Below are 144,179 nucleotides of genomic sequence, written 5' to 3' on the forward strand. Positions count from 1 at the left end.
GGAAATCTGAAGCAGAATTCCCTTAAGGTAACATTTCACAAATAAATCACTGTGCATTAAAGTGCATCCAAGAAAATTTTGTTTAGAATATTCAGGGAAATTTGTTTCCCTGAATATTCAGTGGCTGCACTATTCAATATTCATTAACATTTTTTAAATGTTTAAAAGCTACAGGTGAAAATTCACCTATAGCTACAATACTTATTTTAATGTGCTCTGGAGAGCATGGACAGCATGCCAAGGTAATTATTACCCCCTTAAATCAAATTAAGGTAAACAAATGAATACTGAAGTTTTTTTTCGTCAGTATTTTCTCTTTTTCTTTCATTTTCATTGTGCATTCATTCGAATTTTCATTTAATTAAAACCAAACAAAAACTAGATATTTTGGACGAATGTGCATTCATCTGAAAACTAATGCACATCTCTTACTGCATATATTTTAAAGCATCAAATTAACTAAACAACTGTTTTGTTTCTATTGGAGTTACCTTACATTTTTAAAACCAAGACACAGTTTGCAAGTCATTTTTCTTATTTGAAACATATTTCCAATACTTTTTGCATAGTGTGTATGTGTTTTGGTATTTAAACCTTTCATCCATTTATATTTTAAACTCCCTTAAGAAGCCTTTATTCTTTGTAAGTACCAAGATCATGTTGCATGAAACAAGCATGAATCTGACATGTAAGAACGGAGCTGCCAAAGACCCAATCCAGTATTAGGCTTCTCAAATGTCCTGCAGGCCTCTTGCTGTCAAATTACATTGGAGTTTGAATCGACCCTGTCCCCTGTTGTACCTCTGACGTCAAAAAAAGCAGAGTGCATATAGGAAGGTCAGCATGTGTCATTCTCAGCACTAATTCTACTTAAACAGGTTGAATAGGGACCATTTGTTGTTTTCAAAACTGTTTTATTTCTGCTTTATGATTTTGCAAGGTTTTCTTAAATTAAGAAACCAGAAGCCTAGAAGGATCAGTTATGAGTTTAAACTGAGCTGTAAACAGCTGTGATTTATAGAGGAAAACATAGGACACTTCTTGCAACTTCATCTTCTGAAAACTCAGCAGTGTATTTATTTGCACTGACTAAGCATTCATAATGAGTACAGCCAGTAAGAGTTCAAAATCATCTTTGGTAAACTCACTGGCAAAAAGATATGACCCTAAAGCATTGCAGAACCAAAGACCTACTGCTGCGCAAAAAGCATCTCAAAATAATCTGGTTTGTAAGGACTCTAAAACAGCAGTGAACCGAACCACAATGGACATAAAGTTTGATTCTCTGTGCCAGAAAATTGATAATCTGTTAACTGAACAGAATACTGTCGTTAAAAAATTGGAAGATATTTCACAGAATATTATTGGAATTGAAGAAGACCTGAATCTTATCAAATCAGAAGATACTCCTGCCAAAGAAAACTCAGAAGACAAAGAAAATATTTTGGAAATGAAAGGTCTTTTCTCAGAGATGATTAATCAGCTGTCATCAATTAACAAATATGCAGAACAGCAAGCAAAAAGGCTGGATGGAGTTGAGCAAATTCTGCTTGGAACCCAAAATGTTGTCTGGTCTATAATGAAAGAGATAAGATTCCCAGCAGTTTTGGATTTTCTCCAGAAAACACCAAATCATTTAAATTCACAAAATATTGATAATAAAATGAAAAAGACAGAGAAAGGATGTCAGAAAGCTAAAGATAGCACAAAATATAAAAAGGGTGTTAAGGTCCAGAATGTGAAAAAGAAAAGGAACAATCTTCACCACAAAAAAAAACATGAGGTGAGAATATTGTACTCTGATCTATATATCTATGTGTGTATGTATCCTATCTATCTATCTCTCTCTATATATATATATATATATATATATATATATATATATATATATATATATATATATATATATATATATATACTGTATATATATATACACACACATACGCACACATAGATACATAAATATAGGAATGTAAAAAATACCATAGGGTAAAGTTTCATACTCATCCGACACTACTGGAATTATGGAAATTTCTAGCCTTGTATGTGTGTATATATCCATACTTAAACAATCTGTTATTTGGAAGTACAAGCTGGGAGAGTATGAGTAGCATGTTTTATAGACATAAATAGTTATTTAGAAACATAAAATGATCATTAACACAATTATTTTAACCATATTGGGTCAAATTTGTTAACATTATGTAGTTTTCTTATTACTTCAGCTTTTGCATTTTGGAGCTTAGTCAAACCAAATCCAAACAGAATATAGTTTTACAATACAAGTAATACATATAGGTCTAGATTACAAGAGGAGCGCTATTTTAACGTGCGCCCATAAAGGGGCAAATTTGCCTGTTTACGGGCGCACAGTAAATAACCAGCCATTACAAGTGGCTGGTTAATGCTCCCGCAAGCTTGAGGTAGCACTTTGCGCTAAGCACAGTTAACCAAACCTCTGGTTAATTAAAAAATTCCCCCAATTACCACCATAATAAAGTGTACAGATCCTTTATATTTTGTAAAAAAAAAAAACTGAATGAAGCAATTATAAGGGGGTGAAAGTGAGAGGAAGTGCCTTTACATAGCGGTCTATGGGGACTGTGTTTTAAACTGCAAATATGTGTATATGTTTATATACATATATATTTATGTGTTAATATGTGTATATACATATAAAAACATATAAATATATATGAAAAATTTGCTGCGCAACTTACCCCCTGCTTTAGGTTCTTTTACATGTCTCACGGCGTAGGAACGAGGCTCCCATTAGAGCCTATTGATGCATGCTCTTGTGAGCGCAATGCTTACAGGCAATGCAAACGTGAGGTTGCATTCACATTGCGCTTAAAGGGACAGTCTGCTCCAGAATTGTTTTTGTTTAAAAAATAGATAATCCCTTTATTACCCATTCCCCAGTTTTGCATAACCAACACTATTATATTAATACATTTTTTACCTCTGTGATTACCTTGTATCTAAGCCTCTGCAGACTGCCCCCTTATTTCAGTTCTCTTGACAGACATGCAGTTTAGCCAATCAGTGCTGACTCTTAACTCCACGGGAGTGATCACAAAGTTATCTATATAACATACATTAACTAGCAGTGTCTAACTGTCAAAAATTGTCACAATGCACTGAGATAAGAGGCGGTTCAATGGCTTAAAATTAGCATATGAGCCTACCTAGGTTTAGCTTTCCACACAAAAAAACCAAGAGAACATAGCAAATTTGATGATGAAAGTAAATTGAAAAGTTGTTTAAAATTGCATGCCCTATTGGAATCATGGCAGTTTATCTGGACACTCCCTTTAAATAGCCACTCGTAATATAGGCCATAATGTGTGATGTGTTAATTCTCTCATTGTTTCCATTTAATGTAGAACTGAGAAACCTGAGACTACTAAATTAATCTCCCTTGAAATGGATTTTGTCATTTTAAATAATTATATGGATATGAAACCCAAATATATCTTTTTTGTGATTCAGACAGAGCATACCATTTTAAAAAAGTTTCCAATTTACTTCTATTATCGAATTTGGTTCATTCCCATGATATTCTGAAGAGATACCTAGGTAGGCAACTGGAAAACTAAATAGCAGGAAATAGTGCTGCAATCTAGTGCTCTTGCAAATGGAAAACATTCTTGTAAAACTGCTGCCATATAGTGCCCCAAAACTGAGTTGGCTTCTAAGCTTATGTCCCTGTTTTTCAACAAAATATACCAAGAGGACAAAAACTGGAAAGTTGTTTAAAATTGCATGCTCTATCGGAATCATGAAAGAGAAAATGTGGGGCTTCATATCCCTTTAAAAGAGTAAATTACCCATTATCAACTTGTATACGTTTGTTACAGCTAATATACCTAAACTATAATACATGTTAAAACTTTTTTTAGATGCAAGAATAAAAAAACATATATTTAAAGGGACACTGAACCCAAAAATGTTGTTTTGTAATTCAGAAAGAGCATGCAATTTTAAGCAACTTTCTAATTTACTCCTATTATCAATTTTCCTTTGTTCTCTTGCTATCTTTATTTGAAAAAGAAGGCATCTATGCTTTTTTTGGGTTCAGTACTCTGGACAGCAATTTTTTTATTGGTGGATGAATGTATCCACCAATCAGCAAGGACAACCCAGGGTGTTCACCAAAAATGGGCCGGCATCTAAACTTACATTCTTGCATTTTAAATAAAGATACCAAGAGAATGAAGAAAATTTGATAATAGGAGTAAATTAGAAAGTTGCTTAAAATTTCATGCTCAATCTGAATCATGAAAGAACATTTTTGGGTACAGTGTCCCTTTAATGTCACTTCAAACTCTAGCTAGTGAATCATTTTTTAAACTCAGAACAATAAATGTGCTGCTTTAGTGACACCACCTGTTAGTTATATATACGTTTTCTCATGCTTGGACAAACAAGCTCTTCTGACCTGTCACAATCTGTCATATTCTGTGTTACAATGACCCTCACCTCCCACCATTCAATGGCAGCGCAGTTGGCAGCACATGTAAAATATTTTACTAAATGACAAACATCATTTTAAATAGACACAATAAACACATTTTTCCCTTGCATGTTGAAAGAAACACAAAAACATTAGCCAGAAAACTATTCAAATTAAAAATAATTCTATTTTAATATTGTGAAAAAAGGATTAACCAAACAGGCTACAATGCAAAATGTGTTTAGTACAATTTGTTGTCTTACATTCCAGTTATTTTTTAAATTTGTTCTGGGAAAAATTCAAATCCAATTCAGTAATTTTTTGCTTCCTCCAGACCACATTCAAATCGAACAGGAAAGGCTGTTTGAATTTGGTGGCCTGCCTAGTACATATGTGATACACATGAACAAAAAGTGTTTGCCTCAACTATTCATAGGCAGAAGCAAAAATAAAGCAGCCAATGAGAAAGCAGAAGGTTGGGCAAACATTCCTTCATTAAAGGGACATTGCAGTGCAAAAACCACATGCTCTAATTTGTGTGGCTAACTTTTATCTACACTCCGTGCAACTTGGGGTCCATAACAATTCTTCTAATGGTTTTTCTACAAAGTTCTCCTTTAAAGCTGATAGCACTGCTCACAACCAGCAATTTGTAGAATTGCACGACTGCCACTGTTGATTGGCACCACCACTGTTTCCTGCTGGGCACCAGCCGTTATCTGTAGCTCCTGAGTGGGACTTTTATGTGTTTTAATGGACAGTCAAGTCAAAATTAAATGTTCATGATTTAGATAGGGAATGCAATGTTAAACAACTTTCCAATTTACTTTTATCATCAGAGTTGCTTTGTTCTCTTTGTATTCTATGTTGAAAGCTAAACCTAGGTAGGCTCATAAACTGATTTCTAAGCCGTTCAAGTCCTCCTCTTATCTCACTGCATTTTGACAGTTTTTTCACGGTTAGACAGTGCTAGTTCATGTGTGCCATATAGATAACATTGTGCTCACTCCTGTGGAGTTATTTATGAGTCTGTATTGATTGGCTAAAATGCATGTCCGCAAAAGAACTGAGATAAGGAAGCAGTCTGCAGTGGCTTAGATACAAGGTTATCACAGAGGTAAAAAGTGTATTTGGGTAACAATGTTGGTTACGCAAAACTGGGAAATGCATAAAAAAAGGGATTATCTATAAAGAAGAGAGTCCCTTTTATGCCTTTGCTGGGGTTTAACACATAAGTTTACACAGCAAGTATTGCAAAAATGACAAACTGCAGAATTAGTCATTTTTGTACTATGTGCAATATCTCTTTAATACTGCCTTATGTGTTTATTACTATTATTACTATAATCAGTTTACATTAAAAAAAGTGTATTTGTTTGCAGTATCTTTGAGTTTTCTACTAAAGTTAATTAATGGCATGTGTGTATAATTCCCCAACACTTAATTGCAATTATAAATGAACATTCTTATGATAATACTTTATTTATGAATTAAAGGGACATGGAACACATTTATTTCTTCCATGATTCAGATAGAGTACACAATATAAACAACTTTTCAATTTACTTCTGTTATCAGATGCACTTTGTTTTCTTGCTATCCTTTGTTGAAGAGTAAACTTATGTAGGTTCAGGAGCATCAATGCGCTACTAGGTGCTAGTTGGGGATCGGTTGCTGCCTTTTATCATTGGCTTATTGATGTGTTCAGCTAGCTCCCAGTTGTTACCTAGTTTTACTCTTCTTTAATAAATGCAAATTGGAAAGTTATGTAAAATTACATGCTCTATTTGAATCGTAAAATTTAAATTTGACTTTACTGTCCCTTTAATAAACCAAGAAACAATTGTTTTCTGAAAATTTGAGATGAACATACACAATCATGACCAAACAGAGTGTAAAAATGAACAAAAGGTTCTTCAATAAAAAAAAATATATATATGAAAACTTTTGATGAAAGTAATTTTCTGATTGATTAGATATTGTCAGTGAGGGTTCTCAATGGAATTTGGATATATATGGAAATATTGCTATATGATTAAAAACACAGTTTTTCTTTTGGATTGGAATGGCCTTAATGTACAAGCTTATTTAAAGAGCTGTTTACTAATATCTAAAGAGTTTATTTGTTAATAATTTCTAATACTAATAATTATATTGCAGTTTATCACATATTTTTTATATACAAATTCTCATAGAGTTAAAGAAACATTAAAACCATTTTTCTGGTTTCAACTGAGCTATGGGAGCTAGTCCCTAGTATTGTGTGGTCAACAGATTTGTTTTTTTTTTTTATTTATTTTATATCCTATATTATAAAAGGCCAAGTGTGTTTGTCCGAAGCTGTCATGCGCAGTAGAGACAGCACGAGGACAAACACACCTGGCCTTGGATGCGCAGTAGAGACAGCACGAGGACAAACACACCTGGCTTTGGATTCCCTACCTGATCTACCGACTGCCGCGAGAAGAAGTGGGCATGACCGAGCGTGTGTGGGGGCGTGACCGAGCGTGTGCAGGGGCATGGCTTACCGTGAAGCCCAATGAAGGGGGCGTGGCCTATCATGAAAGCCTGTGAGGGGGGCAGGGCCGTGAAAGGCCGTGGAGAGAGCTCAAACAACTCAAAAGAGGGGAGAGGAGGGGAGAGAGAGAGATCAAGACGGGAGAAAGAGATAGGGGGGAGAGAGTGGGGAGATGGAGAGAAAAAGAGGGGAGATGTGGAGAGAGAGAGGGGAGAGAGAGAGAGACAGAGGGGGGAGATGGGGAGAGAGAAGGGGAGAAAGAGAGGGGAGAGAGAGAGGAGAGGGGAGAGAGAGGGGGAGAAAGAGAGGGGAGAGAGAGAGGAGAGGGGGGAGATAGAGAGGGGGGAGAAAGAGAGGGGAGAGAGAGAGGGGGAGAAAGAGAGAGAGAGGGGAGAGAGAGAGAGAGGGGGGAGATAGAGAGGGGGAGATAGAGGGGAGAGAGAGAGAGGGAAGAGAGAGGAGAGCGAAAGAGAGGGGGGAGATAGAGAGACAGAGGGGGGGATAGAGAGAGGAGGGAGAGAGAGAGAGGGGAGATAGAGAGAGAGAGGGAAGAGAGGCAGAGAAAAAGAGAGAGGGGAGAGAGAGAGCGAGAGACAGAGGGGGGAGATAGAGAGAGGGGAGAGAGAGAGAGGGGAGAGAGAAAGAGAGAGGGGAGATAGAGGGAGAGGGGAGAGAGAGCGCGAAAGAGGGGGGGAGAGAGAGTGCAAAAGAGAGGGGGAAGAGAACGCAAAAGAGAGGGGGAAGAAAGAGCTCAAAAGATAGAGGGAGAGAGAGCGCAAAAGAGAGGGGGAGAGAGAGAAAGCAAAAGAGAGAGGGAGAGAGAGAGAGGGGAGAGAGAGAGAGGGGGGAGATGGGGAGAGAAAGAAAGCAAAAGAGAGTGGGATGGAGAAAACGCAAGGGGTGGGACCACTGTACTGCAAAAAAATGGCCGGTGTGAACGGGCATTAGGACTAGTATATATATATTTCCCCCTGAAATAGACTTTACTCTTTGGCTTGCTAACACATTTGATAATCTATGCACCTGTGTAGTCAATGTGATCTAAGGGAATTAAACCGGTAGACAAGAGCTCCATTACCTTAGTTAATGTGTAATGTTTTAGGAAATCATATTAATTATCCCATTATAATCACTACAATTACAAATTTGATTAGTTTTGGCTAGACCTCTCAAATGATTAATTCCCTGTGAAAAAAATATTTCAGACCAATCTTACTATACCTATGATTAACAGAGCCATCCAAAATCATTTGTGGAGACTAATACATGTGAAAAGTGTGACATATGGCACATCTACTATACAGAATTACAGAAATAACCCATGTATGTTATCATATGCTCAAAAAGTCTTCAAACACATTAATTGTTGCACATCCGGAAGCCATATTGTCTGGAGTTACTAATCAAAAATCATGCAGATGTGTATCAGCCACACAAATCCAAGCCTATTCCAATTACAAAAGTTTTCCAACTGTTTCTCGATAATTTAATAGTAATCAGTTAGGCAGACAAAGCTAACATAGGGAACACATAAAAACACATAAAAATCTACTTTTTAAAAAAAAATAAAAAAATTATCAGAATACCCTGCAACAACAATTACATATAATTCTGTCATGACGGGGAGCTATTTCACATATCTTTTTTTGTCATACATAAAGCAATCAGAGTAAATTACGTTATAAACTTTTATGCAAATATTTTTCATTCAAAAAATTAGTTCATACAACCAAAGTTAAAAAACAGGGTATAACGTGGAACAGTCTGGGAAATGTAAACTTTTGCTGCACTGCCATGCAACTATAATATTGTAATATATTTTAAGAATTGTATTTTTCCACCTTGTGGACAGACAGTTACATAATACATGAAAACTATACCATATTATATTTTCAAACCATGCAAGGCTCCCTGGGTATTGACATTAATGTACAGCCAGCACATTCCCTGTGTAAGCCATAAGAGAATATGATAGGCCACTTTGTAACTTGATGAATTTGCAAAATGACTTTCTCTTTCAGAAAAACACTCTGGTACTCACTATCTCTTAAGTCCAATTCATTAATTATGTAATCAAGTAACTTAATGCGATATTAAGCCAAGAACAAATTAATTTATATACCCAATCATATAAATGACAAAAGCAAGGAGGTATAAATGCAGCAGAAAGTATAGCTGCGTTATAGTATGGACATGTAAAAATAAACTTGAATTTTTAAGGGACAAGAAACCCTTTATTTTTTCTTTCATGATTCAGATAGGTCATACAATTTAGCGCCCAGGAGAGATTTGCTGCTCCTGAGCCTACCTAGGTATTATTTTCAACAAAGGATAGCAATAGAACTAAGCAAATTAGATAATAGAAATAAATTGTAAAGCTGTTTAAAATTGCGTGGTCTATTATGAATCATGAAAGTGCTATTTAGTGCTTTTGCTTGTGCGCAGACACCGCCAGAAGTAAACTTTTAACTTCTATTATAAGTTGAAAGTAAAATGTTTGCGCATGAGCAAAAGCTTACGTGTTCTTACTTAAGGACTTTGAATATCGTGACTGAGTAAACTTTTTCTCCCCATGGACTTTAATGGAGTGCGTAAAATGGAAAAAAAAACTTGCACTTATCCCAACTAACCCAACACTGTGTTTAACCTAGAGTGTTAACCCGGAGGAAGTTATGAATATTTTGCTTTCCGATGTTCTTCACATAGAAGAAAATGTTCTATTTATTTTTAAATAGACATTTCTATATATATAATATATTTTTGTAAAATATACATCTATATAGGTATAGGCAAATACAGATATATATATATATATATAAGAATATCTTTTTAAAAATACATAGAACCTTTTCCCCTTACAGTACATACACATTAAAACGCATTAAATATTGCAATTGACAAAAATCGATTTTTCATGTTTTCTGATATTTGAGTGGAAAAGGCTCCAAAGTATATATACATATGTATATATGTGCATATATGTGTTTAGAAATGTATATACATACACACATATATATACACATATGCACATAAATACACATTTATGCACATATATACATATGTGTGTGTATTTTAAGTAAAAAATACAGCTCAAATCACACTTTTTAATTGATTTATTTTTAAACTTGTGCTCACACTATATATTTTCATAAGACTCTTTGTGAATGCAATGAAACCTTGGACATTTGTTAATGATAAAAGTACAGACATGCCATGAACTGATATTAATAGGTAAAAAGCCAATAAACACCTATACTAAGGGCCAGATTACGATTGGCGTGCTAACAGCTACGCATGAGCGAAAAGAGGTATATTGCAGCTGTTGGATGTAACACTCGTATTACAAGTTGAAATTAAACACGATCGCTTGTTCGAAATATAAGTTAACGCGCACCGGAATAGCGCATCCTCAGAGATCTGGTTAACTGTTTTGTTTTCCAATAGCAGTTTCCTTTCTGATGGGGAAAAATAAATAATAAAAATAAAAGTTGTTTTACTATGCATAATTAGATATGTTATATTACAATCACAATATGTTTAATGTCCCTTATAAAACAGCAACAACAACAAAATAATTGAAACAAATTATGCAGCCACCATCAACAGTGAATTAGCTGCTATGTTTTCCTTTTGGTTTGGTTGCATATATTTTTCTTCCATGGTTTATTAAAATCATTGGAAACCCTTCATGAAAAGTGTGCAGTATGCATATTCATATATTATTGTGTTTGTGTTTAACCCCTTAATGACAACTGACGTACCAGGTACGTCATGCATTAACAAGCAGTTAATGACAATGGACGTACCTGGTACGTCAGTTGTCTAACAGAGTGCTGGAAGCGATCACAAATGCTTCCAGCAGCTCTGAGGGTATTGCAGTGATGCCTCAATATGGAGGCATCCTGCAATACCACTTTACAAGCCCCCGATGCAGAGAGAGCCACACTGTGGCCCTCTCTGCACCGGTAGCGATAGTGCCGGGTGTGAGGGTGCGCGCGCGCGTGCACGTGCACCCATTAGCCACACTGACACCAATGAATGAGGGCAGAAAGGGGAAAAAAAGGGATTTAAAAAAAAAAAAAATATATATAAAAGGATCTGGGAGGGGGTGGGGGTATTGTGGGGGGCTGCTACACTACAGAAATAGTTTTTTAAGTAAAAATAAAATAAAAATACTTTTTGGGGCCAAACTGGGTACTGGCAGACAGCTGCCAGTACCCAAGATGGTGGTAATTTGGTAGGGGAGAGGGTTAGAGAGCTGGAGGGGGGATCAGGAAGGTTGGGGCTAAGGCAGGGGTCCATCACAGCTAAAATACTTTATTATTTTTATTTAAAAAAAAAAAAAACCTCTTTTATTTAGTACTGGCAGACTTTCTGCCAGTACTTAAGATGGCGGGAACTATTGTGGGGTGGGGGAGGGAAGAGAGCTGTTTGGGAGGGATCAGGGGGTGGGATGTGTCAGGTGGGAGGCTGATCTCTAAAATTAACCCTGCAAGCTCCCTACAAGCTACCTAATTTAACCCCTTCACTGCTGGGCATAATTAACGTGTGGTGCGCAGCAGCATTTAGCGGCCTTCTAATTACCAAAAAGCAATGCCAAAGCCATATAAGTCTGCTATTTCTGAACAAAGGGGATCCCAGAGAAGCTTTTACAACAATTTCTGCCATAATTGCACAAGCTGTTTGTAAATAATTTCAGTGAGAAACCTAAAATTGTGAAAAATGTTAAGTTTTTTTTTTATTTGCTCGCATTTGGCGGTGAAATGGTGGCATAAAATATACCAAAATGGGCCTAGATCAATACTTGGGGTTGTCTACTACACTACACTAAAGCTAAAATTAACCCTACAAGCTCCCTACAAGCTCCATAATTAACCCCTTCACTCCTGGGCATAAAACACGTGTGGTGCGCAGCGGCATTTAGCGGCCTTCTAATTACCAAAAAGCAACCCAAAAGCCATATAAGTCTGCTATTTCTGAAAAAAGGGGATCCCAGAGAAGCATTTACAACCATTTGTGCCATAATTGCAGAAGCTGTTTGTAAATAATTTCAGTGGGAAACCTAAAGTTTGTGACAAATTTTGTGAAAAAGTGAACTTTTTTTTTTTTTTTGATCGCATTTGGCGGTGAAATGGTGGCATGAAATATACCAAAATGGGCCTAGATCAATACTTTGGGTTGTCTTCTAAAAAAAAATATATACATGTCAAGGGATATTCAGGTATTCCTGACAGATATCAGGGTTCCAATGTAACTAGCGCTAATTTTGAAAACAAGTGGTTTGGAAATAGCGAAGTGCTACTTGTATTTATTGCCCCATAAATTGCAAAAAAAGCAAAGAACATGTAAACATTGGGTATTTCTAAACTCAGGACAAAATTTAGAAACTATTTAGCATGGGTGTTTTTTGGTGATTGTAGATGTGTAACATATTTTGGGGGTCAAAGTTAGAAAAAGTGTGGTTTTTTTCCATTTTTTCCTCATATTTTATTATTTTTTTTTAGTAAATTATAAGACATGATGAAAATAATGGTATCTTTAGAAAGTCCATTTAATGGCGAGAAAAACGGTATATAATATGTATGGGTACAGTAAATGAGTAAGAGGGAAATTACAGCTAAACACAAACACTGCAGAAATGTAAAAATAGCCATTGTCATTAAGGGTAAGAAAATTGAAAAATGGTCCGGTCATTAAGGGGTTAATTAGTATATGCTTTTTTATGGTTTACTCATTTTATGCATTTTTTCTTGTTTAAATTATGGCTCTTCCAATGGATTAGAATGAACTCGCCTGAACTCCCATCCAGTGTTTACGAACACAAATTCTGATGGATTGAAATTGTTTACCCAAAAACATCTATAAAAACAAGCAACACATGCGTATACAACAAGATCTACCTATAAAACCTTAACATATAGGTGGTGTTAGAGAGAGGAATACTGATTACTTGGTTGATATGGGTGCACTTATAGGACACAATCAAACAAAGCTATATATTACTTTGCTAGTTTCAAAAACAAAATGAAAAGCTTTATCTTAATATTTTTCATGCAAAAATATTTGTAACTTTTCTAGATCTGATTTTTTTAAAACCCCTTTTAAATGGAAGTAGCTGATTTTACATAAGGTTAGTCCTTGATCATATACAAAGAAACTCATTGTAGTATTTAAATATATCATGTTAATTAAAATGTAATATTGTATGGACAGTTTGAAATAAGGAGCTTGTATCGGGACTGGCCACTAAAAACTGCAAATAATGGACCATCAGTAAGGCAGATGAGTAGTATAAAAAAGTCCGGAGCAGCAGTTAAAAATATGATTCTTTATTGATCTTCTTTAAAAACATGAACATAGAAACAAGCAGACATGCCCTTAGTGTACAAAAAAGCTTACGTCTTTCGGCATCTTCCCTAGTACTAATGATCTATTTAAAGGGAATAAAACCATCTCATTCGCTAAGGGACAATTGGTACGTTAACTCATTCATTGCAGACTTATCTACCAGATAGTTAACTGCAATAGCGTTTAGACATATACTTTCACTTAAACTCTAATATTGTTCATGTTAAATTTAATGTTGTTAATTGCAACTTGTTCAACCACCAAATATGATACTATCTGTTACTGACAAGACTGATATTAAAGCCACAATATAAAAACAAAATAAATGCATTTTTTACATAGTATTTTCTCAAAGATGATATTGTTAGTTTATACACTGATATTCCATATATAATACAATACATTATTGTCAGTTACCATTTTGATACAAATCATGTTATTAATTAACATACTTCTAGAGGAGAATGGAACAAATGGACAAACCAATTGGTTCTCACAAGTTGCTACCTTAGCTAAAACACACACAGGCAATTATACACACACACCATATGCCCTTATGTTACACCATCTCTATCCCAACTCTTGAATTGGATGCATGCTTATAAATAGTACTGGCCAAAGTTAGGACTACAGTGTCCTCCTTGTTTTAAAAATTATCAGTGTACGTCCTCTATTTGTATTCATGACCCTATCATATGTGTTTGTGGCTATGGCCTCTAGATAATCTACCCATACTGTTACATAAATGTGATGGTGATGTTAAAATTATTAATATGAAAAGTAATATGAAAAATAAATAAGTCCCAGCGTTTATCCATATAATAACTAGAGGGACATATATCCTATATCAATTATCTATTCTAATTACAAAAGTTGATAAGGTCATAAACAGAATTTAATCCGGTTGGGTGTCTAGTTTGTACTTGGAATATCCAGAACACCTCTCTTTTGGCCAAAGCTCAGTCTCTATCCCCCCCTCTCCTTCCAACATTAACTATTTCAATAATGGTCCATTCAAAACTGGTATTGTAGCATAGGCATATATAACATATTGCAGTGCATAGACAAAGTTATACTCCCAGCACACCTGTGAACATGTTAGATACTCTCTGACTTTCCAACCCCTTTGTGTTTGCTTATATCACCACTATTGCCAGCCTAAAAACATATATCAGCTGAAGAAGCTCATACATGGGCGAGTGATATTTCTGATTCACTTTACTTGGGAGCCAAATGAATATAACACAGAAAGAAAGATGACATGGAGTATAATTTAAAAAAAGAGTATCTCAGCATCATGGGAAATGTAGTTCCAACACATCTGGGGTGCCAAGGTTGCTGACCCCTGCTCTAAGTGAAGGTGACCCTATGGAGCTACCTATTTTACCTGAAGAGATATCTGGCACTGGTCATGGTACTAGATGAGGGGAAGGCACTACAATGGGTACATATATGTGTACAACTTTTGCAAAAATCTTTATGGTTGACATTGAGTTTTGTGTTGTCTCAGATTTTGTCGGTTTATGGATGACATTTTCTTTATCTGTCATGTCAGTGATATATAATTATTTTCTAGGATTGAATTGGTTATTTGTTCAGATTAGACTATTCAATTTATTGGGGCATATTTAACAATGTCCGCTGCACATCGCTGCACATTTATCATTGCACCAGCAGTTCTTGTAAACTGCTGGTGCAATTGCGCCCCCTGCAGATTCGCGGCCAATCTGCCACTAGCAGGGGGTGTCAATCAACCTGATCGAATTCGATTGGGTTGATTTCTGTCCGCCGCGTCAGAGCAGGAGGACAAGTTATGGAGCAGCTGTCTTTAGACCGCTGCTTCATAACTTCTTGATAACTTCTGTTTCAGGCAAGCTTGAAGGCTCACCAGAAACAAGGGGCCTCAAGCTCTATACAGAGCTTGATAAATATGCCTCAGATTATCTAATGACAGAGAAGAAGAATTTTCTCTGTAAAATTATCATTTATTTCTACCACTGATTGAAATGGCTTATTGTCTCTAAGTAGTTGTCATCCTACAAGTAGACATCATCATAATGAGGACAATAATTAATCAGTTAATGATGCTGATTAGAGGAAATATCAACATAAATTTCAATGACTTACCCAATGTTTTTTTAGATGCTGAATCTGATAAGCTGATTATTAGTTGAAATATTTAGTGTTCAATGAAGGATGCCATTTTTTGGGGGGGGGGCAAAAATGTAAAAGTATTGGCTGATTACAAGGAACTAACTGTTTTCTATGTGTGTGCAAAATTCCATAAATTTATGAACTGCAGCAAAAATTCCAGAATCTGGTTTCTAGCACACCTCAGTGAGACCTGTTAAAATATATGGGCTAGTGAACTGAACTTAAAAAGTGACCTTACATTTTATTGTATCTTTTTGCTGCACAGTATAACGAGAAACTATAGTGGGAAATTAATAGTCAGACACGTTTTTTAGTATTAAAATACAAATTGATCACATTGCGATATTCCCTAGAATGAGATGTCAAGTTAAAAAGTGAATAGGCTTACTACTGGTGTAAATACATCACTGTGTGTGCTTGCTGGATTCAACAAAGACTTTGTTTATTGCAGAAAATGCATTCTATGAGCAAATAAATATTCTTAACTTATGTAACCTACTGTTTTCAGTATGACAGCCATCACTGCATTCAGTAAATAGTATTTCCCCAATAATTATTAATACAGTTTTCTTTCATAAGGTGGTGAGACTCCACAATCCATTACTCCTGGGATTCAACGCCTTTCCACCAGAAGGAGAAAAAGATTCCTAAAACTTCAAGAATACCACCTCTCTGGTATGCCACTCTTTGCCTCCCAGTAGGTGGGTGAAAAATTGAGGTGCTCCTGATTTTTTGATGAGAGGGGTCCTCAGACCGATTTGAGGCCCAGAGGGGAGGTTGGTGTACAGGGTAGTGACACAATTACAATTACTCCTGGTGAAGGAGTTAGTCACGAACAGGGGAGGTTGGAGTACAGTGTAGTGACACAATTACTCCTGGTGAAAAAGTTAGTCACAAGCCTGCCACAGGTGTTGCAGGGACTAGTCCCTTAGTCTTAGACATACACAGCACTGGATGGGCTCTGTTTATTTTAGCAGCTGGCTAAACCCAGTAGAGTGGTGCATCTCAAGGTAAAGGAGCAATTACATATACTTACATAGACCACGGGCTATTAGCAGGTACACCGTTTGGGGGGTACATCATAGCCAGGGGACATTACACTAAACAGATTTTACCACTTTTTATTAGGTTTTTTTATTCAGTCTAGTAGCTTATAGAGACATTCAGTTGGGCTTAAATCTCTCTTAGTGTAATTTTTATTTTAATAAATTTCCACTTGGGTGTTTTTGCACTCTTTATATGTTAGCGCTTTACATAGTTAACATACCTATGTTCTTGTAAATATATTTTTTTGTTTGACATTTATTTTTAGTCAGCACTATTGGGCGCACTAACTAAACGTGTTAAAAGTAAATGAAATCCAAAAATTCTCTTTCATGATTCAGCTAGAGAATACAATATTAAACAACTTTCCAATTGACTTCTATTATTTAATTTGCTTCCTTCTCTTGTTATCCTTTGCTGAAAGGTTTATCTTGGCAAGCTCAGGATCAGCAAAGAACCTAAGTTCTAGCTGCTGATTGGTGGTTGCATATATATATATATAATTGCCATTGGCTCACCCATGTGTTTAGTTAGAAACCAGTAGTGCAATGCTGCTCCTTCAACAAAATTATACCAAGAGAATGAAACAAATTAGATAATAGAAGTAAATTATAAAGTTGTTTAAAATTGTATTCTCTATCTGAATCATGAAAGAAAATGTTTGGGTTTCCTGTCCCTTTAAGTAGCTTAACCTTATGATGTTCTTGCTTCTAAGGGTATCTGTTTTTCCACTGTCTGTTTAGTACAAAGGAGTTATTCAGATTTTGCTCCAGGATTTAAACATATTGTAAACTTAACAATTTTTGAGATTTTGGAAGCTATGGTTCCTTTGAGTAAGTACCTAAGAGCTGTATCTGATGTTTAATCTTCAGTCAGGTTATCTAGCAATTGTGAATCTTAAAAAATCAGATTAGCTAAACATCTGTTTATTCTGTCAGATTTGGTTACTTCTGATTTGTCTTCTGAAGATAAACTAATTTCTGATCAGGAGTCGATCATTGATCAAGATTATCATTTTTCCTCTTTTCCTCTTTTATGTTCAAGGTTGAACATATTTGTTAGTTGCTCCAGGAGGGTTTAGGTTCTAAGTGTACCAGATCCTAGGCCTCAGGAGGGAAAATTTGTCAAACAACTGGACTTGATTTTCAAACCTCCAGTGGTTTCACTATCTTAAAGGATTTCTTTCTGTTATAATTTTTAAGCTAAACAACTAGCATATTAAAGTTAACAAACATTAATTAAAACCTACTGACCTATATTTTCTCCAAAACGAAGTTTCATAACGTTCTAAAAGTTATATCTTTTATTCGCCGATGATGTCACGTTATCCTGCCCACTATTTTCAGCACTGCATGTTCAAAATACTTAAACCAATAACTTTGTGTTTAAAGCGCCATTTTGAAACCTAGGTATTGTAAACGGATTGGTACAGAGCAAAGGATACCAACGGAGTGGGTTTGGAAAACAATTAAATTTGCAGACAAGATTTCTGATATACGGTAGAGATATGTTAATGAAATGCTATTGATAAAAAGCGTATTTGGGGTAGTTAGTAACAGGCATAGAAAATATTTACTTACAGTGGCCCTTTAAGCTGTTTCTAAATCAATTTCTAAGGAATGGTCTAAACCTGGAATTCCTTATGTTGCAGCTTCAAAATTTTAAAAAGAGTTATCCTTATCTGGCTTTTAGCATAGAACCTTGGGAAACTGTTTCTAATGTGGATGGGGCTATCTCCACTTTAGCCATTCCACTTTTCCTTTAGAGGATGGTACTTCTTTTAAGGATTTGCAATCTACAGTCTTTTTCAGAAAAGACTGTTCAGAAAGGGGTTTTTCTGTTCAGTCAGTAGCTTGTGGAGCTGTAACTAATTCTATGTGGTATGACAATCTTTCTGATGTCTAATAAGATGTTACTGCAAAGGGATATTTTCAACTTTTGTTAAACATATAAGATCTGCCAATGTCTTTCTGCAGTGTTTATTAATATCTTCTAGATTAATGGTAAAAATATGGTCTTAGCGGTTATGACTAGAAGACTCTCTTATGTAGGAAGTCTTGGTCAGTAGACATCAGGCCTCATTTAGACTTAATATTTTCTTTTGTAGTACTAGTACTAGTAGTAAAGGAGCCTTTTTACTTAAAAGTACATTAAACCCCCCCCCAAAAAAAAAAATATGATTCAGATAGAGGTTACAATTTTAAACAACTTTCCAATTTACTTCTATTATCTAATTTGCATCATTCTTCAGATATGCTTTGTTGAAGAAATAGGAATGAACCTGGGTGAGCCAATCACTTGAGGCATCTATGTGCAGCTACCAATCAGAAGCTACTGAGCCTTTCTAGATATGCTTTTCAGCAAAGGATATCAAGATAATGAAGCATATTAGATAATAGAAGTTAATTAGAATTTTTTTTTTTAAAATAGCATGCTCTTTCTAAATCATGAAAGAAAAAAATATGGGTTTCATGTCCCTTTAAGGACAAAATGTGTAAAGGAAGGTTCCAGGAATCCTCAGACAAAGCTTATAGATGTTTGGTATAGAGACTTGGTATCCTTTATTGAATGACAACAGGCATATATGTGCATATTAGAAAATAGAGGTAACTTGAAAATTGTATGCTCTGTCTGAATCATTTTGAGTTTCATGTCCATTTAAAATCTGTTTTGTTTATGTAACTAAAGTTATAGTGCTAGTGACAATATAAAATAACACTTTCAACAGTAAAATTTGGTTTTATTACCATGTATTTTTTAAAGATGACTAAACCGTCTGGTAAGCACAAGAACATTCATCTATTATGAAAGCAAGTACCAAGCCCTTGACTTGTAGAGATAACTAGCAGACAATTGCATAGAGGATTTTACAAAATATGGGAATGCTGGTAAAACATTTACAGTGCCAACTGCTAACTGGAGAAACCCTTAGGTGCCCAGTGCATTTCATGCCACGCAGTTGATGCAAAATTAATCTTTGCAGGCTAATAAAAATCACTAGATGCAGCACAAATCTGACGTGTCAAAAAATAAATATATATATATATATATATATATATAACACACAAACACCATCAGCACAAATTCATATGAATGTTTGAAAATGGGGCATAAGGTACAATTGATTAAAGTATTCTAAAATCTTACTTTCTTTCATGTAATTAGCAAGAGTCCATGAGCTAGTGACGTATGGGATATACATTCCTACCAGGAGGGGCAAAGTTTCCCAAACCTCAAAATGCCTATAAATACACCCCTCACCACACCCACAAATCAGTTTTACAAACTTTGCCTCCTATGGAGGTGGTGAAGTAAGTTTGTGCTAGATTCTACGTTGATATGCGCTCCGCAGCAGGTTGGAGCCCGGTTTTCCTCTCAGCGTGCAGTGAATGTCAGAGGGATGTGAGGAGAGTATTGCCTATTTGAATTCAATGATCTCCTTCTACGGGGTCTATTTCATAGGTTCTCTGTTATCGGTCGTAGAGATTCATCTCTTACCTCCCTTTTCAGATCGACGATATACTCTTATATATACCATTACTTCTACTGATTCTCGTTTCAGTACTGGTTTGGCTTTCTACTACATGTAGATGAGTGTCCTGGGGTAAGTAAGTCTTATTTTCTGTGACACTCTAAGCTATGGTTGGGCACTTTTATATAAAGTTCTAAATATATGTATTCAAACATTTATTTGCCTTGACTCAGGATGTTCAACGTTCCTTATTTCAGACAGTCAGTTTCATATTTGGGATAATGCATATGAATAAATCAATTTTTTTCTTACCTTAAAATTTGACTTTTTTCCTGTGGGCTGTTAGGCTCGCGGGGGCTGAAAATGCTTCATTTTATTGCGTCATTTTTGACGCAGACTTTTTTGGCGCAAATTTTTTTTTCTGTTTCCGGCATCATACTTGTCGCCGGAAGTTGCGTCATTTTTTGACGTTTTTTTGCGCCAAAAGTGTCGGCGTTCCGGATACGGCGTCATTTTTGGCGCCAAAAGCATTTAGGCGCCAAATAATGTGGGCGTCTTTTTTGGCGCTAAAAAATATGGGCGTCACTATTGTCTCCACATTATTTAAGTCTCATTATTTATTGCTTCTGGTTGCTAGAAGCTTGTTCACTGGCATTTTTTCCCATTCCTGAAACTGTCATTTTAAGGAATTTGATCAATTTTGCTTTATATGTTGTTTTTTCTATTACATATTGCAAGATGTCCCAGATTGACACTGAGTCAGAAGATACTTCTGGAAAAACGCTGCCTGGTGCTGGATCTACCAAAGTTAAGTGTATCTGTTGTAAACTTGTGGTATCTATTCCTCCAGCTGTTGTTTGTAATGAATGTCATGACAAACTTGTTAATGCAGATAATATTTCCTTTAGTAATGTTACATTACCTGTTGCTGTTCCATCAACATCTAATACTCAGAGTGTTCCTGTTAACATAAGAGATTTTGTTTCTAAATCCATTAAGAAGGCTATGTCTGCTATTCCTCCTTCTAGTAAACGTAAAAGGTCTTTTAAAACTTCTCATTTTTCAGATGAATTTTTAAATGAACATCATCATTCTGATTCTGATAATGGTTCCTCTGGTTCAGAGGATTCTGTCTCAGAGGTTGATGCTGATAAATCTTCATATTTATTCAAAATTGAATTTATTTGTTCTTTACTTAAAGAAGTCTTAATTGCATTAGAAATAGAGGATTCTGGTCCTCTTGATACTAAATCTAAACGTTTAAATAAGGTTTTTAAATCTCCTGTAGTTATTCCAGAAGTTTTTCCTGTCCCTGATGCTATTTCTGAAGTAATCTCCAGGGAATGGAATAATTTGGGTAATTCATTTACTCCTTCTAAACGTTTTAAGCAATTATATCCTGTGCCATCTGACAGATTAGAATTTTGGGACAAAATCCCTAAAGTTGATTGGGCTGTCTCTACTCTTGCTAAACGTACTACTATTCCTACGGCAGATAGTACTTCCTTTAAGGATCCTTTAGATAGGAAGATTGAATCCTTTCTAAGAAAAGCTTACTTATGTTCAGGTAATCTTCTTAGACCTGCTATATCTTTAGCGGATGTTGCTGCAGCTTCAACTTTTTGGTTAGAAGCTTTAGCGCAACAAGTAACAGATCATAATTCTCATAGCATTGTTAATCTTCTTCAACATGCTAATAATTTTATTTGTGATGCTATCTTTGATATCATTAGGGTTGATGTCAGGTATATGTCTCTAGCTATTTTAGCTAGAAGAGCTTTATGGCTTAAAACTTGGAATGCTGATATGTCTTCTAAGTCAACTTTGCTTTCCCTTTCTTTCCAGGGTAATAAATTATTTGGTTCTCAGTTGGATTCTATTATCTCAACTGTTACTGGAGGGAAGGGAACTTTTTTACCACAGGATAAAAAATCTAAAGGTAAATTTAGATCTAATAATCGTTTTCGTTCCTTTCGTCACAATAAGGAACAAAAGCCTGATCCTTCACCCACAGGAGCGGTATCAGTTTGGAAACCATCTCCAGTCTGGATTAAATCCAAGCCTTTTAGAAAACCAAAGTCAGCTCCCAAGTCCACATGAAGGTGCGGCCCTCATTCCAGCCCAGCTGGTAGGGGGCAAATTACGATTTTTCAAAGAAATTTGGATCAATTCAATTCACAATCTTTGGATTCAAAACATTGTTTCAGAAGGGTACAGAATTGGATTCAAGATAAGGCCTCCTGCAAAGAGATTTTTTCTTTCCTGTGTCCCAGTAAATCCAGCGAAGGCTCAAGCATTTCTGAAATGTGTTTCAGATCTAGAGTTGGCTGGAGTAATTATGCCAGTTCCAGTTCTGGAACAGGGGCTGGGGTTTTATTCAAATCTCTTCATTGTACCAAAGAAGGAGAATTCCTTCAGACCAGTTCTGGATCTAAAAATATTGAATCGTTATGTAAGGATACCAACATTCAAAATGGTAACTATAAGGACTATCCTGCCTTTTGTTCAGCAAGGGCATTATATTGTCCACAATAGATTTACAGGATGCATATCTGCATATTCCGATTCATCCAGATCACTATCAGTTTCTGAGATTCTCTTTCCTAGACAAGCATTACCAGTTTGTGGCTCTGCCGTTTGGCCTAGCAACAGCTCCAAGAATTTTTACAAAGGTTCTCGGTGCCCTTCTGTCTGTAATCAGAGAACAGGGTATTGTGGTATTTCCTTATTTGGACGATATCTTGGTACTTGCTCAGTCTTCACATTTAGCAGAATCTCATACGAATCGACTTGTGTTGTTTCTTCAAGATCATGGTTGGAGGATCAATTTACCGAAAAGTTCATTGATTCCTCAGACAAGGGTAACCTTTTTAGGTTTCCAGATAGATTCAGCGTCCATGACTCTCTGACAGACAAGAGACGTCTAAAATTGATTACAGCTTGTCGAAACCTTCAATCACAATCATTCCCTTCGGTAGCCTTATGCATGGAAATTCTAGGTCTTATGGCTGCTGCATTGGACGCAATCCCCTTTGCTTGTTTTCACATGCGACCTCTTCAGCTCTGTATGCTGAACCAGTGGTGCAGGGATTACACAAAGATATCTCAAGTAATATCTTTAAAACCGATTGTACGACACTCTCTGACGTGGTGGACAGATCACCATCGTTTAGTTCAGGGGGCTTCTTTTGTTCTTCCGACCTGGACTGTAATTTCAACAGATGCAAGTCTGACAGGTTGGGGAGCTGTTTGGGGGTCTCTGACAGCACAAGGGGTTTGGGAATCTCAGGAGGTGAGATTACCAATCAATATTTTGGAACTCCGTGCAATTTTCAGAGCTCTTCAGTCATGGCCTCTTCTAAAGAGAGAATCGTTCATTTGTTTTCAGACAGACAATGTCACAACTGTGGCATACATCAATCATCAAGGAGGGACTCACAGTCCTCTGGCTATGAAAGAAGTATCTCGGATACTGGTATGGGCGAAATCCAGCTCCTGTCTAGTTTCTGCGGTTCATATCCCAGGTATAGACAATTGGGAAGCGGATTATCTCAGTCGCCAAACGTTACATCCGGGCGAATGGTCTCTTCACCCAGAGGTATTTCTTCAGATTGTTCAAATGTGGGGACTTCCAGAAATAGATCTGATGGCTTCTCATCTAAACAAGAAACTTCCCAGGTATCTGTCCAGATCCAGGGATCCTCAAGCGGAAGCAGTGGATGCATTGTCACTTCCTTGGAAGTATCATCCTGCCTATATCTTTCCGCCTCTAGTTCTTCTTCCAAGAGTAATCTCCAAGATTCTGAAGGAATGCTCGTTTGTTCGGCTGGTGGCTCCAGCATGGCCTCACAGGTTTTGGTATGCGGATCTTGTCCGGATGGCCTCTTGCCAACCGTGGACTCTTCCGTTAAGACCAGACCTTCTGTCGCAAGGTCCTTTTTTCCATCAGGATCTCAAATCCTTAAATTTAAAGGTATGGAGATTGAACGCTTGATTCTTAGTCAAAGAGGTTTCTCTGACTCTGTGATTAATACTATGTTACAGGCTCGTAAATCTGTATCTAGGAAGATATATTATAGAGTCTGGAAGACTTACATTTCTTGGTGTCTTTCTCATCATTTTTCCTGGCATTCTTTTAGAATTCCGAGAATTTTACAGTTCCTTCAGGATGGTTTGGATAAAGGTTTGTCTGCAAGTTCCTTGAAAGGACAAATCTCTGCTCTTTCTGTTCTTTTTCACAGAAAGATTGCTAATCTTCCTGATATTCATTGTTTTGTACAAGCTTTGGTTTGTATAAAACCTGTCATTAAGTCAATTTCTCCTCCTTGGATGTTTGAATTTGGTTCTGGGGGCTCTTCAAGCTCCTCCGTTTGAACCTATGCATTCATTGGACATTAAATTACTTTCTTGGAAATTTTTGTTTCTTTTGGCCATCTCTTCTGCTAGAAGAGTTTCTGAATTATCTGCTCTTTCTTGTGAGTCTCCTTTTCTGATTTTTCATCAGGATAAGGCGGTGTTGCGAACTTCTTTTAAATTTTTACCTAAGGTTGTGAATTCTAACAACATTAGTAGAGAAATTGTGGTTCCTTCATTATGTCCTAATCCTAAGAATTCTAAGGAGAAATCATTGCATTCTTTGGATGTAGTTAGAGCTTTGAAATATTATGTTGAAGCTACTAAGAATTTCCGAAAGACTTCTAGTCTATTTGTTATGTTTTCCGGTTCTAGGAAAGGTCAGAAGGCCTCTGCCATTTCTTTGGCATCTTGGTTAAAATCTTTAATTCATCATGCCTATGTCGAGTCGGGTAAATCTCCGCCTCAAAGGATTACAGCTCATTCTACTAGGTCAGTTTCTACTTCCTGGGCGTTTAGGAATGAAGCTTCGGTCGATCAGATTTGCAAAGCAGCAACTTGGTCTTCTTTGCATACTTTTACTAAATTCTACCATTTTGATGTGTTTTCTTCTTCTGAAGCAGTTTTTGGTAGAAAAGTACTTCAGGCAGCTGTTTCAGTTTGATTCTTCTGCTTATAATTTCAGTTTTTTTCATTATAAGATTTAAACTTTATTTTGGGTGTGGATTATTTTCAGCGGAATTGGCTGTCTTTATTTTATCCCTCCCTCTCTAGTGACTCTTGCGTGGAAGATCCACATCTTGGGTAGTCATTATCCCATACGTCACTAGCTCATGGACTCTTGCTAATTACATGAAAGAAAACATAATTTATGTAAGAACTTACCTGATAAATTCATTTCTTTCATATTAGCAAGAGTCCATGAGGCCCACCCTTTTTGTGGTGGTTATGATTTTTTTGTATAAAGCACAATTATTCCAATTCCTTATTTTTTATGCTTTCGCACTTTTTTCTTATCACCCCACTTCTTGGCTATGCGTTAAACTGATTTGTGGGTGTGGTGAGGGGTGTATTTATAGGCATTTTGAGGTTTGGGAAACTTTGCCCCTCCTGGTAGGAATGTATATCCCATACGTCACTAGCTCATGGACTCTTGCTAATATGAAAGAAATGAATTTATCAGGTAAGTTCTTACATAAATTATGTTTTTTAGCTAACACATCTAGATAGATCCAAAATATGATTTAATGAATGTTACAAATTTGAAGTAACATTAATCCTTTGAGTGCTAACAACAGCTGTCTCAAATTGTCCCAGTCAGGTGCTGACGATGGCTCAGAGCCGTCGCTAGCACTCACCCACCTTGAGGGGGCAATCTGGGGGCTCCCACCTACTCCCACCCGGGTGATCTGGCCTGAAAAGTGAGAGGCTTCGCCGGGGCTTCACGATTCACGTGGTGATGTCATGCGCTATGACGTGATGATGTCACTGTGCAACTTTATTTAAATATAACAATGGACAGTATAGGGAAATGGGGGCATGCTGCTTAGAAGTCTTTATCTCTGGGAATTTAAACAAATATATTTAAAAAATGTAAAAAAAAAAATTAAAAAAAAACTCAAATCCAGCTTAGCACTGGAAATGGCTTAGCAGCCAAAGGGGAGACAGTCTAGTCAAAATTATACTTTCATGATTAAGATACAGCATGTAATTTTAAACAACTTTCCAATTTACTTGTATAATCAATTTTGCTTTGTTCTCTTTGGTATTGTTAGTTGAAAGCTACACCTAGGTAGGCTCATATGTTAATTTCTTAGCCCTTGAATGCTGCCTCTTAGCTGAATGCATTTTGGCTTTTTTTTCACAACTAGAGGGCATTAGTAAATGTATGCTATATAGACAGCATTGTGCTCATGCCCATTGAGCTACCTAGGAGTCAGCACTGACTGGCTAAAATGCAAGTCTGTCAAAAGAACTGAAATAAGGGGGTAGTCTGCAGAGGCTTAGATACAAGTTAATCACAGAGGTAAAATGTGTATTAATATAACAGTGTTGGTTATGCATAACGGGAATGGGTAATAAAGGGATTATCTATTTAAACAATACAAATTCTGGTAAACACTAAGGGCTAGATTACAAGTGGAGTGCTAAATTATCGCGTAATAATTAACCTTCCATTACAAGTGGTTATTTTCTAAAAGTGCCCCAAATGCCCTCAAAATAGAGGGCATTATAGTTTTTAATTTAGCTTTTTTTAAATTAAAAACAATTGCACTAGGCGGTTTTTGGGGTCTAAAGTTGGTGGGAGTGGGGTTTTAAAAAAAAAAAAACGGCACTGAAAAGTGCCTTTACATTGCAGCCTATGGGAACTGTGTGTTCCCAGTAAATATATATGTACGTGTATATGATTATATACATATATATTTATGTGTTAATATGTGTATATACACATATTAACACATAAATATCTATGTATATAGTCATATACATATATATATATATATATAAACATGATGCACTACTTACCCCCGTCTCTGTTGGAATCAGAACGAGGCTCCTATTGGAGCCCATAGAAGCACGCATTGCATTGCTGACAACCTGTAATACCAGCGCACATTAACATGCACTGGTATTACACAGTGGAGCGCAAATATTGCTTTCATGAAAGCGATATTTAGTGCTCCACTTGTAATCTGGCCCTAAATACATTTCATGCACCTCCCTCTAATTACTGGTGCCACCATTTTGAAACCTATGTTATACTGCCGGTAAATGAAGGAGAAGTGCTGCACATGTGCAACCACATCAGCACTGGAATGCAGTGAAAGTTAGATTTAAACATGGTGTCACCTATGACTAGAGGGAGATGGGGAATAATCTCAATATTATGGGGCCCATTTATCAAGCTCAGGATGGAGCTTGAGGGCCCGTGTTTCTGGCGAGCCTGCAGTCTCGCCAGAAACAGCAGTTATGAAGCAGCGGTCTAAAGACCGCTGCTCCATAACCCTGTCTGCCTGCTCTGAGCAGGTGGACAGACATTGCCAAAAATCAACCCGATCGAGTACGATCGGGTTGATTCACACCTCCCTGCTGGCGGCTGATTGGCCTCAAACCCGCTGGGGGTCGGCGTTGCACCAGCAGCTCACAAAAGCTGCTAGTGCAATGCTGAATAACTGATCCTCACTGTCGGATCAGGTCCGCCAGACCTTTGATAAATATCCCCCTATGTCTATACAATGTATTTGGTGTTTAATGCGATGCTTAATATTCCTTATAAGGGCGTTTTTTTTGTTTTTTTTTATAAAGTCAATGTTTATATCGGCAAATGATCACTGCTTTGTAAAGATTCAACTTAAAAACTGTCAGGTTTAGTACAATATTTAGGGTTTTGGAAATCAATTAAAAATTGTGTGGTTTTTTTACATTATCTCCATTGATTATTGCCAACATGGGCTAACACTGCAGTGCTGTAAACAATCACTGTAATGCATATAGGGCCGGGCTAGTTACAGTATTGGACTTCCCACCTTCACAGGACAAGTACACATTTCCAAGATATTTTACTGCAAAAGTATGCAACATAAATAATTGATGCATATTTCAGTGTTTTATTTTTCATCAATTCAATTTTGAGAGATTCAATCATGAGTTTAATATCCTTTTAATAGACTACCAGCTAAGGAAGTGTTGTCAGTGTCTACTGAAATTACAGCCTTGAATGATCTGCAGTGTTTCTAGGTCACTTGCAATTGCAGCGTCCAGCTAGTAGTAACGTTATACTACTACTAATTTTGTTTTGAACACACACTTCCTAGGCCTGTGTTCTGATACTCTGACAATGCTGGCCAGTTTGTTAGGGAGACATGTTTTATAATATTTTATCCTACTATTGGAGAGGTTTACTATTGGAGAAGATGTAATATTGGTTCCTAAACAATGATGTAAAAATAACAGTTACATTTTTTCATTGATAATTGTTATAAATTACAAACAAGCATTTGCTAAGACTTGGTTCTGACACTGAAGTGATTATTGGGGATTGAGGCTATGCAGTTGGCAAGAGGCTGGATCATCAAAATGTGAAAAAAAGAGACTGAAAGGGTGGTTGTGTCTTTAAAAGAAGAAATTGTGAGGCTGTGGTTTATTTGACCTTGTCTGAGAACTCCCTCCTTGTATCCTCTCAGACAGAAAAACAGATGTTTCAACCAGACTTTGGCAGAAGCTATAAAAAGATTCATGGCTTGCAAGTGTCAAAGTATTGGAATAGCTGGCATGTTACAAAGGAAGCCTCTTTAAAATGTTCATTAACTTTCACTGCAGACATACTGGCATACATTTACTAAGGATGGAGATGGCTCTCAAGGAGATTGTAAATTTTGCTAACAAAATTAGTTAGAAATTGTTTTAAACAGACATTTTGATGGCAGATCATATGCAATGTATTGTTTCATTGCTGATCATATACTGATGTTCCTTTAAACGTCACAAGTCTGCTTCAGAAACACAATATCATGACATCGCTGTTACTGCTGACATTACTTATTAGGGGGCAATAAATGCATACTGACACTATTCAGCAGTTTGTCTGCCAGGGGATTACGTTTTATAGCACTGACTTGTAGAATTATTTATGCTACCTTATTAATGATAACTATGTCTTGGTTTCTTTTCAATGCATTGGTCAGACACTAAAATAATCTATTTCATTAGTAGTGCCAGTTCCAAAACAATTAATCAAAGCAAGGTTTCCTTCATTAAGTTTATTAAAACGCATGAGAAACCATACAATAGTATTACATGTTGCTGCCTAAAAACAGATCTGCTAAAATAACATGGTTATGGCCATTAGAGGAAAACTTTCTGTGGAGGAATAAAAGGCCCTGTGGATAATATCAGGAGCAATGTATGCAACAGAAGATTTTACTTTGTTGTACACCTGTGGGGCACATCATTTTAAATTGGTTAATGCTCAGATATAAAATACAGAATTTCAAGGGGGTTATTTGCCATCTTTAGACACCTATGGCACCATAATATACCGTATTGTCCCGAGTATAGGCCGCACTTTTTCCCCCTAATTTAAATCTTTAAATTCGGGATGCGGCCTATAATCGGGGTTTTATTTATTTTAAATTTCATTGTTGCCTCCTGAGTTCCTGCGCTGAATGCAGAATGCGGGAACTAGAGGTGTAGTAGCTTAGATTTTTGAGACGCCTTATTAGGAGCACAGGAGGGCGGAAGAGATTAGCGTGCAACTGTAAGTGCTCTGCTGCAGCCTGTGTGATTAAGTCGGTGCCAAGGGAGGACAAACTAAAGTAAGTGGAGACTAACTAACTGGTATTACCAGTATTTTGTTTAGGGCATACTGTTCAGAGCAACTCGGTTCCATTGTTGTGTTAACCTTTACAGCCAGGCAGAATTAAAAGCACTGAATGTAAAGGCTGTCTGTGCCGTATCAGCTCCCAGAGGAGATTATAGCGATTTACACATAGCTGAGGTACGGCTGTGCTGACACAGTAATGTGTAGGAGAGGGCAGCAAAGAACGTTGCAAAATACCGGTATTAGGTAGGAATAACAACAAAAAAATGTATGTACAACACAGAGTTAATACTCTTGTCTTGTACATACATTTTTGTTGTTGTTATTTCTACCTAATATTTTACAACATTCTTTACTGCCCTCTCCTACACATTACTTAAGGGAAGTATTAAAAAAAAAGCCGGTCAAAGTGCTGAGTTCTTTTGTGCACAGGTGGATTTTTGGATAGCAGATCATTGTAATGCTTGTTGTGACTCATATTTTCTTTAAAAGCTAAAAAGTAAATTTCTTTAAAATGGCACCCAACTTTAAGGGTGCGGCCTATAATCAGGTGCGGCCTTTACTCGGGACAATACGGTATGTATTACACATCAGCAAATCAGTGAAATTCAATTACCAAATTATACTGTATTTTTCAAAGGAGTAAAATGGGTTAGTTAGCACATGGCAACTTATGTTTTCATTTTTATAATTTATATCTGGGTTTAAGGTCACATGGTTATTTGTTCTGTCAGAGGTTTTCTGAATAACCATGCACAATGTGTTACACAAGGCATCAGTTTGTGTCCTGGTCTTGTTTTTGAGTTCAGAACAGATTTAGTTTTACATTTCTTCAACCCCAATCTCCAGCGTCTGTTCTTTATGAGACCATCCTTGGTACATTGTAGTCTGAAATATGATGCAACAGTGCAGGAATGTCTGGAAAGTTTAAGAGTTGCTGTATTTCCCCTAGATGTCACTATTTAATAACTAGATAAAAAAAAAAAAGCCAGAAGAAAATGTTTGGTTGTTTTTGTTGTCTTAAATAGTGAATATAAAGGGCAGAGAGTTTCAAATATTATGTCATATGTTTTAAAACAATTTATGGGAAACTTTTCATGTAGCATTTTAGTAACAGCTGGATTATGAGAAATTGTACCTTACCACAACCACAGAGGCTATTTTTCTGGCCATACAAAAATATTGCTTATATTATGTGTAACTATAATATAACCATGCATAGTAAAGTCAGCTAAAATAGTAATCACTCAGACACATATATGCACTGTATATATCCTAATTAAGAATCGTGTTGCAATAAATCTACATACAATTGAACTGTTTCAATTTGCAAGAATTGAAATAAAAAACATTCCATTGATATACCTAATAAAAAAAAAAAATTTTTGCCATACTTCACGTTCCTGACAATTAGAGACAGATGAATGGATAAATAAGTTTATGCTTTAGATTAACTTATCACTGCGTAGAATATTTCAGATACAGGTTAATTTCAAATTACTTAAAAATACATTTAACTTACAGGGCTTTAAGTTAACATGTGCATATTACAAGTTGAAAGTAAACACGTTTGCTCAAGCCCAAACAAACTTAGCGTGTGTCGGGTTTGTTCAAGTGGAGACCTGGCGTATAGTGTAAGATTTAAAAAAAAAAATGTGCACCAAATGCAACATAAATATATAAAAATATATTATATGAAATTATTCATATAAATAAATATTTATTGAAAACATGCATATAAGGGTTAGAAGCTATATGTATATGACAAATAATTTGAATGGAAAGGGCTATAATGTGTGTACAAACACACATATATATATATATACACACACACCTATAAACACATAAGTGTTTATATGTGTGTGCATACATACAGTATATATATAGAGAGAGAGAGAGACAGAGTGTGTACCCGTTTAATAAGGATATATTGTTAATAGTAATGGAGCACCTGATTAACCAAATACTCTCAGGTGCTCCAGTGCACGGAACCCAAAAATAATATAATATGGATTATGTAAGAGAAATAGCTAGTTGGGCCAATCCAGCACAGACTAATAATAAACTAAAATACTGTTGGCTAGATTACGAGTCTTGCATTGGCCTTAAAAAGCAGCGTTGAGAGGTCCCAACCCAACGCTGCTTTTTAACGCCCGCTGGTATTACGAGTCTGGCAGGTACATGTGTACCGCTCACTTTTCTTCCGTGACTAGAGCTTACCGCAAATCCCCTTACGTAAATTGCGTATCCTATCTTTTTTAATGGGATTTGCCTAACGCCGGTATTACGAGTCTTGGAAGAAGTGAGCGGTAGACCCTCTCCTGTCAAGACTCCTACCACATTTAAAAGTCAGTAGTTAAGAGTTTTATGGGCTAACGCCGTAACATAAAACTAAGTGCTACAAAGTACACTAACACCCATAAACTACCTATTAACCTCTTAACCGAGCTCCCCCCCCCCCACTTGGCAAACACTTAAATAAAGTTTTTAACCCCTAATCTTCCGACCGGACATCACCGCCACTGTAATAAATATATTAACCCCTAAACCGCGGCACTCCTGCCTCACAAACACTAGTTAAATTTTATTAACCCCAATCTGCCATCCCTAACATCGCCGACGCCTATCTACATTTTTTAACCCCTAATCTGCCGCCCCCAACGTCGCCGCTACTATATTAAATTTATTAACCCCTAAACCTAAGTCTAACCCTAAGTCTAACCCCCCTAACTTAAATATAATTTAAATAAAATGAAATAAAATTACTACAATTAAATAAATTATTCCTATTTAAAACTAAATACTTACCTGTAAAATAAACCTTAAGATAGCTACAATATAACTAATAGTTACATTGCATCTATCTTATGGTTTATATTTATTTTACAGGCAACTTTGTATTTATTTTAACTAGGTAGAATAGTTATTAACTTTTTAATAACTACCTAGTTAAAATAAGTACAAATTTACCTGTAAAATAAATCCTAACCTAAATTACAATTACAACTAACACTACAATATCATTAAATTAATTTACTAAATTACCTACAATTAAATACAATCTTCCGACCGGACATCGCCGCCACTGTAATAAATATATTAACCCCTAAACCGCCGCACTCCCGCATCGCAAACACTAGTTAAATTTTATTAACCCCTAATCTGCCATCCCTAACATCGCCGACAACTATCTACATTTATTAACCCCTAATCTGCCGCCCCCCAACGCCACCGCTACTATATTAAATTTATTAGCCCCTAAACCTAACCCTAACTCTAAGTCTAACCCCCCCTAACTTAAATATAATTTAAATAAAATGAAATAAAATTACTACAATTAAATAAATTATTCCTATTTAAAACTAAATACCTGTAAAATAAACCTTAAGATAGCTACAATATAACTAATAGTTACATTGTATCTATCTTAGGGTTTATATTTATTTTACAGGCAACTTTGTATTTATTTTAACTAGGTAGAATAGTTATTAAATAGTTATTAACTATTTAATAGCTACCTAGTAAAATAAATGATAGGCTGATAGGATTCTATCAGCCAATCGGAATTAAAGGGACACTCAATCAAAATTAAACTTTCATTATTCAGATAGAGTATGCAATTTTAAAGAACTTTCCAATTTACTTCCATTAACAAACTGTGCACAGTCTTTTTATATTTAAACTTTTTGAATCACCAGCCCTTACTGAGCATGTGCAAGAATAAGCGTGTATGCATTTGTGAATGGCTGATTGCTGTCACATGGTACGTGTATGCATTTGTGATTGGCTGATGGTTGTCACATGGTAAAGTGGGAGTGGAAAAAGACACAACATGTAAAATTGTCAGAAAAAAAATCGACTACTCATTTGAAGTTCAGACTAAGTGCTATTGCATTGTCTTGTTGTCTTGCATTTGTTGATTATGCAAATCTACTGTGTTGACTGGTCCTTTAAGGTAGGAAAAATCCTATTGGCTGATCCAATCAGCCAATAGTATGAAGGTCATATTCTATTGGATGATTGGAACAGGCAATAGAATGCGAGCTCAATCCTGTTGGGGGGCTTTTTTATTTTATTAGGGGGATTAGATTAGGTGTAATTAGTTTAAAAAAATTGTATTTTTTTTTCTGTAATTTAGTGTTGGTTGTTTTTTGTACTTTATTTAATTTAATTGTAGTTAATTGTAGTTAGTTTATGTAATTAATTTAATGATAGTGTAGTGTTAGGTGTAATTGTAATTTAGGTTAGGATTTATTTTACAGGTACAGGTTTTTGCCATTCATGTGTGAACTTGAGACTGTGGGGGCAATCATTGAGATACTGAAGGAAGAATTTCGCTCTACTCTCTGTAGATGACCAAACAAAAATCAGGTCATCTATAAAGCGCCTGTAGAACATTACTTCTGCTCCAAAGGGGTTCTCTATGTTGAAAATAAAGGTACGCTCGAGCCAGCCCATATACAAATTTGCATAAGAGGGGGCAAATTTAGCCCCCATGGCTGTGCCCTGTATCTGTAAGTAGAAAACCCCCTCGAAGCAGAAGTAATTATGTTCCAGGAGATATTCAGTGACCCACAGGAGATAAGCGATAGTCTCATCAGTCAAATCACCACTGGATGAAAGAAAATATTTGATGGCTTGAATGCCCATGTGGTGTGGTATAGTAGAGTAAAGGGAAACCACGTCGACCGTAAACCAACTATGGTTGTGATCCCAACTGAACTCATTCAGGAGTTGAAGAATATGTGACGTGTCACAAATGTAACTGTGTAAGGCCAGTACATAGAGCTGGAGAACCCCATCAAGCCAATCACATAATGGTTCTAATAAGGAACCAATTCCTGATACGATTGGGCGGCCCCTGATGTTAGTCAAACTTTTGTGAACTTTGGGCAGATGATGGAAGACGGGGATGATAGGATGTTGGACATACAAGGATTCAGCAGTTTGCTGATCAAATTCTCCCAATTCAACCCCGTCATCCAAAATCTGCCCAAGCTCACTTTGATACCTTGTAGTAGGATTGTGTTGAAGAATCAAATAAGTGGACTGGTCACTCAGCTGACGAAGTGCCTCATCAACATAAGTGGTCCTGTCCATCACCACCACACTGCCCCCCTTATCAGATTGACAAATTACAATGGATTCGTTATTACGAAGGGAGGCAAGGGCTTCTTTCTCCAGTCTAGAGAGATTATTTGGTGTGGAGGTGATAGTTTGGTTAAGTTTATGTAAGTCCTCTACCACCCTTTTATGGAATACCTCTAAAGACTTACCCCGATGATGTATGGGGTAGAAATCAGAGGCAAGTTTCCTTCTGGGAAATTTTATATTAGAGGTATTTGCTGTCTGCACAGATTCTCTCTCTAAACTCTCTAGAGATATAATACTACAGATTTCAGAAAATGAAGTAGTTGAAGAATTATATCCTGTGCCAGTGTTAGTCCTTTCCAGTTGTTGTGTGTCAGGGTTACAATTTTCAGACATGTTGAAGTGTTTATTCAATGTTATCTTCCTAACAAAGTGGTTAAGGTCAATAATGGTCTGGAAAAGATTAAATTTCCTATTGGGGCAAAAGCCCAATCCATATTCCAGAACCTTAATTTCTGCTTTGTTAAGACTATAGGAAGACACATTGATAACACTAGTGGTTACGGTTGAGTGGTTACTTTTGAGTCCCTCACGGTATACTTGTGTCTGATCATCTGTTTCCCTCCCCCTCCTGTATGTTTTTTGGCCACCTGAAAAACCTGAGGCTGGGTTTTAATGGAAGAATTAGTTGATTTGGATCTGGCTCCTGGCTCAATGGCATTATCACTAGTGGTTGGTGCACCTGATGTTTGTGGAATAATAATACTCCCAATATTGCTGTCTTCACTTAATACTATTGCGTCAGAGTCACAATTTTTGTCATTGTCGTTACCTGAACTCTCATCACAAGAGGTAGAAACTCCCTGTGAGGAAACATCCTCATCAGTAGTTTCTGGGTCAGAAAAAGTGACCCTCTTTTTGGTTTTGCGCATAATTAAATCTTTTTAAATACTGTTGACTATTATGACTCCTCATTATTACTGTTATCATTACCTTTATTCATTATGTTAGAGAATACCACTCTCTTTCTGCTAAACATGTATATTTATGATTTTGCAGGGACATATTTATTTATTATAATTTTGAATTATGCTGTAAAAAATGGTGTGAGCTAGTGAGCAATCCATTTGATACATTTCACCTGAACCTATTTGAAGGTGGACATAAAAGTTGCTGAATTTGTAACAATAGCATGACGCTTGAGAAAGCCCTACACTAATTACAAGGGGTAAAACGCGTGTAGCGTGGAAGTCACGCCCCTGTGAGTCAGGTGGTGTGTGAAGCAAGTCTTGGAAAGTAACGGACCAAACTTTACCTGGATGCTACATCAATATTTCAATGGTCGTTGGAACTGGTGAGCGTGATAAACAGATTTGCAAGTGTGAAGACGGATGGGCAGCTCTGGAAGTACCGTAGACTTTGCACCTACTATGGTCTGGTGAGCTGTTGGCTGTATAGCACCTTGACAAACCCGGTCTTTGGTATACACACACAAAGAAACTGTGCTCACAAACTTCTTTGATTAACTTACTAACGCTGCAATAACAACTAATACATTCGACAAGAAGTATTTAACACACTTAAGACTGCGTAACTGTGCTTGCATTTCAGCTTAAGTCTATGCAGGACTGTGTGACTGTTAATATCTATGGGATTTGTCTCACTTGACACCGTTTGGATATACTTCACGATTAATATATATACAATTGCATTGTATCTTTGCTGTTCATTATTTTGGTACATGAATGTGGTGTCATATATACCAACATGCTAATTGAAATATGGCCGTTTACTGATCTAAGTATTAGGATTGCTCACATATTAATTACTTTATATTCTGTTCTATTATTTAGTTCATAGACTAATGTTTGTTGCCTGTATTTGAATTAATAGGTGTGACTTTAGGATTTAATTGTATAGGGAATAATAAGTTCTATCTCTTTTTTTCTGAACCTACTTGGAGTATTTTGTGAATTTTTACACTACAATGCAATCAATGTATTTTAGAGTTTATTATTAGTCTGTGCTGGATAGGCCCAACTAGTTATTTATCTTACATAATCCATATATATATATATATATATATATATATATATATATATATATATATCTGTGTGTATATGCATGTGTATTTATGTGTTTATAGGTGTATATATGTATATACATACATACATATATACACATATATATATACATATTTACACAAACACACACATATATAATTAGTTATTTGTAGAGCGCTAACAGATTCGAAATTGCTAAAAACATGGGTCTAATATGCAAGGTAACACTTATGGGAGACATAGAAATAGAGGGCCCTGCCAAAAGTTTCACTGTTGTAAATCAGGTCTCATGAAGGTGATCTACCATGCAGCTGGGCTTGTAGGCTTATATGCTAAGGGGTTTAAGGGGCTAACTAAAGGAAGAGAGGAACTAAGCTAAAAACATTTTAGTGTATATTATATGCATACCTTAACAGTAGAGTCTTTTAAGGAGCACTTGGAAGTTTTAAAATTAGGGGAGAGTCTTGTGGAGCAAGGCAGAGAGTTCCACAGAATAGGGGCCAGCCTATGTCTTGAAGATGGGAATGTGAGGATGTAGCAAGAGAGGAGGAGAGAAGAGGGTCATGAGCAGAGCGAAGGGGAATGGAAGGAGAGTATCTGGAGACGAGGTTGGTGATAAAGGGCTGAACAGTGTAATTAAGAGCTTAAAAATTTAGAGTCTGGATTTTGTATTTTATTCTGGAGCTTAGAGGAAGCCAGTGAAGGGACTGGCAGAGGTGCAGCAGATGAAGAGTGATGTGTAAGGAAGATCAGCCTGGCAGAGGCATTTATTATGGATTGTAAGAGAGATAGACGACAGCTAGGGAGGCCGGATAGGATGGAGCTGCAATAGTCAAGGTGGGAAATGATGAGAGAGTTGATTAAAGTCTTAGTTGTATCTTGTGTGAGGAAGTAGCAAATTTTGGATTTCTTTTTAAGGCGGATTGGCCAATGACTGGATGTGTGGAGTGAAAGAGAGATTTGAGTCATGTGTGACCCCCAAGACATCAGGCATGTAGGGTTGGGGTAATTATGTTATTATCAACAGTTAGAGAAAGTTGGGGGGTAGGGATTTTGGAAGAAGGAGGGAAAATAAGGAGCTCAATTTTGGAGAGATTTAGCTTAATGTAGTGAGAGGACATCCAGGATGAAATATTAAAAAGACTGTTAGTGACTTAAGTTAGTAAGGAAGGGAATAGGTCTGGTGCAGAGATGTAGATTTGATAATCATCAGCATACAAATGTATTGAAACCCATGGGACTGTATTAAGAAACCTATGGATGATTTATAAATTGAGAAGAGGAGGGGAACAAGGACAGAGCCTTGTGGTTCACCAATAGAAAGTGGTAAAAGGTCAGAGGATGTGCCAGAGAAGGTTACACTAAAGGTCCAGTTAGACAGGTAAGAGGAGAGCCACAAGAGGGCTGTGTTGCAGATGCCAAAGGATTGGAGAGTTTGGAGCAAGAGAGTGTGGTCAACATTGTTAAATGCTGCAGACAGATCAAGACGGATTAACAGAGAAAAGTGGCATACAACAGCTATACATTTAAGAATAGCAAATATTGATAAGGATTGAATATCACAAGGCAATTGACAAGGTATTAGCAATAAGACATTGCTCAATTTACATACAAATCAAAAGAGAGTTACACATGAAAGCAGAAATCAGTGCAGCAACAATTTGTCCAAAATCTGTAACCTAGGTTTTCAAAATTCTACAAACTGCCTGCAGTTGTTTACATCTCAGGCTTTATAGTTTACAGAATTTGCCTTTTGGCCTCTTTAGAGAGTGTGGGACAAGAGAGGTGGGAGGTGTCTAAAGTACTTTTAACTTGATGTGGTTTCCAAGTGACTTTACCCCATGGTAACTCTCCATTTACTTGTCATAGGGGAATTTGACATTGCTTTTCAATTTTTTATTTTTATTTCCATTAAAATGATGCTTTTATGCACATGCTATTCTATATGAAAAGATCCAATGCAATTTTCATAGTGCATTTGCTTTTGGTTCCTAGGTTGATGTATTTAATATGTCACTAAGTAATAGGGTTGCCAGATGTCCAGTATTCAACTGGACAATCCAGTATTTTTGCAGGCTGTCCAGTGAATATTCACAAAAATACTGGACACTTAAATGTCTTATTTCTTAAAGTTAGAAGTGAGTGGAAGTCAACAGGGTCCAATCACTTCTGTTTTCCTATGTTAATGTCAGCCACATAGGTGAAATTATTTATTTGTATGTCACTGGCAGCCAAGGGGTAAAATGACTGCTCACTTACCCTACCTACCATTTTGCCCAGTGACTGACAGAGTGTGTAGTATTTCTTTTGCATGATGTACCGAGTCCACGGATTCATCCTTACTTGTGGGATATTATCCTCCCCAACAGGAAGTGGCAAAGAGAGCACCACAGCAGAGCTGTCTATATAGCTCTCCCCTTAACTCCACCCCCCAGTCATTCTCTTTGCCGGCTCTAAGCAGGAAGTGTAAAGTGAAAGAGGTGTTAAGCTGTTAGTTTAATTTTAACTACAATCAAGAGTTTGTTATTTTTAAATGGTACCGGTGTTGTACTATTTACTCTCAGGCAGGACATAGATGAAGATTTCTGCCTAGAGGATGATGATCTTAGCATTTGTAACTAAGGTTCACTGCTGTTCCCACAGAAACTGAGGAGTACAGGAAAACTTCAGTGTGAGGAACGGTTTCTTGCTATGCAGCAATGAGGTATGTTCAGTCATATTTTCTGCAGAGACTGTGTTAACTCAGAAAGGCTGACAGTATCCCCATTAGGGGAAGAGTAAGCAGTAATCCTAGTATGAAAGAGGCTTTACTAGCTTGCATGAAGGGCTAAGTTTTTTGGGCACTCAGTTTGTTTATGAGAAAGTGGGACAAACATTTGTGTGTTCTGGGAGTAACGTTTTTTATGTTTATGGGAACGTTTGCTTGAGGGGTCATTTGGCTTATTTAGGGTTGTTATAACCCACATGGATTTCAAACATAGTTTGCTAGATTTGTGTAGGCCCCAGCAACATCGAATGAGGTGGGCGGGGCCTATTTTTGCGCCTGAGTTGCGCATTTAGTAATTCAGACAAGCAGCAAGCAACTTCTCCTGAGGTCCTGATAATCTTCTGAGGGCATATTCGAAGCTTTAACCCCAGATTATCGTTCCTAAGAGCAGGTAGGGCCACAGCAGAGCTGTGGCAAGGTGCTAATAGGGGTTTTAACTGGTTTTAGACCAATTTCAATCCGGTTTTGTCATTTGTGGGTTTATTGCTTATTTACTTGTGGTGCAATCCTTCTAAGGCTTAGTGGGTACACTGTTAAAATTTTGGAAAATTTGAAGCAATTTTAACCTGTTTTGCAATTTGTGTATGCCTTTTTTTCTCTTAAAGGCACAGTACCAGTTTTGCAAATTGGGTTTTTTTCATTAAATAAACGCCTAGATTTAGAGTTTGGCATTAGCCGTCAAAACCAGCGTTAGGGGCTCCTAACGCTGGTTTTGGGCTACCGCTGGTATTTAGAGTCTTGTAGGTAAGGGTCTAACACTCACTTTGCAGCCGCGACTTTTCCATACCGTAGATCCCCCCTACGCCATTTGCGTATCCTATCTTTTCAATGGGATCTTTCTAATGCTGGTATTTAGAGTCTTGGCTGAAGTGAGCGTTAGAAATCTAACGACAAGACTACAGCCGCAGAGAAAAGCCAGGAGTTAAGAGCTTTATGGGCTAACGCCGGTTCATAAAGCTCTTAACTACTGTGCTTTAAAGTACACTAACACCCATAAACTACCTATGTACCCCTAAGCCGAGGTCCCCCCACATCGCCGCCACTCTAATAAATATTTTTAACCCCTAATCTGCCGACCGCACACCGCCGCCACCTACGTTATCCCTATGTACCCCTAATCTGCTGCCCCTAACACCGCCGACCCCTATATTATATTTATTAACCCCTAATCTGCCGCCCCCAACGTTGCCGCCACCTACCTACACTTATTAACCCCTAATCCGCCTCACTCCCTCCTCAATAACCCTATAATAAATATTATTAACCCCTAATCTGCCCTCCCTAACATCACCAACACCTATCTTCAAGTATTAACCCCTAATCTGCCGACCGGACCTCACTGCTACCCTATTAAATTTATTAACCCCTAAAGCTAAGTCTAACCCTAACACCCCCCTAAGTTAAATATAATTTTTATCTAACGAAATAAACATAGGAAACAGCTCAAACGGTCCCATTGTTTCCTATGGGGGAATCGTGCACGAGCACGTTTTTGAAGCTGGCCGCGTCCGTAAGCACCGCTGGTATTTAGAGTTGCAGTGGCGGTAAATTATGCTCTACGCTCCCTTTTTGGAGCCTAACGCAGCCCTTCTGTGAACTCTAAATACCAGCGGTATTTAAAAGGTGCGGGAGAAAAAAAGCATGCGTAGCTAAACACCCCTTTGGCCGCAGAACTCTAAATCTAGCGGAGTGTGTTTTCCAAGCTTGCTTGCTTTATTAATAGTCTGTTAAACATGTCTGACACTGAGGAAACTCATTGCCCAATTTGTTTAGAAGCCATTGTGGAACCCCCTCTTAGAATGTGTCCCACTTGTACTGATATGTCTATAAATTGCAAACAGCATATTTTGACTTATAAAATTTTTGGCATTAAATGATTCTCAGACAGAAGGAAGTCAGGTTTTGCCATCTAGTTCTCCCCAAGTGTCACAACCGGTAACGCCCGCACAAGCGACGCCAAGTACTTCTAGTGTATCTAATTCTTTCACCTTGCAAGATATGGCTTCAGTTATGAATACTACCCTAACAGAGGTTTTATCTAAACTGCCTGGGTTGCAAGGGAAGCGCAGTAGCTCTGGGTTAAGAACAAATGCTGAGCCTTCTGACGCTTTAGTAGCCGTATCCGATATTCCCTCACAATGTTCTGAGGTAGGGATGAGGGATTTGCTGTCTGAGGGAGAGATTTCTGATTCAGGAAAGAAGTTCCCTCAGACAGATTCAGATATGACGGCATTTAAATTTAAGCTAGAGCACCTCCGCTTATTGCTCAGGGAGGTTTTAGCTACTCTGAATGATTGTGACCCTATTGTAGTTCCAGAGAAATTGTGTAAAATGGACAAATATTTAGAGGTTCCTGTTTACACTGATGTTTTTCCGGTCCCTAAGAGGATTTCGGACATTGTTACTAAGGAGTGGGATAGACCAGGTATTCCGTTCGCTCCCCCTCCTGTTTTTAAGAAAATGTTCCCTATTTCTGACACCATAAAGGACTCATGGCAGACGGTCCCTAAGGTGGAGGGAGCTATTTCTACTCTGGCTAAGCATACAACTATACCTATTGAAGACAGTTGTGCTTTCATTGATCCTATGGATAAAAAATTTATCGGGTTTCCTAAAGAAAATTTTTGTTCATCAAGGTTTTCTTCTTCAACCTATAGCATGCATTGTTCCTGTAACCACTGCAGCTGCCTTTTGGTTTGAGGCTCTGGAAGAGGCTCTTCAGATGGAGACCCCACTAGATGATATTTTGGACAGAATTAAGGCTTTTAAGTTGGCTAATTCTTTTATTACAGGCGCCGCTTTTCATCTTGCTAAGTTAGCGGCAAAGAATTCTGGTTTTGCCATTTTAGCGCATAGAGCGTTATAGCTTAAGTCCTGGTCAGCTGATGTGTCATCTAAATTTAAGCTTTTGTCTATCCCTTTCAAAGGTAAGACCTTATTTGGGCCTGCACTGAAAGAGATAATTTCAGACATTACTGGAGGGAAGGGTCATACCCTCCCTCAGGATAAGTCAAATAAGACAAGGAACAAACAAAATAATTTTCGTTCCTTTCTAAACTTCAAGAGTGGTCCCACTTCCTCTTCCTCTGCTGCAAAGCAAGAGGGGAACTTTGCTCAATCCAAGCCAACCTGGAGACCTAATCAGGCTTGGAACAAGGGTAAACAGGCCAAAAAGCCTGCTGCTGCCACTAAGTCAGCATGAAGGTGTAGCCCCGATCTGGGACCGGATCTAATAGGGGGCAGACTCTCTCTCTTTGCTCAGGCCTGGGCAAGAGACATTCAGGATTCCTGGGTAGTAGATATTGTAACCCAGGGATACCTTCTAGATTTCAAGGACTCCCCTCCAAGGGGAGGTTCCATCTTTCTCAATTGTCTGTAAACCCGACAAAAAGAGAGGCGTTCTTTGTCAGGGGAGATGTACGGTCTGCTTAGCTGGTTATTAAACTGGTACTAGGGATCTGGAGATGCTACCTCACCCCTTCCCCTCCCATTGTATGTCTACCCCCCTCCCTTTAATCTAACTGACCCTTCCCCCATACCCCTCCCCTCTCCCCCCTCCCCTTTTTTTTCCCATCTGCTCCACTACCTGAGAAAACATGATATATTTTTGGAATTACTGACCTATACACATAGCTATAGAACCGCTTTTAATCCCTCCTATCATTACGTGATACAGTTCTAAATTGTCCCCTCGGAACCCATCATAGTTACGAATACAACCCCTATGCTTCGAAGGACTGGAAAAGTCCATCTTGAGCCCTTTTGTTCTGTTTTGTTTTTGTTTTGTTTTTGTGGAGGAGAGCTAGCCAGGATGGAATAGGGGGGTCCAACTGGATTGAGTAGGAGGCTCGATGTGAACTGAGTTAGTTCTATTGGGTACCTCCTAGTTGGATAGTGTACCCAGGTGCCATAGCTGGGATCCACATGTTTACACCAAACCACATTATTTGATGTCTTTCCTATGGCTGCATCTCTTTCATAAAAAGTTATTCTTTGTAAAAAAAAAAAGAAAAAAAAAAAAAAGAGAGGCATTCTTACGCTGTGTAGAAGACCTTTTTACCATGGGAGTGATCTGCCCAGTTCCAAAAGCAGAACAAGGGCAGGGGTTCTACTCCAATCTGTTTATAGTTCCCAAAAAGGAGGGAACATTCAGACCAATTCTGGATCTCAAGATCCTAAACCAGTTCCTAAGAGTCCCATCTTTCAAGATGGAGACCATTCGGACTATCTTACCATTGATCCAGGAGGGTCAATATATGACCACCGTGGATTTAAAGGATGCGTATCTACACATTCCTATCCACAAAGATCATCACCAGTTCCTCAGGTTCGCCTTTCTGGACAAGCATTATCAGTTTGTGGCTCTTCCCTTCAGGTTGGCCACGGCACCACAAATCTTCACGAAGGTGCTAGGGTCCCTTCTGGCGGTTCTAAGGCCACGGGGCATAGCAGTGGCGCCTTATCTAGATGACATTATGATTCAAGCGTCGACCTTCCAACTAGCCAAGTCTCACACGGACTTAGTGTTGGCCTTTCTAAGATCTCACGGGAGGAAGGTGAACGTAAAAAAGACTTCTCTTTCCCCCCTCACAAGAGTTTCATTTCTAGGGACTCTGATAGACTCAGTGGACATGAAAATATTTCTGACGGAGGTCAGGAAATCAAAGATTTTGTCCACCTGCCGAGCTCCTCACTCCATTCCTCGGCCGTCAGTGGCTCAGTGTATGGAGGTAATCGGTCTAATGGTAGCGGCAAAGGACATAGTTCCGTTTGCTCGCTTGCATCTCAGACCACTGCAACTATGCATGCTCAATCAGTGGAATGGGGATTATGTGGATTTATCTCCTCAGATAAATCTGGATCAAGAGACCAGAGACTCTCTTCTTTGGTGGTTGTCACAGGATCATCTGTTCCAGGGAATGTGTTTCCGCAGGCCAGATGGGTTATAGTGACGACAGACGCCAGCCTTCTGGGCTGGGGTGCTGTCTGGAATTCCCTAAAGGCTCAGGGTTTGTGGACTTGGGAGGATGCTCTCCTACCGATAAATATTCTGGAATTAAGAGCGATATTCAATGCTCTCCAGGCATGGCCTCAGCTGGCTTCGGCCAGATTCATCAGGTTTCAGTCAGACAACATCACGACTGTGGCTTATATCAATCATCAGGGCGGAACAAGGAGTTCCTTAGCGATGATAGAGGTCTCAAGGATAATCCGATGGGCAGAGGCTCACTCTTGCCATCTGTCAGTGATCTATATCCCAGGTGTAGAGAACTGGGAGGCAGATTTTCTAAGTCATCAGACTTTTCATCCGGGGGAGTGGGAACTTCATCCGGAAGGTGTTTGCTCAACTGGTTCAGCTATGGGGCACACCAGAATTGGATCTGATGGCGTCTCGTCAGAACGCCAAACTTCCTCGTTACGGCTCCAGGTCAAGGGATCCTCAGGCTGTACTGAGATGCTCTAGCAGTACCCCTGTTGTTCAGCCTGGCTTATGTGTTTCCACCTTTCCCTCTCCTTCCACGTCTGATTGCCAGAATCAAACAGGAGAGAGCATCAGTGATTTTGATAGTGCCTGCGTGGCCACGCAGGACTTGGTATGCAGACCTGGTGGACATGTCATCTCTTCCACCATGGTCTCAGCCGCTGAGACAGGACCTTCTGATTCAAGGTCCATTCAAGCATCCAAATCTAATTTCTCTGCAACTGACTGCTTGGAGATTGAACGCTTGATTCTATCAAAGCGGGGTTTCTCTGAGTCAGTCATAAATACCTTGATTCAGGCTCGAAAGCCTGTTACCAGGAAAATCTATCATAAGATATGGCATAAATATATTTTTTAGTGCGAATCCAAGGGCTTCTCCTGGAGTAAAATCATGATTCCTAGGATTTTGTCTTTTCTCCAAGAGGGATTGGAAAAAGTATTGTCAGCTAGTTCTCTAAAAGGACAGATATCTGCTCTGTCTATTTTGTTGTACAAGCGTCTGGCAGATGTTCGGGCTTTTTGTCAGGGTTTAGCTAGAATTAAGCCTGTGTTTAAATCTGTTGCTCCGCCATGGAGTCTAAATTTAGTTCTTAGAGTTCTTCAGGGGGTTCCGTTTGAACCCATGCATTCCATAGATATTAAGCTTTTATCTTGGAAAGTTTTGTTCCTAGTTGCTATCTCTTCAGCTCAAAGAGTTTCTGAACTATCTGCATTACAATGTGACTCACCTTATCTTGTGTTCCATGCTGATAAGGTGGTTTTACGTACCAAGCCTGGGTTCCTACCTAAGGTTGTTACTAACAGGAATATCAATCAGGAAATTGTTGTTCCTTCTCTGTGTCCTAATCCTTCTTGTAATAAGGAACGTCTGTTGCACAACTTGGACGTGGTTCGTGCTTTGAAATTTTATTTGCAGGCAACCAAAGATTTTCGTCAAACATCTTCTTTGTTGTCTATTCTGGAAAGCGTAGGGGTCAAAAGGCTACGGCGACTTCTCTTTCCTTTTGGCTGAAAAGCATCATCCGTTTGGCTTATGAGACTGCTGGACAGCAGCCTCCTGAAAGGATTACAGCTCATTCTACTAGAGCGGTAGCTTCCACATGGGCTTTTAAAAATTATGCTTCTGTTGAACAGATTTGTAAGGCTGCGACTTGGTCTTCGCTTCATACCTTTTCCAAATTTTACAAATTTTATACTTTTGCTTCTTCGGAGGCTATTTTTGGGAGAAAGGTTTTGGAAGCAGCGGTGCCTTCCGTTTAGGTTTCTGTCTTGTCCCTCCCTTCATCCGTGTCCTAAAGCTTTGGTATTGGTATCCCACAAGTAAGGATGAATCCGTGGACTCGGTACATCATGCAAAAGAAAACAAAATTTATGCTTACCTGATAAATTTCTTTCTTTTGCGATGTACCGAGTCCACGGCCCGCCCTGTCTATTCAAGACAGATGGTATTTTTTATTAAAAACTTCAGTCACCTCTGCACCTTATAGTTTCTCCTTTTTCTTCCTTGGCCTTTGGTCGAATGACTGGGGGGTGGAGTTAAGGGGGGAGCTATATAGACAGCTCTGCTGTGGTGCTCTCTTTGTCACTTCCTGTTGGGCAGGATAATATCCCACAAGTAAGGATGAATCCGTGGACTCGGTACATCGCAAAAGAAAGAAATTTATCAGGTAAGCATAAATTTTGTTTTTTTGTGGAAGACAGTTGGCAACCCGACTAAGTAATAGCAGTGTGAGTGTGATAAGCTTGCTAAAATAAAGCCACCAATACAAATCTGCATCCATAGCATTTCTATTAGAGCTACCTTCATGGTATCCTTTACCTTATCCTTACTTTTTATGTAGACATGTAAAGCCTAATTGCTGATCTATACTATAATTGTATTTCATAAAAAAGTACTTTAAACCCAACATTTATTTATTTTTTTTGCTTTAGATACAACATACAATTTTAAACTACTTTCCAATTTACTTCTATTAGCAAATGTGCTTTGTTCTTTTGGTATCCTTTGTTGAAGGAGCAGCAATGCACTACTGGGAGCTAGCTAAACACATTGGGTGAGCCAATATAAGAGACATATATGTGCAGCCGCTAATCAGCAGCTAGCTCCTAGTAATGCTTTGGTGCCTCTGATTCTACCTAGGTATTCTTTTCAACAGAACAAATTAGATAAAATAAGTAAATTGTTTAAGATTACATGCTCTGTCTGAACCTTGACAGAATAAGTTTGGGTTTTATATCCCTTTAATGTCCCTTTAACAAATGTCTCAATATATTGCAGCTATCAAAAATATCATTTTTATCACATATCCCTTTAAATTGTAATTGCGTATGGCATTGTGGACTTTTCCATTTATTTAATGCGCTAAATACAATTTGTTTTTCATCTCTACAGGTTACAACGGGTCAAAAATCAAATCAGAATAAGGCTTTGTCTTTGGATTTTGAGGGGACAAAACATGTGACAGAGCCACAACCAGATTCAGGTATGCTGTGTGAAACAGATATACAGTATGATTAAGTTATTATATATTCAAATGGATTTACAAATGTACATATTATTATTATTGTCATTTATTTTGTAGAGCACCATCAAATTTTGCAGTGCTAAATTGATCTTATTCACTTGGTATATACTGTAAATTGCTAAAGCAGCAGTAATAATGTTTCTCTTGATTTAAAAAAAAAAAGAAGAAGAAAATAAGTGTTTTGATGTGCTATAGCTCTTTATGCTCCAGTATGAACGGTTTACAGTTATTCAAGTCCAATTTTTCATGAGCAGGGACTGTCAATCACCGAAATGCCACTTTATATTTGGCGTTGTAGGTTAATAAGCAGCGGTCTGATTAATTGAATTAGGGCATTTCATTTTTCTGCTATAATGGCCATTTAATAATGTTTTAGAGTTGACAATGAGCATCCTTAATACAACAATAATTCTCTAGAAAGAAAAATATACAATATATTTAGCTTCATATGTAGACCACCTTCATTATTTTACACACAAATATATTTTTAAATAAAGCATAATTTCATGTAAATGCAATAAATAGGTTTTAATATGTATATTTATTTTGTAAAATTACATTAGTTGGCTAAATATTGCAGAAATAAGTGTGAGTTTTTAGTTTATATAAAGTAATTGCTACATCCATGTTTAACCTAGCTTTCCTTCTCTGCTGAGGACAAATAGTGGCATACTCACTAATGTGTCCAAACAATGGCTGTATGAAATATAGCAATGTTAAAAGGACTCATTTGTAACTATTACAAACTGGCCACAACAGAGGATACAAGATGTGAGCAGTCTTTTATATCTAGGATAACTAAATTACAACATGGCTGTGTCCTTTACTTAAAGGGACATGAAACCCATTTTTTTTTTTGGATTTAGATAGAACATACAATTTTTAACAACTTTCCAATTTACTTTATCAAATTATCAAATATGCATCATTCTCTTGATATCCTTTGCTGAAGGAGCAGCAATGCACTACTGAGAGCTAGCTGGACACATCTAGTCAGCAAATCACAAGAGACAAATGTGTTCAGGCACCAATCACTACCTAACTCCCACTAGTGTAGGACCTGTACATATTGATTTTTAACAATGGATACCAAGAGAGCAAAGTACATTTGAAAACATAAATTAATTTAAAAATGTCTTAAAAAACATGCTGTATCTGAATCATGCAAGTTTAATTTTGACTTCCCTATCCCTTATAGAAACTCTGGGGAATAGAAAGCCCATCATTTAGAATTAAATTACAGGAAAAAAAGGACAATTAAAAATGAAAGAATATTGCAAAGTTGTTTTTTATGATGTAATGAAAATTTTATTTGATAACCTTAATTTGTCCATTTAAAGGGACATTAAACACTTTGAGATGGTAATATAAAATGATAAATTGTATATAATAAAACAACTCTGCAATATACTTTCATTATTTATGTTGTCCTCTTTGCCTGTAATTCCATTCTGAAATTGTGAGCTTTTCAGTTCCTGTTAGAAATGGAAGTGCAGAACACTGTTAAATCCAGCACAGCCATTGGCTGCACACTCTAGTGACCTATTTATAACTGACCCTAATTGGCCACAGCAGAGATGGTAACACAAGTTACAACATGGCAGCTCCCAGTGTTTTATAGGCACTAAAACTTTACACTTATTTTGTCACTTTTTAAACAACTAATGAAACTTTAAAAAAATACATCTACAAGTTAGTCATGGACTAATCTTTTCTTTGAATGCATCAGTCTATCTAGCATGTATTTAGTGTTTAATGTCCCTTTAATATGTGCAGAAAGCGGTATAGTAAAGAGAATATAAATATTTATTAAAGGTACAGTAACTGTGAATAAGAAGTTATAATAGCTCTGTAGTTGTTAGTAAGATTCATGCATTTTACATCCCTCTGCTGGATTGAGGGAAAGAGCAAGATCTCACTATAGGAATGGTATTGGGGTGAGAGTTTGGGGGCAAAGGGAAGACCCTTCTACATGACCAAATTAAAGGTATTTTTTTATATATAGCAATTCTGATTAATTAGTACAGAGCTATTATAATTTTAAACAAGATTCTAACTAAATTGTGAAAACTGGTAATAGAAACATTTATCTCCATTAAAGTTTATGGAGATTTTTTTTAAGTTACCACCAGTTTCCACATTTTACCATATCGATGGAAGCTAGCCCTATGTCTGGGAATTTCTTATTCGTCCTTACTGTCCCTTTAAAATGATTTTTATATTCTATTCTATACTGCCTTAAACAGACAAACATATTGAGGCATATTTATCAAATGTCTGTCGGACCTGATCCGACAGTGCGGATCAGGTCCGACAGACATCGCTGAATGCGGAGAGCAATACACTCTCCATATTCAGCATTGCACCAGCAGCTCACAAGAGTTGCTGTTGCAACGACGCCCCCTGCAGACTCGCGGCCAATCGGCCGTCAGCAGGGAGGTGTCAATCAACCCAATCGTACTTGATAGGGTTGAATTCCGGCGATGTCTGTCCGCCTGCTCAGAGCAGGCGGACAGGGTTATAGAGCAGCGATCTTTAGACCGCTGCTTCATAACTGCTGTTTCTGGCGAGTCTGAAGACTCGCCAGAAACACGGACCCTCAAGCTCCATTCGGAGTTTGATAAATGGGCCTCATAATATATGTGTGTGTGTGTGTGTGTGTATGTATGTATATATATATATATATATATATATATATATATATATATATATATATATTTGCATACGAAGAGAGAAGCGCTCTACCAGTCTGAGATTTATTTGCATTGTATGACTGCTACTTACTTGTCTCCTCTCGTTTTGGGAAGCATTTAAATTAATTTGCTTTTGTTTTATAAATGCTTCTTTTTTTTCTTTACATATTTGGGTAATTTCATTATAATTTTACTCTATATAATTTCTTACAAGTTTCTTAATAATTTTCTTAAAAAGTTTTTTTTTTAATATGGTAATTTCTTACAAGTGTATAAATAAATCCTTTGGAAATCAAGAAAAATGCATTCATATTTTATCTTATCCACGACTAGAGTTTTACAGTTATACTGCTGGAGAGCTACTATACTGATACTGAATAACAAGAAGTAATTATATCTGGCATGTTTTATAGTTTATAGTGCTGTGTAATTTGCTCGAAACGCTTAAGTGCCACTTGCATAAAAAAACAATATTGTTTTATAGAGATGCAGAATGGTCTGTTTATAATTTACAACTGAATATATGCTATTATGGCCCATTGAGCAGGCACTCACAGACTAATGTATTCTTGCTTGAAGTTTAACATAGAAAATACTTCCTCAAAGCGCTATTACATTGTACAAACTTCTCAAAAGGACATTACCCCTACTATCTAGATCAACAATTAATTTAGAAAAATAAAATTTTCTAAATTTGATAGACCTGTACTATGTGATGGAGCTTTTTGTAGGAATTGCAGATATAGCTATTTGTATGTATGCTGATGATGGCTTTCTCTGTGTAAACTATAATACAGCTTATTTAGCTTGATACTGCTGCTGTATGGACATTTTGCATTAAAGCAATAAATAAGTACTAATCACAAAAGCTTTTATACGCTTGCTTTTTTTGTTGTTGCTTTTAGAGCGATGTGTTCAAAGACTCTGCACACAAAATGAAAAAGTTGAAAAGCTCAACGAAGAAAATGCCAAAAAGACGACTGCCATCTTGGTTGACAATCATTTTCCAAATTTTGACACTGAAGAAGTTTGTGATGTAAATCATTGTATATCAATAGATATATCTATTTTAGACAGCCAAACATTTATTGAAGAGTGGTCTCAAATAGGTGATGTTGAAGTAGCAGATAACGAGCAAAGCAGTCTTCCAAACAAAGAACTTATTCAATTAACTGCAATAGATAATAAAGAGGCTGAGGATTCAGAAGATCACTTGTCTGAAAATCAGGAGCACGTGGAAGAAACAATACAGACAATTTCCATCTGTACAGATGAAGAAAACATCCTTTCTGAAACTGAAGACGTAGGAGATGAATCTGAAAACAAAGAGAAATGTCAAGAAGAAGATAACAATCAAGATGAGTTCACTCAAGAAAACAAAAATACATTATTAGTGACAGAAGATGAGAACTCTGTACCATCTGAGGACGGAGACCAAAATGATACAGATACATCTCAGAATATAGAACATTATTCTGATTTAGAAGATGGACAATTGGGCACAACAGGTGCAGTTTCTTCACCTTGGTAAGCTATACAGAATATCAGCCTCATTTTAATATATTTAGAGTATTAGAAAATATAAGATAATGATGTACGCACTTGTCTATAATATTTCCAATTACCACTAATGTGTGTACAGATAGGTCCAATCTTTGCATTTATTCTACATTCAATTTGCCCAGTATATTTTTAATAGAGTGTTTCAACACCAGTCATCTAGAACTACTAACAGGCCAGACGTTTGCTACCAAGTAATTGTGTTTTTGTAATTAGTTCTCATTTAAGGTAATCTAGAAAATCTGTACTGTTAGTGGGTTCTGATGACTGGATGTGAGATACCCTTTTAGAGGTACATTAAATCATATAAATAGTGATTTTAGTTCCCTAAAATGTATTTAATGGGTGTAAACTCCATAGGATACTTTATGAGCCATTTCATTTTTATATATATATTTTTACAATGCCATCTCCTAGTGCTCCTTAAACAGGAGAACCTGAAAAGTATTTAATTTATTTGTCACTTGCCTTTACAACTAAATATAATAATGTTCATGGTCTCAGTAGGCTGTTATTGTTCTGTAATCTCTACAATTTACCCTATAACATGTTAGAAATGTTTCATAAAAATATGGACCATCAAGAACAACATTTTTTTTTTTGTTTGTCTCTAAATAACAAAGTCCAATTTGCACTACAGTTGATATTATTTGAACATGAGGCCCTACCCAACTACAAATAGATTTACATTCATGGGGGCCATGACATCTTAACCCAGATTTTCATCTGTATTTTATTGATGGCAGTGCTGGGAAAATACTGGAAGTACCCAAAGACGATAATACATTATCAGAAGAATTACCTAAGAATGGTGAAACTGACAACTATGACTACAGCTGCAGCAGCAAACGTCGTGTCACTGATGAAGAGGACAAAGATGACACCAAAAAAAGCAGGGTGGACGCAAATATCATGGAAGACATTATCCGTAATAAAGAGGAAACCATATATAAAGTAGAAAATTCTAATGAGGAATTACAGGAAACTGATTTCACTGAAAACTGCACTGAGCAATCCGCCGTAGAAGAAAAGGAGGAGATACTTATACTTGGTAAGAAACAAAGAATATCTCTGAACCATAACACTTGGTACTCATTTCAATGCATAGTTGTTTTGAATCAAGGATGTGACTTCGGGCAGCTTGTAACTTGCTCTGCTTACTGCTTATATAACATTAAATTACTTTTTGTTTTGCTTCTGGTACTTACAACCCGGCAGCACAGCCCCGACAAGTACATAAATGCTTTAAATATGTATGAAAAGTTCCAAGACATGGTATGGAAGGTTAAATACCTATTGAACCAAGACGTTGGAGCTCCTGACTTTTATTATGGAAATACATTTATGATACAGTTAATTTACAAAACAGCAGTTGTAGCACTCATACAGGCTAAAATAAATATTTAATATTATTGTTTCCCATTTATATTATATCTATTTCTAATTCATTTTACAAAATACTATACTAAAGAATTTATTAAAGCATATGGAACATTTTTAGATGCGCAATATACATTCCATAAAATTTAGCTCTGTGTATTGCTTAGATCATTAGAATTCTAACTAGACAATAGTGAGCATGACCTGACCTGACATTATGCTGACATTCACAGATAAGGTCACATCCTTTGTTAGAACTTAGTTCCTTTGCATGAGAGCATAACGAGCAACAGTGCTTGCAACAATAATATCATTCAAATGTGAGTGGCACCTGGGAATACTGTAATCTTCTCAAATATGATTACTGTATAAACAATGAGTATAGTTTGTGATCCTGCGCTCATAAAAAAGTATGAAAAATAAAACATTCTCTATTATATATTTGTGAAATATCCTAATTTTTAGCAAACATTATTAAAAATATCTTTCATTGGGTGTCACTAATCATACAAGTAAGAACATAGCGGCAACAAAATAGCCAATGTTTGTCCTTACATTTAGCTTTCAAAAAACAACATCTTGTGTTATGTTTGCAATTGTTTGATATCCACGAGAGAAGACAATTTTTTGGTGTATTTTTTTTAACAAGAGATCAAAAGGTTAAACAATAAAGACAATTTTTCAGAGCCTTCTTTGCTCAAATTTACCAAGGGTGACTGCCAATATAAGTGGAGGGCGCTGTATATATTTTTTTGCCACTTTAATCCAGATTGTGCTGCATGTATGGCATTGCTGTCAATGTTCTACCCCTCATTAAAGTCATCGTAAGAGAAAAAATTAAATTAAGAATTTAATGGCAAAGTTTATTTCTTATTTCCATGCCCTTTAAATGTTGAGAGTAAACAGTGTGAATGTTATCTTCTTATTACACAACATGGTTGTGTCTGTTCTCTCTACCTGCTGACTTCTAGCCTTTACAAACTAATATTTCAATGAATTACATGTTAATTAGTTTTAAATGTTAGCAACTGAAATTTTAGTTTTTAACCTTTTAGTGCCGTTATCATGTTCTATTCTGTCCTAACCATGCTGGGCTTTAGTGCCGTTAGGACGAAATAGAACTTCATAACCGTTTGGCTGTCCTGAAGCCAACGGCACTTCCAGGATGCAATTGCGGTTTGGAGGGCGTGCCTAGCGTCATAGGGATGCCCCCTGACCTTATCCCATCATTGAGCTCTCAACATTCCTATGTAAACAAATTGAAATCCCGTGATTGTGGGATTTTAATTTGTTTACATCGGAATGTTTATCCGATGTAGACAAATTAACCCTGTCATTAAAGGGACACCACCAAAATAATTTAGGGCACTTTAATATATAATTTACATTCTATATATGGGAATTTCTTAATCATCCTAATTTTGCTTTCTCTTGAAATACAGGTAGGGCAATTCTAAAGGGAGTATAACTAGTCAAAATCAACATTTTAGTAAAATATAATTAGTGTTATAAGAGACATTTAAATTAAATTCCACACATGAAAAAAATCATCTTTTTAGAGGACCATTTTCACTTCTATGTTCCTTCGATGTATATCAATAAAGCAGCAACCACTAAAATATATTTCTATTATCTTCTTTATAATGAAATATTACCCAAATTACCTTGCTTATTGATTTTTTTTCATATTACTATGTCAGTAAGTATAGGGTACTATGCTTATTTTAGTTATTAATCTTATTTTGGGTTTTACAAATCCAATGAACTAGCAAGCCATGACTCTAGCTTAATTTCTGGCTCCTTTATTTTGGATTTTTTCTTTATATATCTATATATCAGTATATCCTTGACTCATTCTGTTAATAATCGGCTGGCTTGTTAATAATCTTGTTAGCTCTTAAAGGGACAGGAAACCCATACATTTTCTTTCAAAATTCAGATACAGCATACAATTTTAAACAACTTTCCAATTGATTTATTTGATCTAATTTGCTGCATTCTCTTGGTATCCTTTATTGAATAAACAGCAATGCATATGGATGAGCCAATAACATGAAGTGTTTATATATGCATCCACCAATCAGCAGCTCCTGAGCCTACCTAGATATCCTTTCAACATAGGATACCAAGAGAACAAAACAAATTAGATAATAGAAGTAAATTGGAAATGTGTTTAAAATTGCATGCTCTCTGTGAGTCATGAAAGAAGAAATTTGGATTTCATGTCCCTTTAAATCAATGATTACCATGAACAAGATAATACTGTCTGTTTAAATAAACCCTGTATTTAAATAACAGATAAATGGAATAATGTGCTTTATTGAATGGAAGGGTTTGTTATATTTATGCCAATAGCTTCACACTGTAACAACCCAATGATTTCTATATGAATAAACATTTTAGGAGATTTAGCACTGTCTTGAGATACATTTTATTTTTAATCTTTTTTAGATACCAAGCCACCTCCACCAGCCCCATTTGATCACCGCATTGTCTCTGCTAAGCATGCACAGATAAATAGCTTCTATTCTTTGGAAAGTAAGGAGGTACTTGGTAGGTAAGTAAATACAGGACTGGAATCAATATTATATAAACCGATATTTTATTTTCAATGTATTACAGTAATAATTCCCAGCTGAGGAATATCCTGGGGTGTCAGAACTCATAACTGAGTGTGTTGGAGAGAATTAGTGACAAAGTATCTGGTATCTATAGTGGACATAGTGTGCTATTATTATAGTGGATTATCTATAGGGGGGTATGAGGGTATGCAGTATTTATTATTACTCACAGATAGACAGATACATGATAGGTAGAACAGTGCAAGTAAGTTGATACTGAGCCTTTGCCAAGCATTTCCATCAGCCAGAATGGTGCTTCTAGCTATTTGCCTACATTGTTTAATCCGGCTTTACCTTAAGGCCTCACATCTTACTACCAATTCACTTAGAAAAAAGTCATAGCAAGAAATAACAGTAATTTGTGAATTATATACAGTTCCCCATCTCTAGAAAGTTAAAGATACTCAAGTATCTTGCTATTCCCTAACATACATTGTTCATGGTGTTTCAAAACACAGTGCAGGTATATATCCTGAAATCTGGAATTCCAAAATCCATAATTATTCTGAAATGCATCATTTTTCATTGATATTTAAAAATAAAAATAAATAAAAAGTAGCTTTTCCCCCAACAGAATGTTACAGTTTTCTCTGTCTGCATCTTTGCTTTGGTTGTTATGTTGTAAAATGTAAATGCTAGTCTGTATTTAAAACAACTATTATCTTTCTGATTACTATTGTATTGTAACTATGTTTCTGAGGGTACTATGCATACTTAAGTATTACACGTGATGTAAAACTACCTTTTAGATTACATTTATAAGCTGTATTATAACATGTAAATATTGTCTAAATGACATAAGACGTTGTCTACACTTGGTCCCATCCCCTCTCCAAACTGTTCCATTTTACAGATGGAGAAATAGAAATATTCTGAAATCTAAACTATTCTGAAATTCAAACCTGTTCTGGTCCCAATCAGTCTGGATAAATTTGTCACCTGTAACTGTTATGGCCTGATGTACTTTCCAAGAGCTCATTTAAGATAAATACATAGTTTATTAGACTATTAAAAAAAAACTTTCACATCACTATTAAATTTGCAGATAGCAAAACCCTCTGTAAAGATGGAAAGTTTTGGCCTAAACCGAACATCTGATCAGTTTAGATTCTTTCAGTATTTGCTTTTTTCATGCACTTTTGTTATTTTCTTAGCAATAAGCACATGGAAAGTGCAATACAAAGATTGTATAAATACACAATTTTATATGTCTCTTTGGATTTCAGTTGTAAAACTTATTACCTGGGAACAACAAAAATCTTCTTTAAAGTTTATATAGAGACTATCTTGCTACTACAAATTAGTACTATTTACAGTTACCGATTTATAGTATAGTATATTGTGATATAATGTAATTGTATTTTTCCCTATCTTTATTTGCAGTGGTCGGTTTGGTCAAGTGCACAAATGTGTAGAAAAATCTTCAGGTCTAAAACTGGCGGCAAAAGTAATCAAAGTTAGAGGTCATAAAGAAAAGGTTTGTGAAATCTATATGCTCCTTGTTATTCTCATTGGGCCAGATTTATCATTGAATGGATGAACAAGTGTCACATGTATTGAACCTGTCCACCTGAGATTGCAAATTGTGGAGGACATTCATTCCCCATGTTTAGCTTTGGAGGAGCATCCACTTGTACAATGCAGCCCCTGTACTCTCACATAATCGATTGCACCAGAGAAGGACTTGTCCATCACCCTTGTTGAATCAGTCTGGGGGGATTTTCATCCGCAACCTCTAAGTTTGTTGGAGAGGGTTTAGAAAGCAGCAGGTTATACTGCTGCTTTATAAATATCAGTTGCAGACTTGCTCATTTAAACTTGCAACTTATATTTATGAAGCAGAGGTTTAAACCAAAAACTAAACTAAACCCTTTGCACCAACTTAGAGTTGGCAGATAAAAATTACTCCAGATAGGGGCATTTGCTCCATCATAAATCTAAGTCTATTGCAGTTCTTGATAAACCCATGTGCCAGGGAGTCACTGGCACCTTCAAATAAGGCCCTGGCTTAGAGCCCCCATAAACTCATGGGTTACCCCCCAGGGCTACCCCCAGCCACCTCAAGCTGGGCCTTGCAGCTGTGAAAAATAAATCCAACTTTTATTGGGTTATTATATACTGTGTGTATATTTGAACACATTAGTGGAACCCTGCCCTCTTGTATAGCTTACAGCAATTCAGTTAGAGCAGAACAGGACTATTAGTTATTGATTAATTTAAATTTTCTGATTAACTTTACACAATTTACATTGTATTATCTCTGTTGATAGGCCGTTTTAGTAGGTCATATGTGTCTTATTGTGTTATCTCGAACATAGGCCGTTGCATCAGGAGCAGAGGTGGTACTAGGGTCAGCAAGAACCTATGCAAAAATGACATTTGAGGCCTATCAGAAATGTGTTATATCTGTTTAGCGCTTCATGCTGAGCCACTGGTATAAGCAAACAACCTTCTTTTAATGAACTATAGTTTAGCATAATTCCTTTTTTAAGATTTTTTTTTTTACTTAAAGGCCCAAGTACATATAAGACCCTCGACAATCCCCTAGTTTTGGCTTATTGCAGAGTTACCCTTGATCAGTAAAATTAATCATGTGTTATCTTCTAGTGGATATCTTTGAACCAAAACTTGTCAGATGGCCAAGTTTAATATTGGATTACATATTTTTAAGAGCTTATGTTGTGTTTTTATTGAGACTAGTAAAGTTTGATATTACTTTTTATTCTGAGTACCAGCCTGAACCTCATTCTATTGAAGCTTGCTAGTGAAACATTATGTCTTATAATATGTGTGTTTATAAGCTTGCTGTTTGCCAAAGCATTATCCTAAGATCTAAAAATGATAACAAAAAATGTTTCTTTGCAGGAAGAAGTGAAAAATGAGATAACTGTTATGAATCAGCTAAGCCATGCAAACCTCATCCAGTTATATGATGCCTTTGAGTCTAGAAATGATATTGTACTCGTTATGGAATAGTATGTACAATTATTTTTCCTTATTATTTCCTGTCAAATTAAGATTTATTTAAAAAAAATGTTTGCTGTTGTAAGTAGGTAGTTATCATATAAGTAAATAGTTTTTTCCAAAACAAAAAGAAAGAGCTCAGCCATGTCTTAATCACTTATACTAACTATATATTTTCAAAAACTATTTTCATTACAGTTGCTTTCAATGCATAAAATATAGGCAAGCATTAGAAATATCTCATGATGTAAGCTCAAAGTAGTATATGGTAAAGGGATACTAAACCCAATTTTTTTCTTTCATGATTCAGATAGAGCTACCCAGGTGCTGAACCAAAAATGAGCCAGCTCCAAAGGCTTACATTCCTGCTTTTCAAATAAAGATACCAAGATAAGGAAGAAAAATTGATAATAGGAGTAAATTAGAAAGTTGCTTAAAATTGCATGCTCTAACTAATTAATGAAAGAAAAAAAATGTGTTTACTATGCCTTTAATATTGTTTCATTACACTTTCCAGAAAAATAGTTTTTCAGATACCCATATTATTTTTCTTAATATCAAGCCTTATACACAAAATAGAACATGCATCTGTGGAATGTTTAGTATCAGAACTAGATTCCGTTTTGATACTAATATTATTTACTGTGCTATAGGCTTAGAAATAAAACATATTGCAACACTTTTAGAATTTTTTTTTTAATTCCATGGATGTGTACATTTACATATAACTCTAGAAACAACGCTAACACACAATTATAGGTGGATAATGTGCCAGGATTCAGTTCCTGTGCTAACAGCTGTTGAAGATTCCATGGAAAGCTAACAGGGTATGACAACCGGCAACTAATCCTTTCCAAATTCTTAACCATACATTTAAAGAAAGTAATTCTGTTTATCAGTATTAAAGAGACATTATACAATAACAAGGATCTCTTCAAGCCTAAAATATTTCCGATGATAAAAACACCAACTGAGAATTAAAAAATAAAATTAAGATGATGCTTACAGTATTTGTTTCCTATTAAACACAGTCTAAACAATCTAAATATAGCAAAATAATTTTTGATAATATATAAAATCCCTACAGTCCCCTAACTCCATGTGATGCACTTATTAACCTTCAAACCTCAACCTTCTTCTGTAATTAGAGACCATTAATTTATTTTGGTTCTATGTGGATCATCCCATAACTATCATTTTAGCAGTTTTATAGCCTATTCTATGCAGCAGTGCTATAATGTATTATGACTATTCTATAAACTCTTTTTTTCCCACTTTTCTTATGCAACACTGTTCTTTTAAAGGGCAATGATACCCAAATGTTGAAACACTGGAAAGTCATGCAGCATAGCTGTAAAAAGCTGACTAGAAAATATCACCTGAACATCTCTATGTAAAATAGAAAGATATTTAACCTTTAAAAATTTCTCAGTAGCCACATCCCATTGTAAAGGAATTCTAAGCAGCAAATCAGTATGTCTGTTTCGGGACAGCTAAGGGAGTGAGCTTACGTGCACACTCATCTTATTTCCCTATTCAGTTTCAGGAAGTTTACTATGAAATCTCATGAGAGTTAAGTTAAATCTCATGAGATCACAGTAAAAGAGTTCATGACCTCAGCACTGCTGATGCTGATTGGCTGCTGTTCATTTCTTATTTTTTTTATTTTTTTTACCTGCAGCTGAGCAACAGCTGAAGTATATTTTTTTACACAGAACTTACTCTGCTGAGCTGAGGAGATTGTGAGGTAAAATGTCTTCCTTTTTCACATAGAGATGCTCAGGTGATATTTTCCCGTCAGCTTTTTACAGTTATACTGCATCACTTTCAAGTGATTTAGCATATGAGTATTATGTCCCTTTAATACAGTTATAATGCTTCAGGGCCTTTAAGGGTAAATTATCTCAAATATAAATAATTGAAAACAAATATGATAGATCGGGAAACTTAGAAGATAAATAATATTATTAGAATTAGCAAGATCTATCGATGACATCTTCTAGTTGTGTTACTTACCTTATTATTTAAATGTTTCATTTAAGAAATTACCTATTCATTTGTTCATCAGTACATCTTTCATTTTAAAGTTTTTTTGTTTTTTTTTTAAACTGTATGAAAGATTTTTTTTTTTTATCTTAACAGTGTCGATGGTGGTGAACTGTTCGACAGAATCATAGATGAAAATTCGAATCTGTCAGAAGTGGATACAATCTTATTCATTAAACAGATCTGTGAAGGGATTCAGTATATGCATCAGATGTACATTATACATTTAGATCTCAAGGTATAGTAAAATATACTTCAATCATTATAAAAATATATCTACAACATTTAATATAGCTATAAATTAATTTAGTTTAGTATTTAAGTATTTCTTATACTAAAATTAAGACCAATAATAATATCAAATTAGTGTTTAAGTATTGCTTGGACTAAAATTAAGACTAATAATAATATCAAATTAGTATCACAATGTTATTTTAATTGTTTAAGTAAATACTTTATTTAATTTTCATTTATTTATTTATTTTAGCCAGAGAACATCATGTGTGTGAGTCGGGCAGCTAATCAAATAAAAATTATTGATTTTGGATTGGCTCGAAGGTAGGAAAATGTGTTTTTTGTTTATTAATATATAAAGTCCAAAGTTATTTGTCGTAAGAGACACTATTCATAAATAGACTATTTGACATTTAAATATGCATTTGAATATAAACTTTATTAAGAAGTGCTGTTATTAATTACTACTAATGGTGTTAATACCATAACATATTTGGAAACATAAATGAAGGGGCAGTCATACACATTTCATAGAGAACATTAACTGCTTTCAATTAATGACCATGAAATAAACGTAGCATCCAACAGGCTGAGAAATGTATTGCATTGGAATGGTTAGTTATGTATCAACTGTGTACTGACATATAGTTTTTAATACATAAGATTTTATGAAGAATTAATTATGCTGGTTGGATTGGGGAGCCTTATAATAGAGAACACTTTCTATACAGTGAGCAGTAGAGGGTTTGCTTCCAGTGTGATAATAGCACCTGAAGGCACAACATGTATGAATATTACTCTTTCTCAAGGTTGGTTATTTTCATTGAAGACGTAACACTATGAGGAACCCTCTTGTTTTGCCTATATTTTAAATACAAGATAATGTTTATAACTCACTGAGCTGCAGTTCACCAATATTTTCCAGTGTTTTGTTAGTAGGTGTTCCTACCATTGACATGTATAGTGGTGTGAGGAGAATTGCTAGCAATCTGGAAAAAACAATACAATAATTACAACTGCAACACTTCAAAATAGCAATTACAAAAGTGTTTGTCATTTTAAAATATGAGCATGTCTGTTTGTTTGCTGGCTGAGGGTGTTCCAGAGCATTCTAGAAGTGTGGTGAGGAATTTTCACCTACACCTCAGCCCAGCATAAAGAATTCATAAAGACTCTGTTGCACATGTGAATTATTTTGCCTCATAGTGGTGTCTCAAAGCTGAAAGGTGGCTTTAACTGCCTTATCAGAATCTATAATGCATAAAGTATGAACCTTTCTTTCATACAGGTGTTGAGTCCATGATCCATCACTCATGGGAATTACTTTTCTCTACCACTAGGAGGAGGCAATGATTACCAAAACCTAAGAGCTCTTTAAAACCACTTCCTCCTCACAGGTACCTCAGTCTTGTCTTTGCCTTTGCTGGAGGTGGTCGAATATTAAAGATGTGTATTTGATTCTTCAGAGAGGGGCTTTCAGTCTATGTTGAGGCTTGTTTTTCCTTCAGAGTACAGTATTTGTCTGAGGCAGGTATTTGGGGTATGGTTTGTGACTCTTTTTACCTCATGGGAAAATGTGTATGTGAATTTTCTATTGGAATTCATTCACGCTTCTTGCACTAGGTTACATTGCTATTAGCCATTTCTACTTTAGCTAAGTGTACTACTATCCCTTTGGAAGACAGTACTTCTTTTAAGGCCCCTTTAGATAGGAAGTAAGAATAATTTCAAAGCAGGTTATTTGTTTAGGCCTGCTATCTCTATTGCTGATGTGGCTGCGGCTCCTTTTTACTGTTAACTAGTATTTCAGAGCAGTTTTCTAATGATTCTGCTAGTAAAGATTTTTTAGGAATGCTTAAAAAAGCTAATTCCTTTATTTGTGGTTATTAAAATTAATATTAAAAACCTTTACTTGGCAGTTCTTTCTAGAGGAGCTTTATGGCTCAAACCCTGTTGTACTGATATGGTGTCTAAATCCAGACTTTAATCTCTTTCTTTTTAGGGAAACAAATTGTTTGGTTCTGATTTGGATTCTATCATTTCTTTTGTTACTGGAGGTAAAGGGTCTTTTCTTCCTCAGGACAAAAAAATCCAATGGGAAAATTAAAGCCTTTAATCGTTTTCAGTGCTTTCATCAGAACATGGAACAGAAAGTTGATTACTCCTCTCAGAAGCAAAGAACATTTGACCCAGTCTGGAGGCCTAGTGCAAATTGGAATAGATCTAAGCAAGCCAAAACGTCCACCCCTACTTCCAAGTCTGCATGAAGGTGTGGCCCCCAATCCAGAGGCTGTGGCAGAGGGCAGTTTAGGCTTTCTTCAGGAAGCTTGTTTTCAGTCTGTTCCAGATCCCTGGGTTCTGAATATAGTTTCCCAGGGTTAATGGATAGGTATCAGAATAAGGCCTCCCAGAGGAAGATTTTTTTCCTGTCGAATGTTCCAAGGAATCTCTTACGCCCAAGCCTTTTTTCAGTCAGTTTCATGTCTGGAATCTATGGGGGTGATTGCTCCAGTTACTTTGCAGGAACAGGAGATGGAATTTTATTAACATCTCTTCATTGTTCCAAAGAAGGAAGTTACTTTCAGACCAGTTCTGGATTTGTAAACTCTGAACAAGTTTGCCAAAATCCCTACCTTCAAAATGGAAACAATTCAGACTATTCTGCTTTTTGTTCAACAAGGTCTGTTCACCTGTCTGTTCTCAATAGATTTAAATGGTGCTTATCTGTATGTTCTAATTCATAGGGAACATTACCAGTTTCTGAGGTTTGCCTTTCTAGACAAGCATTTTCAGTTTGCTGCTCTACCATTTTGTCTTGAAGAATTTTCACAAAGGTTCTGGGTGCTCTATTGACTGTTATCAGATCTCATGGTACTGCAGTGTTTCCTTACCTAGACGATATCTTGGTTTAAGCTCCATCTTTTCTTTTAGCAGAATTTCACACTAACTGACGGTTGTTGTCTCTTCAGTTTCCATGAGACTTTCTCTAACAGATCAGAGAAGGCTAACATTGGTGACAGCCTGTCTGAACCTCCAGTCTCTCTCTTTTCCCTCTGTTGCTGTTTGTATGGAAGTATTGGGTCTCATGATTGCAGCTTCAGATGCAATTCTATTTTCTCAATTTCACATGAGATCTCTTCAGCTTACTATGCTTTGCCAGTGGTGCAGGGATCATACTCGGCTATCTCAAAAGATCATCAGTTCATTATTCAGGGGGCTTCTTTTGCGCATCCTACCTGGACTGTGATCGCTGCAAATGCAATTCTTTCAGGTCGGGGGTCTTTGAGAGCACAATGGGTTTGGTTGAAACTTTTGATTCATAAGGCTTTCTTGGAGGCAGGTCAGCCTCCACTAAAACAGAATACTTCTCATTCTACAAGATCAGTTGCCATTTCTTGTACTTTAAAGAATGAGGCTTCAGATGACCAAATTTACAAGGCAGTTACTTGGTCTTCTTTGCATCCTTTTACTAGATTCTACCATTTTGAGGTTTTTGCTTCTTCTGAGGCAGCCTTTGGTAGGAAAGTCATTCAGGCAGTTGTCTCAGCTTGATTTAATTTTGCCTCTTGTTTACATTTTAAGTGCATTTTAAAAATGCATTGTTTGGGTTCTTGTGGGGTTGTCTATTTAGTTTTTCAGTGAAAAAATATGTTTTATTCCTGCCCTTTGTCTCATTACTCATGGACTCCACAGCTTGGGTATTAGTTCCCAGGAGTAATGGATTGTGGACTCTCACCGCCTGTATGAAAGAAAACATAAATTAATTTCTTTTATGGGGGTTAGAGTCCACAAGGCCCCACCCTGTGTTTTTTTTGTGTTGTTTTTTTCTTTCTTAAAGGGACACTGAACCCAAAGTTTTTCTTTCGTGATTCAGATAGAGCATGCGATTTTAAGCAACTTTCTAATTTAGTCCTATTATCAAATTTTCTTTGTTCCATTGCTATCTTTATTTGAAAAAGAAGGCATCTAAGCTTTTTTTTGTTTCAATACTCTGGACAGCACTTTTTTATTGGTGGATTAATTTATCCACCAAACAGCAAAAACAACCCAGGTTGTTCACCAAAAATGGGCCGGCATCTAAACTTACATTCTTGCATTTCAAATAAAGATAATAAGAGAATTAAGAAAATTTGATAATAGGAGTAAATTAGAAAGTTACATAAAATGTCATGCTCTATCTGAATCACAAAAGAAACATTTGGGTTCAGTGTCCCTTTAAGCACATATTCACCCCCCCCCCCCCCGCTCCGTTTATTTTTGCTACATTTTTTCTTTTCCTACATCATTTTGAGGTGGGAGGGGTTTTTATAGAACTCTTGGGGTTTGAGAATCTTTGCTTCCTCCTAGTAGTAGGGAAGAGTAATTTCCATGAGTAATGGATCGTGGACTCTCCCCACAATGAAAGAAATTAATTTATCGGGTAAACATAAATTATGTTTTAATGTTGCTAGAAAAAATGATAGTACAGTATCACATGAATATGGTATAAACACATTTTAAAAATTGTATTTCACATTATCACAGCTTTTATTTTTGTATTTATATAATCTATATTCAAACCACTCAGATCAGGCAGTAGGGAATAGCACATTAATAGACAAGAAGTATGTTGGATATATTAGCTAGGCACTTGACCACTTAATGGTTTGTATATTTTTAGGTAATATTCAATTTTTTCTAAATTCATATAAAGTATTTCTCATAAACATAAGCGCTCATTCTATTTTTTTTATTGTTTGCAATTGATTTATTGTGTTTTATTTATTTATTGTGTTTTCCTCTCCTAGATATAAACCAAGAGAAAAACTGAAAGTGAATTTTGGTACTCCTGAGTTCCTTGCTCCTGAAGTCGTAAACTATGACTTTGTCTCTTTTCCCACAGACATGTGGAGTGTGGGAGTCATTGCCTACATGCTGTGAGTTGGCCATACATATTCTCTGTTTTTGTGACATATTTTTACAGATTTATTTTTGCCTTTCAAAAAATTTTTGAGTCAATTTCCTCATTGGTTTTTGATATGTGGATACATTTGACAGTAAAATTAATGATAAAGGACAATATCTTACCATGATGACGCTAGGCTATGCTTGGTCCCAGGCCACATATATGCATACATATATAATGTTATTGCACTTGCACTTCAGAGCAGTATAGGTGACTTTTGTTTTTACAGAAATCCTAAACCATCAGTGTTTCCACCAGAGCAAAGGATTTTGAATAAGGATATGCAAATAAGTCTCAAAATGCTTTTATCTTTTATTCATCTAAAATTAATTTTAATCATACACCTCCACGTGCAATATATGTAACACACAATCTGTAGACTTAAAAGATAGAAAAAATGTCAATGCCTATATCCCTCTACACAAAAGATCCATAGAAATACTGCACACCCATCATAAAAATAATAAAATATTTTATTGGTATTACATGGATTATATATAAATAAATAATTTTATATATGACTAAACTTATTTCTATTTAGTTTTCATAATGGATTCCATCTTATTTACTTTATTTATAATTTCTTTCTTGTCTTGATAAGGTTAAGTGGGTTGTCACCTTTCTTGGGGGAAGATGATAATGAAACTCTGAATAACATTATAGCTTGCCAATGGGACTTTGAAGGTGAAGAATTTGAAACTATTTCAGATGACGCCAAAGATTTCATTATAAAATTGCTTGTAAAGGAGAAGTGGTACGTGTATGGAATTTACCATAGTAACAACTTGAGTTCCTAATATCATGTCCTATACTTTGAATTTTTTCACTATTAACTATTGATGTTATTGTATTTAGCTGGAGAATGAGTGCAACAGAATCGTTAAAGCATTCTTGGTTATCAGACTCTAAACTGCATTATAGAATCCGCCAGCAGGTAGGCATTGTTTATTCATTTTTTTCAAATATTACTGTTTATCTGGTATTCACATCTAAAGCCTAATTTTACTTTATATGTATGGCTATTAAACTGCTTCACAATTTGTAATCCATATCCTGTGATTTATCTCAATGAAGGTCAAGTTTGTCATATGCAATATGTGGGTGTGAGGTCAAAAGAAACTAATGTCAAGATCTTATGTATATACGATTTTAGATAAAGATGGACTATATTGTACAGGTTACTGCCCAGAACTTCAAATGACCCTAATTCAGGGTGGAATAAAATAAATTAATAATAGCTTAAAGGGACATGAAACCCAAATTTATCTCTCATGATTTAGATAGAAAATAATATTTTAGAGGAGTGGGTCAGCTCAGTGGAGGACCTGCTCCAGTTGGAGAGGTTTCATTATTTTAAAATCAATCAATTGAGCACTCACGAAATGATGTTAGCCACATGGAAAGAAATTAATGTGTGAAGTTACATAGCTTTTTTTTTTTTCTCTTCACCCTTTCCCTTCTTCCCCCTCTTTCCCCTCCTGAATGCGTGTTTTTCCCCTCTTCTGAGGGAAACCTAATACATAGGACTTAGATTATGATATACTTGCAGATATAGTATTTTTTAAAAATATTAAAATAATTCAAGCACATATAAAACAGTGTTCCTAATCCCAAATTGACTGGGATTTGTTATACTCATGAAAACGTTGTTATAAAGTTGCCTTTTAAATATACTAAATCTCCTAAATGTGCAAATGTCTTATAACAAGATTGTAAAAAGAAAAATATCTTATGCACCTGAAGAGATGTTTGTTGTTTGCAATGTTTAATTCTCTATTTTTTTTTCTATTGTAAACGCTGTCGATTATGTTTATACTACTGACTCAATAAAGCTTGATTGAAATAAAAAAAAAAGAAAATAACATTTTAAACAACTTTCTAATTTACTTCTATTATCTAATTTGTTTAATTATCTTGGTATCATTTGTTGAAGAAGCAGCAATGCACTAATGGTTTCTAACTGATCTCATGGGGGAGCCAATCACAATCAATATATATATTCAGCCACCAATCAACAGCTAGAACCTAGTTTCTCTGCTGCTCCTAAGCTTACCCAGCTAAACCTTTCAGCAAAGGATAACAAGAGAAGGATGCAAATTAAATAATAGAAGTAAATTGGAAAGTTGTTTAAAATTGTATTCTCTATCTAAATCATGAAAGAAATTTTTGGGGTTTCATGTCCCTTTAAATAATAAGTGCATATGTGTTAGTTTTCCCCCACTTATTGGTGATAGTTTAAATTAAAGTGTAAAAAACTTGAGATTTTTTATAGATGATATTTAAAAGACACTAAATAATATACACTTTAATTATAAAAGTATTTATTTTGATTATCTAAGCTTACATTGTTGGGCTATTATAGTCTTAACATAATAGAGGCGAATATGTAGAATATTAGTATATGCTTTTTTTTTTTAACAAATTATAATTGTAATTCATATAAGTTAAAATGTTCTTTGAAAATTATTGGTAGAGCACCTAATATCTATATCCATATCTGTTATAACAGGTCATTGTCAGTAGTAATGGATACAATAAATTAGCAGTTTTTCTATTTCCTGCCAAATGCCATTAAGACTGGTGCGGCAGTTTTTACTTTAGTCTTTTCAAACATGTTTCTGTCACTCACCATTAAAAAAAACCTTTTTTTACACATGAATACATTTTAAAATCTTTAAAATGTGTAATAATCTGGATGGCAAAAAAAAATGTTGAATTTCATTCAAATTTAATCATTTTAAAATCAGCATATATCATTGAAAGATCTTTTAAACCTAAAATGGAATCTAAAATTGTAGCATTTTCCAATGCTCCCAAAGAGACTGGAGTGTAGAATCCCGACTTCCCTACATGCTGCATATACATTTGATGGTATGTATTTATGTGTCATTAATTGACCACAGTAAAGAAGAATATTTAAACACTAATGACTGTCATCAAGATGTCCCTGGTCTGCAAAAATATAAACATTTTAATAATACAATAACAGTTTTAAAATACTTGCAAAACATAAAGAATTTTCTTTGCAGATATTTAGCAATCCAGTGATTAATTTCTGATGTATAAATAAAAAAAACATAATTATCCTTTTAAATTGAATAAATATAAGAAAACATATAATATAGTGATTACTGTTTCTTCTATACACTTTGCTTCATTTACAATAAACAGAATATTGTATGTCAAATGAAATGATATCCTTGCAGTTTGCATTCTTTTGCAGCTAAACAATTCTATGCCTGTATATCTTTATTTTAATTCACATTTGTAAATCCCTGATAAAACCATATGATGTTTTAATAATTGATATTATTTTACAATGTTATTTATTTTATGTATGTTTTTAATGTTTTTTTTTTTACATTTTTCATGCGCAGTATCAATTTTACTTTTTATTTCAGACGAAAAAGAAACCGTCTTTGATTGAGGCACCTGTGGGTCAATGACAAAACTCAAGAACTGTAATTGAAAAGGTTTGTTTGAATTTGAAAAACATTATAATTCATATAACAACAGACATGGAACTGCTGGTGACCTACAGAAAAAAATCAGCTTAAGTAATTCAGTCTCCAACATCTGACTTGATTTAAGAAGAATAATCTTTAGTATTGCTATAGTGAGATTAGTATTTTCCAGTAAATTCCTATAATAAATAATGTTAGAAGGAGCACTGTACTATGTATATTAACTGTATTATTTAAAGGCAAGACTCATAAAATAAACTTAATCTCATGTATGTTATAGTGTATTTTCCTTTTTGTGTATTTGACTAAATTTATGTGTGTATATATACTGTGTGTATATATATATTTATATATATTTATATATTTATGGCTCAAAATGTCCACTCTTTACTAGCCATTGGCGAGTGGAAATGTAATGGTTGCGACTGGCAAGTGAAAGTTAGTGAGTGAATGTTGTAAGATAAGGGAGAGGATAAAAAGAGAGATTGAAGAGAGGAGGAAGTGGAGAAAGACAGTTGAGAGAGAAGGGAGAGGTGATTAAAATTTTTAAAGGAAGATCTCCAGGTCTGCTATGATCTTCCATGACATGCACTCTCTTCCACCACTTTCTCACTTCATCAACTTCCTATTTCTATCGAGCTGTTGTCTTACCCAGAACCACCAAGGTGATGTTGCTAACTGCTATGCTCTTATTACTTTATGTAGCATTATTTAATTTGTTCAGGTATAAAATAAAAAAATATTAAAAATGACTGCACAAGAATGTGTTTCATAATAGCTAAACATATGCAAAGAGGGGGTGGCGTAGTGGTGTGGTGTTGGCAGGTAGTGGGTAGGATCAGAAGATCAGAAGTGGCGAGTAATATTTTTGTCTGTATAGTAGCTTACGACCTGAAATTTTGAGCCCTGTGTATATATATATATATATATATATATATATATATATATATTTATACACACACATATATACATACACATATATATATATATATATATACACACACATATATACATATATATATATACACACACACACACATAAATATATATAAATATATATATATATCAATACAAAGGACCCAGCACACTCACTGGGGTTTTTGTATTGATTAGACATAATTTCCCCAAGCACCCTCAAGCTGTTTGTTGTGGAGTGAGAGAGCACTTCAGAGGGATTTATATATACATATATATATATATATACACACACACACACACACACACACACACATATATATATATATATATATATATATATATATATATGTATATGTATATATATATATATATATATATATAATCAATACAAAGGACCCAGCACACTCACTCTTATCTGTTATTTATTACTGGGTCCTTTGTATTGATTAGACATAATTTCCCCAAGCACCCTCAAGCTGTTTGTTGTGGCGTGAGAGAGCACTTCAGAGGGATTTATATATATATATATATATATATATATATATATATATATATATATATATATATATATATATATACTGTACATACACACACACATATATATATATATATACACACAGTATTATGTGTATATTCATTACAATATACAGTATATATATATATATATATATATATATATCAGAAATATAACGGCTCCACAATCACTGGACTTGCGTCAACAAAATACTGGGGGGGGTTTCGATTCGAGCACAGGTGCCCCTTCTTCAGACAAGAAGTATGAAGAAGGGGCACCTGTGCTCCGAAATGTCACTGAAATAAACAGTATTTTGTTGTTGCAAGTCCATTGAGCATGAATCCATTATATTTCTGCTACATATTCTGTTCCTGACACCCTGGCAGGGTATATACATATATACATGTACAGTATTTTGTTTATATGCATATGAAAAAAAAACAACTCTTTTTAAGGTACAAATAATGATACATACAAATGTGAAATGATATCTGTATTATCCCATGAATATAATTGTATAAAAGGGAGAGTAAACACTTTAAGATTTGTATAAAAAATGTTTAGTTATAGATAATGAAATACCTTTTCAATAGATTTTCATTATTTATTTTGACCCCTTTTCATATAATTTAGCTCTGATAATTGAATGATTTCTTATTCTCAAAACTTGAAATGCACCCTGCTGACTTTTCATTGCCAATTCTGCTATATATCTGTCCCAATTTGGATTTATCAGATAACAACTGCAAAACAATACATTTTATACTAACATTATGACCCTGCCCAGCCTTGTTGTTTGTGGACTAAAGCCCAGATTGGCACCTCCAAATAAGACAAATGGTGGGTGGAGTTTACCTGCTGAAAAATAATTGCAGTAAAAAGTATGTTAAAGAGACAGTCTAGTCAAAATTAAAAAAGGGCATGCAATTTTTTTCAACTTTCCGATTTTCTTTTATTACCAAATTAGCTTTGTACTCTTGGTATTCTTTGTTGAAAGGTAGGTAGGCTCATATGCTAATTTCTAAGCCTTAGAAGGCCGCCTCTTATCTCAGTGAATTTTGACGTTTTTTCACAGCTAGACAGAGCTAGTACATGTGGGCTATATAAATAAACAGTGTTCTCACTCCCGTGTCGTTATTTATGATTCAGCACTGATTGGCTAAAATACAAGTCTGTCAAAAGAACTGAAATAAGGGGGCAGTCTGCAGAGGCAGTTAAATACAAGGTAATCACAGAGGTTATAAGTATATTACTATAAACGTGCAGGTTATACAAAACTGGGGAATTGGTAATATAGGTATTATCTATCTTTTTATACAATACAAATTCTATATGTTATATTTCAACACGACAAAAATATCTTGTAATTACTATCCCTTTAAATAGTATATAAAAGTGTCGGCATTTAGTTAATAAAAAATAAAAAATATATATATTTAATTGCCCTCAATACTGTCAAATACTTAAGTTCTTTTTCTTAAAAGGACAGTAAAGTCAAAATTAAACATTCATGATATAGATAGTGCATATAATTTTAAACAACTTTGCAATTTACTTCTATGATCAAATTTGCTTAATTATTTTGGTAAGCAATGCACCACTGGTTGCTGGCTGAACACATCTAATGAGCCAATGACTGCAGCCACCAACCCCCTGCTAGCTCCCAGATCTTGATCCTACCTAGATATACTCTTAAATAAATGGAAAGCTGTTTAAAGTTATATTCTGTATTTTAATGAATGTTTAGTTATGATTTTTTTTCACTTTACATTGCCAAAAGCAGGATAATTATTAGCGTGGGCAAATTGTCACAAAATCTGTTAATCTTCTATTGTCATGATAAATATATAAATTCACAACACCTATGTAAGTTGATGGAAAAACCCTGGATACTGTAGAGTCGCTCTTTTGTCAAAGCTAAGTTTTCAACTACACTACCATGCTGAGATCTTACCAGGGCTTTATATAATGACAGAATTATGCTTTCCTCCCTTGAATCAATGCCTCTTTTAATACATGCTAGTATCTTATTAGCCTTTGAAGCCGCTGCCCTGCATTGTGCACTCATCTTTAGCTTGTTATCTATTACTACTCCCAAATCCCTTTCCTCCTGTGTTTGGCTAAGTCTTGTCCCATTTAAAAAATATGTAGCCTGCTTATTTTTACTTCCAAAATGTAGAACCTTGCATTTTTCCGTATTAAATCTAATTTTCCATTCACTTGCCCATAGTTCTAATTTTAGCAAATCCCTTTGTAAAGAGAGTTCGTCCTGCTCTGACCTAATGACCTTACTTAACTTATTATCATCTGCAAAAATAGAGATGTCGCTATTTAATCCTTGCTCCAAGTCATTTATAAAAATATTAAAAAGAACAGGGCCCAGTACGTTTTTCTAATGATACTAAAGTAAAAATCTACTTCTGGTTACAAAACTAATAATGGAATAATTTATTAATACAGGTGGCCATTCCATGAGATGTCCCCATCTTTATTGTTGTCCTTTTGCTTTTTTTAAAAATGTCGTAGCTATAATACCCACAGCTGAACAAAATGAGCTGTATGATAATGGGTGTTTGGGGGACTAATTTTTCCTAAAGGAATAAAAAATAGAATGAAGATAAAGAGGCTGAACTGTTGAACTATCTTATGTTCTGTTTTGTTTTTCAGGAACACTGCTGTGAACAGTTTGAGAAAAATCAGCAGTTCTGATGCTTTGACCCTTCTTGAGAAGACTTGAATATTTACCAGCTGGACCAGCGCCACATTAACTAGGATGGGTCTTGGTGTTACTGAGCATTACTTCTATTTTTCTACTTTCATGTTTCATAGCAAGCCGCCTCTGCAGCAAATCCCAGAAACTTACAATAGTAAATATTTCTTGGGGTCTAGGATGCCAACTTTAAGATGCATTTCTGGATTATGCAAAGCAAGAAATCTGCTTGTTCGGAATGCCATGTAAACCAGTTTACATTTAGTTACAGTTCTGTGAGGCAAAGTCTCTTAACATTCACATGTATATTACGTGTAATTTGTATACAACATGACCATAAAATGCAAAATACAGTGATATATACCTGTGCTGGCTCTCTTGCAGAACATCATCAGTAATTCCATGTTTAGGAAGTTTGAAATCCTAAAGACTAGTAACGTACATTCTCCATGGCAACATGTATAGTCACAATGTCTTCTGATCTTGTGTAGAGCAGTTTACCGGTAGCTGTATTGCAGGACAAATGTTGAGTTCCTAAAAATAGTGACTCTCTTGTTTGGACCAATGGGATTTTTATACCTTTAGATTTTAAGGCCACAATCACTTATATTTTTAGTTTATAAATATAATTAAAGACAAACTATCACCTGAAGATGTCTGGGTTGCCTCAAACTGTTACTGAAAGAGGCAGTCTTTTTTTATGGGCCACTACACATCAAACTATATGTATATCATTTTCGAATTGGTCCAATAATTGGTGTCACAGGGAATGAGGTCATGGCGCAGAATATATGCCTAAAATTGAAATAATCAAGTTTACTAAAGAAAATGAGAGCTTTGGTTAAAATGTTGTCAACTTTTTTGGTGGAAGTGTATTTTTACTGATATCTTTTAGGAAAAATAGGCTTCATTAAGGTGGATTTTTTCTTATAAGGACTTGGATGCAGAATTCTATTTGACCATGTAAAAAAAAAAAAGAATATTAAAGAAGTTAAAATTTTACTGTGTTCACAATAATTTTAGATATTATTTTTTGAGCCAGGTAATTTCATCCTCAATGGAATAGTTTCAAAGATTTAAATAAATCAGAAACAAAACTATTTAATTTGTTATTCTTTTAAGCTGATTCACTAAAATATGATGAAGCTTTAAAAAATTAAACTATTGGCAGATATTCTCTCACTAGACAGTGCTTTGAAATCATTCAACCAATGCCTTTGGCATTAATGCTTGTTTGTCATCTAAACATAAAACTCATAAATATATCAACAATTTAGCACTGCATACATTTTGTCAGCACAGTCTGCAATGTTTTGCAAGTCTAGTGCAGTACAGGGATACACATCTGGTGGTCCTTTTTCCTGTTCCTCTAAGTTTTGCCCATTTATAGACAAATGTAAATGACTTTGCCCTCTTAACTAACCAATCACTGTGTAGAAGGTTGCAAGCTCAGGTCAATTTTTCCAAACTTAAAGGGACATTATACACTAGATTTTCTTTCATAAATGTTTTGTAGATGATCTATTTTTTTATAGCCTATACAGATTTTAAAAATAAAAAAATGTAAAGTTTTACTTATTTTTAAATAACATTGCACTGATTTTCAAACTCCTAACCAAGCCCCAAATTTTTAGGAGAATACTAATGTATACCTACTCCAGCTTGCTCCTGTTTGTGTAAAGAGTCTTTTCATATGCAGAGGAAGGGAGGGTATCTGCTATTTCCCACTTTCAGTGGGTGTTACAGCTAATCTTTTTAACAGTGCTAAACTGGGAGCTTCTAAGTAAGTTTTTAAATGTTTTTTACTTGATTTTTAGATCAGTATCTGTGCATATTATTCTTTATAGTAGTGTCTATTACATGCAGTTAAATGAAAATTGGTGTATACTGTCCCTTTAAGTATGATGACGGCACTCTCTTGGAATAAGCAACCATGCACATTTTTTTAGGCATTTTACAGCAAAAGCAGACAGAATAAATAATTCATTTATATTGCAAAGCATTTTAGTGCATAATGAAACATTTAATGTTGAGTTTTATTTCCCTTTAATAAAAGTTCAGTACAATGCAAAATGTAAAATGTATGAAGAAAGCTGTTGCTTATTACTCTAAATAAATTCCCCCAAGCTGCCAAAATTTAGAAAATTCAAAAGAAATAAGGAATGATAATGTTAAGTTCACACATGAATAAGTGTGACTGAAAGTCATGATATGTGTGAGTCATGTAAAAAGAATGATAAAATCCCAAAAGGCGTATAATCATTTAGGGCCATATTACAAGTTTCACACTATTTAGTGCATTTGCTTGCACGCAAACACCGCCAGAAGTAAACTTTTAACGCGCACAGGTTTGTGTATAACAAGTTAAAAGTAAAATGTTTGCACGCAAGGGCCTAGATTTGGAGTTCGGCGGTAAAAGGGCTGTTAACGCTCCGCGGGCTTTTTTCTGGCCGCACCATAAATTTAACTCTGGTATCGAGAGTTCAAACAAATGCTGCGTTAGGCTCCAAAAAAGGAGCGTAGAGCATTTTTACCGCAAATGCAACTCTCGATACCAGAGTTGCTTACGGACGCGGCCGGCCTCAAAAACGTGCTCGTGCACGATTCTCCCATAGGAAACAATGGGACTGTTTGAGCTGAAAAAAAACCTAACACCTGCAAAAAAGCAGCGTTCAGCTCCTAACGCAGCCCCATTGTTTCCTATGGGGAAACACTTCCTACGTCTGCACCTAACACCCTAACATGTACCCCGAGTCTAAACACCCCTAACCATACACTTATTAACCCCTAATCTGCCGCCCCCGCTATCGCTGACCCCTGCATTACACTTTTAACCCCTAATCTGCCGCTCCGTAAACCGCCGCAACCTACGTTCTCCCTATGTACCCCTAATCTGCTGCCCCTAACACCGCCGACCCCTATATTATATTTATTAACCCCTAATCTGCCCCCCACAACGTCGCCGACACCTGCCTACACTTATTAACCCCTAATCTGCCGAGCGGACCTGAGCGCTACTATAATAAAGTTATTAACCCCTAATCCGCATCACTAACCCTATCATAAATAGTATTAACCCCTAATCTGCCCTCCCTAACATCGCCGACACCTAACTTCAATTATTAACCCCTAATCTGCCGACCGGAGCTCACCGCTATTCTAATAAATGGATTAACCCCTAAAGCTAAGTCTAACCCTAACACTAACACCCCCCTAACTTAAATATAATTTTTATCTAACGAAATAAATTAACTCTTATTAAATAAATTATTCCTATTTAAAGCTAAATACTTACCTGTAAAATAAATCCTAATATAGCTACAATATAAATTATAATTATATTATAGCTATTTTAGGATTAATATTTATTTTACAGGCAACTTTGTAATTATTTTAACCAGGTACAATAGCTATTAAATAGTTAAGAACTATTTAATAGTTACCTAGTTAAAATAATAACAAATTTACCTGTAAAATAAATCCTAACCTAAGTTATAATTAAACCTAACACTACCCTATCAATAAAATAATTAAATAAACTACCTACAATTACCTACAATTAACCTAACACTACACTATCAATAAATTAATTAAACACAATTCCTACAAATAAATACAATTAAATAAACTAGCTAAAGTACAAAAAATAAAAAAGAACTAAGTTACAGAAAATAAAAAAATATTTACAAACATAAGAAAAATATTACAACAATTTTAAACTAATTACACCTACTCTAAGCCCCCTAATAAAATAACAAAGCCCCCCAAAATAAAAAATTCCCTACCCTATTCTAAATTAAAAAAGTTACAAGCTCTTTTACCTTACCAGCCCTGAACAGGGCCCTTTGCAGGGCATGCCCCAAGAATTTCAGCTCTTTTGCCTGTAAAAAAAAACATACAATACCCCCCCCCAACATTACAACCCACCACCCACATACCCCTAACCTAACCCAAACCCCCCTTAAATAAACCTAACACTAATCCCCTGAAGATCTTCCTACCTTGTCTTCACCATCCAGGTATCACCGATCCGTCCTGGCTCCAAGATCTTCATCCAACCCAAGCGGGGGTTGGCGATCCATAATCCGGTGCTCCAAAGTCTTCCTCCTATCCGGCAAGAAGAGGACATCCGGACCGGCAAACATCTTCTCCAAGCGGCATCTTCGATCTTCTTCCATCCAGTGCGGAGCGGGTCCATCTTGAAGCAGGCGACGCGGATCCATCCTCTTCTTCCGATGTCTCCCGACTAATGGCGTCCCTCGAATTCCGATTGGCTGATAGGATTCTATCAGCCAATCGGAATTAAGGTAGGAATTTTCTGATTGGCTGATGGAATCAGCCAATCAGAATCAAGTTCAATCCGATTGGCTGATCCAATCAGCCAATCAGATTGAGCTCGCATTCTATTGGCCAATCAGAAAATTCCTACCTTAATTCCGATTGGCTGATAGAATCCTATCAGCCAATCGGAATTCGAGGGACGCCATCTTGGATGACGTCCCTTAAAGGAACCGTCATTAGTCGGGAGACATCGGAAGAAGAGGATGGATCCGCGTCGCCTGCTTCAAGATGGACCCGCTCCGCACCGGATGGAAGAAGATCGAAGATGCCGCTTGGAGAAGATGTTTGCCGGTCCGGATGTCCTCTTCTTGCCGGATAGGAGGAAGACTTTGGAGCACCGGATTATGGATCGCCAACCCCCGCTTGGGTTGGATGAAGATCTTGGAGCCAGGACGGATCGGTGATACCTGGATGGTGAAGACAAGGTAGGAAGATCTTCAGGGGATTAGTGTTAGGTTTATTTAAGGGGGGTTTGGGTTAGATTAGGGGTATGTGGGTGGTGGGTTGTAATGTTGGGGGGGGGGTATTGTATGTTTTATTTTACAGGCAAAAGAGCTGAAATTCTTGGGGCATGCCCCGCAAAGGGCCCTGTTCAGGGCTGGTAAGGTAAAAGAGCTTGTAACTTTTTTAATTTAGAATAGGGTAGGGAATTTTTTATTTTGGGGGGCTTTGTTATTTTATTAGGGGGCTTAGAGTAGGTGTAATTAGTTTAAAATTGTTGTAATATTTTTCTTATGTTTGTAAATATTTTTTTATTTTCTGTAACTTAGTTCTTTTTTATTTTTTGTACTTTAGCTAGTTTATTTAATTGTATTTATTTGTAGGAATTGTGTTTAATTAATTTATTGATAGTGTAGTGTTAGGTTAATTGTAGGTAATTGTAGGTAGTTTAATTATTTTATTGATAGGGTAGTGTTAGGTTTAATTATAACTTAGGTTAGGATTTATTTTACAGGTAAATTTGTTATTATTTTAACTAGGTAACTATTAAATAGTTCTTAACTATTTAATAGCTATTGTACCTGGTTAAAATAATTACAAAGTTGCCTGTAAAATAAATATTAATCCTAAAATAGCTATAATATAATTATAATTTATATTGTAGCTATATTAGGATTTATTTTACAGGTAAGTATTTAGCTTTAAATAGGAATAATTTATTTAATAAGAGTTAATTTATTTCGTTAGATAAAAATTATATTTAACTTAGGGGGGTGTTAGTGTTAGGGTTAGACTTAGCTTTAGGGGTTAATACATTTATTAGAATAGCGGTGAGCTCCGGTCGTCAGATTAGGGGTTAATAATTGAAGGTAGGTGTCGGCGATGTTAGGGAGGGCAGATTAGGGGTTAATACTATTTATGATAGGGTTAGTGAGGCGGGTTAGGGGTTAATAACTTTATTATAGTAGCGCTCAGGTCCGCTCGGCAGATTAGGGGTTAATAAGTGTAGGCAGGTGTCGGCGACGTTGAGGGGGGCAGATTAGGGGTTAATAAATATAATATAGGGGTCGGCGATGTTAGGGGCAGCAGATTAGGGGTACATAGGGATAACGTAGGTGGCGGCGATTTGCGGTCGGAAGATTAGGGGTTAATTATTGTAAGTAGCTGGCGGCGACGTTGTGGGGGGCAGGTTAGGGGTTAATAAATATAATACAGGGGTCGGCGGGGTTAGGGGCAGCAGATTAGGGGTACATAAATATAACGTAGGTGGCGGTCGGCAGATTAGGGGTTAAAAATTGTAATCGAGTGGCGGCGGTGTGGGGGGACCTCGGTTTAGGGGTACATAGGTAGTTTATGGGTGTTAGTGTACTTTAGGGTACAGTAGTTAAGAGCTTTATGAACCGGCGTTAGCCAGAAAGCTCTTAACTCCTGCTATTTTCAGGCGGCTGGAATTTTGTCGTTAGAGCTCTAACGCTCACTTCAGAAACGACTCTAAATACCAGCGTTAGAAAGATCCCATTGAAAAGATAGGCTACGCAAATGGCGTAGGGGGATCTGCGGTATGGAAAAGTCGCGGCTGTAAAGTGAGCGTTAGACCCTTTAATCACTGACTCCAAATACCAGCGGGCGGCCAAAACCAGCGTTAGGAGCCTCTAACGCTGGTTTTGACGGCTACCGCCGAACTCTAAATCTAGGCCAAGGGGAAGCTGACGCATGCTAACTTGAGTACTTCAGATATTTTGCGACTAACTTCTTTCCCCAAAGACTTCAGTCTAGCATTCAAACTGAAAAATAATCCTAACACTGCTTGTTCACTAACCTGACACCACGTTCAACGTTTTACATTCCAATGTTCTTCACATAGAAGAAAAAGTTCTATTTATTTTTAAATATATATATATATATATATATATATATATGTTATTTGTTTAGTAAAATGTATATTTTTGTAAAATATATATCTCTACCTATTTATTTATTTATATAAATATATATATATATATATATATATATATATATATGTATATACACACACACACATATATATATATATATATATATATATTTATAAGAATATCTATTTAAAAATACATAGAACATTTTCCCCTATGTGAAGAGCGTTGTAATGTAAAATATATATACATAGTATGTATGTATATATATATATATATATATATATATATATGTGTGTGTGTGTGTGTGTGTGTTTACATGTGTATGTATGTGCATATACACATAAATACACATATAGACATATATATATATATATATACACATACATACACATGTATATGTATGTGTGTCTATATATATATATATATATATATATATACATTGTAGCCCTTTCCATTCAAACACCTTATTAAATATTAGACAGTGTGTATATATATATATATATATATATATATATATGTGTGTAACAACACTTTATTTTAATCTATTTATGTTGTGTTTGTTGCAACTTTTTTATTTAGCCCTAACCCTTTTACCCTTTTATGCAAGAACTTCAGTCGCACTAACCTGACAAACTCAAATTTAGTTTGCGCTTGTGTGGTCACGTTAACTTTCAACTTGTAATATGAGCGCAAGTTAATGCGTGCACGATATTTAAATATTGTTAGCGCCACTTGTAATCTAGCCCTTAATGTAAAATGTATCGAGACATAGAGGCAAAACTCTGACAGGTGTTATTAGTAAAAAATACTTATTACCAAATAAACATTGGTAAACAACGTAAAGTATAGCACAATTATATGTGACAAAATACATAAAAAAATGTTTTCAATTAAAGGAATTTTGATTTCTGTTTCCTTTTTTGCTTCAGATTCTTATATCATTTTTATTTACACTTATTCAAATGCTTCTTAAAGGGACATAATACTCATATGCTAAATCACTTGAAATTGATGCAGTATAGCTGTAAAAAACTGACATGAAAATCTCACCTGAGAATCTCTATGTAAAAAAGGAAGATATTTTACCTCACAATCTCCTCAGCTCAGCAGAGTAAGTTCTGTGTAAAAAGTTATACTTCACCTGCTCCTAGCTGCAGGTAAAAATAAAAAAAAAATGGAGAAATGAACAGCAGCCAATCAGCATCAGCATTGCTGAGGTCATGAACTCTTAAGGTGATCTCATGAGATTTGACATAACTCTCATGAGTTTTCATAGTAAGCTTCCTTTACCTGATTGGTGAAATAATATGAGAGTGCACGATGCTAGTCCCTTCAGATGTCCCAGGACAGACACACTAAAATGCTGCTTAGAAATCCTTTACAATGGGAGGTGGCTACTGAGGAACTTTTGAGGTAAAATATCTTTCTTTTTTACATAGAGATGTTCAGGTGATATTTTCTAGTCAGCTTTTTACAGCTATGCTGCATCACTTTCAAGTGTTTAAACATTTGGGTATTATGGCCCTTTAATTTTATTTCTCCATTTGTGTTTAGAATTGTCCTTAGTTATAATGTACATGGAAGTAGAAGTGACTAATTTGGTTTAAAGCACATTAAGACAAGCAACTCAGGTATTTACATTTAGGAAATGGATTAATTTTTTTGAAGAAAAAAATAATTTTAAAATGTATAAATAAGTATCCTTAGGTCATTCATCAAAATGATTCTGGGCTAATCTGTAGGAGTTTCTCTTAAAGCCAGTATATGTGTCAGGATTTAGAGATTAACCACTACTGGCACACTTGGTGTATAAGAAACAGTGTTAATCCGAAGGAAAGAAGCAGAAGATGTGACTAAAATTAATTATTTACCCAGAATTACCAAACTGCTTAGCTGCAGCAGCAAATCCTACAAAACAAATTACAACTTTTTGACAGTTACTCTGTAAGCCTCACATTACTACACATCATTTTTCTACCTTAAAAATATATATTTTTTTAAAATGTAGTCACAAAACTACTTGTTTTAACACACTTTTTCTTTTCATTGCATAGATGTTATAGTCACCTATGCACTCCTTTGATATCCGATTGGGGTGACTGACACCCCTGCCAGCAGCTGATTGGCTGTGAGTGCGCAGGGGGTGGCATTGCACAATCTTTTAACAAGAAATGCTTGTGCAATGTTAAATGCCGATAGCGTATGCTGTCGGCATTTAGCGATATTGAGCAGACATGATTTGCTACAGCAAATCATGTCTACTCGATATTTGTTTAATCTACCCTGATGTGTGCAATATTTCCCAATTTATAGTGACACCACTTTCTTAGTAAAAGCTTTGCTTTTGCATTGCTGTTTGCTTATGAAAACAGGCCAGAAAATATTACTGTAATGTGTGTGATGTATGAGTTAGACATTTATACAATCAAATGCATTCATGATTTCATTAATATGTTAATTTACAATGTGTACTCATTACCGACTGTAAAGTAGAAGTTGAATTGATTGAACAGAGAATTTTGTCTGTCCAGTTGCGCATAAAATGTTGATCTGCTGTGCCTTATTTTATTTTTAAAATGTGTTTCTTCAGATACTTATACAGTTTATAATGTATTTGATGTGTTTAGCGTTCTTTTTTCTAAACGCATATAACAGTATCAGAGTGGGAATTCCGGTAGTTATTAACCATAGCAGGTCCTCCTATGCAATTAGTATGCTTCAATTATTTACAGATTTCTATCTTTGTCCCTTAAAATGATTAATTCTAACTACTTTAATGCCAGTGTCTAAAGTCATTTTCAACAGTGTTTGTCAATCATTTGTGCTAGTTTTATCATAAAAAAAATATGAGGCACAATGTAAAATATCTGTAAAAGTGAAACCACAAAGATGAACAAATTAACACTCAGCTATATTTCTATGTTTCCTGTACACATATATCTATTACATTATGAAATAAAAATTTAAGAATCTTGCTATATTTGTATTCAAATGTCATATAATATCCAGACTACCCAGAATTACATTTTTACATTTGCCTGGAAGATGTAAAATTGTCACAGTTAATCCCAATGCTTCATACTGCAATATTATATATCAGAAGGTAGTTGATTAAGCAGGAAACCATTGAAAGCATTTGGACACTTCACTATAAAAACTGCACCTTCAATGAAGGAGATAGTTAAGCACCTTACTGCATAGTCCATAACCCATTACTAAAAATACACCTAGAGTATATATATATATATATATATATATATATATATATATATATATGTATATATATATAGTTGTATGTAGAGAAAAACACGTTTTTAATTTAAAAAGAAATCACTAATTTTTGGAAACCTTGCACAAAGATTTTAGGAACCGCTTGATGTGGTAAATGTATAGTAATCACATTGTCCTTGTTAAAGCGCACAGTAATTCATTATTTTTCTTTGTTTCATACTTATGTCAATTGACAAAAGAATGTTGTCTAATAAATACATTTATTTTATTGCATCTGGCTGCTTCTATGTTATTAATATACTTTAATGCACAATCGTAAAGCCCATCTATCTATCTATCTATCTATCAAATATCTATCTATCATCTATCTATCTATTATCTATATCTATCAATCAAATATCTATCATTCATCTATCTATATATCTATCTATCTATACAGTGGCGGCTCGTGGGTTATTCAAATGGGGGTTCACAGACCGGTTATGTAAAATAGTTTTATATATATATATATACACACACACACACACACACTGTATATTCAATATATATATATAAATGTATCACACCAAAAATGTATTAAATACCTATGTGGTAAAATATCAGCCTAGTTTTTTTTCCCCACAATTCCCACTTATATATGCCAGTGAACAAGGGCTGACACTAGGCCCGAAACATGTTTGGCTGCTGTTGTTCAAACTCAGTTACAGGACTGTAGCTCATCTTTCATGTTTTTACATGCAAATGATATTAAATATTTTTTGTATTTAATAAAGTTGTGATAATATTTTTATATATTGCCAAATTCTTTTTATTTGGTCGAGAGATGCGGATTAGCAGAGTGGGTGTGTGTGTATATATATATATATATATATATATATATATATATATATATAGTACACACACACACAATCATACAAAGTACCAAATGAGCACAGCACAGAGGATAGGGGGCACGTAAGGCCAAGGGTACTGCCTTAACCCTCCAATAGTAAATAGTAGCAAAAAAGGTCTCCAGCACTCCAATATTAAAAGGCAATTTTATTGAATATAGCAACGTTTCGGGGTGACAGCCCTTTACTCATGCACACACAATCATAATATTATATTATATTGCTTGCTATATTACTTGCAGCCAGCAGGTGGCGGTGGTGCATAAAAAATAAGAATTACACCAGTGAAGATTTCTAAGATGAAAAACGTTTTTTACTACATTTGTTATGTATTTTTTTTACTGATGCATAACGATTTTTTATTTATTTTACATCTGTAGTCCTAGGACTACAGATGTAAAATAAAAAAAATAGTTATGCATCAGTAAGGAATATACATAACAAATGTATTATTATTATTATTATTATACTTTATTTATGAAGCGCCAACATATTCCGCAGTCCTGTCCATGGATAGAATTCATTTCAATAAAACAATACAAGACTTGTAAGAGACAGGACAAAATTTCCAAACACATACAGGAGGGATTGAGGGCCCTATTCCCGTGGAAATTTACAATCTAGAAGGGTATGAGGTTGCGAAACAGGAGGTGAGGACTGCAAGATTTGGAAAGATGTTAATACAGAGTTAGATGAGGGAAATGTTAGGTAAGTGAAGTTAATTTATTATTGAGTTGGGTGGTAGGCTTCCCTGAACAGAAAAGTCTTCAGCGAACATTTGAAGGAAGACAGATTAGGGCAAAGCCTGACAGCACGAGGGAGAGTGTTCCAGAGGGTAGGTGCTGCACGACAGAAGTCCTGCAGTCTAGCATGAGAGGAGGTGATAGTTGTGGATGCAAGGAGCAGGTCATTGTTGGATCTTAGTGGACGGGCTGGAGTATACTTGTGTATTAGAGAGGATAGGTAGAGGGGAGCGGTGTTGGTGAGAGCTTTGTATGTAAGGGTGAGAATTTTGAATGTAATTCTGCTGTGAATGGGGAGCTAATGAAGGGACTCGCAGAGAGGTGCAGCAGATACAGATCGACGGGAAAGGTGTATCAGCCTGGCAGAGGCATTTAGGATGGATTGAAGGGGGGAGAGGTGGGAAAGAGGAAGGCCAGCAACTAGGTTATTGCAGTAGTCAAGTCGGGAGATTACAAGGGAGTGGATTATTTGCTTTGTGGTGTCAGCGCTCATAAATGGGCGAATTTTGTAAATATTGCGTAGATGGTTGCAGCAGGATGTAGCAAGCGATTGGATATGGGGGACGAAGGATAGATTTGAGTCAAGTGTGACTCCGAGGCAGCAGACTTGGGGCGATAGGGAAATGGTGATGCCGTCAACAGGGATAGAGAAGTCAAAAGTCGGTGTAGAGCTTGAGGGGGGGATAAGAAGGAGCTCAGTCTTGGACATGTTAATCTTTAGGTGGTGAGAGGCCATCCAGGAAGAAATACCAGATAAGCAGTCGCTGACATGAGAAAGGACAGAGGGAGAGAGAGCAGGGGTGGAGAGGTAGATCTGGGTGTCATCAGCATAGAGGTGATATTTGAAGCCATAACTGTTGATAAGTTTACCCAGCGAAGAAGTATAGATGGAGAAGAGTAGAGGACCCAGAACAGATCCTTGAGGTACTCCAACAGACAGAGGCATAGGAGAGGAGGAGTCGCCGGCAAATGACACAGAAAAAGACCTGTGGGAAAGATAGGAGTGAATCCAGTAAAGAGCAGTGTCACAGAGGCCAAAAGAGCTAAGGGTCTGTAGGAGGAGGGGGTGGTCAACTGTGTCGAAGGCAGATGAGAGGTCGAGTAAGATGAGTATAGATTAGGGGCCAATATTTTTTGCAGAGAGAAGATCGTTTGTAACCTTGGTAAGGGCAGTCTCAGTTGAGTGTTTTGGGCGGAATCCGGATTGCAGTGGGTCAAGCAAGGAGTTGGTGGACAGGAAGTGGGTCAGGCAATTGTAAACTAGTTTTTCAAGGAGTTTTGATTTTAGTGGAAGCAGTGATTTGGGGCGGTAGCTTTCAGGAGAATTAGGGTCGAAGGAGGGTTTTTTGAGTATGGGAGGGACTTTTGCATGTTTGAAAGAAGATGGGAATGAGCCAGTAGATAGAGATAGGTTGAAGATGTGGGTAAGAGCAGGAGTGAGGGTGGAAGATAGGGAGGGTATTAGATGGGAAGGGATAGGGTCGAGTGGGCAGGTAGTGAGGCATGAGGAAGATAGTAAGGAAGAAACTTCATTCTCAGTGGCTGGATGGAAGATAGAGAGGGTGACAGAGGGAGTAATTGGGCCTGTTGGAATATTGCAGGTTGGTGTAGGGATGTTGCTTCGGATAGTACATGTTTTGTTTAGAAAGTAGTCTGCCAGGGCTTGAGCACTAAAGACAGACGGGGGTGGTGGAGCAGGTGGGTAGAGGAGAGAGTTAAAGGTGGGAAAGAGTCATTTAGGGTTTGAGGAAAGAGTAGATATGAGAGAAGAGAAGTAGGTTTGCTTGGCTAAATGAAGGGCAGACGTGTATGAACGAAGAATAAACTTATAGTGTATGAAATCAGGTTCAGAGTGAGTTTTCCTCCAGACACCCTCAGCAGTACGAGAGCATTTTTGCAAATAGCGTGTATGCTGAGCATGCCAGGGCTGTAACTGACTGCGTGGTGTTTTGCGCAGCTGGGGAGGGGCAAGTGTGTCTAGTGCAGAGGATAGAGTTTTGTTATAGTGGGCTGTAGCGAGATCAGGGCAGGTTATAGTGGAAGTGTAAGGGAGGAGATTTTGAATGATTTTTGAAAATTGGAGCAGGTCCACAGCATGTGTATTTATGCAGGTGTGGGGGCTCGATGGAGAAGTGGGTTTAGCTTTTGCATTAATATTATAGGTGACCAGGTGATGGTCTGAAATTGGAAAAGGGCAACAGGTGGTGTCAGATATAGAGCAGAGGTAGGAAAATACCAGGTCGATGGAGTGTCCATCATGGTGAGTCGGGAGTAGGGTGAATTGTGAGAGACCGAAGGAGGATGTGAGTGAAAGAAGTTTAGAGGCAGCGGGGGCAGATGGGTTGTCAATGGGAATGTTGAAGTCCCCAAGAATTAGGGTTGGTATATTTGAAGAGAGAAAGTGAGGAAGCCAGGCGGCGAAGTTGTCAAATAATTGGGAGGTTGGTCCAGGAGGGCGATAGATGACTGCCACTTTGAGGGAGAGAGGGGAGAACAAGCGAATACAGTGGACTTCAAAGGAGGAGAAGGAGAGCGATGGGATTGGAGGTAGGTATTGATAAGTGCAGGAGGGGGAGAGCAGGATGCCAACACCGCCGCCACATTTCTCACCTGGCCTAGGGGTATGGCTAAAGTGAAGGCCACCATGTGTGAGAGCAGTAATGGAAACAATGTCAGAAGGAGATAACCAGGTTTCTGTAATTGCTAAAAGGGTGAAAGCATTTGATATACACAGGTCATGAATGGTTGTATGTTTGTTGCAGACAGAGCGAGAGTTCCATAGTGCGCAGGTGAAAGGAGTGTGTGCGTGTGGGATGCATTGAATGGAAATTAGGTTATGTGTGTTGCTTTTATTAAAGTTTCTATAAGGAGTGCGTGATTGGGTAATGGTGGGAATGAGGGTGGGCCCAGGATTTGGAGAGATGTCGCCTGATGCTAATAGCATCAAGATGGAAAGTAAGAGTAGGTGAGAATGAGATTTATAGCAGTGGGGGTATTTCTGGGAGGTGGTGCAGTTTGTTGATATAGATTTTAAAATAGAAAGTAGTTCGTGAGAGCTAAGGTAAGGAGAAGAAAGTAGAGAGGGGTCGATATAAACTGTGTGTGGAGAAGGGTAAGGTATGAGCATGTGAGCATGCTTGTGGAATAGACATGAGACTGTTAAAAGGAAAAGCAGTCCTGAAAACAGCAGAATAAGTACAAAAGATTTTTGAATGAAAATATTTAGCTTGCTTCAAATCTTCCTCAAATATTGTTCAATTCTTGTCTAATTCTCAGCCTTGCCCCTTAAAGATGGTCACTTAGACAGATGGGAGCTTAGAGAGATGGAATACTCTGCAAATGCTCAGGCCTCAGCAAACACTCTCCCCTAACTGGTCTTAAATTTATAAGGCTACAGCAGACAGCTGAGTTTAATTGATTGGAGACAGGGAGATCAGTTACACCAAGATGAGAAGACTAAGAATTGCTACAAGATCAGAGGGATAGGTTCAAGAATCAAGAAAGGAAATTGGGTGGGGATTAATTAATTAATTAATTAATTAAGCAAAGTTTGATAATAGAGAGATGCACATGCTGGGGACAGGAAAGAGCAGATTAATGGAGTAGACAGTTGGTTCACAAGAGTTAAAAACAGTGTAATAAATCCAGCAAAGACAGGGGGGTTTAAAGGGACATACCAGGAGTTAAAAACAGTGTAATAAATCCAGCAAAGACAGAGGGGTTTAAAGGGACATACCAGGAGTTAAAAACAGTGTTATAAATCTAGCAAAGACAGAGGGGTTTAAAGGGACATACCAGGAGTTAAAAACAGTGTAATAAATCCAGCAAAGACAGAGGAGTTTAAAGGGACATACCAGGAGTTAAAAACAGTGTAATAAATCCAGCAAAGACAGAGGGGTTTAAAGGGACATACCAGGAGTTAAAAACAGTGTAATAAATCCAGCAAAGACAGAGGGGTTTAAAGGGACATACCAGGAGTTAAAAACAGTGTAATAAATCCAGCAAAGACAGAGGGGTTTAAAGGGACATACCAGGAGTTAAAAACAGTGTAATAAATCCAGCAAAGACAGAGGGGTTTAAAGGGACATACCAGGAGTTAAAAACAGTGTAATAAATCTAGCAAAGACAGAGGGGTTTAAAGGGACATACCTGAAAGTAAATGAGAAATAGGGTTAGATTTAGGAGATGTTGGGCTTCAATGAGTAGCAATCTGTGCAGTTGAAATTCTTGTCTAATTCTCAGCCTTGCCACTTAAAGATGGTCACTTAGACAGATGGGAGCTTAGAGAGATGGAATACTCTGCAAACGCTCAGGCCACATCTTAGAAATCTTCACTGGTGTAATTCTCTCTGATCAGCTACACTGAACTGCTCTACTTGCTGCTGTTGCAGTCTACACTCTTTATCTTTATGCTGTAATAAGATCTGGAGTGAGTTTTTGCCTAAGTAGATATGATGATAAAGTAGGATAGTACTACTTTATCATCATATCTACTTAGGCAAAAACTCACTCCAGATCTTATTACAGCATAAAGATAGAGAGTGTAGACTGCAACAGCAGCAAGTAGAGCAGTTCGGTGTAGCCAATCAGGGAGAATAATGGAGACTGAAATAGGTAATTCAAGCAGGTATTGGCTTTAATTTGGATACATACTACCTTGATTACCAGTGTTTCTGTTCCACACGCACACAAGCCTGCAGGCCCTCCTTCCCAGACCAGACCTCTCATTGGCAAAGTAATGACTGTGCATTATGGGACTTGTAGTTAGTTCCTAGCCTTGCGTGCTTCCCCTGCTGCCGTCCATAGAAATGGCCCAACTCGCACACTGAAAATTGTGCGATTAGCAAAGGTATAGGCTCTGTTATGGGTGGTGCAGCAGGCACATAGAAAAAATGTGCAAAGGGCTATGGCAGGCTATACCTCTCTACCACACGTGCGGTTAAAAAAAAAGAGATTTTTTTTTATTAAACTAAACAGACTGAAACCTTTTTTGGCTGAATAAATATCATTTTTCCAATAGTTGCGCTATTGGAGAAATTATATTTATTCATCCCAAAAAAATATTTTCTTTCTTTTTTTCCAGGGGGTTCATGTGCGGCCCTGTTCATATGGAGGAGCCTCCACTGTATCTAAATCATCTATCTATAGGTGTGTGTGTGTTCACCAAGTGCCTGGTGATCAAAGATTCTTTGATTCTTGATTTAAAATGATTATTAGAAAAGTCAACCATACAATGATGCATGAAAAACATCAACTTCGGCAATCACAAACCACCCATGAGTTTTCAACTAAATATTGACAAACAAAATAGTTTGAATTCAAAAGCTAAAGGCACTTGATAAAATGCAAAACTGATCTTTTTTATATATTTGCAATTATTCCAAGATAATTTGGAATAATTCTACTATCTTGCTCATGTGTGATAATCTCAAAATGGCATTGACATTATTTAAGATGTGTATATGGCTTTAATTAATTAAACCTCTATTTATCACTATTTTATAGTCCATTAGTAGGCAGGAAAGAAATATACATATGGTATATATCAAAAATAGAAAAAGGAAGACACCATAGTACTTTGGAACATCCTATATAAAGCGAGGGGATTCAGCACTCTTTTATTATCAAAATGTATTTATTTAGCAAGATGCATTATGTGTGGAATTCATATGCACATATCCATACAACACATAAAAAGTTCTCTGCAGAATTAGCTGGCCAACAAAATAAAGACTAGTAGTTTGTATTAAAAACTCAGTCTAAGCTTCTAGCACATCAAGTAATAAAGCATGCTCAGTAATTTAGAAAAGGTGTGCACAAACATCCAACCTGCATAATAATATAGCGAAACCGCCAAGTTTTCAACAATTGCAGAGATTGGAACAAATTAATTCATAAGCTTGAAGATTCAAAACCAAACAGCATCATAAGCTTTGCACAGGGGTAACTTTAAGAAAGGAATTACTATGTAACAGTTCCCAATTGCTAATAGCATGGAAGTTTCCATGAAAGGTTTGCAGCAGTGTGTGTCAGCAAAGTCTGATATTCAATGTACTGTCAAGAAAGCTCCCTTTAACTTGCTTTTCTGCACTCTTTGCTACCCTGCATTTATTTAGCAAAGTTAATGTTCATAAGCTATCCAAGCTACTGTTTCACAGAATGGCAAAGGTTTAAATGCTACTTGGAACATGAGTAGCTGAATTGATTATCAAGCAAAGAAAGAAACTATGGCTAACACCTCATATTTTCAGCACAAGTAGTGATCATCTCTAACCGATACCAATCTCAGGAGGAGAAAAGTGACACAATAGGGGTCACATGTACCTGGGAGATTGGATTTGAAAAAGCATGCAGGCAGCTAAGGACGACCTCAGGATTGGGGTCCTTCAGGCAAACAGCTGTCTCTTATCTCAGGAACTGTTCAACCTGACGCGGATAAGCGGTGTTGGATGAGGACAACATTGTCAAGAAGTTTACAGCCCATGGCACTGTAGCTAATCTCCCAGGATGTGGACGAAAGAGAAAAATTGATCAAAGATTGCAACAAAGGATTATTTGAATGGTGGATATAGAACTTCAATCAACTTCCAGACAAATTCAAGCTGACTTTCAGGCACAGGGTACAAATGTGTCAGCTTGCACTATACGCCGCCATCTGAATGAAAAGGGAGACCCAGGAGGGACCCCACTGCTGACACAGAAACATAAAAAAGCCAGATTGGAGTTTGCCAAAACTTACCTGAGGAAACCAAGATCATTTTGGGAGAATGTGCTGCGGACAGACTAAACAAATTTACAGCTTTTTGGTAAAGCCCACCATTCTACTGCTTTCAGAAATGAGGCTTTAAAAGAAAAGACTACAGTCCCTACACTCAAACATGTTGGAGGTTCACTGATGTTTTGGGGTTGCTTTGCTGCTTCAGGCACTGGATGTCTTGACTGTGTGCATGGCATTATGAAATCTGAAGACTACCAAAGAATTCTGTGGTGCAATGTAGGGCCCAGTGTCAGAAAGTTGGGTCTCCGTAAGAGGTCGTGGGTCTTACATCAGGACAATGACCCAAATCACACATCAAAAAAGCACCCAGAAATGGTTTAAGACTGAACTGGCCAGCAATGAGTCCAGATCTCAATCCCATAAAGCACCTGTGGAGAGATCTCAAAACAGCAATTAGGAATAGGAACCCTTCCAATCTGAGAGACGTGGAGCAGTTGTCAAAAGAAGAGTTGTTCAAAATTCCTGTAGAGAGGTGTAGGAAACTCATTGATGGTTACAGGAAGCAATTGATTTCAGTTATTTTTTTCCAAGGGGTGTGCTACCTAATATTAAATTGAGAGTGCCAATAATTTTGTCCCGTCCATTGCGTGAAATGTGTCGGATTTGGCTTTTTTCTCTCCACTTTTTTGTGTCATACCAATACAAACAAAAGAAATAAACATAAGAATGCCTAAACATTTGTAATTGCAACAATTTTCTGGGCGAAGTGGTGCATTATCTGACAGAAATGCAGAAGTGCCAATATTTTTGGCCATGACTGTATATAAATATATATATTTAATGGACATAATTGTGATGTCTCATACAGCTACCAAGATCTGTAAGAAATGTGGAAAAATATGAGAAAACGAGTCATGATTGCATCATCTATAAATGTCATTTAGTAATCACATTCTTACAATGTTTCTTTATAGTTCATATTCACATTCTCACATATTTGTGAATATAATTTACAGTAATTTCATCTTTTTAAACTGAATTTCTATAGGCAATTGTGTCTTCGTGAATGGGATTTAATCTTTTGTAGCTTTATTTTATTTATTGGCAACCGAGATCATTTGCACAAGTTCTTTTTTCATTTTTTTCAGTAATAATATTAAATAACAGTCTTTAGCAGACAAGTAATTATCACTACTCCTGAACTAACCTTTTTTTCAATAATTTTGATGGCACATTTTGATGCAGAATTTAAGTTTCCAGTTTCGATCAAGAGAGCTGAAACTGTGAAATGCCCTTTTTTTCTTAGTAGATTGAGAATTTTAACTCTAAAATGAACACGAGATTTTGACATTTAGTTTCCTACGGCTAGATTACGAGTTTTGCGTTAGAGGCTATAGGGTGCTAACGAGCAGTTTTCTCTAACCGTTCACTTACCTACAGCGCTGGTATTACAGGTTTTTACAAACCCGGCTTTAAAAGGCAAGAAGTGAGCATTGAGCAAAATTTAGCTCCTTACCGCACACCAATACCAGCGCTGCTTAAGTCAGCGGTGAGTTGGTCGTACGTGCTTGTGCACGATTTCCCCATAGGAATCAACGGGGAGATCCAGCTGAAAAAAAGTCTAACACCTGCAAAAAAGCAGCGTAAAACTCAGTAACGCAGCCCCATTGATTCCTATGGGGAAATAAAATTTATGTTTACACCTAACACCCTAACATGAACCCCGAGTCTAAACACCCCTAATCTTACACTTATTAACCCCTAATCTGCCGCCCATGATATCGCCGACACCTGCATTATATTTATTAACCCATAATCTGCCGCTCCAGACACAGCCGCCACCTACATTATACTTATGAACCCCTAATCTGCTGCCCCCAACATCGCCGACACCTACATTATATTTATTAACCCCTAATCTGCCGCCTCCAATGTTGCTGCAACCTACCTACACTTATTAACCCCTAATCTGCCGAACCCAACGTCGCCGCCACTATAATAAACATATTAACCCCTAAACCTCCGCACTCCCGCCTCGCAAACATTAATTAAATATTATTAACCCCTAATCTGCCGTCCCTAACATCGCTGCCACCTACCTACATTTATTAACCCCTAATCTGCCGCCCCCAACGTCGCCGCCACTATACTAAGGGCTAGATTTATCAACGCTGAGGCATACAGGGGCGCGTGTACGCGCCCCTGTATGCCTCAGCTCGCCTGTGGCGGGGCGAAATTACCCGCAGGTAATTAACATTGCACACAAGCGCAATTTTGCGCTCACGTGCAATCCCGCCCCCTGCCCGTGCACAGCCGGGCAGGAGCTGTCAATCTCCTCGGTCGAGATTTAATTTTGCCACAATAGAGGTGGCGAAGATGTTAGGGAAGCAGTGGTCTGGTGACCGCTGCTTGATAAATCGCGGCGAGCAAGTTCTTGTGAGAACTTGCTGCCGCAGGGGCTTGATAAATCTAGCCCTAAATGTATTAACCCCTAAACCTAAGTCTAACCCTAACCCTAACACCCCCTAACTTAAATATAATTACAATAAATATAAATAAAAATTAATATTATTACCTAAATAATTCCTATTTAAAACTATATACTTACCTATAAAATAAACTCTAAGCTAGCTACAATATAAATAATAGTTACATTGTAGCTATCTTAGGGTTTATTTTTATTTTACAGGCAAGTTTGTATTTATTTTAACTAGGTAGAATAGTTACTAAATAGTTATTAACTATTTAATAACTACCTAGCTAAAATAAATACAAAAGTACCTGTAAAATAAAACCTAACCTAAGTTACACTAACACCTAACACTACACTATAATAAAATAAATTAACTAAATTAACAACAATTAAATAAATTAAATTAAATTAGCTAAAGTACAAACCCCCCCCCACTAAATTACAGAAAATAATAAACAAATTACAAGATATTTAAACTAACTACACCTAATCTAATAGCCCTATCAATATAAAAAAAGACCCCCAAAATAAAAAAAAATCCCTAGCCTAAACTAAACTACCAATAGCCCTTAAAAGGGCCTTTTGCGGGGCATTGCCCCAAAGAAATCAGCTCTTTTACCTGTAAAAAAAAAATACAACCAACCCCCCCAACAGTAAAACCCACCACCCACACAACCAACCCCCCAAATAAAATACTATCTAAAAAAACCTAAGCTCCCTATTGCCCTGAAAAGGGCATTTGGATGGGCATTGCCCTTAAAAGGGCATTTAGCTCTTTTGCGACCCAAACCCTAATCTAGAAAATAAAACCCACCCAATACACCCTTAAAAAAACCTAACACTAACCCCCTGAAGATTGACTTACAGTTCTGAAGACCGTACATCCATCCTCAAGGAAGCGGCAGAAGTCTTCATCCAACCGGGCCGAAGTCCTCAACGAAGCCGGTAAAGTCTTCATCCAAGCCGGGCGAAGTAGTCCTCCAGACGGGCAGAAGTCTTCATCCAGTCAGCATCTTCTATCTTAATCCATCCGACGCGGAGCGGCTCCATCTTCAAGACATCCGGCGCCGAGCATCCTCTTCAAACGACGGCTTCTTACTGAATGACGGTTCCTTTAAGTGACATCATCCAAGATGGCGTCCCTTAGATTCCAATTGGCTGATAGAATTCTATCAGCCAATCGGAATTAAGGTAGAAAAAAACCTATTGGCTGATGCAATCAGCCAATAGGATTGAACTTCAACAGTCATCGATCTCGCTGCTCTTCGGCTTTTTCACAGCTTTATTGGTACCCTGTCACTAAACACCCACACTATACTATACTGTTTACCCCATATACCGCCACTCCCTGAGCCCACCGCAACTCTAATAAATGTATTAACCCCTAAACCGTCGCTCACGGACCCCGCCACAACTAAATAAAGTGTTTAACCCCTAAAACGCTGCTCACGGAGCACACCGCCACCTACATTATACTTTTTTTTTTTTTTTTTTTAAATATATTTTTATTGAGGTTTTTTTTGTCAAAACAAACAATTAGCAATTGCCAATACACATCATGACAAACAAAGATTAACACAGGGTAAACTGCTGACACGTGTCAAATGAATATACATAAGAATTGGATGACAAATTACTTTCACATAGTGTACGATAAGTACTATATTAACTGGACACCTACTACCTGGTGTAAGCGACCACTGTTGGGCCACCTAGATTTACCATGATCAGAATACAGAGTAGGTAGACATGACTTAAGGAGGACCTCTTATGGGTCCCTATTGAAAAACCTCTATTTTTTCTTTTGATATGAAAAATGTCAATATAAGGGTAAAATAGTATACTATAATATATTCTAAACTCCGTTAGTAGAAAATAGGATCCACTGTGAAGCCTTCCAACCAGTACCTCAAGGCATTTGCTGCTTTTGATTTGGACTCACAAAGGTCTCTAGGATATATTGTATGGAGAGAAACTCGATAGACCTGTTTAAGGAGGCCTACTGGTCTAAATGAAAAAGGTGGGACCCGTATTGTGGTGTTACGTAAAGTAGGAGAGAGTACTAATGGAGTGAAGGAGGGTGCGGTATAAGTAAGAGAAACCGCTAAGTTAGTTCTCCTTAGCTAGGAGATGCATTACAGAGAGGGGAGGGGAGGTGGTAAGATAAATGCGATAAATAGAGTATGTGCCAGAGGATCCTTTTAAAATACCAGGTATCAATTATGATGTTGCTATGTTAAGGAGAGAGGTTAGTGGGGTTGTAAAAAAGATAGGGTATGTATGGGGATTATAGACTCATCTGGCTAATAATGATGGTCAGTCCTGCTGACCTAACTAGATAATAGGTATAATTGGGAGAATTGAAGCTTATGAGATGCCAGCAAGTCAGGTGTGGGGGGTGTTATTGCGAAAAACATACCAGCTTACAGGGACACCCCAACAGCCTCATATCAACTAATGGATAGGGGAAGGAATGAAATATTAACCTTTTGGATCGTATGGTGAGGCCAATATGTGGCTCTAGGGATAGGAGGCCTATGCAAGTTGCAGTAGTAAATACTAGTGTTAATTTTTATGGGGATACAACAATTAAAAAGAAGGGGGGGTGGTAGAAATTTGGGTGAAACAAATGGGATGTGGCCAATATACATTATACGCTGGCAGGTATATATTTAATAGCTGTTATAGGAGCCCTGATAGAACCGATATGGTGTGTACACATAAACCTGATACAAAGGTCTCAATTAAAGGTGAGAGCCTACACTCAATTGGAATCGTGCTAGAGGGGGACTTACCGCCTCGGCCCCTGGCAGCCCGCCCCCCATATAGAAAGATTATTAACATTAGTGTAAAGGCGTTCCAATGGAATGAAAAAAAGAGACATATAACTTAGACCTCTGAACCAAACTCTCTGTGGTAGTAAAAAGGTGTGTGGGGAATATCAACAAGGTAAGGTAATACAGGCAGGGTAATCACAAGTGCATGCTCATAAAAAGAAATCCAAACAGATATATATGAGAGTACATAGGGGGTCAATACTAAATAGCCTCAGGATAACTCCTGCAGCAAAAAAAATAATAAACATATCAACTGTCTGTAAGAGCTGTCTATGATAAGAAAGGTCATCACCAACTTATCTATAAATATATTTGTATACTGGTTCCTAAGTTGCCCTGTGCAGACATTAACAGTTTAGTCACTAACTGGATCAATCAAATCCGCATTAATGCAGAGTACAGCTCATGTATGGATAGCTATTAGGCTGCTAAATAGATGTAAGCAAGAGGTGACGATAAACATATGTACAATGCAAGTGAGTGAAATAACATATAGGACCTCATCTCTTTGACTAGAGTCAGTAAGCGAAAAAAACTACATACCCACATATACCTAAAGCGATTATTGCATATAATTTTCAACCATTTACAAGCATATTGTTGAGCAAAGAAACAAATACAGCTTTTTTAAAAATGGCTCTGAGAATACAGTCACAAGGGTTAATTTTGGCCTTAATATCATGGAGCATTGCTGAAACGCAAGTGCGTACCAAGTCCTTGCTATGAAGACCCCTTTGAACTGTCACAGCAAGTTTAACCAAGACCAGATTTATATAGTTAGTCTGAAGCATTTTGCTGGTGCAATGTACATATGGGGAGAGCCGACTGGACTGCAAAGTACGGCAGAATGGCAAGACGTGGGGTCCACTTCCATACATAAACAGCAATACATGTTGTAGAATAATAACAGTAAGGCAGAACTATAATAATCTTTGGGAGGCTGCAAAACATATTAGAGGGTAGAGGTGAGCAGGTAATGCCTAGGAATAAGGACATAGACAGTTAAGTCAGTGAGGAGAACATGCGTGGTATATAGTTCTGAGGCCATAATAAGTAAGTTTACCCCACTCCGGTGATCAATGATACAGAACAGTCTCTAGCCCTGTGAACCCCAGCTTCAGGTTGTAAGGGCTCTCCAGTGCTTGTTGCTGTACAATCTGTTATTTTAAATTGGGAACCCAAAAAGATTAACGCAAGGTGCCCCACTCTGATGGTAACGCTGTTGCAGTCACCATTTGCTGTAACCGCTAGAAGGTAGTAACTCACCGCATCAATGTCTTTGTAATCACTCTCCAGCTCACTGAATGCGGTCGGACCAAGTGAAGCCTCCATACGATGTATAGATAGGCTGGTAACAGGCGCTCGCTTTGTAGCTGCACCCTGCTCCGTTTTAACATCAGCCCTGTCAGCCTTCTTCCCATCCATCTTTGCGTCTCCGGCTCTCAAAATTGGGTTGATCCCAAAAGCCTGCACAGTATGCTGCATCTCTCATACCTCCTGCAGTGACCCTGTAGATGCGGCACCAAAATCCTCTTTCTGCTGGGAGGGCAAAGTATTTAGATTCTGCAGCGGTCGTACTAATAGGGCAGAAACCCACGCGGTAAGATGTATCTCAAGGCTCTGGAAGTACTCGTCAATGAGCTGCCGCCCATGTCGTTCCCAGGCCTCCATATCAATGCTGCGCCACAAGTATAGTAGGTGAATTACTTGTTAAGGGAACCACCGCTGTTCTGAAAACTGCAGAGTGTCCGTGGCTAAGCTGGCCTGTGTGACTGGGGAGAATAAATAGTGTATTCCTCCAGATCCACAAGCGATATTTGTCTCTTCTGTCCCAGGGCTCAGTGAATAAAGTGGCAGTGTTCACCACATGGCGAAGTTGAAGGGCCAAAATTTTTTATGTACGACGCCTGTATAGAGCTCTCGCCTGCCCTGTGTCCTGAGGTGAATGTGTCTTATCTTTAGGATAATAAAATAAGGGATTGGAGGGTAAAATGTCTAGGTATATCCCATACTTTAGTCTATATGCCAGGAGCTCTGCTCAGGCACGTCTGGTTTCTCCGGCAGTTGGCTCCGCCTACATTATACTTTTTAACCCCTAATCTGCCGCCCCTACACCGCCACCACCTACATTATACTTATTAACCCCTAATCTGCCGCCCCCTACATCGCCGCCACCTACATTATATTTATTAACCCCTAATCTGCCCCCCCTACACCGTCGCCACTATATTAAAGTTATTAACCCCTAAACCTAAGTCTAACCCTAACACCCACTAACTTAAATATAATTTAAATAAATCTAAATAAATATTCCTATCATTAAATAAAGTATTCCTATTTAAAACTGAATACTTGCCTATAAAATAAACCCTAAGCTAGCTACAATATAACTAATATTTACATTGTAGCTATCTTAGGTTTTATTTTTATTTTACAGGCAAGTTTGTGTTTATTTTAACTAGGTACAGTAGTTATTAAATAGTTATTAACTATTTAATAACTTCCTAGTTAAAATAAATACAAATATACCTGTAAAATAAAACCTAACCTAAGTTACAATTACACCTAACACTACACTATAATTAAATAAATTCCCCAAACTAAATACAATTAAATACAATTAAATAAAATTATCTAAAGTACAAAACCCCCCCCACTAAATTACAGAAAATAATAAACAAATTACACCTAATCTAATCCCCCTAACAAATTAAAAAAGCCCCTCCAAAATGAAAAAGCCCTACCCTACACTAAATTACAAATAGCCCTTAAAAGGGCATTTTGCGGGGCATTGCCCCAAAGTAATCAGCTCTTTTACCAGTAAAAAAATATTACAAACCCCCCCAACATTAAAACCCATTACCCACACAACCAACCCTACTCTAAAACCCACCCAATACCCCTTAAAAAAACCTAACACTAACCCCTTGAAGATCACCTTTCCGTGAGAAGTCTTCACCCAGACGGCATCTTCTATATTCATCCATCCGGCGCGGAGTGGCTCCATCTTCAAGACATCCGACGCGCAGCATCCTCTTCTGACGACGATATCTTCTTGTTGAATGAAGGTACCTTTAAGTGATGTCATCCAAGATGGCGTCCCTTCAATTCTGATTGGCTGATAGAATTCTATCAGCCTATCGGAATTAAGGTAGAAAAAATCTTATTGGCTGATGCAATCAGCCAATAGGATTTAAGCTCAATCCTAGTGGCTGATCCAATCAGCCAATAGGATTGAGCTCGCATTCTATTGGCTGATTGGAACAGCCAATAGAATGCAAGCTTAATCCTATTGGCTGATTGGATTAGCCAATAGGATTGAGCTTAAACCTTAATTCCGATTGGCTGATAGAATCAGCCAATCGGAATTGATGGGACGCCATCTTGGATGATGTCACATAAAGGTACCTTCAGTCAACAAGAAGATGTCATCAGAAGAGGATGCTCCGTGTCGGATGTCTTGAAGATGGACCTGCTCCGCGCCGGATGGATGAAGATAGAAGATGCCGTCTGGATGAAGACTTCTGCCCGTCTGGAGGACCACTTCTGCCCATCTGGAGGACAACTTCTGCTGGATTCGTTGAGGGCTTCGGCCCAGTTGGGTGAAGACTTCTCACGGTAAGGTGATCTTCAAGGGGTTAGTGTTTTTTTAAAGGGGTATTGGGTGGGTTTTAGAGTAGGGTTGGTTGTGTGGGTGGTGGGTTTTAATGTTGGGGGGGTTGTAATTTCTTTTTACAGGTAAAAGAGCTGATTACTTTGGGGCAATGCCCCGCAAAAGGCCCTTTTAAGGGCTATTTGTAATTTAGTGTAGAGTAGGGCTTTTTTTTTTTTTTTTTTTTGGAGGGCTTTTTATTTTGTTAGGGGGGATTAGATTAGGTGCAATTAGTTTAAAAATCTTGTAATTTGTTTATTATTTTCTGTAATTTAGTGTTGTTGTTTTTTGTACTTTAATTGTATTTAGTTTAGGGAATTTATTTAATTATAGTGTAGTGTTAGGTGTAATTGTAACTTAGGTTAGGTTTTATTTTACAGGTATATTTGTATTTAATTTAACTAGGAAGTTATTAAATAGTTAATAACTATTTAATAACTATTCTACCTAGTTAAAATAAATACAAACTTGCCTGTAAAATAAAAATAAACCCTAAGATAGCTACAATGTAACTATTAGTTATATTGTAGCTAGCTTAGGGTTTATTTTATAGGTAAGTATTTATTTTTAAATAGGAATAATTTATTTAATGCTAGGAATATTTATTTAGATTTATTTAAATTAGATTTAAGTTAGGGGGTGTTAGGGGGTTGATAAATTTAATATAGTGGCGGCGGTGTAGGGGGCGGCAGATTAGGCGTTAATAAGTATAATGTAGGTGTCGGCGGTGTCGGGGCGGCAAATTAGGGGTTAATAAGTATAATGTAGGTGGCAGCGGTGGCGGGGCGGCAGATTAGGAATTAATAAGTATAATGTAGGTGGCAGTGATTTTGAGGCGGCAGATTAGGGGATAATTAGTATAATGTAGGTGTCGGCGTTGTCAGGGAGGCAGATTAGGGGTTAATAAGTATAATGTAGGTGGCGGCGGTGTAGGGGGGCAGATTAGGGGTGTTTAGACTCGGGGTACATGTTAGGGTGTTAGGTGTAAACGTTACCATAGGAATCAATGGGATATCGGGCAGCAGCGAACATGAGCTATCGCTGCTTTCAGACTCCCATTGATTCCTATGGCATCCGCCGCCTCCAGGGCAGCGGATTGAAAACCAGGTACGCTGGGCCGGAATAGTGGCGAGCGTACCTGGTAGAAATTTGATAACTAGCAAAAGTAGTCAGATTGTGCCGAATTTGCATTCGGAACATCTGTAATGACATAAGCATCGATCTGTGTCGGACTGAGTCCGGCAGATCGTATGTTACGTCACAAAATTCTACTTTTGCCGGTCTGTAGGGTTTGATAGCTAAGGGGAATCAGGCTCGCCATAAATACACTGTGGAATTCCAGTGTATTTGCAGTTGACTACTTGATAAGTAGATGCCAAAGCAACAGGCTGAGAGAGAATCAGCAGAAGAGGTCTCAAGTTTGATTATGGGCACGGCCATGACAACTTTAGCATACTATCGGCTAGATTACGAGTTTTTGTCGGTAAGGCTTGCGGTGCTAACAAGCCTTTTTTTCCCACCACTCCCTTAAGACAACACTGTTCCAATCAGCCAATAGAATGCAAGCTCAATCCTATTGGCTGATTGGATTAGCCAATAGGATTGAGTTTAAACCTTAATTCCGATTGGCTGATAGAATCAGCCAATAGGAATTGAAGGGACACCATCTTGGATGATGTCACATAAAGGTACCTTCAGTCAACAAGAAGATGTCGTCAGAAGAGGATGCTCCGTGTCGGATGTCTTGAAGATGGACCTGCTCCGTGCCGGATGGATGAAGATAGAAGATGCCGTCTGGATGAAGACTTCTGCCCGTCTGGAGGACCACTTCTGCCCATCTGGAGGACAACTTCTGCTGGATTCGTTGAGGGCTTCGGCCCAGTTGGGTGAAGGCTTCTCACGGTAAGGTGATCTTCAAGGGGTTAGTGTTTTTTTAAGGGGGTATTGGGTGGGTTTTAGAGTAGGGTTGGTTGTGTGGGTGGTGGGTTTTAATGTTGGGGGGTTGTAATTTCTTTTTACAGGTAAAAGAGCTGATTACTTTGGGGCAATGCCCCGCAAAAGGCCCTTTTAAGGGCTATTTGTAATTTAGTGTAGGGTAGGGCTTTTTTTATTTTGGAGGGCTTTTTATTTTGTTAGGGGGGATTAGATTAGGTGTAATTAGTTTAAAAATCTTGTAATTTGTTTATTATTTTCTGTAATTTAGTGTTGTTGTTTTTTGTACTTTGGATCAGCCAATAGGATTTTTCCTACCTTAATTCCGATTGGCTGATAGAATCCTATCAGTCAATCGGAATTCAAGGGACACCATCTTGGATGATGTCATTTAAAGGAACCTATATTCAGTGTTAGGACGTCGTTTGAAGAGGATGGCTCCGTGTCGGCTGGATTGAAGATGGACCCGCTCCGCTCCGGATGGATGAAGATAGAAGATGCCGCCTGGATGAAGACTTCTGCCGCTTGGAGGACCTCTTCTGCCCGGATTGGATGAAGACTTCTGCCGCTTGGATTACCTCTTCTGCCCGGATCGGATGAAGACTTCTACCCCTCTGGAGGTCCACTTGTGCCCGGCTGGGTGAAGACGGCTCAAGGTAGGGAAATCTTCAGGGCGGTAGTGTTAGGTTTTATTAAAGGGGGATTGGGTGGGTTTTAGAGTAGGGTTGGGTGTGTGGGTGGTGGGTTTTAATGTTGGGGGTATTGTATTTTTTTTTACAGATGAAAGAGCTGATTACTTTGGGGCAATGCCCCGCAAAAGGCCCTTTTAAGGGCTATTTGTATTTTAGTATAGGGTAGGGAATTTTATTATTTTGGGGGGCTTTTTTATTTTATTAGCGGGATTAGAGTAGGTGTAATTAGTTTAAAAAAATTGTAATTCTATTTTTATTTTCTGTAATTTAGTGGGGGGGGGTTTCTCGTAATTTAGTTTATTTCATTGTAATTAATTGTAGGTAGTTTAGGTAATTTATTTAATGATAGTGTAGTGTTAGGTGTAATTGTAACTTAGGTTAGGATTTATTTTACAGGTAAATTTGTATTTATTTTAACTAGGTTGTTATTAAATAGTTATTAACTATTTAATAACTATTGTACCTAGTTAAAATAAATACAAAGTTGCCTGTAAAATAAATATAAACCCTAAGCTAGCTACAATGTAACTATTAGTTATATTGTAGCTATCTTAGGGTTTATTTTATAGGTAAGTATTTAGTTTTAAATAGGATTAATTTATTTAATTGTACTAATTTTATTTAGATTATTTAAAATTATATTTAAGTTAGGGGAGTTAGGGTTAGGTTTAGACTTAGGTTTAGGGGTTAATACCTTTAATATAGTAGCGGCGATGTTGGGGGTGGCAGATTAGGGGTTAATAAATGTAGGTAGGTGTCGGCGATGTTAGGGACGGCAGATTAGGGGTTAATAAAATGTAACTAGTGTTTGCGAGGCGGGAGTGCGGCGATTTAGGGGTTAATATATTTATTAAAGTGGCGCCGATGTCCGGTCGGCAGATTAGGGGTTAATATATTTATTAAAGTGTTTCCGATGTAGGGAGGGCTCGGTTTAGGGGTTAATAGGTAGTTTATGGGTGTTAGTGTACTTTTAGCACTTTAGTTAAGAGCTTTATGTTCCGGCGTTAGCCCATAAAACTCTTAACTACTGACTTTTAACTGCGGTAGGAGTCTGGACAGGAGAGGGTCTACCACTCACTTCTTCCAAGACTCATAATACCAGCGTTAGGCAAATCCCATTAAAAAGATAGGATACGCAATTGTCGTAAGGGGATTTGCGGTAGGCTTGAGTCGCGGAAGAAAAGTGAGCGGTACACCTGTACCTGCCAGACTCGTAACACCAGCGGGCGTTAAAAAGCAGCATTGGGACCTCTCAACGCTGCTTTTTAAGGCTAACGCCAAACTCATAATCTAGGCATATATCTTCTTAGCTTAAAGTGAATGTCAATTTTAGCAGCCTGTAATTTGAATACTGATTTATCAACTTGTAACTAGCTAAACTGCAAAGTTTAAAAAAAAACAAAAAACAAATAGTTTAGTTATATTATAAAATATTAACCTCTTCTGCATGTGTTAACTTCAGCGTTAATCTGTGCATGCGTTACAATCGTATTTACTTTGAGCGTGGATGTGCATCGCTTATGAGTCTAGATATTATCAGCTAACACATGCGCAGAAGAAGTGCATGACTTAGCAAAAAAGGGGTTGAACATCCCGGGGGGGGGGACGGGGGACGGGACTGGATTGGCAATCTCTGGTGTCAATCAATTGCACAAAGTGGGACAAAATGGCTGGCAGAGGAATCGAGGGACAAAATTAAAGATTAAAAGGTAAATTTGTGCATTTCTAAATAAAAAATTAAAAAACAATGAATTTAAGTCACCCTGATTTGTAGAGCTTGCTTAGATGACGATAAGTACTACGGGTGAGTTTACATTCACTTTAATGGGCATTTAATATGGTAGTGTAAGGTAGCTTGTGTACTGGAGCAAAATTAAGTGCATGGCCCTCTAGTGGAAAGGAGAACATTAGTTGAAGTTAGGTTAGAGTTACGTTATCAAAGTTAGGGGTGGGTTTTAGCTTACCAGATTTAAGCCCAGGGAGCCAGGGTTCTGCCTCTTTTTCCTGGTGACTACAGTCTGGAAGTTTTTGCAGTTTTCTGTTGCAGTTCTTTCAAAGTCACTGGTTTGCAGTATGTACCATGCCAGAAGGACCAGGACAGCGCCTAAACCATTCAGGGACGCCATGGATCCTCCTTCCTGTGGACATGCTTCTGAAAAAGAGATGAGTATTGATGAGGACGTGATTCCTCCATCAGGCCTTTCGCAAAATCCACTTCCCCTTTGCCCCCATCCCAAGTCACGCAGGATTTCCTGTCATCTTCCCAGTCCTTGTTCCCGGAAGAGGAGCCTCCCTCTCAGAATTTAGGGGATCAAGGATCCGAGGGTGCAGGTCAGGTAAGGCCTCCTCCCCCCTTAGAGCAGGCGCTATCGGCTGGCATAGGGGCTTTGACATCCTCCGGGATGACAGCGGAGGCAGCTGCAGCTGTAGTGGGCCTGTTCAGGGCCTTCACCATGGCGATGCCATTTGTGGCCTCTTCCCATTCCCCCCACCTCCATTTGGCGGTATCCCAGCCTTCCACTACCCAACCACCCTTCCCACCCGTCCACCTCCCAACTACCCGTTCCTCTGGGCCTTGGTTTGGTAACCCGCAACATGGGCAGAACTCCGCCTCCACTTCTGGTTTAGCGCTCCCGGCATCCTGCGCTGATGACGTAACTTCTGGAAGTGATGCACAGTGAGTCGGAGCGGCCGGACGTGGACGCGTAAGAACTTACAAGAGACCAGCAACGGATGATGGCGCAGGTGAGCGGGGAGTGTCCAGGCCTAGGGCCTCCACTGTGCAACGCTCTGCAGTCTTGCTGAGAAGGGCTCGGTCTGTTTTAGGAGCAGTAAAGAGGGATTCCTCAGCTGTGGCACTAAGGGGTACACTAGACCACCAGGCAGTCAGGGGCATTCTTACGGATCCTCTACATGGGTCAACCCGGTTACTGGGGATTATTCAAGGGGCCATGAGGGTTTTGGCCCAGCACGCCAGACCGCGAGCCAGGGGTGGGAGCTTGCAGGGCCAAGGCAGAGCAGGTGCAGGAGAGCAGGAGGGTGACGCAGATATAGTAAGGGATATGGAGACAGAGGCGGGTCCTGTGACATAAACGCCATTGGACAGGGGCGAGGGAGGTTCAGGCGGCTCAATGTCTGGCCTGGATACTCCCCTCTCATTCTCGTCTTCCTTTCCGGTATTACCGGGACAGATGTCACAGCATGGAGGAGCTGAGCTGACAGACAGCAATGCAGCATCATTCCCCAGCACACAGGGAGCCCCTTCTTCTTCGACGGTGCAGAACAGCAACTCGGAGGGAGTGCTAGCTGGCGGTAAGAGTCTGCATACCACTCACTTACATACATTTTCTGAGGATTCTAGCTCAGACACAGACTCAGATGGGGGGAGGGTGCTAGGGCTGAACACTAAAGGCCATAGGAGCATGTTTTGCATGCTTAAGACAATTATGGGATCCATAGGACAGAGGTCCCCTCGGCCTCCCCTCACTTTGCAGTTTGCAGAGTCAGGTTTAAGGGTAGTGCCGGCTCAGACATCTGGGGTGGCACTTCCAGCAGTGCCAGTCATGCAGAGCCTGCCTGAGTGTGCACACACAGCCCGTAAGGCGGCGGTGCAAGGGGATACATATCCCTGCAAGGTGCATTCATTGCACTCTCACTTAAAGCAAAAAACTGTCAAAAAGATTAGAGATGGTAGATACATCAACATTTTTTAGTTATTCATGGAAGCTTATAGAGCAAAGGAGCGTAGCGAGGATGGCACAGGGCCTAAGAATGTGAAACGGACAGACACTTTTGATGAGTGGTGGCGCTGTTTCCAGGTTTTTGCTACCTGTATTATTGAACAATGGCCAGACCAAGTGCTGGATCTGTTCAAGTATATGGAAGTGATTGAGGTGAAAATACGGCGAGGGGGTGTGGTGCAATTACAATGCAGAGTTCCGCCGAAAAATGATGGGCAACTCCATGCTGACATTTGGCTCCAAGGACATAGACTTATGGTCTGGTCTGGGGCCTGAAAAAGTCCCTAGTCTGGTCCCAGTATCTAAGGTGGGAGTGGCCAAGCCCCAGACCCCCGCAAAACTTTGGGGGAGGGAGTGTTTTTTAAAATTCAATGAGAAGTGGTGTGACAGGGGAGCATCATGCTCCTTTCATCACGTCTGCATGTACTGCGGGGACCAGCACGCAGGCGGACAGCGGGTAAGGCCCCCCAGTGAGGGCCCGCTAGCAACAAGTGGACCAACCCCGCTGAAGCTGGCCGCAATTAGACAGGGGCAGTAGCGGGGTCTCAAACACACCGCAATCTGAAGTCAGCATATGAGTTCCCAACAATAGTTAGGGAGAAGCTAGCCAAAGAGCTAGCATTGGGTCGTATATTGGGTCCCTTTGCAGAACCTCCACTGCCTTTACTTGTTATCTCCCCATTGGAGGTGGTGCCCAAGAAGGAAGAATGGAAGTTCCGCCTCATACAGCATCTGTCATACCCAAAAGACAGATCTGTGAATGATGCAATCGACCCAGAAATCAGCTCCGTGAAATACTAGCCGTTCGACCAAGTTCTGGGTTTGGTTAGGCAGGTAGGTCAATGGGAGCTGTTAGCCAAACTGGACATCGAGTCCGTGTTTCAGCTGCTCCCTATTCACCCATCATCTTTCCAGCTAATGGGTTGTAAGTTTGAAGGCAACTTCTATGTTGATCATTTCCCTCCAATGGGCTGCTCAGTATCCTGTGCCTTCTTTTAGGCCTTTAGTTCCTTCCTGCACTAGGTGGTGGTGACAAAGGCAGGAGGGGGGCTGTAGTGCACTATCTCAACGACTTCCTGTTGGTAGGCAAGGAAGGAACCTAGGAGCGTGCTAGGCTGATGGGGGTAATGCGAGCTCTAATACAAGAGTTCGGGGTTCCCCTTGCCGAGGACAAGGCCCATGGTCCTTGTACCAGGATGACATTCCTGGGTATTGAGATTGACACTGTGGAAGAGCTATGTCGTCTCCCAGAGGACAAGAAACAATGTATGCTGGGAGTGGTTGGAAGGGCTGCTGCAGCAAAACGTTTACCACTAAGAGACCTTCAATCGGTTTTGGGCCTCCTTAACTTTGCCTGTAAGGTGATCCCAATGGGGAGGATTTTCAATAGAAGGCTAGAAGAGCCCCAGGGTAATACGCAGGACTTACTTCTAGTGCAGATAACAGGGGAAATGAGGGAGGCTCTGGCAGTGTGGGAAGTATTCCTGCAGGATTTCAATGGCGTCCTCCTCTGGAGCAAGCCTCCAAAGTCTAGTCAGGCCCTCCACTTGTTTACAGATGCTGCGGGGAGCTTTGGATACTGGGCATACCTGTGTGGCACTTGGAGCACCGAAGCGTGGCCTGAAGAGTAGGCTACGACAGGCCTTACCAGGAACTTACCAGGAACTGAAGCACTTTCACATAGTTGTAGCAATTGAACTTTGGGGTCAGGAGCTGAGAAACAGTTTTATAGTTTTTTGGACGGACAACATTAGCATGGTGTTTGCCATTAACCGCCTGTCAGCATCTTCCCCGCTGTGTTATCGTGCTTCCAGTGGGAACAGTTTAGGAAGCTTGTACCGCAAGCAGCAGCCCATGACTTACCATGTCCCTCTTATCTTTGGCAAATAGCAAGACGTCGGCCCCATACATCCATTTAATTTGGCATCTATGTCTCCGATGACGTAGAGAACTTATACCCAGCACTGGGCCAAAGGGACACAGTTTTGCACATCTCGACACTGTGAGGTATCACTAGGGTCACAGGTAACACTGCTTGAATGGCTTGAGTGTTTGAGACTAAATGGAGTGAAGAAGGGTGCCGTGGGCAGCCGGATGGCTGCGTTATCATTCTTCCACAAACTTTTCGGGTATAGCAACCCTACCACAGCCTTTGCAGTATGCCAGGCTGTAAAGGGCTGAGGGAGGTTGGAAGGTGCTAAGCTCGACTCGAGGGAACCAGTTACGCTAACACGTCTAATTGCCCTGCTGGGCACGCTGGAGACCATCTGTTCATCCGAATACCAGGTGAGGCTGTTCAAAGCAGCCTTCACTGCCGCGTTTAACGGAGCATTGCGTTCTGGGGAGTTGGTGGCAGTTTCCAAGATGGGTAAAGGTGCGGGGGTACAGGCACAGCATGTTAGGCTGACAGATGCACGATGATTACATGCACGTAGACGGGTCTAACCTATCCCGATTCCAGTTTGCTGCGGTGCTGCGCCAGGTGGTTAAGACTGCGGGTTTAGAGAGCTTTAAGATCACCTCATTAATTTTGAATAGGCGCAGCTACTAGCGCAGCAGCTATTGGGTGGACTGAGAATGCTATACAGGGGTTAGGGAGATGGAGGTCTAAGAGCTACAAACTCTATGTGCGGCCTCCAGTGTTAGACTAGGGGAGCCTATCCTGTCTGCGTGTGCTGGGGAAGGGGTGGCAGATAGGGAGGTAGGGTAACTTTTGTAACAATGATATCTATTTACAGGTGCAAGCAAAGGCCCTACCAGAATATGGATAATGGGCCATTCCTTTGTCCACTGGGCTGCCATTCACACGTCATCCACGGTTGGCCAACAGTTGGGGCTCCCAGTTTTCTCAGCCTCTGTGAGGTGGTTAGGCTGTAGAGGCATGCAGTGGCCCGCACTTCCATTACTCCTCCTAGAGACTCAGCGCAGATGGGGCTGACCCAACATTATTTTGCTCCACATGGGGGGGGGGGTGACCTGGGTAGTGCATGGCCCTCTAGTGGAAAAGAGAACATTAGTGGAAGTTAGGTTAGAGTTAAGTTAGCAACTATGTTGCAAAGTTAGGGGTGGGTTTTAGCTTACCAGATTTAAGCCCAGGGAGCCAGGGTTCTGCCTCTGTTTCCTGGTGACTAGAGTCTGGAAGTTTGAGTTTTGTGAGGTGGCGGCATCAGGCCGTTAGATGGCTTCCTGCGGTTGCTGGTTAGAAGCAAAGGCAGGGATAGGGTTAATTGGCATAGTCTTAGTAAGCCCTTAGCCGTTAAGGTATGGAACTCCTTGAGGTAGTTTGCTGTAGGGCTCATTACATCGGTGCCTTAGTGGCAGGAGTATTCCTATTAATTATGTATATACAAATTGTGATTATCTCCTCGTAGCGGGAGGTCACTCCCATTAAATGTCAGAGTACAGAGTCCGGAAGGGTGACAGTCAAGCTAATGGGCGGGGATGACGTCCCACCGGACATGCCCAGGGGGCCCTGCCCCTCAGTCCTGCTGGATGAAGATCCCCAGGGTGTCTGTACTCATGTGTGTGGGCAGGGTCCTTGCGAGGCCCTCCCTCCTATTTCCATTTGATACCCCCCTTTCAAGGGGCGTGACCTCGGGCTGCATGGGGCTTAGTTTAGGGCATGCTTGCTGCCACCATAGGTTTATGGCTTATAAAGCCAAGTTTAAAAATTAATATTTGTTATTACAAATAAACGCAAACATCATATGGTTTTATACCGACCTCTTTGTGTGGTGTTTTCATTCAAGGGACTAAAGGGGAAATATGTATATATGTTTATGTAGTTGGTTAATGGTTCAGAATGACAATATGAGGGATCAGCACTTAAGTTGGTTAGAAGTTTTATATTTAATAATGACATTGCATACATAAGTATACTGTTAGTCCGATATAGGCACAGATTAAATCTGTTTATAAACAAACATTGTGGAGAGGATCTTCAATGCACATCTACTTTTCCCTAAACCATGCTCAAAAATGAGCTTTGAATGTCTTTGAAAACTTAGGAAATGTAAATCTGAATTCTGTCACATGACTAATTAAAATTACTTTCTTCAGTGGGACTTGAACCTCTGAAGTTCAGTAGAAGAGCAAAGTGGTCTGTCTACTGCACTATTTGCACACTTAGCAAATATCACATAGTGAAGCTGAGTCTTGGACGTCATCATTACAGTTAATATATGTTAGCAAGTTAAATATATATGAAATAAGTTTAGTGAAATTTCAGGGTACCGGATAAATAAAGACAAATCTGAGCTACTATGGCTCCAGAATAACGACCCTAGTACAGCATTGGAAAACAACTTTAAAGTAATCTCACACACATTTAAATATCTAGGCATCAACCTAACTAGAAACCCTACCCAATGGTACTCAGTTAACTTTAAACCACTACTGCAGAACCTAAAACAAATGCTACTGAATTTGACCTCCTTACCACTGACACTGTCGTCGGGGAGAGTGGGGCTCATCAAAAATGATCCTGTTCCCTAAGCTCCTCTATACCCTACAAATGCTCTCTGAGTTATTACACAAGAAGGACCTTGGGACATTAAATAGAGACATTTTACACTTCCTTTGGAGGGGGAAAAAACACAGAATTAGTTATCAGAAACTGACTTGTCAGCCAGAGCAGGGAGGCATGGGTCTTCCGAACATCGAACACTACAACTGGGCAGCTTTGACAAAGTATGTCATGGACTGGCTGGTGGATGGGGGGCACTTTACTAACCACTAACTAGAATCAGAGATTATCAAACCATGGTCATTAAAAATGCTTCCACACATGAATCGCATGCAGGCAGATCCCATTCTGGGGGGGGGGGGGGGGGCAGGCCTTCTCCGCCATCCCATAAAGGCGTGGTGGAAATTGTGCAGGACTCTTGGAGTCTCAAATAATCACACATTTTTTTTACCACTGAGGGGCAATCCAGACTTCCCAGCAAGTTTCACCACAAAACCATTCAAACAATGGGAGGAATGGGGGGGTTAAAACTCTAAAGCAAATTTTATCAGACAATGGGACCACTGTCCGACCCTTTGTAGACTTGCAGAGAGATTATGGCATACCCAACTCTCATCACTTTGCTTACCTCCAGGCAAAACATTATGTGCAGGACCTCCTGAGAACTGGGAATATGTTAGAGCTTAACTGTGACATTTACAAACTCTTGAGGTTGACAAGGGGAGGGATGATATCCATCTCACACACATATAACATGCTCCAATCAAAACCAAATAAGACTAATATTGAACATCTGAGAGCAGTCTGGGGATCCATGATGGGACACAATATTACAGATCAATGTGTGGAGCAAAGCTTTGTGGAAGTGAGGAGAGCCTCTTTATCGAATGATTCGAAGGGAATCCCACACCAAACAGGTCCACAATGCATACATAACACCCAAAATGTTCCACAAGTGGAAGTCAGATATATCGGGATTATGCCTGAAATGCTCACACCCCAATCCGAAAATATTACACATGATGTGGAGCTGCTCGAAATTAACAAAATTCTGGGGAATGACACAGAGGTGGTTGGAGAAAGGTACAGGGGAAAAGATCCATTGGTCAGACGGACTGGTGATATTCCTACACTCACAAACAAAGTTATGCAATCACACAGAGTTCATATATACCGTAATACTACATGCACGAAAACTCATTTTGAGGCAATGGATGTCGCAGATGCCACCAAGCCTAACACAACTCAAGGAAACAGTGAGAAAGCAAATGATATATGAACAACTTGATACACAGGGAAACATAACACGCAGAACAAAAACATTCATGACTAAATGGGAACCCTTTATAAACACTCTGGATCTGGCACACCAAAAACAGATCATTTACCCATTCAAAGATGCAGAGTTTATACTGAATGCCCAATTACATGGGAAGTGGAACATATTTACTTAGAAGCCAGACATAAAAACCAAAACTTGATGTGTGTAAAATAGGAACACAGTGGACCCTGGGTTGGAGCCCGGGGAGGAGGACAGGAAAAGGATAAGCTCTGGGGAGGGAGAGAGATAAGCACCTCTTCGGACACCCCTATGTTGCCTCATGCTAGTATGTTGCTGTTGCAAATGTTAAAAGGTATATGTTTATGTTTTCTATCGTCTCCCTCAGTAAGGGGGGAGAGCTGGGTACCAGGAGAGTGGAAAGTGTAATGGAGGAGGGAGGAGATTTGAAAAATGAAAACTATGGTGCTATTGCAGTGACAATGTTTGACAAAAATTGCATGTAAGTAGTTTTGTTATGTAACTCACAATGTTTTCACTGTATATGGTACTGAAAAATAAAGTATTTAAATATATATGAAAAATATTTTCAGTAGAGATATGTTTGACCTTAAAGTGTGTACATAAATTATCTGTGAATTATGTCTTTTTTAAATTTATGACATTTAGTTGTGAACTCTGATGCATATGCTGTATATATATGAACATAAACAAAATTACTTGAAGCTGCAATTTTTAGTATACCAGCATTTGGGGTTTACCATTTTAAAATGACATCACATGGAAAAGTTAAAGGGGCAGTCAACACCAGAATTTTTGTTGTTTCAAAAGAAAGATAATCCCTTTATTACCCATTCCCCAGTTTTGCACAACCAACACAGTTATATTAATATACTTTTTACCTCTGTAATTATCTTGTATCTAAGCTTCTGCTGACTGCCCCCTTATTTCAGTTCTTTTGACAGACATGCAGTTTAGCCAATCAGTGCTCAGTCCTAGGTCACTTTTCGTGCATTGGCTTAATGTTATCTATATGAAACATGTGAACTAATGCCTCTTCAAGGTTTAAGAAATTAGCATATGAACCTCCTAGTTTTAGCTTTCAACTAAGAATACCAAGAGAACAAAGCAAATTTGATGATAAAAGTAAATTGGGAAGTTGTTTACAATTGCATGCCCTATTTAAATCATGAAAGTTTTTTTTGGACTTGACTGTCCCTTTAAGTCTTGCTCCATCATAGACAAAAGTGTAATGTGTTTACTAAGAAGCTATCTATGCAAAGTGTATCGAACAGAAATGTTTATTAGTGTGAACAAAGGGATAAGCCTCTCTCCTGGAATCCATAAAAAAGTAATTTTAATTTTGCATTGAAAACAATCTCACACAACTGAATTTATACCAACAGATCTGCTTTTTTTCATAAAAGATCTCTTTTAAATGCTCATCAGAAGTATTGTATGCACAGTATGTGGAGTACGGTTTATTGATGGACTACTTAAATGAAGGAGTTTAAAAGGAGTTTAAAGTTGTAAACATTGGACAAATTACATTATGCACTATATTAAGCCTTGTTGGTTTCTTTTTAAAATACTGATACATTTACACATCAGTGATTGAAAATGGCAACAGTATTTCTAGAGAACCATTAAGGGGTATTGCTTATTAAGAAATGTTATTAGAGAATGTTGTATTATCGAATGTATAATATTTTGCATCATCAATGAGCAACTAGCAAAGTATAACATATAGTGGCCAATAGGTTTCATATATTATGAAAATAGTTTTGCTAAAACTTACCTAAAGGGTTAAAAAGCTAAGTTTGAGGATATAATTGATTATTACAGCAGTCTGCCAATGTCAAGCTAGATAGTGATGTATAGCCAATCCTCTTTCCCAAAATAATGACAAAAAAAGCCTAGAAGACCATCCAACCGATTTGTAGCTTCACTTTGCCCAAATTTCTAGCAGCTAGTTTTTCCCACTGTGTCTTCAGATGCAGATATATTGTTATCGAGACTGAGAGACCCCAGCAAATTTCTGAGACTCTATATCAAAGCTTTGATTTAGCATTGTAACACTGCAGTGAAGTGATTAGGTGCTAGTAGATACTAGACTTTTTATTGTATCTTAATTTTATTTTACATTTATTTTAGTTTCCTTCCCTACATGTGCCAGTGCTACTGTAAACACTAGTTCCACAACTAGAGGCAGCACCAGTGCTACAAATGGAGTAAAGAAGCACTCCTAGTACAGTGTTGGATCATTTTGACAGTGCAGGAAATGAGTAAACTCTGAGGTGTAAACTATGTGCAAATGAAGTTAACAGGATGAAAGTATTGCAACATCTGACTAGTTCTGGAAGGAACTGACATCTTGTCAAATTGGTAGCACTGGTAAGGATACCCACAGCACCACAAAACCACTTATATCAAAATGACAGTTCTGTATAACCAAGAATGATTTGTACAATTTCTGGTAAAAGAAGCAGATAGGCAGAACTCTTAAATATTTTTCAGCAACTCCTGACGGGAGAGACAGATTAAACTAGAACAGGAAGTGTTAGTAAGTAAGTGGCCAAAGGCACAGGAAGTTAAAAATAATGATGATGCTCTCTGAGGGCAGTAAGGTAACAAGGATGTAGAATATAAGGCAGAAACCCACAAGTGGAGAGGCGAGTTCAACGGTTACTTTTAGACCGGAGGCCAGATTGTCAGGATATCTGAACTGGAGCATTGGTGAAATAATCAGCTGATTAGTAAACATGATTTTTAACCTACTATCGTACAAGGAAATCCTGAAGTTGGCCTGTTAGGGAGGCATGAGGACAGGTTTAAACACCCATGTTCTAGACGCTAGGACCACAGACTTATATGAGCTATATGAGAAAATTAAAGAAAACTAGGATCAAAGAAATTCCGCTACAAAGTTCGGAGCACAAATTGCAAAGTTAAGATGATCAGGTATGCATGTAAACTCTATAGAACACCAGGATGAAGAACAGGATTCAGCCATGTCACAGATAAGTTATGGGAACAAGAAGAAGTTATAATTGGAGACACCTGAGTTTAGGTTATGAGCTGGGAACAGAATGTTATTTCAGAAACCAGGAATACAGGAATACAAGTTGTAAATGCAGGGAGTATGTGTCAGGATTGTCATGGGTGAAACCTGGGAACAGGATGTCACTGCAGAAAACAGGTACACAGGAATACAAGTTGCAATTATAGAGACCAAGTTTCAGGCTTGTCATGAATGGAAACACAACAGTCAGACTGCTCATGGAGGGGCACTGGGAAACACAGCTGCTGATGGCTAAATGGTAGGTGTTGCTGGACAGCAGGAAGTCAGATATGCTGTTGGAGCCTGTATGCTCCTGAGCCTCATGCTGAACTGTCATAGTGTGTGCCAATATCCTATGTCCAGTTAAGTGTTACTGAGTATCCTGTATCCCAGTGTTTTTCAACTAGTGTGCCGTGAGAGATCCTCAGGTGTGCCACGGCAGACTGACAACAGTGTGACATACTTTTTAAACTTTGCTTGTTTTTTACTCCCAGTGCAGGGGTAGTTTGTAGGAGGCATGGCATAACAGCACAATACATACAGTATGTGTGTGTATGTGTATATATATATATATGCTGTATTAGGCTACAATGTGTGATTTTTTTAAAATTTTGGGATGGTGGTGTGCCACAGGATTTTTTAATGTAAACGGCACACTGGTTGAAAAACACTGGGATACAGGATACTCAGTAACACTTAACTGGACATAGGATATTGGCACACACTATGAAAGTTCAGCATGAGGCTCAGGAGCACAAAAAAGGTTAACAAGCGGGCAGTATGAAATGTTGGATTGTTACTGAATACAACTGAGTATGCTAAAGAAGTATGAATCCAAACTAGATTATTATTAGCAAAAATGATGATCTGGTATGTAAACTTGACTTTAAAGACACTGGTGATTTACAGAGTACTCAGGTATGCAAACTTGCCTTTAAAGGTAGAGATTATAGGCAGAGTACAAAGGTATGCAGACATAGCTTTATGGCCCAGATGATATACAGGCTACATGGGTATACAGCCTTGTACTTATAGGTACCGATGTTATACAGAGTACACAAGCAAACAGATTTGTTTTAACAAACACAGTTAATTCATGAACAAACAGACTTATCTTTAATGGCGCAGGTGATATACACAATTCAGGGGTGTACAGACTTGCCTTATGCACAGATGATATGCAGAGTGCACAGGTAAGGAGACTTGTCTTTAAAGGGTCGTAATAGTTAAAAAAGGACATGCTCTAAATCATTTAGGTGTTAAACACATAGTAGAAGTATTGTGTCACTGATCCAATCGGTTGTGCAATTAGCACTGCTGAGTGGATCAGCAGTGGTTTCTACTCAGGACCAGCTATGCTCTGTGGGTCCCTAGTTTTACTACTACTGTGTGTTTAACCATTTTGTGTGGGTTAAAGACTTAGTAGTGCAGGGTCACTAGTATTAAACTCACATGCTCTATTATGGTTCTGTAATCTGACAGGTGATATGCAGAATAACCTGCTATAGGCTTGGTAGCATAACTGTCACTACAGAACTAGAGGACACACAGGATTACAGTAGCACAAAATGTAGGAATACAGGAACTCAAGATCACAGGAACACAAGAACACAAGAAAATAGAATTACAAAAAACACAGGTAAAAGGTGCCAGCGACTACCTGAACAAACAGCTAAGTGTCCTTTAATTAGCACTCTGCAAGTTCCTCAAGATTGCAAGGGCCTATTCACAGGCAAATTGCATGCCCTACTAGGGATTAGAGAGAGAGGCAGTTGGGGAATGTATCTTATGCTGAATGCTGGTTTATGATCACTGCTGTCACATTGGCTGAAACTGGTGTACTAAGAACAACATCATTAGCCTACCTTTGAACATTTTTACATTGGAATATTTAAGGGGTAAGTTGAAGGAGTGGTCAGGGATGATGATACAGCTAAGTAGGCAGCTGATCACAGATGGAGGTGCTTACTTCTTTGTGATAGATGAGTAGCCCCTCAGATGTTAGAGGCTCTTATATTCTTGTACCACTTACTGTGTGATACCACCATCAGCAGGCATATAGTACCCTCACTGTACTATTCATATGTAGCACTGCAGAAGGAATACCATTTACTATGTGATACCACCATCTGCAGGCATATAGTACCCTCACTGTACTATTCATATGTAGCACTGCAGAAGGAATACCACTTACTATGTGATACCACCATCCGCAGGCATATAGTACCCTCACTGTACTATTCATATGTAGCACTGCAGAAGGAATACCACTTACTGTGTGATACCACCATCAGCAGGCATATAGTACCCTCACTGTACTATTCATATGTAGCACTGCAGAAGGAATACCACTTACTATGTGATACCACCATCCGCAGGCATATAGTACCCTCACTGTACTATTCATATGTAGCACTGCAGAAGGAATAACACTTACTATGTGATACCACCATCCGCAGGCATATAGTACCCTCACTGTACTATTCATATGTAGCACTGCAGAAGGAATACCACTTACTGTGTGATACCACCATCCGCAGGCATATAGTACACTCACTGTGCCATTCATATGTAGCACTGCAGAAGGAATACCACTTACTATGTGATACCACCATCCGCAGGCATATAGTACCCTCACTGTGCCATTCATATGTAGCACTGCAGAAGGAATACCACTTACTATGTGATACCACCATCCGCAGGCATATAGTACCCTCACTGTGCCATTCATATGTAGCACTGCAGAAGGAATAGCTGTCTAAGACTACTGGATAGAGTGTGTACCTCACCTCAGCACACTGGGGGCATTCCATTGTCTTTGGGGAGGGACATATTAGTGGGGCCAAAGGGCTAGATTGCAAGTTATCGCTCCCGCTCGCATGTTAATTCTGCTTCACTCGACTTTTTGCATGCGTCGGGAAACGCTCATATTACAAGTTTAAAGTAAAAAGTTTTTGCTTGCACGCTAACCCAACACACACAAAAGGTTGAACTTAGAATATTACAAACACATTAATATATTCCCCCATAGAAGCATGAAGTGTGGAGAAAAAAACTAATACCCTTACTCACAAGCACATCCAATCTCATTTTCTCAAGTACACTAACCCAACATGAAATATTAATATTTTACATTCCAATGTTCTTCACATTGAAGAATATGTTATATTCATTCATAAATACATATATATATATATATATATATATATATATATATACAGTCACAGATAGGATCGCACAATCTTACCAATCCAGGTATGCCAAGGTGCACTGCTAGTAAATGTCCATATCCTCCAAAAAGCAGGCACTCACTGGACTTTGTTTAAATATATATAAATTTATTAGATCATATTAAAAGACAAACGTTTCGGCACTGCTATGTGCCTTTGCCAATGTCACAAAAAATCGGAAAAGAATGCAACTAAGCACCCGAAATCAAGTTGCACTCTTTTCCGATTTTTTGTGACATTGACAAAGGCACATAGCAGTGCCGAAACGTTTGTCTTTTAATATGATCTAATAAATTTATATATATTTAAACAAAGTCCAGTGAGTGCCTGCTTTTTGGAGGATATGGACATTTACTAGCAGTGCACCTTGGCATACCTGGATTGGTAAGATTGTGCGATCCTATCTGTGACTGTATATATATATATATATATATATACATATATATATATATATATATATATATATATGTATTTATGAATGAATATAACATATTCTTCAATGTGAAGAACATTGGAATGTAAAATATTAATATTTCATGTTGGGTTAGTGTACTTGAGAAAATGAGATCGGATGTGCTCGTGAGTAAGGGTATTATTTTTTTTTCCACACTTCATGCTTCTATGGGGGAATATATTAATGTGTTTGTAATATTCTAAGTTCAACCTTTTGTGTGTGTTAGGTTAGCGTGCAAGCAAAAACTTTTTATGATCTAATAAATTTATATATTTTTAAACAAAGTCCAGTGAGTGCCTGCTTTTTGAAGTATATATATATATATATATATATATATATATATATATATATATATATATAAAATTGTATTTTGGTTAGGCTGACCATATTTCCTTGAGACAAAAACGGGACATTGAGATGTCAAAAACGGGACGGGGTTAATATTCTTTATTCATAGGAAAAAAAATAAGATTTGAACAAAAGTTAACTTTTATGACATGAATATAAACTATTGAGCCAACAATTATCCTTCAGTGACAGAGGAACTCATACAAAACATTTTAGGTAGACGTAGAGCTATAACATCCACAGTGTTTTCACAATGTTCTCATGATCTAAATTGGGAATGTGACGTGTACATTTTTTAATCACATGCACTTAACTCAATGTTTCCAAAATTGATATTATCCTCTATGTTGTCAAGGCAAATTCTCCATATTACCTGATTTTAAAGGGTAAAAGTGTAGCCTCTGAACAGGCGTTTGGTTTGAAGATCTGGATTTGTAGTTGTAGATTTTTTTTAGCTGAGTTGCCCAAAATCATTGTTACATGGTGGAAGAACTGAGAAAAATGTGGAAATAGTTACTTGATAATGATAACCGTTATTTATAACGTCTGTACAACCAGCACTGCAGCAGCATAATAATAAGCATAATTAATGACAATGAAATTGATTGACAGGCACAGACACTGGTCTTACCTTGGCCGTGCACAATTCTTGCAGAACTTAGACAGTTGATCTACTTGATCACTATGTTTGTATGTTCACACTGTGACACAAGAAGATGGCAAGAATTATCTCTCTGGGGATGGTCAGCCGCTAATTCGAATGATGGCAGAGGCAGATGATCATCACATCAGATGATGACAGATCTAGTCCGACTCACGTCCTTACTAGGCACTAGCTAGTAGTTCTAACTTCCCTCCTGTGACCAGTATCGCTCCTCAGCTCAGTCTGACAGCTCACGACTGAGTACTGACCTGCTGTCACTTGCTTTCAATGATCATGCCCTAATTTTGAGTGTGGGTGGCATAGACGCGTTGCTGTGGATCATGTGGACACAGCCACCCAACACCCAAACCAACCCAACCCTGCAGTTATAAACAACTGCTCTCCCACCCCGGGGAGTTTAAAAGTTTTTAGTAAGTGATGTGTGTGCTAAAAATAACACTTGCGCTGGCCACACAGTCTGATAACCCTCAAAACGGGACAAAATTAATATTATTAAAGAAACGACGGGACGGGAGAAGAAACATAAAATAACGGTACTGTCCCTTTCAAAACGGGACGTATGGTCAGCCTAATTTTGGTACAATATATATCTATACTTGTATATAGATGACATATAGGTATAGATATATACAGTTGTTTTGTCTGTCTGAGGACGAGCCGGTCAGGCTCGAAAACATTCACAATAAAGTGGATCAACAAGTAAGTCCTGTGGAGTGCACTTTCTTCAACCTGTCTATATATATATATATATATATATATATAGGAATATCTATTTAAAAATACATAGAACATTAACACTTTATTAATTATGAATATTGCATAAAAATGCTTTTACATGTTTTCAGCTACTTGACTACAATGGGCTCCAATTCCCCTGTGTTTGTTTGTGTTTATATGTGTATATATGTCTGTAAATACATATATACTGTAATACAAATACAAATGTACACATATATATATATATATATATATATTTTTACACATGCATACATACATACATATACACTGTGCTTTCTTTGCCGGTACTCTTTGAAAACCCCAAATTTATCTTTCATGATTCAGACAGAGAATACAATTTTAAACAATATTTCAATTTACTTCTATTATCTAATTGCTTCATTTTTATGGTATCCTTTGTTGAAGAAATGGCAATGCACATGGGTGAGCCAATCACATGAGGCATCTATTCCCTAAAGACCTTTCTGTTCAGGGAAGCTTATCACCCGACTTATTAACAAACTAACCAATTAACTAACAGTTGCCCTCTATCTCCTCACTAATATCATTCTCACCTCTGCAGTCCCCACCTCCTGTTTCCAATCCTCCTACCCATCTAGATTGTAAGTTCCCACGGGAACAGGGCCCTCAATTCCCCCTGTATTTGTCTGTAAAATTTTGTGTCTTATCATATTGTTTCTCCACTGTACTGTTATCCTTGTACCCATGCTGTGGAATCTGTTGGCGCTTTATAAATAAATAATAATAATAATAATAATAATTATTCGGCACCAATGCACTCGCCAGACATCGCCTAACATCGCGGCCGCGGACCTGAATACGCTCTCCAAATTTATCAAAAAAGCTGTCAAAAAGCCGCGCACCAAGTACGGGACGATGAGCAGCGGACTGTTGTTAACTAACAGTCATCGATCTCGCTGCTATTCGGCTTTTTCCCAGCTTTATTTGTACCCTGTCACTAAACACCGCCACTTTACTAAACTGTTTAACCCCTATCCCACCGCTCCCCGACCCTGCTGCAACTAAATAAAGTCATTAACCCCTAAACCACTGCTCCCGGACCCCGCCGCAACCTACATTATGTTATTAACCCCTAATCTGCCATCCCCTACACCGCCGCAACCTACATTATGTTATTAACCCCTATCCCGCCACTCACGGAGCCCACCGCAACTAAATAAAGTTATGAACCCCTAATCTGCCGCACCCTACACCGCCACCACCTACATTATGTTATTAACCCCTATTCCGCCGCTCACGGAGCCCACCGCAACTAAATAAAGTACCTAAACCCCTAAACCACCAGCCCCCCACATCGCCATAAACTGTACATTAAATATTAACTCATCCCTATCTTATAATAAATTTAAACTTACATTTAGATTTAGAATAAACTATATTAAATTAATTAATCTACCCTTTTATACTAAAATTACATTAAACTATATTAAACTAATAATTAATTCTATCAGCCAATCGGACTTAAGGTTGAAAAAATCCTATTGGCTGTTGCAATCAGCCAATAGAATTGAGCGGATTGAGCTCACATTCTATTGGCTGATTGGATCAGCCAATAGAATGAAAGCTCAATCCTATTGACTGATTGCAACAGCCAATAGGATTTTTTCAACCTTAAATCCTATTGGCTGATAGAACTCTATCAGCCAATTGGAATCTATGGGACACCATTTTGGATGACATAATTTAAAGGAACCTTCATTCGGGAAGAAGACGTCGAATGAAGAGGATGCTCCGCGTCGGATGTCTTGAAGATGGAGCCGCTCTGCACTGGATGGATGAAGATAGAAGATGCCGTCTGGGTGAAGACTTCTGCGGGCTTAGATGAAGACTTCGGCTGCTTGGGTGAAGACTTCTGACGACCTGCTTGGAGGATAGATGTTGGATCTTCAAAACTGTAAGTGAATCTTCAGGGGTTAGTATTAGGATTTTTTAAGGGTGTATTGGGTGGGTTTTATTTTTAGATTAGGGTTTTGGGCTGCAATAGAGCTAAATGCCCTTTTAAGGGCAATGCCCATACAAATGCCCTTTTCAGGGCAATGGGTAGCTTAGGTTTTTTTAGTTAGGTTTTTATTTGGGGGGGGTTGGTTGTGTGGGTGGTGGTTTTACTGTTAGGGGGGTATTTGTATTTTTTATTTACAGGTAAAAGAGCTGATTTCTTTGGGGCAATGTCCCGCAAAAGGCCCTTTTAAGGGCTATTTGTAGTTTATTGTAGGCTAGGGTTTTTTTTTATTTTGGGGGGCTTTTTTATTTTCATAGGGCCCTTAGATTATGTGTAATTAGTTTAAATCTTTGATAATTTCTTTTTTATTTTATGTAACTTGCGGCTAGATTACGAGTTGTGTGTTAGGGTAAAAAAGCAGCGCTAAGAGGTCCTAACGCTGCTTTTTTTTACGCCCGCTGGTATTACGAGTCTTGAAGGTTTAGGGTCACCGCATACTTCTTTGGCCTTACTGCAAAACGACTTCGTAAAGTCTTTTTTCTATGGGACTTCCATAGCGCCGGTATTACGAGTCTGTCCTGGGAGGCCAAAAAGTGAGTGGTACACCCTACCCTGTCAAGATCCCTAACGCATTTAAAATTCAGTAGTTAAGAGTTTTATGGTACAACGCCGTAACATAAAACTCATAACTAAAGTGCTAAAAAGTACACTAACACCCATAAACTACCTATTAACCCCTAAACTGAGGCCCTCCCACATCGCAAACACTGTAATAAATTTTTTAACCCCTAATCTGTCGCTCCGGACATCGCCGCCACCTACATTATATTTATGAACCCCTAATCTGCTGCCCCCAACATCGCTGACACCTACATTATATTTATTAACCCCTAATCTGCTGCCCCAATGTCGCCGCAACCTACCTACACTTATTAACCCCTAATCTACTGCCCCCAACGTCGTCGCAACTATAATAAACATATTAACCCCTAAACCGCCGCACTCCCGCCTCGCAAACATTAGTTAAATATTATAAACCCCTAATCTGCCGTCCCTAACATCGCCGCCACCTACCTACATTTATTAACCCCTAATCTGCTGCCCCCCAATGTTGCTGCCACTATACTAAATGTATTAACTCCTAAACCTAAGTCTAACCCTAACACCCCCTAACTTAAATATAATTACAATAAATCTAAATAAAATTACTATAATTAACTACATTATTCCTATTTAAAACTAAAATAAACCCTAAGCTAGCTACAATATAACTAATAGTTACATTGTAGCTATCTTAGGTTTTATTTTTATTTTACAGGCAAGTTTGTATTTATTTTAACTAGGTAGAATAGTTATTAAATAGTTATTAACTATTTAATAACTACCTAGCTAAAATAAATACAAAAGTACCTGTAAAATAAAACCTAACCTAAGTTACAATAACACCTAACACTACACTATAATTAAATCAATTAACTAAATGAAATACAATTACCTAAATTAAATTAAATTAGCTAAAGTACAAAAAAACAAACACTAAATTACAGAAAATAATGAACAAATTACAGATATTTAAACTAATTACACCTAATCTAATAGCCCTATCAAAATAAAAAAAGCCCCCCCAAAATAAAAAAAACTCCTAGCCTAAACTAAACTACCAATAGCCCTTAAAAGGGCCTTTTGCGGGGCATTGCCCCAAAGTAATCAGCTCTTTTACCTGTAAAAAAAAATACAAACAACCTCCCAACAGTAAAAGCCACCACCCACACAAACAACACCCCAAATAAAATACTATCTAAAAAAACCTAAGCTCTCCATTGCCCTGAAAAGGGCATTTGGATGGCCATTGCCCTTAAAAGGGCATTTAGCTCTTTTGCAGGCCCAAACCCTGTTCCAATCAGCCAATAGAATGCGAGCTCAATCCTACTGGCTGATTGGATCAGCCAATAGGATTGAACTTCAATCCTATTGGCTGATTGCATTAGCCAATAGATTTTTTTCTACCTTAATTCCGATCAGACAATCGGAATCTAAGGGACACTATCTTGGATGACGTCACTTAAAGGAACCGTCATTCAGTAAGAGGCCGTCAGATGAAGAGGATGCTCCGTGTTGGATGTCTTGAAGATGGAGCCGCTCTGCGTCGGATGGATGAAGATAGAAGATGCCGTCTGGATGAAGACTTCTGCCCGTCTGGAGGACCACTTTGCCCGACTTGGATGAAGACTTCTCCCGGCTTCATTGAGGACTTCGACCCGGTTGGATGAAGACTTCTGCCACTTCCTTGAGGATGGATGTCCAGTCTTCAGAACTGTAAGTCGATCTTCAGGGGGTTAGTGTTAGGTTTTTTTAAGGGTGTAATGGGTGGGTTTTATTTTTAGGTTAGGGTTTGGACCTGCAAAAGAGCTAACTGCCCTTTTAAGGCCAATGCCCATCCAAATGCCCTTTTCAGGGCAATGGGGAGCTTAGGTTTTTTTAGATAGTATTTTATTTGGGGGGTTGTTTGTGTGGGTGGTGGGTTTTACTGTTGGGGGGTTGTTTGTATTTTTTTTTACAGGTGAAAGAGCTGATTAATTTGTGGCAATGCCCTGCAAAAGGCCCTTTTAAGGGCTATTGGTAGTTTAGTTTAGGCTAGGGTTTTTTTTATTTTGGGGGGGCTTTTTTATTTTGATAGGGCTATTAGATTAGGTGTAATTAGTTTAAATATCTAATTTGTTTATTATTTTCTGTAATTTAGTGGGGGGTTTTTTGTACGTTAGCTAATTTAATTTAATTTAGGTAATTGTATTTAATTTAGTTAATTGATTTAATTGTAGTGTAGTGTTAGGTGTTAGTTTAACTTTGGTTAGGTTTTATTTTACAGGTACTTTTGTATTTATTTTAGCTAGGTAGTTATTAAATAGTTAATAACTATTTAGTAACTATTCTACCTGGTTAAAATAAATACAAACTTGCATGTAAAATAAAAATAAACCCTAAGCTAGCTACAATGTAACTATTAATTATATTGTAGCTAGCTTTGGGTTTATTTTATAGGTAAGTATTTAGTTTTAAATAGGAATAATGTAGTTAATTATAGTAATTTTATTTAGATTTATTTTAATTATATTTAAGTTAGGGGGTGTTAAGGTTAGACATAGGTTTAGGGGTTAATACATTTAGTATAGTGGCGGCGATGTTGGGGGCGGCAGATTAGGGGTTAATAAGTGTAGGTAGGTTGCGGCGACATTGGTGGCGTCAGATTAGGGGTTAATAAATATAATGCAGGTGGCGGCGATGTTGGGGGCAGCAGATTAGGGGTTCATAAGTATAATGTAGGTGGCGGCGATGTCCGGAGCGGCAGATTTTGGGTTAATAAGTATAAGATTAGGGGTGTTTAGACTTGAGGTTCATGTTAGGGTGTTAGGTGTAGACATAACTTTTATTTCCCCATAGGAATCAATGGGGCTGCATTAAGGAGTTTTACGCTGCTTTTTTGCAGGTGTTAGACTTTTTCTCACCCGGCTCTACCCGTTGATTCCTATGGGGAAATCTTGCACGAGCACGTACGACCAGCTCACCGCTGACTTAAGCAGCGCTATTATTGGAGTGCGGTAATGAGCAAATTTTTGCTCAACGCTCACTTCTTGTCTTTTAAAGACGGGTTTGTGAAAACTCGTACTACCAGCGCTGCAGGTAACTTAGCGGTGAGTAAAAACTGCTCATTAGCATCGCATAGCCTCTAACGCAAAACTCGTAATCTAGCCGTTAGTGTTTATTTTTTTTTGTAACTTAGGCCCCTATTTAGCAAAGGTCTTGCGGACCTGATCCGACAGTGCGGATCAGGTCCGCAAGACTTTGCTAAATGCGGAGAGCAATACGCTCTCCGCATTTAACATTGCACCAGCAGCTCACAAGAGCTGCTGGTGCAACGCCGCCCCCTGCAGACTCGCGGCCAATGGGCCACCAGCAGGGAGGTGTCAATCAACCCGATCATACTCGATCGGGTTGAATTGTTGCGATTCCTGTCCGCCTGCTCAGAGCAGACAAACAGGGTTATGGGGCAGCGGTGTTTGTGACCGCTGCTTCATAACTGCTGTTCGGAGCTTCATAGATAGGCCCTTTAGTGTTAGTTATTTTTTGTAACTTAGTTGTTAGTTTTTTGTAATTTAGTAATTTTTTAGTGTAGATTTAAATTATTTGAGTTGGGTTAGGTGTTTAAATATATAATATAGTTAATTTAATTTGTAATTTAATGTCATTTTAGTATAACAGTTAGGGTAGATTAATTATTAGTTTAATATAATTGAATTTAAATCTAAAGGTAAGTTTAAATTTATTATAAGATAGGGATGAGTTAATATTTAATATAAAGCTAGTGGGTTGTTAGGTTTAGGGGTTAATAGTTTAATTTAGTTTATGGCGATGTGGGGGCTGGCGATTTAGGGGTTAATAGGTTTAGTAAATGCTAGTGATGTTGGAGGCCAGGGGTTTAGGGGTTAATACATTTATTTAGTTGTGGTGGGCTCCGGGAGCAGCGGGATAGGGGTTAATAACATTATGTAGGTGGCGGTGGGGTCCAGGAGCGGCGGAATAGGGGTTAATAACTTTATGTAGGTGGCGGTAGTGTCGGGCGGCAGATTAGGGGTTAATAAGTATAATGTAGGTGGCGGCGGTGTAGGGGGCGGCAGATTAGGGGTTAATAAGTATAATGTAGGTGGCGGAGATGTAGGGGTGGCAGATTAGGGGTTAATAAGTATAATGTAGGTTGCGGCGGTTTAGGGGGCGGCAGATTAGGGGTGTTTAGACTCGGGGTACATGTTAGGGTGTTAGGTGTAAACATAACTTTTATTCTCCCATAGGAATCATTGGGATATCGGGCAGCAGCGAACATAAGCTTTCGTTGCTTTCAGACTCCCATTGATTCCTATGGCTTCCACCGCCTCCAGGGCGGCGGATTGAAAACCAGGTACGATGGGCCGGAATAGTGGCGAGTGTACCTGGTAGAACTTTGATAACTAGCAAAAGTAGTCAGATAGTGCCGAATTTGCATCTGTAATGATGTAAGCATCGATCTGTGACGGACTGAGACCGGCGGATCGTATGTTACGTCACAGATTTCTACTTTTGCCGGTCTGTAGGCTTTGATAAAAAAAGGGGAATGAAGCTCGCCACAATTACGCTGCGGAATTCCAGCGTATTTGCGGTTGACGGCTTGATAAATAGGCCTCATAGTATTTACTTTCAACTTGTAATATGTGTGCTGCTTCCGACGCGCAAACAGCCACAATAAACCCCTTTTCGCTTGTGTGCCACACGTAATTTAGCCCTCAATGGGAGGGCTGGAATTGGATTAGGCAGCTAGTCTATCAGTCTTTCTTCCTCCAGTCTGTGGTTATGGATCAGCAACACAGCTCATGTCCAATATTGCAATACTTAAAAAATAATGAACCAAATGGTTGGACAGCAGTCAAGCACGTGGATTGAAATGTGGTTTGAGGAGAACAAGGGTGCAGAAAACACGGTAAAAGAATTAAGAAATGGTGTGCGTAGTGTTGTGCATATTCTATTAACCAATGAAGAAAGATTGCTAGGCACTTCCAGTGCAGTGTGAAGACAAACTACTGAGGAAGGAGCAACACATTCCTCAGTGCTGTTTAAATAAGGTGCGGTGAGCAATAACAATTTACATGTGGGAAATAAACCTTTTCACTTTCAAAAGTATAGCAAAACTTGTAAATGAATTATTCATACATTTGAGCTGGGGCATTATGCTCATACAGTACATGTGTCTATGACTTCATTTATATGTAATTTTATGTGATCCTGGTTGGAGCAATTAGATTGCATAATCACGGCTGATACTATGGGGGAGATTTATCAAGCGGTCGATGCTGCTTGCTCCTCCTGATGTTTCCGACTCGCCAGAAACATAAGTTAAGAAGCAGCATTCGTAAGAATATGAATCATCCCGATCAGATATGATGACACACCCTGCTTGCGGCCGATTGGCTGTGAATGTGCAGGGGGCGGCATTGCACAAGGATTGCACGAGAAATGCTTGTGCAATGTTAAATGCCAACAGCGTATGCTGTCAGCATTTAGTGATTTCAGGCGGACATGATTCGCTACAGCGAATGATGTTCGCCCGCTATTTGATAATTCGGCCCCTAAGAGATAAAGTTTTGCGCAAAAGAAGCAGCTTATTAGATTTAGAAGTTGTAGAAATGGTGCCTTAGTGTGAGAAATGTTTCAAAATGCTTATTTGTGACTGGGTAAAGCAGGGGCCATTTTTTTTCTGAGAGACATTAATATCCTGTACATATTTTACAATAAACAAACATTATAAAATGTATAACGAACAATTTTACAGTATCATCCATATAAATTGTACTGTATACCTATAATGCCGCAGATCAAATGGATTAAATAATAATGTTCTTTTTTCCTTAAAAAACCCCCATTGATTTCCCAACCGCTAAAAATATATGTTCGTGTCACTACATCGCATGAAATGCTGTACTTTCAAAAAATAGCCTTAATGAATGGCTTTTTTTCCTCCCCTTAAATGTGTTTCCAGTGATCAATTTTACCTGCTGGAGTATATTACATTGTCATTTAAAATAGCTGTTTTAGCCTTGTATTCACTCTTATACTGTAATTTTCAATACTTAAAGGGCCATGATACCCAAATGTTGAAACACTTGAAACTCATGCAGCATAGCTGTAAAAAGCTCACTAGAAAATATCACCTGAACATCTCTATGTAAAAAAGAAAGATATTTTAGCTCAAAAATTCCTCAGTAGCCACAACCCATTGTAAAGGACTTCTAAGCAGCAAACCAGTATGTCTGTCAAGGGACAGGCAAAGGGGCGAGTTTTGTGCACTCTCATCCTATTTCCCTATTCAGTTTAAGGAAGTTTACTATGAAATCTCATGAGAGTTAAGTGCAATCTCATGAGATCACAGTAAAAGAGTTCATGACCTCAGAACTGCTGATGCTGATTGGCTGCTGTTTATTTCTTCATATATATTTTTTCTGCAGCTGAGCAACAGCTGAAGTATATTGTTTTACACAGAACTTACTCTGCTGAGCTGAGGAAATTGTGAGGTAAAATATCTTCCTTTTTTTACATAGAGATGTTCAGGTGATGTTTTCCTGTCAGCGTTTTACAGTTATACTGCATCAGTTTCAAGTGATATAGCATATGAGTATTATGTCCCTTTAAGTACTGGTTAAAACTGTGTAAACTAGAACGTTTAGAAATAATCAAGCTTCTGGAGAAATAATAAAATCTTATTTTTCAATTGTTCTCTCAAACTACTGGTCTCTCTGTTTATATAGTGAGAGAAAATATAATGTTTGTGTAAATATATCTGCACTCCCTGCAAGTCCGTCTGATTTTTTAAAGTTGTGGTTTCAGTTAGCAAAGACCGTTATTTCATATACAAATTATACATAAATCCCATAGATTTAAAACTGCAGCTGGTATAACAAGTTATAATAAGCACATTAAGGGGAAACAAATGTTACAATACACCATCCCTTTAACATATAAACATGGCTGGCATTAGTGTGTTTTTTATGCAAAAAAAAAAGCAATGTTCTCTGTAAATGGTCTTGAAAAGTTTGAAATAAAAAGAGGCTGTTTTTGTGTTTGCTGAAGTCACAATGACTTCAGCAGAACTTTTGGCTAATACCTCCAGTGTTCATGTGAGTACAAGGTTTAACCAAGGTCATATGAGTGTGAGTTTTCACTTTGTGCTCATCATAGAAAGTGTAGGAAGCATTAGTTACAGCGGATTTGTGCAAGTGAGGTTCCCATTTTTTTTAATGGGTTCCAGTGGTAAAAGTATTGCAAACTTGTGATCGCGTTTGCGCTTCTCATGGTAATGATTGTGATCCACTTGCAATCTAGGTCATAATAGGTAATTAAGCAGCTATTAACATAAACATTTAACTTGCTTTAACATCCCCAGTCCTGGTAGAAAACACTGACAGCATTAGCATAAAAATGAGACATGAATTTTATTCACCCTGTTTCTGCCAGGAAACACAAAATCACATTCCCTAGAAAGGATCTTAATAACATTCATAACAAGAAGGTAGTGAGCTTCTACAAGTATCTTAGTGACGTTACACAATATATAAGAAGTGTGTCGTTGAGTGAAATTATCTTGCAGGGTAGTTTAATGTTTATCTGTATTGCTTATTGGGGAGTTCTGTATCTATTTCTGTTGTTAGATGAAAACCAGAGAAAATATACTGATACGTCTCCATGTTTTCAATTTTTTCAGTGATTTATCCTAATATACAACCCTACCCTTTTCCTTTGCGTTATTAGCGCATAGCATAACCTTATGCTTATTCCAGGTGTTTTTTAAGTCCCCCATAGTGTTTGTCTTTATAATGAAAGTTTATTCTATGAATCAATGACCCTTTCTGTGAAGAAATGCGTCAGCTAGTAGTGCGGGTAGTGGAACTGGGGGTCAAAGGGCGAAGACAAAGAACACAGGGTAGGGGGCAGGAAGCTCTAGACTAATATACATATATATGTAGCAAGGTTACAGATGAAGAAAGGAACAAAGAAAAAAAAGTCTATGTAGTGAGTCCCCAGAGCAGGAGAACTACAACACAACTTATGATACAATGCAATAAACACCTAGAACTAAGGAAAGAGTCACAGGACACAATATCACACATGAAGAACATTTTGCACAAATTTAGGCTATTTATTTGCATAAAATGTCAGAAAACAAAGTTAGTGGATAAAGAAAATAAAAATAACAGCATATGGGATAAAGTCATTGTGTGTAGGAGAACTCTTAACTGTGTAAAATACAGTGTAGTTAAAAACCTTATTACCTGAGTCCTGCTGTAGCAGCTGCACCTAGCTGGTATCCAATGACAGCCTCATCAACATTACCCACTGGGTATCCTTAGCTTGCTGAGTCTCCTGTAGTTGCTGTGTCAGGGGCAGCTTGCCTGAGTCCTGCTGTACCAGTATCACCTACCTGTCATTGTTTAACCCTCTGTACTTGACCCTTGGCCAATTCTTAGTTTCTCTTTCTTTTGCTTAATTAAAGCCTTTTAAAAGACGTTTGTTTTCCTGTTCATCTTTTCCTGCATTTGAGTTCTACTTACCCTAACCCTCACCTAGAGGTATATTAAATCGTGATGGCGCTCAAGCGATCGCGTTTACTTTCAACTCGTAATACGAGCGGTAAGCCAGACGAGCACAACTTATCGCTCGGGAGCAAACGTTTGCGTTCCACTCGTAATCTGGCCCGTTATATTGTTTAGCTTTAAAAACAGTTATGTGTGATTGCTGAACAAACACACTTTTGTCAGTGATGTGTAAAAGAAGTTGTTTAATAACTTCTACAAAATGTTTTGTATATTTTATAAGATAACTTATTTTCTGATCTTTTGTATATGTGTTAATTGTAACCCTGTCCAGCAGTACTTCCATATATATATATATATATATATATATATATATATATATATATATATATATATATATGAGATTTATTGTGCCACGCAATCTCTTTTGATTCCTGTAACTTTTTGAATTTATTAATGAGTTCAGATGAGTGCCCAGATAAAAATGTTTTTATAAACTCAGTATTCTATTGATCCTGACTGATTTATTATACTTAAATAATGGACATAATATCCATTTAAAACATTCATACGCAAATAATACATATTTCATTATCTATTTTAATATACTATGAATAAGCATTTTCTATTTGTAATTATGAAAAAATATCGCCTAGATTTAGAGTTCTGCGGTAGCCGTCAAAAGCAGCGTTAAGGGCTCCTAACGCTGCTTTTTACCACCTGCTGGTATTTAGAGTTAGCCAGGAAAGGGTCTAACGCTCATTTTCAAGCTGCGACTTTTCCATACCGCAGATCCCCTTACGCCAATTGCGTAGCCTATCTTTTCAATGGGATCTTTCTAACGCTGGTATTTAGAGTCTTGGCTGACGTGAGTGGTAGAGCCTCTACCGACAAGACTCCATCCGCAGAAAAAAGTCAGTAGTTAAGAGCTTTCTGGGCTAACGCCGGTTCATAAAGCTCTTAACTACAGTGCTCTAAAGTACACTAACACCCATAAACTACCTATGTACCCCTAAACCGAGGCCCCCCACATCACCGCCACTATAATACATTTTTTTAACCCCTAATCTGCCGACCGCACATTGCCGCCACCTACATTATCCCTATGTACCCCTAATATGCTGCCCCTAACATCGCCGACACCTACATAATATTTATTAACCCCTAATCTGCCCCCCCAATGTCGCCGCTACCTTACCTACACTTATTAACCCCTAATCTGCCGACCGGACCTCACCGCCACTCTAATAAATGTATTAACCCCTAAACCGCCGCACTCCGCCTCGCAAACCCTATAATAAATTGTATTAACCCCTAATCTGCCCTCCCTAACATCGCCGCCACCTAACTTCAAGTATTAACCCCTAATCTGCCGACCGGACCTCGCCGCTACTATAATAAATGTATTAACCCCTAAAGCTAAGTCTAACCCTAACCCTAACACCCCCCCTAAGTTAAATATAATTTTATTCTAACGATCTGATCAGCCAATAGAATGCAAGCTCAATCTGATTGGCTGATTGGATCAGCAAATCCGATTGAACTTGAATCTGATTGGCTGATTCAATCAGCCAATCAGATTTTTCCTACCTTAATTCCGATTGGCTGATAGAATCCTATCAGCCAATCGGATATTCGAGGGACGCCATCTTGGATGACGTCACTTAAAGGAACCTTCATTCGTCGGGTAGTCGTCGTTGAAGAAGGATGTTCCGCGCCGGAGGTCTTGAAGATGGAGCCACTCCTCGTCGGATGGATGAAGATAGAAGATGCCGCTTGGATGAAGATGTCTGCCGGTCCGGATGTCCTCTTCTGCCCGGATAGGATGAAGACTTCTGCTGCTCTGGATGTCTTCTTTTGGTCCATCGGTGCCCGGCTGGGTGAACACGGCTCAAGGTAGGGAGATCTTCAGGGGGGTAGTGTTAGGTTTATTTAAGGGGGGCTTGGGTTAAAGTAGGGGTATGTGGGTGGTGGGTTGTAATGTTGGGGGGTGGTATTGTGTTTTTTTTACAGGCAAAAGAGCTAATTTCTTTGGGGCATGCCCCGCAAAAAGCCCTTTTAAGGGCTGGTAAGGTAATAGAGCTGTTAACTTTTTTAATTTAGATTAGGGTAGGGAATTTTTTTTATTTTGGGGGGCTTTGTTATTTTATTAGGGGGCTTAGAGTAGGTGTAATTAGCTTAAAATTCTTGGAATCTTTTTTTATTTTTTGTAATTTAGTGTTTTTTTTTTTTTGTAACTTAGTTTAGTTTATTTAATTGTATGTAATTGTAGTTAATTTATTTAATTAATTTATTGATAGTGTAGTGTTAGGTTTAATTGTAACTTAGGTTAGGATTTATTTTACAGGTAATTTTGTAATTATTTTAACTAGGTAGCTATTAAATAGTAAATAACTATTTAATAGCTATTGTACCTAGTTAAAATAAATACAAAGTTGCCTGTAAAATAAATATAAATCCTAAAATAGCTACAATATAATTATTCGTTATATTGTAGCTATATTAGGGTTTATTTTACAGGTAAGTATTTAGCTTTAAATAGGAATACTTTATTTAATAATATTTAATTTATTTTGTTAGAATAAAATTATATTTAACTTAGGGGGGTGTTAGGGTTAGGGTTAGACTTAGCTTTAGGGGTTAATACATTTTTTATAGTAGCGGCGAGGTCCGGTCGGCAGATTAGGGGTTAATACTTGAAGTTAGGTGGCGGCGATGTTAGGGAGGGCAGATTAGGGGTTAATGCAATTTATTATAGGATTTGCAAGGCGGGAGGGCGGCGGTTTAGGGGTTAATACATTTATTAGAGTGGCGGCGAGGTCCAGTTGGCAGATTAGGGGTTAATAATTGTAGGTAAGGTAGTGGCGACATTGGGGGAGGGCAGATTAGGGGTTAATAAATATTATGTAGGTGTCAGCGATGTTAGGGGCAGCAGATAAGGGGTACATAGGGATAATGTGGGTTGCGGCGGTGTCCGTAGCGGCAGATTAGGGGTTAATAGTGTAATGCAGGGGTCAGTGATAGCGGGGGCAACAGATTAGGGGTTAATGAGTGTAAGGTTAGGGGTGTTTAGACTCGGGGTTCATGTTAGGGTGTTAGGTGCAGACTTAGAAAGTGTTTCCCCATAGGAAACAATGGGAACAATAACGCTGCTTTTTTGCAGGTGTCAGGTTTTTTTTCTGCCCAAAATGCCCCATTGTTTCCTATGGGGGAATCGTGCACGAGCACGTTTTTCCAGCTAGTCGCTACCGTAAGCAATGCTGGTATTGAGAGTTGAAGTGGCGGTTAATATGCCTGTACGCTCCCTTTTTGGAGCCTAACGCAGCCCTTCAGAGAACTCTAAATACCAGCGTTGTTTAGAAGCAGCGCTAGAAAAAAACATGCGTAGCTAACGCACCCCTTTGGCCGCAAAACTCTAAATCTAGGTGTATATGCCTCAATTCTGTATTAAATGTACAAATTTGTGTTGAGATGCAATAATAGGTTAATCCTATGCTAATGCTTAATCTATAACTGCAGAAAACATTTATGAACAGTGTATATGTATTTATTTCCTAAATCAAATTACTGCAGTATAAATTATTTATGTGATATGAGATAAAGAATATTAATATATATAATAATTAACTGTTATGTATTCATATTTCTTTATGCTGCACCAGCCCCCCCAAAAAATAATAACATTTTTAATAAAAGAATTAAAATTTTACATTATATACGTTGCTTCAAAATACATTTAAGAAATAATGCCAGTCTAATCAAGAAATGTTAAATTCTTGCTGTCAGTAACTAATATAATTTCCCTTCTACATATTTTTGCTTTATGTTCCACCTCTTATCTATGCTCCTTTTTTTTCTCGCCTTCCCGTTGTTTAACTTTCATTGTTTATTTTTCCTTCTATCTAGCTAAATTCTTCCTCATGCTATCAAATATATAATGACTATGCCAACAATAACATTTCCCATGGAGCCTTTCTCCGAAATGGCTTCACTCGGATGGATAAGTAGAAAAGGCGCACGTCACTGTAATTACAAAAAAAATCGCCACAGGAATTGGTTTTTGCTGAATCTTACCTTATACATACATGTAAGGTCATGAAAGACTGATGCTATTTTACAAAAATACAAAGCTCAATAAGCCAGCAGAGTTCATACTCCTAACCAAACTAGCCAACACAGACTTTGATTTGGATAGATTTGAAAGACACCCTCACATCAACCCTTGCTGCTGTTTTTGCTAGAGAGGATAATGAGATACATACTGGAAATACAAATGGAACATGAACTATTAAAGATTGTAGAGATTGCTGATGTTTGCACACTGTATTCCATCTAATCAAATAGCTCTCTAAAATGTGTGTTCTCATCTTAATTATATAAGCTTGTGATATTAAATGTATCATTATGTTATGGAAAGAAAGAAAGAAAGAAAGAAAGAAAAGGAATAAATAAATAAATATATATATATAAATAAATACATGCATGAACAATTACATTTTTATTAGGTTGTCTATTGCAAATACACTTTTAACTATTTATGGATTTGGAAATTCTTATTCCATCTAAAGCAAACTTTGTTGGAAGTGGCTCATCTTAAAAAGTCTGCTTTTTATAATAAAGTATGGAGAACATTGTTGCTAAAATACATGTAAATAAATAGGGCACAGTTAAGGTGTAACAATAATTAGGAACACAATAATATTACAACATAAGGCATTTTTATTCTTTCTTCTTTAGAGTGTCAGGATATGAAAACCCCTTTTCTAATAGACGGGTAATTAGTTCACTATTATGTTCATAGGCTTTTAATTTATAATTTAATTTAATTTATAATTTAATTTTATCTTATTATAGCCTAGGCCGGTGCCTAGGGCAGCGAGTTTGGGAGGGGCAGCACATCTGTCCTATCCTCTCTCTAAAAGCCAGCACACAGTACAGTGAGCGGTAAAGTGCAGACTTTTACAGAGAAGACAAGGCACGTGCACTGATTAGGGTCGCTCTTCACAGAGCTCCTTTAAACCATTGCTTCATTTAGAGCCGCCGGCATTTTTGCGGTGGAAGCATTCTTGGTGAGAAATTTGCCCGGGCATATGCTTACAAGGTGAGGCTGGAGGAGAAGACCTTGTGCCAATATGCTGCCTCCCCTTGTCAGTTGTGGTGGGTCTGCGAGCACAGTGCTTATTGCAGGTCTTAGCAACTAACAGACTGCATGCGTCTGTGCACTGCTTAGATCAGCTTGTGATGTCTAATCATAAACTCTAATAGCTAGCTTTCTCTGCATTAATGAACCCACAGAGTAAATAGTAAGTGGACACTTACAAGGTTTCATTACTTGAATGATGGTAATTACTGTATGTTGTTGCAAGTGAAGGGCAATGATTGTTTCAAAGTGTATTCTTCTTTCCCTCCCTTCCTCTTCTCTCTCTTCTTTCCCTTCCTCCCTCAACTCCCTCCCTTCTTTCCCTCCCTCCCTCCCTCCCCCTCCCTTCTTTCTCTTAACTCCCTCCCTTGCTCCCTTATTTCACTCCTTTCTTTCCCCCCCTTCTTTCCCTCACCCTTTTCTCCTCTCCCTCCCCACTTTTCTCCTCTCTCTCTCTCTCTCTCTCTCTCTCTCTCTCTCTCTCTCTCTCTCTCTCTCCCCCTTCCTTCCTTCCCTCCTTCTTTCCTTTCCCTCCCTTTTCTAACCCTCTTTTCTCTCCCTTCTCTCAGGGAGAAAATGGTATGAGGTGCATGCAATTCAACCCACCTGTATGCAAGTGTTTTGCTAGCTCATTTTCTTTTGAATTGTTATTCAACAATTATTGGGGGGGGGGCAGCAGAATTTGAGTGCCTAGGGCAGCACAAAACCTAAATATGCCACTGTACACACTACACAGTACTTTAGAAACAACACAATAGTAAACCCAAAGCTACAGGCTGCGTCTGGGGAGGTTTGGGGCTGTAGGTCCCAGTGTCTGATCTGACGTGGATGTGGGGAGGAGTCCAATCTGATGTGCTGTCTTTATTAGCTCTGCAGAATCTGTTGGCACTGTACAAATAAATGATAATATTAATAGTATTTTGGTTATTATATAAGTATTTGTTCTTTATTTTTAATCTTTATACCAAATATAAGGTTGGCACACATGGACACATTTTATAAACACAAAACAGAGGGGCGCCTCATGTGTAGATCAAAAATGCCACCAGCAAAAAAACATCCATAGATGCCAAATGGGTACTCATATGTAGCAATAGCACCTTATGTGCTGGTAGTTGCAGGCTGATAACTCAGGGTGTATCAGCTAACCCTTGTCCTGGCTTCAGACTGGAAAACAGGATGCGAGTTCCAAGAACAGTAGGCCCCAGGATGTAGTTCTAACAGATAATAAGGTGACTGCACTTAGCTTTTGTTAAAAATAGTTTATTTAAAAATCACATCAAGCAATAAGTGGAGGGGGCATAGACATATAGCCCCCTGTAAGCAACGCGTTTCTCTGCTTCTAAAAAAATCGCCATTTCATTATGCCTGACCTCCACTTATTGCTTGATGTTTTTAAAGTGATTTTTAAATAAACCATTTTTAACAAAAGCTAAGTGCAAGCACCTTTTTATCTGTTGGAACTGCATCCTGGGGCCTACTGTTCTTGGAACTCGCATCCTGTTTTCCAGTCTGAAGCCAGGACAAGGGTTAGCTGATACACCCTGAGTTATCAGCCTGCAACTACCAGCACATAAGGGTGCTATTGCTACATGTGAGTACCCATTTGGCATCTATGGAGGTTTTTTTGCTGGTGGCATTTTTGATCTACACATGAGGTGCCCCTCTGTTTTGTGTTTATTTCTAGTGCCTGATCTGGATTGATCTGAGAGGAGGAGAGCAGCTGTCCATCCTCTCCCTTCTGTTTGGATACCACACACTTTGTGGACAGTGCATAGCACTACCCCAACTTTTTGGGACTTTTTAATACTCTACTATTATTATCAAGTTTTGGATCTGATTGCATTATATATGACAATGTGATGCTGTATACCTAACTGTTGTATCTTTGCAGCTTGTTTGTTGTACGGGCTTCAGTCCACTGTTCAGTTTTTGTTAGAGAGCGCCCCCTCTCATTTCTGGTTGTGTATGGTCACATATTTTAGTATTAGTATGGCACAGCACTCATAAACGTTTTCCAGACCCTGTTCAATAAAGTAGGGGTATAACATCTTTAATCTGCATGACAGGAAATGGTTAATCACTGCTCTGTTTGGCAGACTGAAGCTCAATCATTGTTATGCCTTGAAGGTATTGGGTTAAACACTTTCCTGTCTGGCACATAGGGAGTTAATGCCTGCTCTGTTTTGCAGGTGGGGTAATCACTGCCATGGCAAAAATATAAATAATTGTTGCTCTTTATGTGTCTGCAAAAAAATGTATCACTGGCAGAAAGAGGTTAAAGAGACGTGATACCCAAAATGTATCTTTCATGATTTAGATAGAGCATACAGAGAACTTTACAGTTTACTTCATCACATTTGCATCATTCTATTGGTATCCTTTGTTAAAGAGCAGCAATGCACTACTGGGAGCTGGCTGAGGACGTTGGGTGAGCCAATGACAAAAAACATGTTCAGCCACCAATTAGCAGCTAGCTCCCAGTAGAGCTTGGCTGCTCCTAAGCTTACGTAAACTTACTTTTCAACAAAGGATACCAAGAAAATTAAACAAATGATATGAGATGTAAATTAAAAAAATGTTTAAAATGGCATGCTCTACCTGAATCATGAATATTTTATTTTGACTTTATTCTCCCTTTAATTACTGCTCTTCATATAACTGAAAGAAAAGTGTTATCCTCATACCTTTAGCCTTAAAGGGACATTTAACACCTGATAAAAATTGCTAAAACCTAATTTTTCTTATTAATAAAAATAAAATAATCACTGCTGACTATTTTATATGCTTCTCTTACCCCAAACTGTTGAAGGAAATTGTTTTAAAATACAGCACTGATCCACTGCTGGATTCTCCTATGTAAGCTGCCATATTGTAACGCACGTTACAGGCAGGGGCACAGAAGTCACATGCTCATGATGCAGTCAAGGACACACACAGCTATATTAAATACAGTGTACTTAGAGGATCACATCTGTGTGAGCTGCTGTGACTGAATAAACATTTATTAGAGTATAAAAGTATTAGATTCAGCCATGTATGTATAATACACATAATATGCATCTTAACTTTAATAAAATGATCATTATGTACTGTTTATTTGTGTTTCTAACTCCCCCCACAGTTAAAACATCAAACTGCCCACAAGTTTTAAGAAAAGCCGTTTTCTGCAGGCAGCCAGGCACTATCATCAGTGTAATTTATGTGTTGTAACTAGTGATGTTGCGAACTTAAAATTTTCCGTTCGCGAACGGTGTACTCGAACTTCCGCAACTGTCCGTGAACGGGCGAACCGGGCGAACCGCCATTGACTTCAATAGGCAGGCGAATTTTAAAACTCACAGGGACTCTTTCTGGCCACAATAGTGATGGAAAAGTTGTTTCAAGGGGACTAACACCTGGACTGTGGCATGCCGGAGGGGGATCCATGGCAAAACTCCCATGGAAAATTACATAGTTGATGCAGAGTCTAGTTTTAAGCCATAAAGGGCATAAATCACCTAACATTCCTAAATTGTTTGGAATAATGTGCTTTAAAGCATCAGGTATGATGTTGTATCGATCAGGTAGTGTAAGGGTTACGCCTGCTTCACAGTGACAGACCAAACTCCCCGTTTAACGCACCGCAAACAACCGCAAACAGTCCATTTGCACAACCACGAGATAGATAGATTTGATAGATACATAGATTAGATAGATCAATAGATGCAATATACATTTGATAGATACGATAGATAGATAGATTTGATAGATAAATAGATTTGATAGATATATAATTTCCCAGACAGAAGATCCTACTTCAAATTTGGCCGAAACACAAGTGGCTGTCACAAAACAGTCCGGCCACGAGAAAGATAGATTTGATAGATAGATACATAGATTACATAGATCAATAGATGCAATATACATTTGATAGATACGAATTACATAGATCAATAGATGCAATATACATTTGATAGATACGAATTACATAGAGATCAATAGATGCAATAAACATGTGATAGATACGATTGATAGTTAGATAGATTTGATAGATAAATTGATAGATTTGATAGATATATAATTTCCCAGACAGAGAATTACAAGATGTGCGGTCTGGGACCCATGGTAAGGTTCCCAGAGGCAGTTGCGGCGCCAGGGGACGTGTATATGGCATGGATTTTAGGAACCGGGAGATGGAAAAACATGCTTGGTCTGTCCTCCTGCTTCAAATTTGTGGCCGTGCGCGTGCAATCTATTGTGCCACCAGATATGAGTGGTGTGTTAAGTAGTACTATTGTGATCAGTTTAATACCTGTTACTCCCCCTATCGGGGGAGGTGTATATGGCATGGATTTTAGGAACCGGGAGATGGAAAAAGATGCTTGGTCGGTCCTCCTACTTCAAATTTGGCCGAACACAAGTGGCTGTCACAAAACAGTCCGGCCACGAGATAGATAGATTTGATAGATAGATACATAGATAGATACAATTTTTTTTAAAAAAAAATTACACTACTGTTACAACAGATATGAGTGGTGGCACTAGTTGGCAAGTGGGACTGGCATATAATTGCAGGCAACTGCAATTATATTACACTAGCAGACTGATGTTTCACAGTCAAAAAAGTTTTTATTTTTTAAATATTTACACTACTGTTACAACAGATATAAGTGGTGGCACTTAGCAAGTGGGCCTGGCACACATGCTGGCAGGCAGGCAGGCAACTGCAATTAGATTACACTAGCAGACTGATGTTTCACAGTCAAAAATTTTTTTTTTTTAAATTTTACACTACTGTTACAACAGATATGAGTGGTAACACTTAGCAAGTGGGCCTAGCACACACGCTGGCAGGCAGGCAACTGCAATTAGATTACACTAGCAGACTGATGTTTCACAGTCAAAAAAGTTTTTTTTTTTAAATTTTACACTACTGTTACAACAGATATGAGTGGTAACACTTAGCAAGTGGGCCTGGCACACACGCTGGCAGGCAGGCAACTGCAATTAGATTACACTAGCAGACTGATGTTTCACAGTCAAAAAAGTTTTTTTAAAAAAAAATTTACACTACTGTTACAACAGATATGAGTGGTGGCACTTAGCAAGTGGGCCTGGCACACACGCTGGCAGGTAGGCAACTGCAATTAGATTACACTAGCAGACTGATGTTTCACAGTCAAAAAAGTTTTTTTTTACAAAATTTACACTACTGTTACAACAGATATGAGTGGTGGCACTTAGCAAGTGGGCCTGGCACACACACTGGCAGACAGGCAACTGCAATTAGATTACACTAGCAGACTGATGTTTCACAGTCCAAAATGTTTTTTTTTTAAATATTTACAATACTGTTACAACAGATATGAGTGGTGGCACTAGTTGGCAAGTGGGACTGGCACACACGCTGGCAGGCAGGCAACTTCAATTTGATTACTCTAGCAGACTGATGTTTCACAGTCAAAAAAGTTTTTAAAAAAAAATTTACACTACTGTTACAACAGATATGAGTGGTAGCACTAGTTGGCAAGTGGGCCTGGCACACACGCTGGCAGGCAGGCAACTGCAATTAGATTACACTAGCAGACTGATGTTTCACAGTCAAAAAAGTTTTTGTTTTTAAAAATTTACACTACTGTTACAACAGATATAAGTGGTGGCACTTAGCAAGTGGGCCTGGCACACATGCTGGCAGGCAGGCAACTGCAATTAGATTACACTAGCAGACTGATGTTTCACAGTCAAAAAAGTTTTTTTTTTAAATTTACCCTACTGTTACAACAGATATGAGTGGTGGCACTTAGCAAGTGGGCCTGGCACACATGCTGGCAGGCAGGCAACTGCAATTAGATTACACTAGCAGACTGATGTTTCACAGTCAAAAAAGTTTTTTTTTACAAAATTGACACTACTGTTACAACAGATATGAGTGGTGGCACTAGTTGGCAAGTGGGCCTGGCACACACGCTGGTAGGCAGGCAACTGCAATTATATTACACTAGCAGACTGATGTTTCACAGTCAAAAAAGTTTTTTTTTTAATTTTACACTACTGTTACAACAGATATGAGTGGTGGCACTTAGCAAGTGGGCCTGGCACACACGATGGCAGGCAGGCAACTGTAATTAGATTACACTAGCAGACTGATGTTTCACAGTCAAAATTTTTTTTTTTTTTAATTTACACTACTGTTACAACAGATATGAGTGGTGGCACTAGTTGGCAAGTGAGCCTGGCACACACGCTGGCAGGCAGGCAACTGCAATTAGATTACACTAGCAGACTGATGTTTCACAGTCAAAAAAGTTTTTTTAAAAAAATTTACACTACTGTTACAACAGATATGAGTGGTGGCACTTAGCAAGTGGGCCTGGCACACACGCTGGCAGGCAGGCAACTGCAATTAGATTACACTAGCAGACTGATGTTTCACAGTCAAAAAAGTTTTTTTTTACAAAATTTACACTACTGTTACAACAGATATTAGTGATGGCACTTAGCAAGTGGGCCTGGCACACACA

General features: G+C 37.8%; 1 protein-coding gene across 1 annotated transcript; it reads left to right on the plus strand.

Annotated features, from left to right (window-relative positions):
• Positions 1-837: 837 nt before the first annotated feature.
• Positions 838-74,644, plus strand: MYLK4 (myosin light chain kinase family member 4). The gene is made up of 14 exons (XM_053714659.1): positions 838-1,783; positions 47,461-47,551; positions 51,192-51,813; positions 52,593-52,897; positions 55,678-55,783; positions 57,231-57,324; positions 58,713-58,822; positions 60,954-61,095; positions 61,345-61,415; positions 65,879-66,007; positions 66,638-66,790; positions 66,892-66,970; positions 69,438-69,509; positions 73,600-74,644. Exons 1-13 carry the CDS (start codon positions 1,103-1,105, stop codon positions 69,480-69,482), a joined length of 2,628 nt encoding a protein of 875 aa, XP_053570634.1. The 5' UTR covers positions 838-1,102; the 3' UTR covers positions 69,483-69,509; positions 73,600-74,644.
• The last annotated feature ends 69,535 nt before the right edge of the window (positions 74,645-144,179 follow it).

This window comes from Bombina bombina, chromosome 5, assembly GCF_027579735.1.
Source record: "Bombina bombina isolate aBomBom1 chromosome 5, aBomBom1.pri, whole genome shotgun sequence".
Taxonomy (NCBI): Eukaryota; Metazoa; Chordata; class Amphibia; order Anura; family Bombinatoridae; genus Bombina; species Bombina bombina.

Bases quoted from the DNA above. Each gene is read 5' to 3' on its own strand.
- MYLK4 (XM_053714659.1), top strand. From the start codon at position 1,103: ATGAGTACAGCCAGTAAGAGTTCAAAATCATCTTTGGTAAACTCACTG. The intron at 51,814-52,592 runs GTAAGCTATACA...TATTGATGGCAG, and splicing joins GGTGCAGTTTCTTCACCTTG to TGCTGGGAAAATACTGGAAG. The intron at 52,898-55,677 runs GTAAGAAACAAA...AATCTTTTTTAG, and splicing joins GGAGGAGATACTTATACTTG to ATACCAAGCCACCTCCACCA.